Source organism: Excalfactoria chinensis, chromosome Z, assembly GCF_039878825.1.
Source record: "Excalfactoria chinensis isolate bCotChi1 chromosome Z, bCotChi1.hap2, whole genome shotgun sequence".
Classification (NCBI taxonomy): Eukaryota; Metazoa; Chordata; class Aves; order Galliformes; family Phasianidae; genus Excalfactoria; species Excalfactoria chinensis.
The window spans coordinates 52287952-52393020 of NC_092857.1; the positions used below are offsets into that span (position 1 = coordinate 52287952).

Consider the following 105069-nt stretch of genomic DNA (forward strand, 5'->3'; position numbering starts at 1 on the left):
CCGTACGACCCGGCTGGCCACGGGCCACTCAGCTCAGGACAGGGAGAAGGGCAGAGATCATTTTAACAAAGAGAAAACACAATGGCAATGATTTGAGGAGGAATGGTAATTTACCAAATGTAATGAAATCAAACAAAATGAGAGAGACGAAAGTGCCCAAAGTAGGAGTCAAACCATGACAGTGCGAGGGAATCACATGCTTTTCTCCACAAGGAGCTGAGATGGCCAGAGACAGAGAGCAGCTGGGGTCCACTCCAGAGTCCCACCCCGCTTCCTCTTGGCACCAAGTCCTCTGGGGATGACAGCCCTCTCCTCCGGGAACCCAAAATGCCCCCAAATGGTGGCAACATGGAACCAGGACATGAGCTCTAACTGCCACCATTCTGCATGATGTTCTGATCTTGCCCCCCCTGTGGCGCAAGTGGTAGAAGCGCCGCTCTGCTACACAGAGGGCTCGAATCCTGGGAGTTGGACTTGATGATCTCTAAGGTCCCTTCCAACTCGCACGATATTATGATACTATGATATGCAATACCAACAACAGAAATCACAAAAGCACAGCATGGATTTTACTGGAAAACAAAAAGTACAATCTTTTATTTGACAGTGACTGTATTTTTAGTGTCTTAATGACAAGTGAGAAACAAGCTTAGTTTTCATGCCTTATATGTTCACATTGCTCTTTTCAATATGAATATATCATAGTTTTAAGTAGGAAAAGTAACACCTTATTATTTTTTCTTGCATTACTGTTTTTTTGATTTTTTTGTTCTTTTATTGTTGTCGTTCTTAAATGTAATAACAAACTTCATCTCGGGTATAAAATTAGAGATAATATTTTGTTCAGATTTGCAGCTCTCTTACGTTTTATAATAACTTGAAGCTGAAACTATTACATAAGGATAAATTTATACACAGCTTACGAATTTCTGTACTGTTACTAAGAACAAGCTTAGTTTTCCTGCATCTCAGGTATAGCAGTTTCACACAAACAACTTAAATGCTCACCTAGTTTATTTTCTTCAATTGAGTTAATTCTGAAATACATTTTTTTTTTGCTTAAATAAAACTTTAAGAATCCAGCTTTGATGCATTAGTTTCTTCCAGTGCACACCTCGGAGTATCATGTAAAGATGGTGATTTATAATGAAGTTTACTTAGTGCGATTCATTCCTAGGAATTAACTTAAAAATTGAACAGCAGTGTAGTGACAATGACATAATATTCATCAAGTACAGAAAACTTTCATCTTTCACAAAAAAGACAGGGATCTCTTGGAAGGAGTCCAGAGGAGGGCCACAAAGATGGTGGAGGGCCTGGAGCATCTCCCCTATGAGGAGAAACTGAGAGAACTGGGTCTGCTTAGGCTTGAGAAAAGAAGTCTGCAAGGAGATTTGATCCAGGTTTATAAATACCTGAGCTGTGGGGGCCAGAGTGGCGAGGCTGGTCTCTTTTCAGTGCATGGGGACAGAACTAGGGGAAATGGGCTGAAACTTCAGCAGAGGAAGTTTCGCATGAATGTGCACAAGAACTTCTTCACGGTGAGGGTGACGGAGCACTGGAACAGGCTGCCCAGGGGGGTTGTGGAGTCTCCTTCTCTGGAGATATTCAAGACCCGCCTGGACGCCTACCTGTGCGACCTGGTGTAGGGAACCTGCTTTGGCAGGGGGGTTGGACTCGACGGCCCTTGCAAGTCCCTTCCAACCGCTGATTCTGTGATTGTGTGATACTGAAACCGATCAACCAGACTACAGCAAACGTGTCTTTCCGTGGTACAGGCTCAAAGAAAACGGACAGAACTCAAATGTAGTTTACCCGCGTTTGTACTATTTGTACTAAGCAAACCCCGTGAAAGTCCTTGGGTGGACTCTGGCAAGCAAACAGCAGAACTACGAAGGCCACACCTACCGGGAAGCAGATGTCCAGCTAGCTGCGTGCCTCGTGATGTCACCCGAGAGTCACAGTCGCCCCGTGACCTCACAATGGGGCAGGTGCCTAGAAGCGCCCCGAGCACCCAGCCCACCTTCAGTCCTGCTGGGGACCTTCGAGGCGTCAGCGTCTTCCTGCTGGAACACGAGACGTCGAGAGCTTGCCAGCCTTGCGTGAGCCGTCAGAGTCCTGCGAGCCGATTCCGAGTCACCGAGGATCCGGCTCAAGGAACGTCGGACGTCCTGCCAGAGGCACTCTGCCAGAGGTGCCCGTCACTGGTGGGACTCGCTCACGCCACACGAGAGGTGCCGAGGGCCGGACGCAGCCTCCAGCGACCCGTTCCTGCGATCACCTCCGTGCCAGGGCAGCCGCGGCCATGAGCCAGGAGGCGGATGCCAGCGGGAGCCGCGAGGCACAGGCGCGGCCGGCAGAGGCCCACGAGGAGGCGACGTGCCCCCTCTGCCTCGGCCCGCCGCAAGAGCCGCCCCGCGTCTTCCCCTGCGGGCACACCTTCTGCGGCAGCTGCGCCGAGCCCTGGCCCGACGACGGGCTCGACTGCCCGCTGTGCCGCGGGCTCGTCGTCAGGATCCCGCCCCCGCCGCCACCGCCCCCAGCGGCCGCCACCGCCCCCAACCGCCGCCGGCCGCGGAGAAGGCTCCGCAGGAGCCGACAGCAGCGGGGAAGATCCCGGCACCGCTCCCGTAGCGTCTCGCCCCGCCGCGCGCAGCGCAGCCGCTCCGGGAGCCCCCTCCGGCTCGTCCGCCGCCTCCCCTGGCAGCGGGAGCCGAACGGCCGCCGCCGGGACGCCGAGGACGCCGAGGACTGGCAGAGGGAGGCCCAAGAGCGGCAGTGGGGCTCCGGGGACCACGCCGAGGACTGGCTGAGGCTGGTCCGAGAGCGGCAGTGGGGCTCCGGGGACCACGCGCGGCGCCGCGACGGGCCCTGCTGCTGAGCGGGCGGCCCGAGCTCACCTGGGGACAGCGCGGGGACGGGGAACGCTGCCGAGGCGCCGCACGGCTCTTCTGCCTCAGCTCTGCGGACATCACTTCCAAGCACTGGTCAGGAGAAGCGTTCGAGGGAGCTCGAGCTCATCGCTCCGTTCCCTCCGCTCAGCCCCGGTGAGACCCAGCGCCCAGGTCCGGGCTCCGCGGAACAACAGAGACCTGGGCACGCTGCAAAGAGCCCAATGGACAGCAGCCACGCTCTCGAGAGGACGGGAGCATCTCTCCTACCAGGACAGAGCCGGGACTGCTCCTCACACCCACAATCACCGAATCACACCCAGAATCACACCACGGGCGCAGGATCACTTCCCTAGTCCTGCCCGCCACACCACGCCCGATAGGAGCCAGCATGCCACCTGCTGGCTCCGGTTTGGCCAGCGATCCATCAGAACACCAATCTCCCTTTCCATCGGGCAGAAATGAACAACAATAAACAACTGGCCAAATTTAACCCCATTTTGAGTGTCTGTTGGCTCGTTCTTCTCCTTTGGGATTTTGAAAGAGGGAGGCTGGCTTGCGGTCGAAATACCTTTCCCTAGCTTTTTCCGCATTGCTATGATCCTGCTTAGAATCCCACTGAAGTGAAGAACTTGCTGTTCAGCGACCAGACCGATGACTTTCCCGGGCTGATTTCTGTCAGGGTCACGGTTCTCAGCCACGGATACTCAACTCAGGCAAGCTGCAAGCAATGCCAGCGACTCCCGAGTGCGTTAGGGATAACTTCCTGGTGCAGGTATTAGGCGGAAGGACCAGAGGAGATGTGGTTCTGGACGTGGTGCTCACCAGTGCAGAGGAGCTCGTTAAAGAGGTGAAAACTGGAGCTATCCCGGGCTGCAGAGACCGCGCGCTGGGGTGCAGTTGTAGATCTTGAGGGCGACAGGCCCAGCAAAAAGCAAAGTCAGGACCCTTCCTGAACTTCGGGAGAGCAAACTGAAGGCTTTTCGAGGGATTGCTGGGTGAGATCCTCTGGGAAACCATCCTTGGAGATAAAAGGAGTGCAGCAAAGCTGGCAACTCCTTAAGGACTCCTTTGTGAGAGGGCACGAGCCCTCGGTCCTCCAATATGGGAAAACAAGGAGAGGAGGCAGGAAGCTGGCCTGGCTTGGCGAGGGCCTGCCGCTCAGACTGAGGGGCAAGAAGGACATGCACAGGCAGTGGAAACAAGGACGCGTCAGTCCAGAAGAATACAGAGATGCTGCCTGGACGTGCAGAGATGGGATCAGGAAAGCAGAGTCACAGACGGAACCGCACTCGGCGAGGGATGTGAAAAATAACAAGAAGGAATTCTAGAAATGCAGTGGTCAGAAGAGACAGGGCAAAGAGAGCTTACCAGCTCTGAAGAACGAGAAAGGAGAACTGGCCACAGCAGACGTGGGGAAGGCTGAGGTACTCAGTACGTACAGCCATAAGTGATGGGGAATCCTGAAATTGGTGGCAGAGCTGTTGTTTCTGTTTCCTCTGGAGAGCTGCGTTGCTGCCTCTGGGGAAGCTTCCTTCAGCTCCACCTGCAGAGAAGGGGCCGCTGGGGCTCGGCTCTCCTTCTCAGGCCAGCTCTGGGCTTGTGCTTTTCAAACAGGTGGGGACGATCTGTCACGAAGTAGATTTAGTAGTCTAAGAGTGGGTCTGGGGAATGGAAGACTGCTCTTTAGTCAGGGAAGAGGTGGTCCGTGAGTGCCTAGGCAACACCGATGTTTACCCGTGGCACTCCCTCTCTACTCTGCCCTGCCCTGGTAAGGCCTCATCTGAAGTGCTGTGCCCAGTTCTGGGCTCCCCGGTTCAAAAAAGACAGGGATCTCTTGGAAGGAGTCCAGAGGAGGGCCACAAAGATGGTGGAGGGCCTGGAGCATCTCCCCTATGAGGAGAGACTGAGAGAACTGGGTCTGCTTAGGCTTGAGAAAAGAAGTCTGCAAGGGGATTTGATCCAGGTTTATAAATACCTGAGCTGTGGGGGCCAGAGTGGCGAGGCTGGTCTCTTTTCAGTGCATGGGGACAGAACTAGGGGAAATGGGATGAAACTTCAGCAGAGGAAGTTTTGCATGAATGTGCACAAGAACTTCTTCACGGTGAGGGTGACGGAGCACTGGAACAGGCTGCCCAGGGGGGTTGTGGAGTCTCCTTCTCTGGAGATAGTCAAGACCCGCCTGGACGCCTACCTGTGCGACCTGGCGTAGGGAACCTGCTTTGGCAGGGGGGTTGGACTCGATGATTCTTGTAGTCCCTTCCAACGCCTACAATTCTGTGATTCCTTGATTCTGTGTTGAAGTGAGGCAGGGAAGTACTGAAATTTAATTGTGTGACAGACAGTATGTGGTTAGAAATTTTAAAGATTACAGTTAATTTGAATGTGGAAAACTGACACGTTTCTTTGCTGACTGAAGTGGGAAATCTAAGTTTGTGCTACCTTCCACTCCTTGCAGGGCCTACACATGTGGGAGGGTGGGAGTCATCTCTTTTCCCTCTCTGCCCTATTAACAGGAGGGTTTAGCAATTTCCCCTTAGGTCTATGTATGCATTGCCTCTGATAGCACTGGAGTAGCAAGACTACTACTAATGAAATAATGAAAAGACTGTGGGTCTACTTCGGTGTTATTAACAGTCCAATTTGTTTTGCAGAATAATTACTGCTTACACTGATACACTTCAGTCCTTGGGATGTGGCTCCATTAACATAGCTACCTAATTGTCCTAAATCTGGGGCTGACTTCAGAATTTATATAGACTTCTCTATGTCAAAGTTATTCAGAATTAATTTTTAACATTTTGCAGAAGTTGCAGTGTCAACAAATCTCACAGCTGGCATTTAGCACTATTCTGAAACTCCGCACTTGGAGTCAGGAAACAGTAACAGGACTGCAAATATAATGTGAAATACAAGATTCAAGTGAACTTTGAAGGCTAAAAAATAAAAGTACCTTTAATTCATTGATTCAAATCTTGTAACTTTCAGATATATATTTTTTTTTAATTAGCTTTTTTACATGTTTAATTTTAGCAACAAGAAGCTTCATTTTTTCAGCTGTTTTTTATTTAGCTTACAAACTGCCCATGTCCACACAGGCAAGTGAATGCATCTGGAATTAAATTGTACAGCCTTCTTAACACATAGGTAATTGAAATGTGATTTTAGTTTTCTTATTAAGAAAAATAATCTTAACATCTAAACAATAATCACAAAAGTTTAAGTTGTGAAAGATTATTCTGAAGAAACCAGTATGCACAATATATCAGCTGTGTTCCACAGTAGGAAGCAAAATATTTGGGTCAGAGAAAAACCAGCTCATGGCCATTTTTGTGTCAGTGTGACATGGACAAGGCCTATAGAATGAGATTTTCGTTCAGCACTTTGCCATTGCAAAGCAGCTAGAAAGCAAGGGCAGATAACAAGGTCAGCCAGCTGGGAGCATGAGCACACATCCAGCTGCATCTTACACCTGGGAGTAGGGTGTAGGGTGCAGCGTTGGTTTCTTATCTGTACTTTCTCACAGCAGTGGATTAAGTAATGAAAAGTGGCCAAGAAAAAAAGGAAAGGTGAGGACTCTGTGTGAATGATTTGGGTCTTAGGGCAGTAACGAAGAACTGTGCAGAGCTGTAGTTTTACCACAAACAATAGTGCTTCTGTGTTTCTCCCTATTGTGACTGATCCACATGTGAGATCTTGGCACAGTCAAAAGAATGACCTTTCGTCTCCGTGAACATTTATGTTCTGCTGACAGGTTCAGCATGCGTAACAGTAGAGAGGCATTGCAGTAACAGCAAAGAAGGAAAGGCGTCTAGCAGATCAGAATTTAAATAGAACAGTTTGAAAGAGGTCAGCACTGCAATATGTTAGCACAGCAGCCTGCCATTTCAAATGGCTTTTATTTAAGAAATCTCTCAATTTGTTGTCCTTGACCTTACCCTTGGAGGATTCTTGACCAGCTGAAATTCATTATGCAGAAGTACAAGAGAGCAATGTCTACTCTAGAAAGAGCTAGAAATAGAGTAAATATGAGGGGAGAAGTGAGTAGGAGAGGGCAGATGGAGCAGCCCTTGAAATGTTTGCTGGATTATATTACATCCAAACCTCTCATTCATTTTGCAATGATGAATGATACAGAGCTCCACGTCTGCATTGTCTGGTATTCATATGTTGAGATATTACCAAAGGATAACTGCAAATATAAGAAAATAATTCAAATTCTTAAGCCTATTTTCAAAGTGGGGGATAGAGATTTCAAGTTATTGACTGACATTAATGCTATAGTGAGATGTGTGGTTAAATTCTCAAGCATTACTGTGCTCTTCCTGGATTTCCTCATCATCTCTTTTATTCTTTGGATGCAGTTATCAAGTGTCCATAGATTAAAGACATGGGACTTAGAGAAGTGTTGAGATTTCTTACACATAGATTATGATACAGCTAGAGAGAAGAGGGTAGAATTTACCTTATGTTTCAAACTCTGACTGCAAGTGAATGTAGAGAACAGAAATAACTTAAATCAGTTGTAAAATACTGCTCTATGATCTTCTGAGTTCTGTATGGAGTAACAATCTTATTTAAGTTCTTGTGTAGCAAAAAGTGATTTTAGACTTTTGTTTTTGTGCTTGCTCATTTTCCAGTTATGGTTAATGTCCTGAAGGATATGGTTTAGTGGGAAATACTGATTATTGATAGGTGGATGGTTGGACTGGTTGATCTCAGAGGTCTTTTCCAACCTTGATGATTCTGTGATTGGCATTATATTGGATAACAGGAAAAGTTAAAAGTGATCTTTCACCATTTTGGTAATGTGTTCTTTTTGAACTACTGTCTTGGGATTTTAATTTGCATTTTAATAAGCTTAGTTAAACGATCACTGAATATTTATTGTAAGTAAAATGAGAATGTGTTTTTTGAGAAAATAGTTAAAATAAAATAAATTGATTCCAACCAGCAGTCCAGGTAAGAATAAATACTTCTGCTGAGCAATGAATTTTAAAAGAAGCATGCTATCTTTCTGAATAAACAGGAACACAGAGGAAGATTGAAAAACAGTCTGTAACAAGGACAATAAATCAGAGTATTACAGTGGGGATTTTAAAACTCACAAGACTCACCAAATTTAGGTGGACCAATCAAAAATATTTGATGGTAAGATGTTAACAAACCAGGTTAGCACTTTATAGTCAACAAACTTCTTCATGTAGGAGGTGAATTGACTTGAGCTGCATAACCAACATTTCTGCTTAGACAGGCAGAGCCACATGGAACAGTTTGTCTTGTAATTAATATTTTTTTCCACAAGATGGCACGAGAAATCAATCATTCTCTTCCTATGAGAGCAGTGTTGTTTTTCTGTATTTTAATTCTGATAGACAGGTACGCCCTAGTAGCCTACTAAGCAATTACAATATAATGTTCTCATCTGAGATTCTGGAATTTGTTATTGTACATTAATAACTGAGAGATAAGCATGTGCTGAGGGGGACACAGACCAGTTTCACCATCACTGATTTTTTTTTAATTAATATACATAGATACACATGGAAATACCATTAATTAAATTGCAAAAGCATCTGTTATACCATGGGGGACTTAGTGCTGCAATAGGCACTTCATGCACACTTCTAAAAAGCCCCATTCAACCCAATCCCTCTCCACATGATACTAAAATTTTAATAAATCTCTAGTGGTGTCTACTGAAATACTAAGCAGAATGAGCTTATGAAGAAAAAGAAAAGGGGGGGGGGGGGGGAAAAAAGGCAATTTCAGTCTTTTTGTTTTTGTTTTTAAATTCTGTTGAATCTGTCTTGTTGGTTAAGAGTTGTTTGAAGAAGTAACAGAAAAAAATGGTTAAAAGTGTAGAGTACAATGAAGCCTGAGGTAACAATTCTGAACAAGTAAAAATGTAGGTATGGTCTAAAGGGCATTCATAGGAAGAAACAGTGAGTTTTCACCAAGCTTTCTAGAAAGTTTCAGAATTGAAGTAGCCAGTATTCAGAGATACATTGTCTGTGGACTGCTCTTTACTATTCAGTACCTGGTATTATGGAGTCAACCCCTGCATTTTCTAGGTTGTAAATGGATTTTCTTCTGTGCCAGAAAACACCGGATGTGAATATTCCCACTGCAATTGTTCTTTCTATTTAAGATGGACACATTGACAGTGGAGGAATTTGTTCTCCCTTTTGTGCTATGCCTAAATGGGATTTTGTAACAAGTTATTTCCTTATTTTCAGTCCTGCTAGTGTTGCTGGTAAGATTGCAAAGGCTGAATCACAAGTTTGCGACTTAGAGTCCTTGTGCTTTATTGTGGTTTGTTCAGTGCCACTCCAAGGCAACTGCAGCAAGAGTGGGAAATGGCAAGACAGGTTTTTATCAGCTTCCTTCACTGAGCTGAGTGTAACACAAACACAAGAATGTAGGTGGGGTAGGGAGATAAAGTGTGCATGGTTTGGTCATTTATTTATTTACTTACTTACTTTCTTACTTACTTGAAGCCAGATATTCCTGTTTATATGCATGCTGAGCCATCTAAGTGTTATTGACATCATTCATACTGATAGGACTGGCATATATTATTAGAGAAGTAAACCAGCTCATAAAAGAAGGCATTAATTTTGTCATAGTTTATACTTGATTACTATACAGCCTTTTTCTGAGGTGGATGAATATGACACCAAGACATTTGAATTGACATAAAACATTTATTGTTCCTTCTTTGACAGGAGAAAATGTACTTACATGGAACCACTTCAGTGAGACATGTTGTCATGTGCGCTATCATAAATAGGTCTTAGTGCATTAGTTTTAGGTATGTTGCCTGTCTGGAGAGGATAAATGAGAAAGTAAATTCAGGACATGCCTGATCCTAAGGAAATGCAATGAAGTATTTCAATTTATTGGAATTTCTAGATTGTTTGCATTCCTGACTTACATCAATTAGCATTGACATGGAGTTTTTTGCTTATTACAAAACCTGTAATTCTCTAAACTCTTTAACCATATCCCTTTTGTAGTGATATGCTTAAAGTGATTCCTTCCTTCCTTCCTTCCTTCCTTCCTTCCTTCCTTCCTTCCTTCCTTCCTTCCTTCCTTCCTTCCTTCCTTCCTTCCTTCCTTCCTTCCTTCCTTCCTTCCTTCCTTCCTTCCTTCCTTCCTTCCTTCCTTCCTTCCTTCCTTCCTTCCTTCCTTCCTTCCTTCCTTCCTTCCTTCCTTCCTTCCTTCCTTCCTTCCTTCCTTCCTTCCTTCCTTCCTTCCTTCCTTCCTTCCTTCCTTCCTTCCTTCCTTCCTTCCTTCCTTCCTTCCTTCCTTCCTTCCTTCCTTCCTTCCTTCCTTCCTTCCTTCCTTCCTTCCTTCCTTCCTTCTCCCTCCCTCCCTCCCTCCTTCCCTCCCTCTCTCCCTCCCTTCCTTTTTTTTTTAACCTAAACCTTCCCCCCCCTCCCCCCCCCCCAAAATCTTTCCATCCTCACAGATTTTGATGTTTTTGACAATAATGAAATCCAAATACTGGTACTTCATTTGATTGATGAGAACTTATTTTGTCTTACTAAATAAAAATAAGTTTTAGGGAACACTGAATGCAGGGGAAATGATGTGAAAGAAGAAGCTTTTGTATAGTTAGGGTAGAAGCTATGACTCACAGGCAAGAAGCAAGAAAGGGGAATTCAGAGCAAGAATAACTCAGCTGAAGTGGTTTTATACTTTCGGAGAATAACAGCATCCTCAAATAAACTAGTTCAGTGTGTGTAAACATTCATCCATTTCTTCTCTGCGTTTGGAACATGTAATCAAATACACTTACTCAATGTATTATAGCGATAAGCAGATGTTCTGGGAGCAGATTTCAAGGGCACAATGAAGTGTGAGAATACTTTAGAAGTCTTCAAACATTTGAAGACTGTAACCAAGCTTGAACCATACTGTCTGGGTCATGACTATCACCAATTAAAGCCATAATGAAAGAGATTTTAAAAGATATGGCTGATTTCTCTGTGTTTTCAAATAAAAATACTCACTGGCTTTCCTTTGTGCAGGAGTGCTTGGCTAGAATTCTTAGGGGAAAACTGAGAAGCCGAACCACATGCCAGTTTACTGAGCTACTACTAGGTGAATGAATAAATAATGGGTAGATAAATAATTGAGTCTCAGACTTTTTTGATGTTGTAAACAAAGATTGAAAGTAGCCATTGGGGAAATTTTATTCATCTTATCTAGTACTCAGAATAAATTCCATAAAAAATATTTTCTTCTGAAGTGGCTGTATGAATAAGCACATATTAGCCATATTAATTCCACCTATATTTCACAGCCACAGATTATGCAAGCTGAGTATTGTGTTGGCCTGGTACAGTATATCCTGGGTTTAAAAAAATTCTGAATGTTCATCTGTCATCCAGTCTTTCTATCTGCCCTTATTAAGGCTGTATAAAAAGTAAATAAGTACATAACATTCCAATATGTTCCAATATGGGTTAATATAAAATCGGTCACATATACTATATTCCAAACTGTGAGCCACAGTGGCAAATAGGAAGCACCAGGTTACAGGTCTTGCTTTGATGAGACTCTTCTCATCAGGAAGGGGGAAAGCAGTTTTTTTTCACATTCCACAGGCTTTCCCGCTGCTGCATGGTGACAAAAACAGATTCTCTTATGCTCTTTCATTTTCCACTATAAGAGACCACACACTGTCCATTCTACTGGGGAATGACTTCCTTACCTGTGTGTGAGACCTAGAAACTGACTGCCATCTCCCTCAGTCCAGAGAGGAGCTCTAACTTCAAATCTTTTCTGATCTGAATTTTTCTCCATTGGCTGCAGAAAAGAAGCCAATAAATAGTTAAATATTCATGAGCTCTTTGTATCAAAACACATGTAAGATCAGTTAGGCAACACACTTAACATTTCTCTTTTAGTTTTATCAGCTGGTAAAATGAAAATTAGACCTTTGGGAACATCTCTGATTTGAGTGTTGGCCCATCCTGTAAGAGAGGATTCCTAATAGCAAGTGGTAGCAAGTTGTGAGCTGACCTAATTCCCACTCATCTGACTCTGTGACACCTACTGCTTTCAATCCCCATCACATCACAAGAGAGAGGTAAACCCATAGCCCAAGGCATTCTGTGGGAAGAAGTTTTACGGGCACATTAGCCTGTAATCTCTGGCAAATATATCACAGCATTGGCACTATTATTCTCTGCGCTATGCAGCTCCTCTGTCACTCTCCAAACCCTGTGAAGTCAGTGTCACAGTGCAGGAATGCAGTGTCAGAGCAGAGAACAAAAAGTAATGCCTCCCCCTCCAACACTCGTGTCTCAGTGGTCCTCTCTTGGTAAGGCATTACATATTTCTTTCCCCAAATCACACTTCCCCTTTGTGGGAAAAGGCCCAAGCTAAGAGCCCTTGAAGGTGGGAATTAATCCATATCAAGAACCTGTAGAGTGAGTAGATACCAGAATTCCCTAGCTACTTGATTAATGACAGGTCTTTTATTAATGAGAAAAGAAAGCAGTCTCTTGAGGATTTGAGTCTGGAACTGAAAAATATAGGAGCTTTGTAGGAAGAATACAGGGATGTATTCAGGGGGTTGGCCTCTTCTCTTGTGTAATTAGTGATAGAACTAGAGGGAATGGTTTCAAGCTGCAACAGGGGAGATTCAGGCTGGACATTAGGAAGTATTACTTCTCGGAAAGGGTAGTCAGGCATTGGAATGCACTGCCCAGGGAGGTGGTAGAGTCACCGACCATGGGGGTGTTCAAGAAATGTTTGGATGTTGCGTTAAGGAATATGATTTAGATGGGAAGTATTGGCAATGGTTGGACTAGATGATCTTCTAGGTCTTTTCCAACCTTGATAATTCTGTGATTCTGTGATGTTGTCCACATGTGTAGAGATCAGATCAGGAAAGCCAAGGCATAGATGGATCTGAACTTGGCAAGGGATGTGAAAAATAATAAAGGTCTCTATAGGTACATAGGCAGGAGGAGACATGCATCCCAGCATTCTGAGAGAGATGGCTGATGTGGTGACATCCTTGGTGACTGGAAAAAGAGGAAGGTTACTCCAGTTTTTAAGAAAGGGAGAAAGGATGACCCAGAGAACTACAGACCAATGAGCCTCACCTTTGTGCCAGAGAAGATAATGGAGCAGTAACCTCCTGGTTACTATGTTAAGGCACAGATGAGATGAAGAGGAGATCTGAGACAGCCAGAATGGCTTCACCAAGGGTGGATCTTGCCTGACCAATCTGTTGGCCTTCTATGATGAAGCGATATCATCGGTGGACAGGGGAAGGGTGATGGATGTCATCTACCTGGACTTTTGCAAAGCTTTTGACATGGTCACTCACCATATCATCCTCTCTAAGTTGGAGAAGTATGGATTTGAAAGGCGGACTGTCCAATGGATTAAGAACTGGTTGGATGGATGCAGCCAAAGGGTTGTGATCAGTGGTTCTCTGTCTGGGTGGAGGCCAATCACAAGTGGTGTGCCTCAAAGCTCAATCTTGGGACAGGTGCTCTTCATCTTTGTTAATGACATAGACAATGGAATCCAGCGCACCCTCAGCAAGTTTGCAGATGACTCCAAGCTGAGTAGTGCACTTGATACACTGGAGGGAAGGGAAGCTTTCCAAAGGGACCTTATTGGGTTGGAAAAGTGGGTCCATGAGAACCTAGTGAAGTACAACAAGGTCAAGTGCAGGGTGATGCATTTGGGTCAGGGCAATTTCAGGTATTATTATAGGAGAATTCCGTGAGAGTAGCCGTGTGGAGAAGGACTTGGGGGAACTTCCATGAGAAGCTGGACATGAGCCAACTGTGTGCGCTTGCAGCCCAAAAGGCCAACCATGTTCTGGGCTGCATTCAAAGCAGAGTGGCCAGCAAGGAGAGGGAGGTGACTGTCTCCCTCCACTCAGCTCTTGTGAGGCCTCATCTGTAATACTGCGTCCAGGCCTGGGGGCCCCAGTACAAGAAGGATGTGTCTGTTGATGAGGGAGGATAATGATAGGACAAGGGGGAATGGTTTCAAACTGAGACATGGGAGGTTTAGGTTAGATATTAGGGTGAAGTTTTTCACACAGAGGGTAGTGATGCACTGGAACATGTTGTCCAGAGAGTTTGTGGTTGCCCCATTCCTGGAGGCATTCAAGGCCAAGCTGGATGTGGCTCTGGGCAGCCTGGTCTGGTGGTTGGTGACCCTGCACGTGGCAGAGGGGTAGAAACTAGATGATCATTGTGGTCCTTTTCAACCCAGTCCATTCTATGATTATGAATAAGCTTTTCACTGCAAAGACAACTGAGACTTCTGTTTCTGAAATGATTCTGTGGGAGTAAGAGTGAAAAAAATATTTCTGGAAGCAGTGAACCCTAAACTACAATCAGTGGAAAATGGATACTTGTACTTATATACTGTATTTATATACATGTTGGTGATCTGACATGCAAGCATCTTTATGTATACATGCACTTCTACAGTGTGTATGTTTCAGGCAGAAAATCACACAGCTAGGAATATCAGCTTGTTGAAACAAGATATTTTCTCTTTCTTCATGCTCAAAAGAAATTCAACAGATTGGACTTCTTTTTTCTGTTCCCAGACACTGCAGTCTTTTCTCTGCGTTATTTGCTATTCCTAGTCTTATCAAGTGTTTCTCATCTCATCAGAAAACAATTAGAAACAACAAGGATGAAATGCATTAACTAAAAATATACTTCCAAGAAAAAAAAAAAAAAAAAAAAAAAAAAAAAAGAACATGAAGAGTGTTGTATATAATTTCATCCTCTTAGAACAGTGGGCTTGTAACAATGTGTTTGGAAAACCTGTTTACAGCATTCAGTTTCAGGAAAAAAAGATGATGTCTTTTGTGTTACTCACATTTATCTGCCAAGACTTTTATGAGAGACCAGAGAAGACCTTTCACAGATTATACAAGCATACCATTTTGTATAGTCTTAGAGGTGAACCAGATGAAAGCAAAAACTGCTGAGAGCATCTGAAAATCAGGACAAATTTGCTTAGAACATCACTCACATTTTCTCACACTGATGAAAATCTGGCTAGAATCTGAATCTGTCTCAGAATATTTTTTCCTGGAGGTTCTTCTGTTGGAAATCTCAGGATATTTAGTAACTATTTTTAGCATGGGAACTCAGGCAATAACAGTTAGTGTGGATTGTAGGACATGCTGGTCTTACATCTGTCTTCTAAGTGAGTCAGACTGTGCACACAGTGGATGTAATGAGATGAGGTGAGTTTCAGACACTGCGGAAAGCATTCCTTCCTACTTGTATTCCTCTCCTTTAGTATGCAGGTCATGTACAATACATGGTGCAGAGTCATTGATGTAATTGCCAAGTTTTCAGTGTCTTGTTATGATTCATCTAAAAAGAGTCAGTTATTGGAAAACCTGGCAAATAACAATCCTTTTTTTAGACTAGTCTAAGACAGCAGATACAACAACATTTTGTTGCATCTACAGAGCAACAAATCTACATGATCCTGGATTCTCTGAAAATTAGTATCTTCTTTTGAGGTAGAAAAGGATAATCTAACAAGATTTAACGTAGTCCAAGGAATTTTTTTTTTCAGGTCGACTGATTTACATTGACAAGCAAGCAAATTGTGTATATAAATACCTATAAAAATTTCAGTCATTTAAAGAAAGTTATATTGTCTTTGTTTCATGAGATGCAAAATATTTTAATAAGCAAACTGATTTTCATATATTATAATGTGGAGACTTTAATATACCAATATGCATATTGGTATATTGGTATAATAATATATATATAATATAATATGTAGCTTGTTGTATCAAAAGTGGGCAAGGTCACAATTCTGATTTATTTAGTGACTATTCTTTGTGGTTGATAATACATTGCTTTTGAAAAGAGCTGGAATTCAATTCAAACAAGTACCACCAGCATTTTAGTAGTATTTCTACTAAACAGAAGCATTGCTATAAATGTGCTTGACATGTAATCAGTTTTAAAATTAAAATATATTTTAGATAATACATTAATGTATCTTGTTAAGGAAGAAATTGTTCCCAAGAGAATTGGAAAGTACTGCTTCTGATCACCAAGTTTTTCTAGAGCTGATGGATCTTAGGCTTTTAAGCCCAGTTGCATTGGAACACAACAAAAGTTTCAGATTTTGGGGTTTTATAAATAATAAATAAATAAATAAAATTCAGCCTATTACTAGTTTAATACATTGGACTAATGCATGAAAGGTGAATAAACTGAAGAAGGTGTTTTCTCTTTGTTTGCACAAGAGTATCTGACCATCTCAGTGTGATTAGGAACATCTTTCTGGTTCCAGAGTTCGATCTTTAAAACTCTGTCAGCAAACAGGTTCTGTTTCTTTATTGAAACAAACAAACAGCAACAACAAAACCAAATAAGCAAACAAACAAATCATCAACACCTAAGAGCAGAGTTTAGAGGGCTTACAAATTTTGCATTTTAATTTGTATTTCTCTATATGGCCTCTTCACAATTCTAATATTCTCTTGGTACTTTTTGGACTTTATGGAGTATAAGAGCTGCCTTTGAGAATGCAGAGATGCAAGAAATTAATTGTGTTTGTTCTAGTGCACAATAGAAAGTCATTTATATTACATAAAACTGAAAATTATTTCAGATGTTCTGAGCTGTGTTTATACATGAAGCACCAAATTAGAGAATTTAGAAAATATACACATAACATTGCATATATTTTTGATCAAATATAAGTACTCCATCTAAACACATCCATTGTGATAAAACACCTAAATCAGGCATTCAGTTTGAAATTCTTGGAGTCAGTGGTATTTGTTATTCCTTAAACCCGAGATCACTTGCACACTCATCATCAATCTGAAACTATTTTTTTCATTGCTGTTCATCTGAAAAGCATTCCTCAATTCTTGCAGTGAAGTGTCTTGTACTGCCCTAATTCAAAATGTTTGAACCTTACTTTGTGCAAACAAATTACATGTATAGAATAATCTTCATGTTTACAAATGCATTCTTAATTACAATACTTCCAATCAAAGACAATGGAAGTGTTTTTCATTTGGGAAGGAGCATCATACTATATACGTGGAAAAAATGCAGGAACTTCCTTGAGTATGTTTCTCTTTTTTAACAAGAGAACTTTCTCTATTTTAACAAGAGGAGGCCTCTGTTTTAGAACAAATATAAGGCTGGCCTTTTGCACTTCCCCTTCATCAAGAAAATTTATAACCTACTTGGCATCGATTTCTGACAATTAATTTATGAAGCGCTGGTATGAAAGGGCTGTGTGAAACTACATTTAAAGAATTAAATTTGTACTGATGAAAAAGTACTTTTTATTCCTTATGACCACTGTGTTTTTGACAACTATAGAAGTGCTAGATTTTGAAAGGAAATATACATAAACAACTTCTATGAGGCAAGATTCTTGGGTAACATCAGGTATTATAAAAAACATCCAGTATGAAAATAAATAGCAAAATAAAGTGCTCTTTTTTTATACATTATCTAATTAAAAGTGATGAGAAGACATACTGCAATTCATTCTCAGCATTCCAGTTAGAAGGAAGCCACTTTTTCATATACAAAAAACTAAGTGACTAAATTCAAAAGAATGGAAGAATAGTGTTGAGCCAGCCTAGAAAGCCCTTTTCCCCTCAGTCTTCTTCTTGCTAAAATGGGATGTACAGGACAACAATGAAGGCTTGAACATTACTTGCAATCCCCAGGACCACAGAGCATAGAGGCAGAGAGTTTTTGTTATGTGTATTTGGGATGTTTGACAGATACATTGTATGATACTGCACAGATATCTGCCTTAAAAAAAATACTGCTTTCTCTGTAAAGTAGCAAATTAAATGGCAGATTAGACAAGATTCTTCAGATCTAAACAGATATTTTTCCAGAATAATCCTTTGGCTTCCAGTGATTTGTAGTTTGCAGATCACCAATTTTTCTGTCTTCCCTGGCCAGTTTGGCTGATAATTATTTTATCTGTAAAAATGTTAGCATCCTCAAACTCCTCTGGCATGAGTTCAATCACTGAACTCATATTTGTTATTATATTATTGCCACTTACTAGCTTCACGTGGTGTTGAGTGAGGCACTGGAACAGTAATGAGGCATTGGCAGAGGCTGCCCAGAGAAGCTGTGGATGTTCCATCCCTGGAGGCACTCAAGACCAGGCTGGTTGGGTCCCTGGGCAGCCTTGTCTGTTGGGTGACAGCCTTGTCCACAGCAGGGGATTGGAACTGAGTGGCCTTCAAGGTCCCTTCCAACCAAAGCCATTTTATGATCCTGTGAGTCTATGATTCTCTGTTCACCTGCTTTTGAACAAGGAGTACTTGTTGAATATGTCTCCATTGCTCATGAAAAATTATATTAAAATGACATAAAAATTATTATATGCTCTAGCTCTGATCTATATGCATCTCATCATTAGTAGGCAGTACAGTTTTTCCTATTTGCATGAATATGAGACCTTCTACTTGCAAATATGCATAGTGAGAAAGATCCATGCAGTTGTAGTACAATAGTGCCATTCAAATTTATTCATGTAAAGTAAGTATGCAATGAAGGTCACATATATGTTTAAATACTTGGATATGTGAAAAATATCATCAAACAAATTGGTTTAGCACCTCAGAATAGAAGCGTTGATAGCTTAGGCATTCAGATTTGAAATCTCTGTAAATCGCTTGTTTTAATGACTCTTAATTTCCCCATATTTAATTATTTTCTAAAATGTCTAAAAAGAGGGTATTATCCACTTTGAATTCCAAAGGTTATCTGCATTCAGTGAATGCACACCAATTACATGATCCTGAGACAATCCATGTTTCATGAAATTTGTGGCGCACATTTACAAGGGCTGCACCAGAAAAGCATGCCAGTGCACTTGCATATATGGCAGAGGGGCAAGGAGCCCGCTTGTGAATGAACTGATTTGTAGACTTCATGATCTTAAGTTATTTGTAAGCTCTACAGAAGTTAAAGTTTATATTTGTATATGAAAAAAAAATAATGTAGGAATGCAAATATGCTCCACTGCAGTTCTGGTGGAACATCTCAGAAGAAACATTTGCTCTAGGAGAATAAAGAGAACTATGAGGTTGATTTAGGTTCTACATGCTCCTATGCTTCTATATGTGTATGCTACAGGCTTTGTAATTATTTCTACAAAATCAAAGATGTGAGTTTTGTGAATATGAAACCACATCACACACATTTTGGTTGCTCAACAAAGAAAGTCCATAAGAGTAACAATATACTGAATGTGTATGAAACCTCTAACATAAATTTCACAGAATAATAGGCTTAAAATATCTTCTGGGAGTAAAAGATTGGTTTTAATGTAGACAAATCACCCAGCACATGAGTACAAGCACCACTGTGTCCTCTCCTTGGAGAGCAAATTGATACTATATGAAGGATGAGCAGCCTCTAACCCGAAGTATGTCTACTGCTCACAACAATAGCTTACTCAGTGATATTTTTAGGGATAAAGATGTCCAGGTGGTAAGTTTACAGTGTTCAGAATTTGGCATTGTTTTTCAGTATAAGAGGACCTGGGTGTACTCAGCTTTCCTTTCCTTAATAAATCAAGACAGAAAGGAGATGTGTTGAAAAGTTCACTGGCTCAACTGCTGAAAAGCATGCACATGCACAAGGGAATCTGATGAGCCACTTACACAACAGGAACCTCTTCATTCTTCTGATTGGTGGTGTCAGGTACCTCACAGGAGGCATGTTACACAGCCATACTAACAGACAAGGCTGCTTCTCATCGTATTGTGAAAGCTTTCTTCATGCAGCAGCTGAGCTCTGGGGCTTGGTGTCTTGTGTTTTTTAATGTATTCATCTGGGATGAAAGAAAGTGTATTCAACACCTCAATTCATGATGAAACTGAGCCTTAGGCACTTTATTTCTTCCTAAATTTCACTTTAGCCAGTCTGTTACTGGATACATTCTATAGCTTCAGTAACCTATTTTGATGCCTCCTTAAATACCGAGTAATAACAAAACTGGTCATATTCTTCTACCTCTGAGCTTCTCCTGCCTTTTAGACTTTCTCAAGACTCTCTTGAAAAGCTTTCCAAGGGCAAATGAAAATATACTAAAAATATACTTTGAGTAGAATAGCATGAATCATATAACTATTCAAATAAAACCTTAGTTGTATAAGCAATTTTTTCAGCCAACATAGGAGTCAAATAAGAAAGTATTTGTGCATCTCGTTTTCTTGATATTTAAGCCAAGTCATTGCTGTTGCAAAATGGGATTAAAATACAGTTTCAATGTATTTTATCTGGTCTACTTTCTTTACAACGTGTTTTACTTTCCCAGACATTACAGTGAGCATTACAGACAGTGAAGGCAAATCCTACAATACATCTCTTTACAAAAATAATCATTCTACAAAGCTTTTCCCCTTCAGAAAATGTATCAGCAATCCACACTCACTAAGTATTTCAGTAGCACAGCCATGTACAATCGATAGCAGCTGAAAAAATTTCCCCATATCCTCTTACCACTCTAACATGTCAATTATCTGTTATGGATTTAAATTTCAAGGGGCTAGTTATTTTCAAGCACTGGCAAAGGCTGCCCAGGGAAGCTATGGATGCCCCACCCCTGGAGATGGTCAAGGCCATGTTGGATGGGGCCCTGAGCAGCCTGTCTTGGTGGGTGGCAGCCCTGCCCATGGTCAGAGGTTGGTACCGAGTGGTCTTCGTGGTCCCAACCTAAACCATTCCATGATTCTTTAATTCTGTGTTTCTGTGATTCACTTCTAAGTAGTAATCAGAATCACTGGTGTTGTTTTATATCAAAATTGGTTCATACTTCCTCAATACAACTTCTTAAATAAAACTTTTGGTTATATGACATTTATAAATACCAACTGTATGTTGCATGTTTGTTTAGTCAGCGCAGAAGACGTGTGCAAATGTCACATACTGTTAGTACGGCACATTGATCACCTATAATGACTTTTTAAAACTCTCTCTCATGACATCATGTTTAAAATAACAGCTTCTCTTCTCTTCTCTTCTCTTCTCTTCTCTTCTCTTCTCTTCTCTTCTCTTCTCTTCTCTTCTCTTCTCTTCTCTTCTCTTCTCTTCTCTTCTCTTCTCTTCCCTTCCCTTCCCTTCCCTTCCCTTCCCTTCCCTTCCCTTCCCTTCCCTTCCCTTCCCTTCCCTTCCCTTCCCTTCCCTTCCCTTCCCTTCCCTTCCCTTCCCTTCCCTTCCCTTCCCTTCCCTTCCCTTCCCTTCCCTTCCCTTCCCTTCCCTTCCCTTCCCTTCCCTTCCCTTCCCTTCCCTTCCCTTCCCTTCCCTTTTCTATCCTTTTCTATCCTTTTCTATCCTTTTCTTTTCTATCCTTTTTTTATTTAGATCCCAATGTAGCAGGTAGCCACTAACCCTGCAGTGTTTCAGCACTGAAATAAAAGGAAATAACTGGGGCCAGGGTCAGGAGAAAGATGTCTATAAAAGGCGTGTCGCTTCTAAGAAACTGCATGGTGGACAAGCTCATAGAACTGTTCAGAAATTTGCTTGCTACTGGTTTAAAAGTTCCTTTCAGAATGTCACTTGCCACTCATATCTAGCACGACAGTCATACATTTTAAAATGGAGAAATAATTCTAAGGTATGTGCTTCTGTAATTGTCTGACAGTCATTCTATGTTAGAATGACAGAGAATGATCTGTATGGAGAAAACAGGTTTGGGGCGATATTTATTTTTCTCTTTTGGAGTTCAAGAGGAATAATTTCTACTGGGATTACTGTGAAATTTATGATAGAGAATGGCAGGATTATTTGTTATAGTCAGTGTCCTAGCATTCAGTAGAAGTTCTGTTAGAATTTTGTCACTTAGCAGCCTTTGTTTGAATTTAAATCCCAGTGAAATTTTTAAAGGCTATAAATTTGTTCTGGAGCTTTAATATTGACTTGTACTGAAAAGCTCTAATTAAGTATTCCCAGCAATGCACTAAAATGGCATTGTGTCTGTTATGTTCCTGGGTTTGGATGTTGTTTCCTTCTGAGAGAAAACAAACAAAGAAACAGAAAAAAAATAAAAATAAACAAACAAAAAAACCCACCCACCTGCCTGTTATTTCCCAATCACCTAAAAGCAATTATGAGATTGTAATTCATATTATTCAGGCTCATACTGACCAAACAGTAAATCATGTTCAATTGCCTGTGATTACAAAGAAGAAAAATCTCTTCTGGCAATAATGTGTTTTATTAGCAGCACTGTAAAATACAAGAAAAGTATTTGCTAATTCACTAATGCCTTAGGATCCCACAAAATCTAAGACTCTTCACCATGTTTACCAGATTGAAATACTGCAGTGTTGGACAGTGGGGAGGAGTGGCTTACTGGGAAAATATATAATTAGGACAAGAATTATCACATTTATTTTTTTCTGTAATGGAGAATAAAGAATGTGAAGCAGTCTAATATATCAATTTTTAAGGGATGAAAAATGAACAATAGCTGTCGTTTGAAATAACAAGTTGGGAGAAATGTGGAAAGCTAGAAAAAACCTTTCAAAGCTTGAAAAATGATTTTCATTGTGCCGAGATTATAATCTCTAAGTAAATTCCATGGGCTCCATGCAGATATATTTTTAAGCTATCTAGAGGAGAGTTGTCTGAACTTCTCCATGAATTTCCAAGGAAGTCTGTAGCTTTTAAACTAAAGATGTCACAGAAGACAGCTCTGAAAAAAAGACACAGCACTTCCATCAAGCACTTCAAATCTGGAGACAACCCCCTCAAAAAGCAAATACTGTCTAAGCACAATACTAGCCAGTCTGTGGATATGGAGAATATTGTTTCGTCCATTTTTCTCTCGTGCTAGGCTCATCATGATAGGGAAAGGGTGATCAGTTATTCCTTTGATGGACTGCTTGGCATGCGTAACACACAAATCTTGTGAAAAGGGAAGTATTTTTCCAGTTTCAGAGTTTTCTTACATGCACCTGCACAGTAAACTGAAGTGCCCTCAGGGAGGCTACACTGACAGGTCAGTACCCAATCCAGAGTGAAGAGCAATGCTTGCCTAGTCTATGTATTCCCAATTTCAGGCCATAAGCCTTTACAACTTAAAAAAATATATATTGTGGGTTGGAACTGATGAGTCAAAGAACAAAACTTCTTGAACTCATCCCAATACTTTAGAATATTTGCAAGTAAACGAGGAAAAATTAGTCCTTAAAAGATCCCATCAATGAATGTAGCAAACAAAAACAAATCAGTAGGGACTCATTCATGTCCCAGTTTTGATGCTGTTATCTGTTCAAACACGTGTTTCTTATTTCATCTATTTGAAAAAGAGGTCTGAAGTGCTTAATATTTTCAGCTTCCCATAAAATGAATAAATAATGGTGACAGAAGTGGCTGCACTTTCGTTGTTCCAATATGTCAGAGAAAGTTATGATTATTTACTCTAGTTGATTATTTGTGCCTTAACTCTAACAGCACTGCTTTCAGTTCAAGGTCTTGAAAGGATCGTGTACACCCAAACTGAAGTAAAGGTAATTTGAGTTACAGCTGGAAAGAGACTCATCCAGGATTCCTCTCAGGGCCAGAGATCAGATGTAAATTATGACAAGTTTCTCCTGAAAGAAGCTGCAGTCTTGATTTTCTCATCAGTAAAATGGGATGATGACAAAAGTACCATTCTCCAGTACATAAGAGGATGTTTTTAAGATTATTTGCTGTGGCTAGAAATATGAAAAACTGCATTTTTATTAAGATATAGATCACTTGACCTAACTTTGTTTTTTTCTTTTTAATGTTCTGTAAGACTGGATTTATGGGTATCTAGTGGTCTGTGGAATCAGATCTTTTGTAACAAATATTTGTATTTTCTTTTAGCTGCAGTGGTTACAATTGCTGTGTTTGTATGCATGAAAATTAAACAGATCTCATGCAGTTGTCAGAGATCTGCTTATTTTAAAACATAAAACCCCAGCATTTCATCTAGATAGCAGTAAGGTCTCCAACAGCCTGTGCAGGAAGTCATAACTCTGGGAGCAAAAAATTAAACTGCTGTCATACTTGCCTGGCCAAGTACAGACTTTCCAGAAGCAGGTTCAACATGCAGAGGCAGGGCTTCTAACTCCCATAAAGCATTTCAAACACCTGTGCCCAATGTTGAAAGCTCTGTGCTGGCACCTGTTGAACAGCAGATCGTTTGCAGGATTGTGTGTCGTAAGTTTAGCTCATGGCAGTTTTGATAATCTCTTCATTCCCTGCACGTCTGCCATAATCTGAGATTGCTGACACAGGATTTCTATGGTTCATAACTCCCATCTCTGGACAAAGAATGTGGCTTTAGTGCTTGCACAGCTTTGTACTTTCCCATTTTGAAGTTCATTCCCACTTGATGAGGTTAAAGCTTGACAGTTCTGGTATTCAGGAGCTTCTCTCTGGAAAAGGGTTTTTGTCACTGCTTACCCTGTTGTGAGTGAAAACAAGTATCTAAATCTCTTTCAGATCTTATCGGGGAACCAGGACCTTTAATCCCAGGTACCACAAATATTATCTGTGGCTTGGTCATGGCTTGGCATAGATTCCATAGCCTCACGTTCCTCCTTAGGAAAACAGACATCATGAGTCTCATGAGTATTTCAGTGAGTTCATACACCATTTTGTACATAAAAGGTTTTATTTATCAACAGTGGAATACTTTTATGTAAAAGTAGTACCAGTCTTCTGAGGAACTACCTCCAAATTCGCACACTTGTTAATTGTTTTAATCCTTGGATGGGGTGCATGGGTGTTTTTTAATAAACATCATTATCTTTACAACCCTGTTTAAAGTCTGTGTAAATTCTTATCTGGTTACATCATCTTCATTTTTAAGCAGCCCTTCTTCTAGGAGATTGGTAATCCTGAACACAGACTCTCAAATAATCAGGAATTCCTTTAATGGTCCCCTGGACCAGCTTGCAACCTTTTCATGAATAACTATGTAATTTCCACAGCCTGACCCGTTTGGAGAAGAAATTTGCTGACCTAACATATATACTCTTGTTAGTAAATGAGGGTTAAAAATATGCAATCCTGAACAACAAAAGGTATGAGTGGGAGGCTGAGTTGATCCCACATTTTCTTATACTTGGATTTATGGAGGCACGTTATAAGCTGCAGTCCCAAGGGATTTGGGAGATGATTTGGTAATTATCCAGATTTTTTGCTTTCTGCCTATAGCAATGCTTTGTTTGGTACTTCCACACTAATTTCTGTCCCCTTCAGGAAAATGTTGATGACTCTCCTCAAGAACAGGCGCAGTTATCACTTACCCAGAATAAAAAGAACTCTTGTGCTGGGCTAATTATTAACCTACTGCAAGGCAGAAAACCTTTTTCTTTGGGTGTGGCAGTGCTTAAATGCAAGAATAAATCCCTTTCTACGTCACATGAATATACCACCTCCTAAACATACTTTACACGTCTAAGAGTAATGAAAATAACATGTTGCGTGCTCGCATATAGAGGAAACCAGTGATGAGTTCAGGAATAAACTGAATATTCCCCACCTACTCCAACATTTTTTTGAAAGATACTATGACAATACTTAAGTTGGCTTAGAGTCTGTCCTTACTAGCTAGAATTAGTTTATTTTTTTCAAACTCATCATTTGTTCTATTGCCATGCTAAGAATACTGTTTCCTCTTTCTTTCATGGCAAGGCAATGTTTGGGGGAAGAAAGAGAAATACAACACAGACAAACAAGATCAACTATTGAATTTTACTAAGAAAAAGTGTGAGGGAATTTAAAAGAATTTCAAATAAAAATGGTTCCTACTGTGAAAAAAAAGCTTGAAGGGAGAGGGAGCAGAAACGCTGCAAAACATAAAGGGAACAAGAACAGATATGTTGTTTTACAAATGCTGGTTAAGAAACAGTGTGAAGACGGGATGTGAGAATGTCGAGTAAGTTTTTAGGAGAGAACAATCCTGTATGTGAAGATGAGAAGAAAAAAAAAATAGTTAGGAAAGGAAATGAGGATAAAGGTATGAAAGGAAGATGAGAAAAGCAGCAGCACTGAGTTTACTTGAATCTATTGCATTTGTTCAGTATAGTGAATGTTTTTAGATGTTCCTGGCAGTAAGGTCAGATGAAGAATTGAGAGATTTTTGTGTGAACTCATGAAAACTCACACAAGCTCTTATCAGTATTGGAATTTCTGTCTGCTGTTACATTTAGGATTCTAGGAATCTACCTTCAGAAATCAGAGGAGATCCTGAAAATAAGTACAGTAAGTCCGAAGTTGCTAACATGGGAGAGCAAATGAAGATCTTCCCATCATCATTATCATGCCATTGCATTTCTGCATTATCTGCTTGGTCTTTCAGAAGTGACATTTTTCCAGCAGGGAGAACTGAAGATGGAAGGCCAAGAGAAGAGGCAGAAAGTGGGGTATCTCTCACACCACTGTTTTTCTTCAGAGGAAACAGGGACATGTCAGCATGGGAGTGAGAGGCTTACAGTGAGAGATCAAACAACAGTGTTGTGAAGTAGGGTAAACCAGTTTCTTCTTCCAGTTTCTCTGCAGCCACTCAAGCATTCCCCAAAAGAAACTGAACTTTAATGGATTCAGTATTTCTTGCCTTTCTCGCTTCACATGACTCTTTAGATCATGGAAACCCAGTGGAGCTGCAGCTGGCCTTTTCTGCCTGACAAACATTGACTTTTTCCATGTACTGTTTCTTCCCGAGCCCTTCCAAGCCAGCAGATCCCTGCATTTTGCAAAGTCCAGAGCCTTGTTTTGTGGGAAAATAACAAGATACTGATGATTATGGTAGCAAAGTTGCAGTAACTGGGAGGCAGATTGCATGACTCAACCATGCAGTCTAGGCTGGCACAGGGACCGTGAAGCTTTAAGTGTATTCCATCTTGATTTAATGCTGCAGCTAAGCTGTTCTCTGTGCTAATTAGGCCTCTGATTCTCAGAATACAGCTGCTGATGTCTGAGACATTGAGGTGTACCTTTTCCAATGATATTCCAATGAACCTCCAAAGGGATTGTCTAGATTGGAGAAACCCCTAAATGTTGCATGCATTGTGACTCTTACGTATCACATATCACCCCATCAGAGCTAGGAGTTCTCAAGTACTTCTTGACTTCCTCCAGGAGATTTTGAGGATGTCACAGAAGTAAGCATCTTGCAGTTATAGTGACAGTGGGCAATGATGTTCTCTGCTTTGCAGATAAGGAAGTAATGAACAGGCTTGCCCAGAGCTGGGAAATATGAAAAAAACAGAGAGGAAAGAGAGAAGGGATGCCATTAAGAGGTGAATCCATGCAAACTACAGGAAGTTTAACAATGCCAAGTGCAAAATGCTGCAGCTCATTTGGGGAAAACTGAGCACAAATACAGGCTGGGCCAACAAGGCCTTGAGAGCAGCTCTGGAGAGAAGGACTTGAGGAAGAAAATATCAACCTGAGCCAGCAGTGTGTTCTTGCTGGAATGGGGACCTAGACTCAGCTGAGGTAGCTTTTCCCTCTGTTCATGGTTTGTTTTGGAACAAAGCCATTCCAATAAATAAGTGTGTGCATGTGTCTGCAGGAGTTGAAGACAAGAGGCTAAATTTGGAATCTTGAATGCCTCTCTAATAGAATTAGTTATGCTAACAATAAATCATACTCTGGATTTAAATACTCTACCAAAGTAATTCAAGTAAGCAAGAATTTTCTATAGCCAAAATTAGCTTGAATTTGCCCTGCAATTGTCTGACAGTTGAGAAGTGTTAAATCGTTCTGTCTGAGACTGAAATGTAGCAGTCAGCCTCTACTTTCACTGTTCATCCCATACCACAAACTATTCAGCAACAAAAGGTGAAAATAACATTGGAAACAGAGATTCAAATTTGGTAATTTTGTAGTTTAGGAGGAGAAACAGAAGGGGTGATTAGTGTCAGCTGACTTCCCCTCCCCAACACAGCTTCATCAAAGTGCTTTTATTATATTATCACTCACGCTTTTGTACTGTTTTCTAATATTGTACTGACTTGTCTGAATCACTTTGAAAACTAAAGCTGCCTCCTTCTGAGACAAATCTAGGCCTCATTAAAATTCATAAGCAGACAGCCAAAAGCTTTGAGCACTTTTCCAGTGGCACTGAGAAATGGAAGTGTCCTTATTTATCCTGATAGCATATTATTTCAAAGGGTATCTATATCCATAGGCAACTGGGTTTTGATTGATAACATTTAGGGCTCACTACGAAAGAAAATGATTTTCATTATGGAGTTCTGAGGTACGAGCTAGTCAATGGTATCTCAAATCAGCACCATTTCAGTGTTTAATTGCATTCTTTTGGTATGAGAAAACTTCACATTGACGGTAATTGCAAATCTGTACTGACACACAGCAGCAGTTTGATTTTCTCAGGTAGCACATGCATATCTTGGACTCTACCATATACTGTTTCTGCTGAAAATAAATTTCCATTATTTTGTGGATATAGTGTTAGAAGGAGGGTGGTGATTTCTAGTCTCTGATATTGAGTCCAGCTAATGTTACACACTTATGTTACACACTTTGTTACCAAGGCTCATGTTTCAGCTGTGAAGTGTATTTGGGCACTGAATTGTTTATGTTTTTCATCCTGCCAAATATGTACTGGGAATAATGATAATTCTCCCAAAACATGCTCAAATCCAACTAGAAGAACGAAATTCACATGCTTTAGTCAAAGATGAAAACTGAAAAAAATTTACACTGGTAGATAGGGATGGGGAACAGAATAGGTCCTGCATAATCCATGATGACATGTTTTTGGACCTGCTCTGAAATTTAGGCATTCACAAGTCCACGGTACCAGATGTGCTGACGGAGTTGATGAATGTGGTTGCCAAGACAATCTCTACCATCCTTCAACATTCCTGGCTAACCTAGCATGTCCTGGTGGACTGGAGACTGGCAAATGTGATGCCCATCTTCAAAAAGGCCAGAAAGATGATCCTGGTAGCTACAAACTTATCAATCTCTCCTTAGTGCCAGGGAAGGTCACGGCACAGACAATCTCAGGAGCCATCACTAATTAACTAACTAATCAATTAAAGATCAACCAGGGGATCAGGTGCAGTCAGTCAGTGTGGATTGATGAATAGTAGATCCTGTTTGGCAAACATGATATCGTCCTATGACAAGGTGAGCCACTTGCTGGATGAAGGTAATGCTGTTGATGTGGTATGCCTGGGCTTCATAGAATCTTAGAATCATAGAATCACAAGGTTCGAAAGGACCTACAAGATCATCTAGTCCAATCGTCCTCCCATTACCATAGCAACAGCAAACCACTAAACCTCATCTTGGAGCTACTTATCCAGATGTCTCTTGAATATTGCCAGGGATGGAGACTCCACCACCTCCCTGGGCAGCCATTCCAGTGCCTGACCACTCTCTGAGTGAAAAAATTCCTTCTTACGTCTAATCTAAACCTCTTCTGGTACAACTTGTAGCCATTTCCTCAGGTCCTGTTTGTTGCCTGAGAGATGGGGCCAATCCCCTCCTCATCACAACCTCCCTTCAAGTTGTAGAGTGCAGTGAGGTCTCCCCTGAGCCTCTTCTTCTCCAGGCTAAACAATCCCAGCTCCCTGAGCCTCTCCTCATAAGACTCATGCTCCATATCCCTCACCAGTTTTATTGCCCTCCCTTGAACACATTCCAGGGCCTCAGTGTCTTTCTTGTAGTGAGGAGCCCAAAACTGAACACAGTACTCAAGATGTGGCTTCACCAGAGATGAGTACAGGGGCATGATTACCTCTCTGTACCTGCTGGCCACACTATTTCTTATACAGGCCAGGATGCCATTGGCCTTCTTGGCCACTTGGGCACACTGTCTGCTCATGTTCAGCTGAGCATCAACCAACACCCCCAGGTCCCTTTCCTCTTCACAGTCATTCAGCCACTCTGCCCCAACCCTGTAGTGCTGCATGGGGTTATTGTGGCCAAAATGCAGGACCCAGCACTTGACCTTGTTGAACCTCAGTAAAGCCTTTGACTGTGGCCCCCACAACATCCTTGTGGAGAAACTGTCCGCCCACAGTTTGGATGGGTGTATGCTCCGCTGGGTGAAACACTGGCTGGATGGCTGGGTCCAAAGAGTAGTGGCCAATGGAGTTAAATCCAGTTAGTGGCCAGTCACAAGTGGTGTCCCCAGTACTGGGGCCACTTCTATTTAACATCTTTATTAATGATTGAGTGAACCCTCAGAAAGTTTGCAGACGACAACAAGTTGGGAGGGAGCGCTGATCTACCAGAGGATCTGGATAGACTGTATCGATGGGCCAAGTCAAACTATATGAGTTTTAATAGGGCCAAGTGTCTGGTCCCACATTTTGGTCACAACTACCCACAGCATTTTGGTCACAACTACTCACAGCAACCCTACAGTATTGGGGAGGTGTGGCAGGAAAGCTGTCTGATGGAAAGGGACTTAGGTATACTGATGGACAGTCAGCTGAATATGAGCCAGCAATGTACCCAGGTGGCCAAGAAGGACAATGGCATCTTGGCCTGTATCTGTGTTGAGCAGAACTAGGGAAGTAATCCTGCCCCTGTACTCAGCACTGGTGAGGCCTCACCTCAAGTATTGTGCTCAGTTTTGGGTACCTCAGTACAGAAAGGACATGGGGGTGCTAGATCAGGTCCAAAGAAGGGCAACAAGCTTGGTGAAGGGCTTGGAGAACATGCCCTACAAGGAGCAACTGAGGAAACTGGGGCTGTTTAGTCTGGGGAAAAGAAGGCTGAGGGAAGACCTGATTGCTCTCTTTGAATACCTAAAAGATGCTTACAGTGAGAGTGGTGTTGGTCTCTTCTCACTGATGATGGGTGACAGAAGGGGAAATGGCCAGGGAAATTCTGTCAGGAGAGGTTTAGGTTGAATATCAGGAAAGAACATCTTTACAGAAGGGTTGTTAAGCACTGGAATAGGCTCCCCAGAGAGGTGATCGAGTCACCATACCTGGATTAAAAACTGTTTGGATGTGGAGCTCAGGGACGTGATTTACTGGAGAGTGCTAGAGTTATGATTAGATTGCAGTTGGACTTTAAGGTCTTTTTCAACCTGAGCAATTCTGTGCTTCTATGACACATTGTGATGTCAGAAATATGAGAACTGAGATACATTAATCGGCAGCTATACCAATGATTAAACAGTGGGTCTCTGCAAATATTCAATGTAGAAGGTGCGTTTAACCTTGGTAAACTAGAACAAGTGAGGGTAACTTGTCTTCTTAGCAGTGTGTGTAAATCTTAAATATTTACAGGATATACTCTTCAGAAAAACACTACATAATCCATCTCACTGCAAATGCTTTGTAAATGAAACTTTAATAACTGAATAATAGGCCTTCATTTTTAGTGTATTTGTAAATATTACACAATTTTGACATAGAATGATGTTCATAGAACATCATCTAATCAAAAACTGACATTTGTCTATAGCTTAAGGTTATCCTAGAAGAAGTGTCTTAGAAAATCACTGTTGGTTGTAGGCTATTCTTCTTTAATCCTGAGAGCATGGATTTTGTGATCAACAGGAGTCTTTTTATTTTCTGCTATCCACATAAAATGGTACAGATTCAGGTGAGATAAGGCATTGGCATGAAACAATAAGACATATATACTGCATGGATATTGTATAAAATGTCTATAGCAGTGGAAAGTTTTTTTAGCCAATTCTCTTATTAAATATATATATATATACAGCAAAAATTGTACAATCAGTTGGTTTCCTCAGATTACCACAACTTAGGGTAACAAGATATACATAATGAAAATGTAATTATCTCAGAATCATCATCATTTAATGGTCTAGGTCATAAGAGACCTTAAAGATCACTGGTTCCAGCCACTCTGCTGAATAAATAATACCCTGCTTTAGACAAACCAAGTTGCTTTTTTCATGTAATACAGCCGTGTAAACATAAGTTATTTTAAGTTAATTTTGTATTATGTCTGTGAAGTCAGTGAATACTTGATGGGATGCTTTTTTCTTACTGAAATATTCATGAAGCTAATTTTCAACAATCAACAAAATCGAGTCATGTTTTTGAAAAAGAAAACAACATCTTTCCATATCTGCATGTTGAATACAAACAAAAAAAAATATATCCTAAAATAGAAGTGATCAGATTCATTCTTTGTATTTACTTCTGATTTGATGAGAATTTGGAGCCCCAGTCAGACAGCAAGTGAATAGCTCCCTTTTTATTACTCTGATTTCAGTTATCAGCCATTCTTTTCAGGGAATATACAATACTGAATGTGATACTGAATATGGAGCACTACCCTGACCATAGCAGGCACTAATATTTCTGAGGGTGATTTCATTTAATATAATTCACCAGTATCTCAAAATCTTATTCATAAGTAAGTTTTCAGTTTCCTCTAAAAATTTACTTCATTTTCTACACATTCTGGTTGAAATATTCATGTTGTACAGGTGAAAACTTCAGGATGTACCTGTATTAAATATACTGAAGCCCATCTGATCACCATAATTCGGTTTGATCACTATTTTGGGAACTATGGCTATAGTTACATTCTTCACTTGAAGGAGAAGTTTAATTCATAAGGAATTCTTCCTTGTTTTTGGCTTTGAATTTAAAGTTTTCCTATCCAAGATATTAACCCCCCCCCCCCCCCCCCCACACACACACACACAAAATACAAAACACACCTACAAATGCCTTTTGAGCACCTCATGCAACACCCACCATTTCACATGAGCAACCTACAGGCTGACATAACCTCAGTTCCAATGGAGAAGGATGCACAACTGCAATTGCATAGTGTGATTTGGAAAAATGCACAGTGACAGCCAGGTAAATGGGTGGAAAATGGATGGACACTGATCTCCTTATCCACCTGGAAACAGAGACTGGCAGTGCAAAAAACAGTCCAAGCACCCACAAAAGGCATGTAAGCTCTCTGAGAAACAGGCCATTGGAAGAGCCCCATGGCAAAAATCAGCTTTATTCATGAACATGGAGCTTCTTAGATCGATCAGGAGGGTCTGAAAAAAAAAAATAATAAAAAAATCTTTTGGAAATCCTGCCTATGCAGGGTGTGAAGGCATGCAATTTAAAGACCTACTTCTTCTTTCCCCTCAGATCTGAAATTTGAGATCATCCCTGGAGTTCAGGCACACATTTATTTAGAAAGTACTTGCTACTTTCTTAAATCAGGTCCGGAGGAGGAAGGTTTTAGCCATGCTTGCCATAAATGTAATAGCCTAATGTCTGAAGTATTTGCAGAGGAAGCAGGAGAGAGGAGTTACTTGCTCTTCTCATCAAGAGGCTGTTAAAAACCTTATCTCCTCTCTCTCTCCTAGGTAAACACTGTCAGCGTCAGACTAGCTGTGGTGCAGGCTGGAAGCAATCCCCACCCTTCCTGTGCAAGCTTTTCTCCTGCAAATCAAGAAACACAAGGAGCACTAGGAACAAAGTGATAGTGTAAGAGGCATTATCAATTACATAGCCAAGTGTTAGGTGAGCTCTAAGGGTGCCCATTGTAATGCACATCTCCCATGGGGCTCGGACAGAAATGGGGCTTACTTTTGAATCCTCGTTTTTTTGTTCAGTGGATAGGTTTGTACCAAAGGGAAGGAAGGTTCGTGTCCTGGCAGCACTGCTGCTGTGATGGACATCTGGGAATGTGGGAATCGGGGTACTGGGCAGCTGCTGGCATAGGAGCTGGCATAGGAACTGGCATTGGAGCTTGAGAGCTTCTGAGCTGGAGCTAGAAATCCAAATAGCATTATCTCAGGTGTTCTGCAAAATTGTATGTAGGAATAGCAGTTTTTCATTGGATCTAGCTTGAATTCTTCTTTGATTTAGGTAGCTATAAATTAATTCAAGTATGTGCTTTTGTTTTTGTTTTTGTTCTTTGTTTTTATTAACTAACACTTTTCACCAGTAGATGCAAACCGTTCTACATGTAGAACAGCCTGGGACAGTATACCTCAGACAAGGTTAAGACAAGACCGGTGCTGGTACGTCCTCTTCAGAGTTGCACTTCACACTTAGTAGATCATAATAGGCGTGTGGGAGGGGGATCCTTGTTAACTGCCCTGCCTGCTTAAATATCTGACCATTTTCCTCACTTGGCAGGACTTCCTGGTATCACTTTTTTAAGTAGATAAACTGTTCTTTTGGCTTAGTTCTTCTGTAACAACTGGAATATTTTGGAACAGACTGTGAACACAACATAAACCTGAGCATACTATCAGTACAAATGTAGTTTAGAAGGACCACTCCTGTCAGTCTGAGAGAGAAGCAGTTTTGATCCTTGACAGGGTTACTTCTTGTGGAAACAGATAACACTTGTGCATTACTAGAGTGCTGAGAAGAAATAATCAGGGCCTTACAGAGTTAGTAAATGCACTGTTAAACAAGAAACCTTCAACATGTTCTTGCAATGCAACCATTTCTCTTCCACTGAGAAGACTGAGGGCTCTGAAATACTCTCCGTCCACTATGAATATGAAACTGTTCTTTAATTCTTTATTTTTTATTTATTTATTTATTTATTTATTTTTTCCTGTTCAATCCAGCATTTTGTTATCAAACTTTCATGGTACTGCTATTGCAAATGTGTGTAAATATCTAATATTTTACTTATATATGTAATATATATGTATTACCGCCATTTTCTGGGAACCGTGTCTGCACGTGGAAATGGAGAAATGTATTAATGTGATCATATAGTGCTTTAATACTGCTACACTTAATCTATACAAGGATTCATTACATCTATACACACACATTCATATACATCTATAGAGGAATCATTAAACATTTTTCCTTTTAATTTTGCATCCTTTGGAAGCAGGTTAAGATAAAAAGCCAACATACACCATTTTTGTTTACACTGAAACTGAGTTAGGTTTCAGATAGCTTGCAGTCTTAAAATACAGTATGTTATATGTATTTCCACAAAACAATAATAAGAATGTCTCTTTTCAGTTTAATTTAATCTCCTTTAAAAGTAGATTCAAAAAAATATCATCTTGTTTTGGTAAGTGTTCCACATTAAGTTTTTCAGGAATAAATCCTGAGTATTTATTCTCAAGATATTTACACGACTGCATGTTTAAAGAGATTTTAGTGTATAACATTTTCTAGTTTACGTATTCTAACCTATTCTACTTCACATTTGAAAATGATACGTTGATTCAGCCCAGTCTTGCTCCATTTGCCTATAAAAATAGTCCTAGGGGCCAGACAGCTGATGTAATCCTGATAGATGGCATTAACTGTTAGTCAGCTGGCTTCTGCATAGAATGCCTAATTCTCATCATTCTCATTCTGGCAAGATCTCTTCCAATAAGCCATGGTAACTTTGCCTGTGAAGATGTCAGGATTATCTTCTGTCTGCAATTAAATGCATCTCTAAGCTGCCTGCTGGAATCTAGTTTGTATTCTGTTAATGAGTTAGTGTTAATGCTGAAGTATACAGAATGCTATAATGCAAGAGATTTCAGCCTTTTCATTGTTTTTTTCTCTGAATCTTAGTTAAAAATCAACCATTTATATCCTGATTTAGAGTCTAGTCCATATTCTACATGCCTTCTGCATAACTCATGCAGAGGATGTACTGTGGCACTACAAAGAATGACTAATTCTTTCTCTATTATGATGACTCACTGTTTGTTGTTCTAAGAAACAGGCTTCTTAAACCATTATTCTCCCTCACTTAAGGTTTTGTGGTTTTTTTTTCCCTTCTTTTCATTTTTCCCCCTTTTCATATTTACTATTTATCAGTCTAGGCAGATTAGAGACTTCTATATTTTCATGTAAATTTTCTTACAGTATTTTCCTGTAAGTATTATCTGTGCAGTTTTTATCTCCTACAGGAAGATTTAAGAAAAGATCAAGTATCTAACATGATGAATAATTTAGTTTTTGAAAGACATATTATCTCAGTGCTACAATTAAATCATAGCTGCTCCTTGCAAATTACATGTAAAGAAATTTTCTATCTAATCCTTTTGATTAATTATGTCTTCCTTTTTTTTTTTTTCCACTCTGACTAGCTGTCTACATTTACATGCCTTTTGCAATTATATGAAGCACAGACCCCCAGAATTCTGCTGTTATGGCTGTGTGTAGCTAATTAATGGTGGAAACAAATAGGTAGGTGTTGGGCCATTGGTAAAATTCAGGTGGCATATTTCCCTACCTATTTATAGCCAAGCATGCAGCTGAAATGTTTTGGTTCCAGATTATTCTTCTTTTCAAAACCTTGAAGTTTCTTCTCCATTTTATGGTACAAAGAGAAGTTTACTGAGCATTAAGACCGTGTAATAAAATGATTGTATCCTTTGACAGTGTCAGCTACTTTGAACAACTTTTGAAAACACCAGTCAGCAGCACTTCCTTGTGGCACACACTTCAGTTTTGCAAAAGGATTGTTTTTATTTGTTTTGAGTTGGCTTGGTGATTGTAAGCACATTTTGGAAATTGCCTTATCATGACTTACTTTCTTTAAATTGTTATATTTTTCAAGCATGTGTGACTTGTGATGCCTGAACTGGCTGCAATGTTAACTCCTGTTCAAAATAACTACAGATTTTAAGCCTGCTTTATATCTCTGTTAGATGGATGTTGGCATCTTTGATTTGTCTGGATACCTTTCCACCTTTACAGTGACTTTTTCTTTTTTTTTAGTTAAAAACTAAAAACAACAGTAACAACAAAAGCAACTAATGGGGACTGCAGGCTACGAGGAATTTCTCATCAATCTGGACTTGTATCTGCTCTTTACTCATCTGCCATATGAGATCAGGAACTGGGGGCTTGGGTGTGGCAGCCTTTGCCGAGTGCCTTGGCTGCCAGCATCTTTCCCATGATGGAAAGGAGAAGGAAGATGTGCTGATTTCTAGCACAAGTAAGCCGAAATCTTTCTGGCATGTACAGTTATGGAAAGAAATGGCAGCACTCAACTTGCCTGGTGGAAACCTCTGTCCGTGATTCAAATGTTTCTTAGACGTGTCTGGCATTTGGAGGGAAAAAAAAAAAAAAAGTCCTTATTGCTCACCTCTGTTATCAAGACTAATTTCAGTTGCTTGGGAGGTCGAAAACCCTAGGGAACAGGTCTGTCTGGCTTTCACATCTCTGCAGGGCAAGCTGCTCATTTTTTTCTTTCTACTTAGAGACTATGTTTGCTCTTTGAATCTGGAAAAGTAACTTACCTTTGGAGTACCAAGGGCTTCATGTGCTTCTGTTGGGAATGTTATGGTTATGGGAAGCAAAAAGGCAGTGCAAAGAAAGAAAGAAGAGGAAGGGAGAGGGGAAGAGGAAAGGGAAAAGGAAAAGAAAGAATGAAACCTGATACATTCAAACAGTTTGCTAATCTCTAGGCAGTATTTATCAGCTGAAGCAAAATAGCTTTGTGTGCCAGCTTTATTAGTAAGACCAGACTATTATCAAGTTGGCCTACTTTTATTGGAGCTTCTTAGACAAGCTAGTACAAAGCCAGAGGTAATAAAACTGATCAAATAACTTTGGCTTGTGAAGGCTGCCATAGACCAAAGGTGCCTTCTTTTACCTTGGGAATCACCTGGTAAAACAAAGCCTTAAGGCCTCAGAGCAGCTGGGGCCTAGAGCTGTGTGCATTGGCCTGGGGGGTGTGCTAAGGGAGGTGAGATGTTGCTCTGGACTGCACACAGTGTTTATGGTTACAAGATGGTCAGTGTTAGCATGGCAGAGAGAAAGTTTAAGGAGAGCACTGAATTAGAATAATGAGGTTTCTTTAAGAATAATTCCAGGGCCTTGTCTTGTGTTCCAACAGCTGCAGTGATGAAGCATTACCGTGCTTACGTTAGAATTTTCAAAATTAGCTTATGTGATTTGTTTGTGGCCTGTTAAGGATATGGCCAGTTGTATTACTTGCATACATGCAGCAAACCTGCACAGCTGTAATGCTTGCTGCTCGTATTCAGCTGTGCCCATTATGCTCTTGTCTTTCTAATCCAGCCTTCCTAATATAGCCTACAAATGAGAAAAAGCTGTAGAAAAAGTCTCGTACATCACTCTCAAGTGTGATGCTGTGCTAAAAGGGTGGCTTATGAATTTTGATTTAATCAAAAGTTAAATGCAAATCTTGATCTGTGAATCACAGGGACATTTACTCCATTTCAATGGATAACATATTAGTCTGCACAGATGACAGAATGACTTTGTCAGAAAAATTCCTTCTGATCTGTTTCTGCTTCTCTTGTTGCCTACTATCTCAGTTTTGAATATTTTTAGAACTAGAGAAGGTGAAAACATTGAATAAGACCAGGGTTGTGAGCATTTAGAAGTATTTCAATAGAGAAGGTATGAGCTCCATAGATGCCTGAAATAAGTATTATGCATGATGTATGTGCTGGAATTCTTTGACTGCACTCGAAATTGGCAGGCAGAAGTGAAACAAATACGAATAATCCTGTTTGGAGGACAAAGCAGTGTATCACAGAACAAAATCAGTTATTGTCTTAAAAGAGCAATGGATCGTTTAAATGGATTTTTTTTCTCTATCTGATCTGTTTTTCTCTTTTTTCTGCATCTTACATCTTCAAACTTTCTTTAGTAAAATCTTAACATAGAAACAAAAGAAAAAAGTATTATTGTTTGTTCCATTAAAAACTTTTTTATTATTATTATTGAATGGGCCTAGGTGACCTGCTCTAGTTGCTCCTGCTTGAGAAGTGGAGTTGGACCAGATGACCACCAGAAGTCCCTTCCAATCTCACCAGTTCTGTGATTCTGTGTATCCTAAGATTTGCTTGGCCCATTTCATTCTAGTTTAGGATATTCAGACATGGTGCCAGTTTCCTGTCTTTGCTTTCTCTTTTAGAATCAAGTCAACCTGTTTCTTAATACTAGCATAGATGTGATTGTGACCATGACATTCCATGTCTTTATAAGCACTGTTCTTTCAATGGCAGATAAATGGATTATGGGTGTACTGCAAACATTTCTTCCATAAACTAATTTCATATGCCTAAAAAGGGCATGAAATGAAACAAAAGACCACAAAAACAAAGAAGCAAACAAAAACACAGAAATAGCATATGCTGCTATCTTATAAAAATATTGGAGGAAACCTGTGTAGTTCTTCTCTTTTGTTTTTCTGTAAAAGGAAGGTTTGAATTTGTCACCTATGTACCAAGGTTTAAAACTTGCGTGTTAACTGACCAGAGTTAATAGAATTTGAATTTTTTTACTCACCTTTTTATGATATTTGCATTTCTTTTTATGGCATATTCTCACAACTTTTGTTGTAATACTAACGTGGGGAGTGGTGATTTCATCTTTTATCCAATATTACATCACTAACTTAATGTCCATACATTCCAACTGAGTCTACTATATCTGCGTGAAGTTACCTGGCAGGCCACATTGTCTCCCAGAGATAAAGACAAAATCCCAGACATTGTCTCCCATGTTGATAAAGAATCTTCAAAAAAGTAGTGGTACTGCTGATTTTCTTTCAATGATTTTCTTAGATCTCTAAGCGAATGTCTAGAAGAGAAAGCCACCTCCCTTCCACTTAGGAGACTAAAGCATAATGGGAGTTTCCTTATCAGAAGCCTTTCCCCTACTTACTCATATAATTAGCTTTTGTCTTCTCTGTCAGGCTATTAAGTTCACCTCTGTGTTTTGAAATGATGTCCTTGGAGCATCCACAGAATTCATTATCACATTCTTGCCTTTTCCTGTAGCCTGCAAATCCTACCCTTTCTCAAAGATTTGAAATACTTACTTGTTCAATTCAAATTTAAAAAAAAATGCTTACCTGTAAAAGCCATTTTTAGTATCTCAAAGTTCAGTGACTTCACCCCCTTCCTCCTAGTTTTCTTATGTACTGAAGAACTGTTTTTTCTTACTTCAAGATAAACAGGAGGATTAGTATTTTTCTGAGAGCTCAAAATTGTTGGTAAGGTTGCTGGGTCCCTTAGTCAAAGTAAAAAGGAAAAGTTATAATTACAGTCCTGTGTTTTCCTCATGTGTTTTGATCCCTCTGTCCTTGCTCCTCCCCACTTCCCCAAAAAGAGTTAAATTCAAAAACAATAACAAAAGAAAAAAAAAAACAAACAGATTTTACTTTAATTCTATTTTTATCTATCTATCTATCTATCTATCTATCTATCTATCTATCTATCTATCTATCTACCTACCTACCTACCTATCTACCTACCTACCTATTTATTTATTTATTTATTGTTAAAGATCCCAGATATCCCTACTGTATTTTCATACCGGTGCTGATAATTTCCTTGAGAAAATTTAGAGTTAATCTATGTTTATAATATAATGTTAAATATTGCTGATAAAATTATGACTGCCAAGTCCTTAAACTTTGAGGGAACTTTCAACTGCAGTATTTAAAATGCACAACAATTCTAAATGAAGCCAGGAAAACAAAGTCATTGTCATCTTTCCGATTGTACAAATTGCTGGAATTTTTAGAACATATTGGGGGTTAGGTAGAAAAGTTCAGGGCATCTGGATACTTAAACACCATTGTGTTCCTCTGAAAATATTGGTTAATACTATGTGTTATGCATAAAGTATTTTATGACTTTCTGAACCAGAGTAGCAGAGGTACGCTATCTTCATTTGGCCTGGTAAGAGCTTGGGAGAAATGATGTTGGGGTGGTCAAAAAGCAACTGGTATTTTCACAGGAGTATAGTGGTTCCTTTCACCAGTTCCACAGTTCTAAAAATTATGTTAGTTTCTTAAAAATGTTCAGAAACATGAGCAAACAAAAGACATGGTCATAAAGACAATAGTGGCTGCTTCCAGCCAAAACATGCTTGCCAAATAGCCAGTTAATCACCAGTGTGGTTTTGTATCTCAAATAACATCAGCCTAAAACAACCTGGAGCAGTGTAGCCAGGTTGAGTATTAAGGTTATGGACATGTTCATGCCCTTTACTAGAACTGTAAAAAACAGCTTGCTTATTTTTCAGTTTTAACCTTTACATCAATTACTAGCAGATACCTAGCAACAGATTTTTCAAAACTTAAGCTGAGCTCTCTTGTTATGCCTGTATTGGTGTGGTTAGTCATTCCTCTGCCTTAGCTAATGATTGTCATTTCCTTGTATATTGCTACCTCATTATACTGTAGTTGTCTTTTCCTAATAGGTCAAGAAGCAGAGGTGGAAGGGAGAGGTCAGTGTTGCTTGCATATTCCTTCCACAAGCTAGAAACTCTCTCTTCTGAAGAGTGGTTGGTCTGATCTCACATATCTGGTTGTTCAGATCTCTTCCTCCTCTATTATCTGTAATGCCTGTATTTATTATCCCCACTGACTGTAACAAAAACTTTTGTGGCATTTAATGATGTCACGTTCATTCCTTTGCTGACTGTATCTGCAGACTGCCAGATGTTATCCACCTGCCAATGCTGAAACCAACCTGATCTCTGCTATTTGAGAGCTTTAATGCAGTTTTCCTTTCTGACTGCAAAATTATTTGAAGGTATTTTTAACATTGAAATGACATGGCAAGTGGCAAGAGGCTGACTTGTTTATCTTCGTAATTCTATGAATAGTATTACTATCAGACTCAGCCTGTTTTAACTGCCCTTAAATTGAAAATGTTGAAAACATCAAGATTGTTTTTTTCTTATTTTTTTCTTATTTTTTCTTTCCTTTTTTCCCCTTTTTTTTCTTTTCTTTTTTTTTTCTTTTTTCTTTTTTCTGTTGATTAATACTTAATTATGTAGCTAATTTCCCAATGCAGAATTTCTGTCTCCTGTCGAAGTTGATGCAGCTAACTTGGGAGGGACTTTCTCCATCATGATCAATGCAAGCAAGGTACTTTTCTAGTTGGAAACACAATTTCTCTTATCTCTCTGAAGTGTAAGTTTAGTCCAGTGATTTAATATAAGCTCATTTTGTTCTTTTTTGCTCTTTCTTGTTACTGCTGTATTTCAGAACTCTTAACTGCAGTTGTTGCTGTACAAAATGTCAGGTCTGTTTTATGATGTTTCCAAAGAAAGATCTCTCTGCAAATTGGATGAGCGAATTGCTTTTTTTTTTTTTTTTTTTTTTTTAGATGTTGAGCATGTTGAGCAGTTTTGCTCTTCACTTTCTCTGAAATTCAAATTCATCAGTCACTAATCAAATAGTTTAGAACCATGTTTAATGACATCTGGGTGGTGACAGAACGTTTGAAGCTGTTGCTTAAACTGGTCATTATCTAAAAATAACCATATGAATTTTGTTCCAGCATGGGTAAATGGGTAAGCTGCAGTGCAGTCATATCTAGTTCTATAGGTCTGTAGTATGGTACATACATGCGAGTGATGATTATTAGAAATAAGTTAAAATTAACTCACAAACAAGAGAGGGTGAGCTATAGTATCCAGAGCAAATGAGTCTATTGCCATTTAAGGCAATGTTTCTTCACAGACAACATTCCACTGTCCTAAACTCCAAAATCTGGGTTCGTTACTGTAAATCATGATACTGCATCTTCTTGAGGAAAAGTATTAACAAAAAGGAAGAGTGGATTCTAGTAAGATCAGAGGAGTATTGTGAGTGTTGGTTATTCATTACTGGTTTGCAAGGCAGCTTGAAATCTTTGAGTAGAAGGGGACACTAGAATGAAAACTACTTTAGCTGAGTTTGAATTCCAGTGTTTGCACAGCCCATACGGATTGAATATCTGTATTAACTCATATTGATCCTTCTGGGGAAAAAAAAAAAAAAAAAAGAAAAGTAAAAAAAAAAGTAAAAAAAAAGAAAGCCTGAAAGAAAACCCTAGTTCGTTTTTCATTTCATGTTAGAGAAACGACGTGGGAAACAAATGGTCCAGATGTAGGATTCCAGTATTTCTGTAGATTCAACAAAACCTTTGGGGATTTTTGAAAGTTATGGTTTGGGAAAACTGGCACTATTGCTGCTACAGTCTCTACCTAGAATGTAGGGAGAGAGAAAGACATAAAGTCAAAAGGGCAGAAAGCAAGGACCTAAAATTCCTAAAATTGTGAGGAGAGGTCAGGAGATAGCCCTTGCAAACAGACAGATCTACTCCAACTGCATCTTGTGGTGCTGGGCAGAACTTAATAAGTGCTAATCAAACACTTCTTCATTTCCCCTGTATCTCAGAGCTGTTTTGTACTACAAGGATTAGATTGAAAGATGGGCGGCACTGACTCAGAGCTGACGACAGCCTGTGCACAGAGGATATGGACATTTTGTGCCCAAGAAACTGTATATGCAATTAAGTTATTAAATTCAGGGAAATTGTATACTGTAGCTGGGGAAGTTCAGTAAACACTTAAAGAATCAGCTAATCTTTATTTTATTCCTGAGTTTAATTAGCTTTTAACATGCAGGTACAGTGTGCTTTATTCTTTCAAACAGAGTTTTCCAGATTACCTTGAAGTGGCTTTAAGGAGTACTTGGCAACAAGTCTCTCATATTTTCTAGTAGTTCTGGCAGTGCTTTCTAGGCCTGTGGCTCAGCTACTGTAGAAAGGAAGGGTGGCATGGCAGAAAAGCTGCAGAAGGAGGAAGGAGGCCACTGAACAACCCTCACCCCCAGAGCATGTGCTTATGGCAGCGCTAGACACCTTTTCTTCTAACTGGATAGATCAGGATCTGCCTGCGGCTGTGGCACTGTGGTGCTGAAGTCAGAGCCACTGTAAATCAGTGTGGCAGGGGTACATATGTTCATGCAGATTACATGCAAATGATGTCTCTTCCTCATCTTCATCTTTTATTCAGGTTCCACATGAGGAGAGGCTGCCACTCTCTTTCCAGGCTGTTACAAACCAAGCAAAACCAAAGTTTGAGTGAGATCTCCTCTTTGGCTTCAGTTCAGAGTTGTCAAGTGGAAAACTCCTGTTCAGAGGTCTGTGCCTACCTCTAGCTTAGACGTTGTCTGAACATATTACTGCTGCCCCTGCCTTAAGGAAAATGCAATAAGTTGTGTAAAGAAGAGAAAGAAAGAAAGAAATTTCCCAAGAAAATATAAACATTCACAGTACTACTCAGCAGAAATATGCTATGGCCTCTTTCCACAGAGGAAATTGAGATTTCACCCCTTCGACCTCTTTTACAAAAAATAAAAATAAAAATAAATAAAAATAAAAATAAATAAAAATAAAAATAAATAAAAATAAAAATAAAAAAATGTACCCAGCCTATATAAGTACATTTTGGTGTCAGCCTTTAACAGAGTTTCAGAAAAAAAAATAGAGAGATGAAGTCACTTTTGTTCCTCCTCCTGAGGACAAGTTTTTACTCAAAACAGGAAAGAAATCTGGCATTATCATCTCATTGTACAACAGAGAACTATTTTTAACTTTTTTTTTTTTTTTTTTTTTACTTCCATCTTGTAAGCATGTAAACACAACAGCCTCTTTAAAAAGCTCTGCAGGGATTTTTCTGAATGCACACAGCTCAGAGTCTGTTAACAGTTAAAAAAAGCAAAAACGCATTTCTGCTAGTGCAGCCATAGCTGTACCTTAAAATCTAGATGCTAGGCAGACACGTGCTTTCAACCAGGCATCTTGTCCATGGTGCCTGCCCTTAAGGTGCAAACAGCACAAGCAGCAACTTAGTGAGATTCTGGTCCCAGATGAGCAACTGGATTCTGCCAAAATAGAAATATGCTGTTCATTTCCCTCTGTGCCAGTGTTGCCACACCATTGTCTTATTTAACATCTGATCATATCCTGGCGGACTTAATGCTTTAAAGTACAAGACATCAATGAAAACAAGGGGTGTCAGTGGGAGGGTGTCTGACAGCGGGATGGCACCACTCCAAGCTCTTGAGGCAAGTCCCTGGCAAATAATGAGCAACGTTGTTAAGCAGAACAGCCCTGAGGCACACATTCATCCTGAGGAGGGGCATGACAGCAAGTGGGTGTGGGGCTGTTGGGGAGGAGAAGCCACCCTGGTGAGAGAGGAGAATCCTAAAACCCATGTCCTTAAGGAGCAGGGCAGCTCAAGGGACAAGGGAAGAGGAATGGGAAGGGATGAGGGAGGTGTTCAGTGATTTGATATGGCTTTGTCTGTGACTTAGAGTTGTCCCAGAGGTGATCAGGGCAAGAGAAGACCACTTCAGGACTAGCATTTTTCTGATTTCTGAAGAGTACAGAGTGCTGGGATCCTCTCTGAGGTTTTGGGATGGGATAGGTTTAATGACATGCATCAGCTGACACACAGCGAAGTGTACACCCCTAACACTGTTCTGAAATGTGACTACAGATACCAGGTATGATTTGACAAGAAAATCCATTTAACAGTGGAGCTGCCAGCAACCTGCTTACTGGTGTAAATCATGTAATGTCTGGAAAGATCAGTGAGTCTTCTGCAGCTGATATATCCCTTCTCTATTTTAAAATATGCAGCTGCAGGTGCTTTAAAAGTACATGTAAATTACAGGTATGAGATTTGCAGTCTGCCCTCCATTAATAAAGATGTCATTCACTTCCTGACCCACCCTTATACTTCAAAATGGCCTGTAAAGGTCATACAAAGGCCACAGAACTCAGGATTTTTGCAGAAAACACAGTATTTTTCCAATACAGATGTCTTAAACAAAAGCCAGTGGCAAAGATTACAACTGAATGGCTGTGTAACAACCTTGATGGTACCACAAACCACAAGTAATAATCCTAGAGAATAAATGAAGATAATGATCCTTTCTATGCATTTCTTTATGTTTTCCCTTTGTAAACTGATGTCATCATCATGAATTGTCAGTTCCTAGAATCACAGCTAATGCCCCGGTGGTTTTGTTAGAAAAATAATTTGAGTTATGGCAAAAGCTAATTGTTCTTTGTATCTGTCCTTCAATGTAGAATTTTACTAATAAGTTTATAAGTGAATTTGAACCTTATCTGAGCTATTTGGGTTTGTCTCTTGGTGCCCCTACCTTAATTCCCAGGTTAATCCAGCCATCTAAGAAAAGTCCCCTCTTCCAGAATTAGCTAAGAGGCACTAAGCGGAGCATTTGACACTGTAAAATGTAGCAGTAAATGTACAATTCTGGCAGCCTTAGGTTTCAGAAATGCTTTCATTGTGTTATCATCAGCTTTTCCAAAAGCTGCTGTAGCCGCTGGTGACCCATCTGCAAACACTTCCATTACAAAGAATTATAGTTGAGGCCATCCTTTGTCAATTCTCGTTCAACATACGCTTGTGAAAACAGCAGAGTATCTCATAAGAGAAAAGAAAAGCAAGGAGAAGTATAAAGGAATGTTACCAATAGGCGACAGTGTGTTTTTTGTAAGGGGATGATACTGTTTATAATTCTGATATTTTTGCAGTTGTATTAAATCCCAGCAGCCTCATTTCCAGCAGGATCCAAATGTAATGCTATTCAACATTTCTCCCTTCAGTATACGGGGTAATTTACCATTTCAGTTGGCCTTGCAGTGACTGAAATATTTAGGGGATTTGTGTAGTGACAGAAATAGATAAGATGTTTGAGGCAAAGGGCTTAGCTCTGTTTAGGAAAATCTCCATGGGATTTAAGGGAATGCTCTGATGTAATACAATTGGTGGTTTTATTAAAATTCTTTCTGAATAACATCTATGATGAAAGTGTATTGTATTCCCACTGTGAAGTCCTCTCTATTCCCTCCCTGCTTTCTCTCTATAGCCTTCCTGAATGAAAAACTGAGTTAGAAACCTGTCCAGAGCTGTAAATAATAAAACAACAACAATGAATACAGGAATTGCTTGGAAATCTATTTGTTATCTTTTTGTATACTTGTCTATAGATGTGAAAACCACCAAAAGCCAGCTTCTCCAGTGTTAACTGGAGCTTCAATGATTTTCATCTAGTTGTTTAAAAAAAAAAAATAAGAAGAAAATAAGAAGAAAACAACAATTAAACAACTAAGAATGTTAGTAGCAGCTTATCTGCTTGCTTACATACCCGTTCTACATTGTGATTGCTTAATAACCACTTGCATATGAGAGTAATAATACTGATTGGCTCTGTAGCACCCTGGGTCCAAGCATATCTATGCGTATACACAAATGTATATGTAAATATGGACATGTCTGTACTCACTGCTATGGAGACTGACCGCTCACATACGGCGGGTGAAAAATGTTATTAAAGGTGCATTCTAAAGCACTCAAAAAGCTATGAAATACCAAAAAAATGCACGTTGCTGGGGCAACCCTGATTTAGTTTCCTGGGGTGACTTTGCTATAGTTGAAGCTGTTTGGGAAATTTCTGTAACTTTTAGTCAGAAAAATTCAGCTTATCAAAACCACGCCACTCATGCACACATTCCAGTTTTGACAAAACTTCTCAAGGCCGGACTAGAATCTCTGTGATGAGAGATTCATTGTAGGGCTGTGTCAGGCTAGTTTTGGGAACCTCATTTATTCGAGGAGAGAGCCCTAATGAGGTGACTTCCAGGTGACTGGGAATGGGCACTATTTTGTTTCTCCATAGTTCCTAGTTTTCTGACTTGAGCCTGGAGGACCATGTTGTAGAAACACTGAATGCTCACAGCTATGGCTGTAGCTAACAGAAGATGAGCTTTGGAAATTCAGTGCTAAATATTCACACAAAACAGGTTACAAACATTCGAAGTTGCTTACTGACTTTAATTCTCTCTTCCTCTCTTCTCAGTCTATGATTTTTTTTCATTAATATTTGTGTATCACTCCAGTGCTATTATGATAAGCACCGCAAAAAAGCCCTTGAGGTAATTTCATATTCTTTTTACAGAGAGGGCTTGAATAGTGTCCAATGAATAAGTTATTAGGCAACAGCATACTGAACAAGAGGAGAATAAAATATTAAACACCTACATGGCACTGTCCTTCTGGAGTAATTGAATGAGGCAGAAGTCCTGTGAGAAGAAACCTGTATGTAACTGTGTCGCCAAACATAATGATACATATGCATGACTGTAGTGGAATTCAGGTTGCACAGGCAGACTTACTGCTGGGATTGCCTATATCTGGAATGCTTAACTTTGTCCTCTTTCAGCAGAAGAGCATTAAGGCAGAATTTCTGTGGGTAATACATGTATAATTTGCAGAAATAATGTATGTCAACTTCTTTTTTTGACAGAAAGATTTTACTGGGATGTGTTTGGTTGACCTTGTTAATTCTAGAGAGTCAGTAACCTGAATTACCATTACGTTTATAAAAATTAAATACATTGATCTGTGCAGAAGTTGGAGAAGCATTAATTTTGTCATTGATATGTTGCCAAGTCCTCCAAGAGAAAGCTCAGATAAAACTTTTCTTGTGCGCAGACATACACTCGAGTACACCTATACGCCTCTCCACCCCTCTGGTACTTAGCTGCTAAAATCTGAATCATCTGCAGCCTCTATCATCTAAACACGTGTCTGCAGTGTGCCCAGGTAGCCAAATAGGCTGACAGCATCCTAGCTTGTATCAAAACTAGTGTAGGCCAGCAGGAGCATGGAAGTGGTTGTTCCCCTATACTTAGCCCTGGAAATGTCCAGAGAAAGGCAATGAACTTGGTGAGGATCTAGAGCACAAGTCTTATGGGAAGTGGCTGAGGGAACTGGGATTGTTTAATCTGGAGAAGAGGAGGCTCATGGGAGATCTTACAGCTCTCTTCAGCTGCCTAAAAGGAGGATGTGCAGAGGTGATGGTTGGCCTCTTCTCCCATGTAACAGCAGCAGGACAAGAGAGAATGGCCTCAAGTTGTGCCAGGGGAGGTTCAGGTTGAGTGTTAGGAAAAAAATTATACTCTGAAAGAGCGTTCAGGGAGGTAGTGGTGTCACAGTCCCTGATGGTGTTGAAGGAACATGTAGTTATTGTAGTAAGGGACATGTTTTAGTAGGGAAATATAGATAATAAGTGGATGGTTGGACTGGATGACCTTGGAGGTCTTTTCCAACCTTGGTGATTCTATGATTCTATGACTTGAAACACAATTTCTTGATGTCTTGTGGACAGTCTCTTTCTCTCACTTTTTTATTTTATTTATTTTATTTTATTTTATTTTATTTTATTTTTATTAAAAGTAATCCCTGTCTTCTTGGTTGCTAATGAGGATCAATTCTAAAGGTACCTGTTCAGTGCAACTGTGGTCCAGGGGCCAAAAGAAAATATTCTTCTGTCCTGAAGAATAAGATCCACTGTGCACTGGAACAAAAATCTTCCCTCTTTTCAGAGCATGCAGCCAGAGTTTCCTTCAAAGTGCTTGCAACAGATATCAAACCCATAGCAATTTTTCTCCAGTACATCCAGTACATCGGGGCCAGTACATCAGGGCCCTTCCATCCCAGGGATGAAAACCTAACTGAAGATTTAGGGATTTATTTTATTTATTTTTTTATTTTATTTATTTTTTTTCCTCATAGAATGCATCTTTATGCGAGACAACCTCAGAATTCTAATCCTTCTTCAATTTCTTTGCAAGACACACCTGCCAGAAGATGGGCAATCAGTGTTTAGACCTTCAGGGGGCATGAAAATAGAGAAGAGAAAAAAAACGTTGTTATGAGTAGTACTACCTACAGTACATCAAGGAAAGCTCTCCAGAGCAAATGGTTGTTTATATGAAACTGCTATTACAAGCTATGAAATACTCCTGTCACCTCAAAGTGAATATGTTTAAGAATGAATTGCTTTTATTCAATGGAACAATTGTAGGAGGTAAGCAGGTATTTCTTTGCCCTCTGTAAAGGCATAGGTTATGTATTACTTTCTCTGGAACGTCTGTGAGAATGTTACTTAATACTTGGAACAGTACTTACAAGGAAAGGGAAGGCAACTTTTATCACTTGGGCTCCCCTTGGGGGATGCTGTGATGTTAACTTTCCTGTTTAAATTTGGGAAATATGTAGTGCACAAATAAATGAGCTTCATTGTCTTTGAAGTTTCCTATGTGAGTCATGGCAAAGATTCTACATAATTACATTAAAATTACGGGTACAAGAATCAGCATGCAAACAGGCTATGCGCAAACATATAGTTACGTGATTCTATCAGCTATACAAATGAAAATTATCTCCCTTTCCAAACTACTTGCCCTGCTCTCTGTAAGTGTTACATAAGTTAGTGATTATATCTAAATACATTTTCAGAAGTTAGAAAAAATCCTGCCAGGAGAATAAATCAGTCTAAAAGCCTTACAGGAAATTTGCTGAAAGCCTGTATTAGTAATTCGTTTAACGTCAAACCTACCAAGCGTGCCTATTTTGGGGGCCCAAAAAACAAGCTTAAGCCAAGAACTTCAGCAAGAGCATTTTTCCATCACTATTCAGATGACTTCCATTGGCTCACAACATCCTTTTCACATTTCCAGTGTAGCATGGCAACATATTAAACAGTGAGAGAGATGGCAGCATGGCGAGGAGTCAAGAGGTATTTACAGAAAGTTTGCTAAAGGAGCAGAGATATAAATATTTCTAATGAGCTTCAGAAATTGTCTAGAGTGGCTCTACGAGGAAGCTGAGCAAATTCAAATAGTGCTGCATGTTTTCTTTACACACTTTCACTTCTTACTAAGCTGGTGGTTAGATAATTATTTGATGTATTAAATTTTGGATTAAATAAAGCAAACAGAAGCTTCCTTCAGTTGCTTCCTTCAGTTCAGCTGAAATTTGAGAGAAACGCAACATTTTTGTAACTGCGAGAGCATTTCTGAAGCCTGTTGCTCCTGGCACCCCAAGCATTTCTATGGAGGCCAAGGAAGGAAAGGGAAAAGGGAAGGAAGTCTTGCAGAACAACCTGAGAACAAGTTTCAACACTGACCACTGCCTGCAAGTCATTTTATTTGTTGCTCTTCTCTTTTCTTTGTTATGAAAGAAAGTCCAAGTCTTTCTTTTTGCTAAAGTACACAGTGTTTAATGGTGAGCAACAGGAACATATCCTAAATGGGCATTTTTTACAAATCAGTTTCTGGTGTTTTGTGACTTCTCTCCAAATGCAAGCTGAATGCCAAATACCAAAGGATGTGCATGTGCATTGTTGTGGTTGTTAATAAATAGTGCATATATTTCTATTTAATATCTTTTAAATGTCAGCAGACTAGGGAAACTTTAACAGTGAAGTCAGATTTCTTCTCTAAAATGACTTCTAACTCTGCTGTCCTTAATCTGAGTTTGCTCCTGCTGCAGAATCTGCATGACCAGAATGTGTGAGTTGTAGTGACTAGAGCCAGCATCTCCAAGTCCATAGTTAGGCATCCAAAGAAATGGTCTGCTTTCAAAAACTGCTGAGACGCCAGTAGCCCTAATTGGAGTCCATGGGAACTGTTGGATGCTCAGCACATTTGAAAAATCAGGTCACTTATGTAAGCAACTAATTGCTGCTGTAGGAGCCCAGCTTCAGTACCTAGTTTAACAAGAGCTCAATGTCACTTTGTCCAGAAGCCTTTCAAAGCCAGGCATCTGGCCTGTGCTCACTGCTAACCAGTGCAGAGGCCCTAACTGCTGCTTGCATCCTGGATGCCTTCTGGCAGGCTGGGATGCACCACATTCATCTATCCTTTCAAGATGCCTCAGCAAGGTGCCCAAGCTCCTGTCTGTGATTCTGAAGGCAGTGGTCTCTCTAGACTGCAGCCACCTCTCTGCAGCACTGCTGTTGTGCATGTGGGTGGCTCAGTGGATGTGTACCTGCCTCTCTTTGTTGCCTTGGGATGACCTGGAACACCAGATGCCACCCACAGAGCCTCAACTAAGTGTATGACGGGAGAGCTGTAGATGTTTTCACAAGCTCCTGGCTAAAAAAGTATAGCTGGAAACTTTAAGCCTTTATTCAGTTCCCATTTAAACCCTATGGAAAAAGACCCTATTCTTGGCTGTGGCATTGGTCACTTTATGCCAGTAGAGTTCAGCCTACAGCCAGGTGCAGCATACTGCTTTCCGAAAAGCATTAAGCAAGTACAGGACAAACAGTGCCATGAACTATTTTAGTGCTGAAATGAACTTTGTGTAGTAAACACAGAGAGGCTAAGTTCATTTAGTACCTAAGAGTGTAGGTTTGCAGAAATTCTTATAAATCCTTATTGCACAATCTGTGTGACTCTCATCCTAAAGTAACTGATAATCTTGAACATTGAGAAACATAAATAGGTGTTGTAGTCCGAATTTCCACATCAGCAAGGATCAGCACAGAGTGTTTTCTTCTTTGTTCTTATGTTTAAAATAGTACACAACATATGTAAGCAAGTTTCTTAACTCCTGGGTAGGGTCTGGTTTCATAACTGCTGGAACGGGGCCAGGTTCTAATCTCGGGCACACAGCATACATAATCATGTATCTCCGCAGACATTTCCAGGTACTCTGCACTGCTTATTATTCATCCAAGATTACAATCTGACCTCTGAAGAACATTCTGGAAGTAGAGGACACAGTACAAATGAGTTGTGTGAAGGAATAAAAGCAGCATCACTCCTGAGGCTGCTTGGAGCCTGTAACCCACAATACCCAAGAATGGCTTGCAATAACAGGCCTTGTGACAACTGGCAATTTTCAGAAATAGTTCATTTATGAAAATGTCCTGGCATTATGAAAGATTTGCATCCCTTTCATTACAACATCCCCACAACCTTTAGAAAGTAGGGCAGGCTGACGGGAAGCATTCAAAGAAAAGCCTCCCTGGGTGTAACATCAACTCCGTCACTTTTAAATTACTGAATTAGTTGCTTTTGTTTAACTTAATTTAGCAGGGACTGGAAATAGCAGCTTGAGTGTCAACACCACAGATGCAAATCGTCTCTTCTGTTCAGGTGAGGTGCAGGTGGCTACAGCTGGCCCACTGCTCCTCAGCTGATGCTGATGCTGCCCTTCAGCCTGGTCTGTCCTTCTGCACCCACTGGAGGGTATCTCTGCACCTTTTGCTATCTTCCAGAAGGTGCAGGTTGCATTTTATACTCATAACACTTAGTATTTCTGTCACATTGTGCATTTCAAAGCATTTTGCAAGGGGTAGGCTGAGGCATACATCTGTCCCAGTCTCTGACATGGAGCCAGAGCAGGCTGCAGCTCTGGCACACCAGCAAGCATAAGAAGTTCATCAGTGATCTTTCTGCCAAAGTGTGCATTGGATCAGCTCACTGAACCAAAGCAGAGACTAATCCATCATCTGTCTAAGCTGCTTGCTGGCCAGCACTGCAACTCCCGAGAGCAAAATGGGATATGAGCAGAAGCGAGAAAAAAGTCTGGGGAGGGAAGACAAGGAGCAGAAGCTTCTCTGAGTAAATCTTTTGGTTGCATTCTGTTGGCTGTGGTGTAAAACAACATGATGAGCAAAGTGTGTTTGCACATATAGCCAGTTATTTTCACTGTTTCTTCTGCACCAGTCCCTTCCCGTTGGTGGAGTGCATCCATGCTAATAGGTGGTAAGCACTGCACTTTCCTAATTCAGCCCCTGTGTCTCAATTAAAACATCACTAATAGTAATTTTTAAAATACAATTAGAATATATTTTTCTACTATTCAGCACCTAGGAAGACACTGCAGTTGCTGAACATTATTGAAAAGCAGTAGATTAATGTTAATACATTAGCATAGAGAAGAAGGGAGGCAATAAATTAAGTAGGATTCATACACTCAGTTCTACAAGCTGAATCGTATCTGTTGATGTTTTGATAGAAAATACCTTGCTGTTGACAGGCTGCAGTTAGAGTACAAATTAGTTCCTGTGGCTTATGGATACTTGTTGGTATGAAACTTTCCTCCTTAAATGTCTTAAAACATTTAGGGTGTAGGAGTTAAAATTTGTTATTTCATCACTGTTCACCTTTCTCCCATTCCTGAAAGCAGCCTCCTCCAGCTAATTTATTGACTGTTTTACAGTGTTGCAGTCTGTTCCTTTCTAAAAAAACATGGATGGATTATTTTTAAAGGAATGAAGACAGAAATGTGTTTGTGCTTTCTGCAGAGTATAGACGTAAGTCTACTTCTCTATCCTTCCCTTCCTTGTTGGATATACTGTCAATGTGAGATGACACAGAACTGCATCACCATGGAGTATCATGACTTGTCAGGACAGACACCACCTCTTGTTTTGTTTTAGTGTCTGGTCTACAGATGAAATGATACTTAAAAGCTGCCGTAGAGATGGCAGCTAGTAAATATTACTGAGGGTCAAAGTTACAGATAGAAAGCTGGGGAAAAAAAACAAAACAAAACAAAACAAAACAAAACAAAAAAATAGCCTCACCTACACAATATCAAGGAGTTGCTTCTGTGCCAACAGCAATTAGACAGTGCCAGGGAAAATGTGTTGCAGTAACATTACACATTGCCTTTCTATGCAAAAATACTGGACCAAATTCAGCCTTCAGTGTAAGCAACAGCAATTCTGTGTATAGTTCTGGTGCTGTACATACCTGTTTACACCCATTTGGTATGTGTTCATATTGTGTTATGTGATTAAGAGGATTTTGTTTAAAATAATGCAAACAATGGAAATTCAGGATTAGGAACAATGGCATAACCTTTGCTTGCATTGCTGGAATTTCGATGTAGAGAAAAAACTGCTAGTATGAACTCTGAAAGGCACATGGACACATGCTCTTTTCCAGCCAAGGACTCCCTGATTGCCAGGGTTTGGGGAAGATCATGGTTTCCTCAAGCTGTTGCTGCCATCCCCAGTAGGATGCAGAGGAGAGAGATACGCAACTTCTTTTTAAACGATCTCAAAGTACTTACCAGGCATGCATGCCCTCTAGCCTTTCCCTCTTCCCATGCAGCTGCTCTCACTCATCCTCCTCACAGCCTGATGGGCTTCAGGCTCTTCCCTTGTAGCTGCACATGACTTAATGAAGTCAAGACTAAGTGTTACCCTTGGAATTGTTTATTTCCAGCCCTGCTTCATACTACAGCTTATTTTTACTTAAAATGTGGTTTTCTTAATCCAGATAAAAAATGTTATCATAGAAAATAATATGCCAGGAGGGCTGCAAACTGGTTGAACCTGAATGTAAACTGTTCTATGAGGAATATAAAGAACTTCTAGTATGTTGCCAATAACCCTGAATAGTGTAATTAATCAGTAACATGCCAGTAACTGTTTATAAAGGGCATAATGTTTACACTGTAGACAGTTTAACATGTAATTACATGCTAAGCATCATCATGAACTGTAAATGTGCAACAAAAATGTATGTTATAAAGGCAGATGATCTAATTACATTACAACTATGACTAAATTTAGCATTAAGATATGTGAGTTTTGCTCAAGGCTGTTGGTATATCCAACACAGAAATCATTTTCCCTCATTCCCACATTATTTTGGAATAAAACCATACCACTTAGACTGCCAGAGAAAACTATAGATATTTACTGCTCATACAGAAGTTCAATAGGAGAACATATGAAAATGAAAGAATGCCTTCAAATCTGTATATAATATTTCATGCCACTTCAGCTGCTGGTTTCATGAAAGTTGCTTGTTTATTGTAGGCTGTCACTACTAGTCACAGCTGAGGTTGTTTTGGTGACCCTACTGTAGATTTCTATTAGTAGAGACTGAACTTTGAATCTTAAGTGCTTCTAATATTTATTTTGGAGATAATTGCAATATTCTTGTAATACTTACTCTGTCTACATTTTTAATCCATGCTTTCTCTGTCATAACTCCATTGTTAATATAGTATGAGCCAGGGAATAATGTACAGCAGGTATAATGAAGTAAAAGGTTGACAGCTTTGCATTAAGACTATGTATTGCAACTTGATGCACTGAGAGAGCTCTGGATCTGGAATTGCTAATACCATGTTGAGCACACCTTGGGCATGTATTTGCATGCAACTGCCAAAATGCGTTGATATTGGCCTTCAGAAAGAATGAAGAGTCTGAAGAATGAACACAGAAAAGGAAAAAGGATTAAATGGGATGACAATAAGGCTTTGAGCAATGCTTTTAGAGTGCTCCAAACGTAGAAACCAAGGTTGCAGACAGTCTCAGCAATAGCTGAAGAAAGCCTCTGCTGCAGAGAACACATCATATGACATTCAGTTTGCACAAGCTGATCATTCATACTGGGATGAGTCATGGTTTTGTAATTTTTATATTATTATTTTTAATTGTTTTTATTTATTTTTTATTTATTTAATTATTTTTTTTAATTATTCAGACTGGGATATTTTCACCCCTCAGTCATCTCCCTAAACAAGATTTTCTTCTAGGTCAGATTGTGACTCCCTTACTAACAGAGGAGTACATAAAGGCCCAGTCTCTTATCAAACATGCTAACATTTATGGGCTTTCTATGTAATTCACAACTTATTGGTGTGTCTCAGCTCTCCTGCAAGCATTAAACAGCCACTCGCTTCTTCATAGGAGAGAGGGTAGTGAGACACATGCAAATAAATGACAGTCTCTTCCAGTCTTGTGAACCTCAGGATTCCGTTAAGAAATTAATCCCACTTCAAATCAGGAAGTCAGCATCCTTTCATTTGTTTTGCAGCCAAAGGTTATGAGGGAGTTATTAAGATATTTCTCAACAGCTGTAGTATTTATTCTCTCCCACTTTGACATGCTTTCTCTTAGAATGAGAAACCTAGCTCACGACACAGGACAGGCCTTTACTCTTGCGCTGGTTAGATGATGAACTGTGGTTTATAAGTCACCATTTTACTGTAGATGACCTTTTGTTTCATGTGATAAGATTTATGGACTAAAGAACATTTTTCTAAATGTATCCCCTGCAGTCAACACAAATCCATAAGCATTTCTAAACACTAAACTTTAATCTAGGTCAAGAGCCAAGGAAAGAACCTATGAAACCTGAAATTCAACATTTGAATTTCCAAAGGATGTTTCACTTGGAGAAATATTCTCCAGTAGACAATGAAATGACTTTCTCTACCCCATTCTCTGGTGGCAGATCTGTGTGACACATTCTTTGTTGTCATAGAATCATAGAATTACTCAGGTTGGAAAAGACTGGGCCTGATCCCATGGTTGAACTTAATTGACCCATGATGGTTCCCAAGATTATCCTTTCCATAACCTTCCCAGACACCAAGGTGAGACTGATGGGCCTGTAGCTGCCAGGATCATCTTTCTGGCCCTTTTTGAAGATGGGCATCACATTCGCCAGCCTTCAATCCACCAGCACATCCCTGGTCAGCCTGGACTGCTGAAAATGATGGAGGGTGGTTTGGCAACCAAATCCGCCAACTCCCTCAGCACTCTAGGGTGCAATCCATCTGGCCCTATGAACTTGTAAGCATCTAGTTTTCAAAGCAGGTCCAAAACTATCTTATCATGGATCATGCAGGGCTTATTCTGTTTCCCTTCCCCATCTACAAGTGAAGGGGGCTGTGTTCTCAGGGAGTAACAAGTTTTACTATTAAAGACTGAGGCAAAGAAGACATTAAGTACCTCAGCCTCATCCCAGTCCTTGGTGATCAAGTTGCCATTGGCATCCAACAAGGGATGGAGATTCTCCCTAGCCTTCCTCTTGCTGTTGGTGTGTTTATAAAAACATTTATTTTTCTCCTTTACCATTGTGGACAAGCGCAGTTCTAGGTGCACTTTGGCTTTTCTAATTTTCTCCCTGCACAGCTTCACTAGATTCAGAGACATATCTCAGTCATTTTCACAGAAGAAGGAGGAAATGCATGGTCTTTCTGAATAGCTAACAGTGGAGCAAGAATGAGCAGTCCTGTCTGTGTGATAGACTTCATCCAGTAGCCAATCACCTGAGTTCCACGGCTCAATGGCAACAGAGTTGGCCCAGCTTCTTATCTGCGCCGAGTGCCAGCATCTGAGTCTGGTAAGCTGCTGTGTCTGAGGATCAGCAAGAGTTAAACCTTGCTGCAGAAGTTAGCTATCAAAGTAGCCAGGTTGAAGAAAAAAACATGTAGATGTCTATAATCCTGTATTGCAAATATTGCACTGGAGAGGTGAATCTGTGCATATATCTACTGATTTTGATATTTGGGCTGGTGAGAGATGCCTCTTTAGGAACTGCATGGGTTGAGGTGGCTGGAATAAGGTGTTTCTGCAGAGTGGTAGCCCCCAGCTCTCAGCAATCATTTCCAAAAAGGAGATGTGAAACCTCAAAATCTGTCTTAAGACATGCTGTGTTATGGGAATAAATGTATGAGAGCATTTTTAATCATAGTTTTTTGGCTTTAGGTTACCAGCATAAATCTCAACTTGTAGAGTTGAAATCTGCTCCCGTAAAACTGATGTTTTGCAACTGCTATATATCCTATACATATGTATAGGATTTGGGGGCTGAGAACAGGAAGCAGGGTGGAAGAGGCAAGATGCAATGTCAGTTGCATCCCGTAGAGAGAAATTTGTTGCCATGAAGCTCAGGTACTAGAAGATACAATATAGGTCTGCAGGTCAGAGGGATGGGACTACAGAAAAATGAGTGGCTATGAAAACCTCTACTGGTGACTGCTTAGTAGTTAAACTGAGGGGTTTTTTTCAGCAGGGCAGTAGTGCAGGCTTTCAAAAAGGAAGTTGGTTATATGCAAATCAGATGCAAATAACTAATAAGCTTGTTAAATAATTGGCATAGAACATCACACATGGTGCATCATTCAACTTGGCTGCTACAGTTGTCTCCACTGTACTGCTAGTACTTCAGTGGTGCTAAACTGGCTTATACAAGCTGAGGATCTGGCCCATGTAGCATATGGAATTTCCTGGATAAGCAACTACTCTCTCTCATACTTAATCACAGATAAATACCAGACAGATTTATATTGTATGTAAATGCTGAATTTATTGGATGATCTTTCCTATTCTGTCATCAGTTTGAGCAGACCATTAAAACAGCCATTGCAAATGTGCTGTGTGCTGGAGTCAGAGCTGATCACATGCTGGCATTTAGTTTTCTTGATAAAGAATAGAGGAAATAACATAAACAAGTATGCTTGATTACTCTCCCACCCCCGTTCATCCATTTCTGAATCATATTGGATTAGCAACACATTTGAGAGAAAGATACTGAATTTTATTAGCATTGCTTACTCCACTGGTGTCATTATTAAATGCTATATTATTGACAACTTGGGTATAGCACACATTCTTCTTGTACTATTCCTCAGAAAATAAGAAAAAGCCAAATTGTTTTGTGGCACACTGAAACCAACACTGGCTTTATGCAGCAGATGTTCATCTAGCCACGCACAGAGATGATTTCATAGATAGGGCGAGTGTGCTCACCAAAAACACGTGCTTTTTTTTCTTTTTTAATTCTCCAGCACTGAATCATCATCTCTCCTTAACTGCAATAATTTCTTTTTTTAATGGAAAAAGTGGAGCACTGTGCAAACAATTGTGACCTTTCCTGTCTTTAACCAACATTTTTTTTTTTAATGCCCTAATTCCAGGTTGACCTCCTTTCTCAAAGATATCTTTGCAACTCAAATAATACTATGAAAATGCATTTGTCAGCTTCATGCTTAGCACTTTAACGGTGGCTTTCTTTCACTGCTTGTTTTCCTCCTGCTGTTTGTATTACAGCAATTTCATTCTTATGAACAGAAAAAATGGTAAAGGAAAATCCAATTTATTTCTCTAATTCTATTTTTTGATGACATTTCTGAGGGCTGCACTTCACATGTTTCTTTGAAACTAGAGAACTTGCAAGACTACTTGAGACTTATGTTTGCTGTAAGCAGGAGGGTCAAAGCTACTTACTTTGCTGTCACTGTCTTAAACAGCGTTGACAGCTCTGCATGTACAGTCTAGCTGCAGAACATACTGCATAGCACACCATCCACAGGAAATCACAACTGGCAATATGGTTATGCTTAAGAAGCATAGGCATCTAGAAATATTAAACTGCTCACAGGGCTGTAGGCCAAAATTACTAGCACTGTACTAGTAGTGGATCTGGGAGAGTATTCTGTGTTTGATGCACTGTGCTATATAAAATAACACAGCCTATGGCCAGGTCTCACCTCTGTCAGTTCATGGTGCTTTCCCACACCACAGTTATCATTATGGTGTATAAAAATGGCAATTTAACATTGCAGGGGGCTCCTGGCATATGCATGCCATTTTATCAGTGGCCTCCCACTGAAACTTGCTACAGAACATCGCTCACTGGCTTGGCGGCTACACTGCAAAAATACATGCAACTTCAGTAAGCTACAGGTTGCATAAGTTCAGAGTGCCTCTGTATCAATATCAATTGTCCTGCAGATTTACTACAGGCCTACTCATGAAGAGAAGCAGTGCAGTTTGTATGTGATTATACATACACACCTAAAAACTACGTACATCATCTAAGCAAGGCTTGGTTTGGGAAAGTTATGTTGTCTGTGCAGGCAGATTTAGAGATCCCTTTCCATCACCTCAGCTGTTTCTTGACTTCAACTTCTTTTTTTTTTTTTCCTCTTTGTCATGTTACTGTTCTTCAGTTTTTCATCAAGTAACACCTGTATAAAAAAGTGACTATTCTTCATTGGATACTCAGCTGAGAGTCAGAAGGAAAGACAACAGGATGAATGGAATAGCCAAGCAAGGTGATGAAGTAGAGAAACTGAGACAGTGGCATGGATAAGCCTGCTAGAAGGGCCATAAGTATGCCTCAGGTTTCAGTAACTCCAGTGTAATGGTAAGGAACATGTGTTCTCTTTTCAAAGCTGAGCATCTGCTTGCAGCACTTCATACCTCCCTGACCATGCCTTATTTAGAACAAAGCTGTATTTGAGGCTGCTGTTTGGTGGCATTACATCTCACTGTGCATCCGATGCACTATATGCAAGCTGCACTATGGCACTCGGCAGGACCCCAGCAAATATATTAGTCAAGGTCTGTAAGGAGCTCAGGCTCATGAAAATAAACATTTTCTGACTAGCTCTCCTCATGCGTACCAGATAGCTTGGGCATCCTCACAAAATTATTCCTTGGACAGTGCTGGCTTATGTCTGGGAAGCAGCAGCTCTGATACCTGCTCTGTAAGAACAGCAAGCTACTCTGAAAGGGAATACCATATGATTTTGGGAAATGCATACCATTCTCTGATAAAAAGTAGATTGTTTCTTGGAGACTTTTTGCCCAGTAATGTTCAGTCACCTATAGCACAAGATACTGCAGCTTCAACAAGAATGACAAAGGCATGGTAGTGCCAAGATTTCTATCAGCATCTTACAGAAGGAAGTAGAAATGTCTGGCATCCATGCATGAGTGATGATCAGATATTTAAATAGAAAACAGAAGTGGAAATACTCACCCAAAATCACTTTAAAGAGCAAATGCAGTTTTTAAATTCTGAAGTATTACTCAGAGACCTGCGTATGTTGTACAAAGGGAAAAGATGTCGAATTACATCAGGTAAACATACTCCCAGGGAATGATTGCTGGTGGCCTCAAGTACTATGGAGGTTTTCTAGCTGTGAGTTGGAGGCTAATCTGTGGCCTCCTGGAGTCACTGAGTGACTCACAGCTTCCAGCCACTGGTAAGTTTGCTGTGAACATTCTAGGAGGCTGGATACATAATATTTACTGACCAGGTTTCTTGTCTCTGATTCTCCTTCCCAGAAAGACCTGCTGATGAGAAATGGCAACTACATATACATCACCTTCCTACAGGTCTAAGATACAAGCAGGTACTGATTTTGTGATTAAGAAAATCAGGAACATAAATAAACATGCTTCTTATGAATAAAGTACAGATGCCAAATTGGCTCATCTCCAGAGTTCAACGTACAGTAAATACGAACACTAACAACTTAACCAGCTGCAAGGTAGGAGTAATCAAGAGCTAGTTTATGCTGCCCAACCCACAGAGCATCTGCTCTAATGAGCCCATAAAAAAGCCTTGGTGCTAGGCTTCACTGTGAACTCAGCAGTTTCAATTGGTGATGCTTCGTCTTCCCTGTAGAGCACACCCATTTTGAGCAGTAACGTGGAGCGATATAGCAGCAGTGGAGTTTATACTTGTAGATACCCTAGTTTAGATGAGTAAAAGATGTGATGTGCTATGACAATGTTCACTGCATAAATCCCTGTGAACAAAGCATGAAACCTAGCAGTATGGCATAAAGGCACCCTGTTCATCCATATGGCATACAGCTAGATACATGTGATCAACCCAGTGTCATACTTCACTGGGATTATTCAGCTGTGACCCAAAGAGTCTTATGCAAATCTCACAAAGATTATTTTTGCCCTTCAGAAGTCAGGTGTCCTTGGAGTTAGACCCTGACATATGCTGTGATACAAAGGAGCCTTATGTTCCTTCTGCTGAGGAGGTATTGTCCTTGCACTGTGAAGGCTAGGTATGAGGTAAAAACTACCAGTAAGTATGAGAGCTATCCTGTTGTGCTCAGAGTCCTTGTGCACTGAAGAGTAACAGTCTGTTCTCCTGACTAAGAAGTACTGAGTCTGTCTCGGGAGTACCTGGGCATACTCTCATCAAAACATTTGTACATTCTGAAAGTTCCCTCCAGTGTGGGGTTGTTGTTGTTGTTGTTTTTCAGAATGCCTATAGATAACTCATTTTAAATCACAGGAAGTTATGGGCAAGATTTATGATTTGGGTAAAATGAGTGAGTTTTAGTTGTGAAACACAGCTATGAGAAGTGAATATGGAAAGAATATCCACTCTGAGAAAATTTAACTAAAAAATGAATAATCAAGTCACATCTCAGGGTGGGTTGTCTGTTAAACACCCCAAGTGTTTGTCTGCCTTCCAGTTTCTTTCGTATGGGTATTCTAAGTACATCTTAGATGTTTTCACTCCAGGCTTTCTGCACTCAAAAAACTGGAGTAGTTCTCATGGTTAGGCTGTTTTCTGTAACTTGCCCAAAGTAGTATCATTTGTCAGTCTCACTTAGCCCACCCCAGTTAATTTGCCTTCTGGCATCACTGCTGACCTCCATAACCTCTGTTTACTCATGCTCCTTCCATGTCTGTTTCTTTGTTTTACTGCCATGAATTTGCTACATCTCTACACCCTTTTTCTTTCTGAAGATTGCCTATTGGTCATGTCAACTGTACATTGGAGTTACTGACCTCCTTTTACCGTAAGATTCTTCTGCTGATGTGGGTCATGAACATACTGAATATAATAGTTTATACTGTCATTTTACATTGAAGAAGCAATGTTATTATTGGAGTCTCCATTTGCAGATCTCTATAGTACTTTTATTAGACTTTGGATTCTTCATAGTTCTTCATCTTACTGGTGCTAATTTTGCCAGTATGAAATAGTTGTCTCTTAATGCTAAATGAAAATTGTATCATGGTCTTTAGCCCTTTCTTAAATTAAGTTTATTTTAATTGAGTTGTTTAAAGTTCAGTGACTCTCCTGATCATAACATCCAAGTTATGTTTCAGGGCAGTTGCACACAGATCCACTTTTTCTCTTTTAAACCCCCACAGTTATCAATGCTTCAATTTTTATGTACTAAGACTAAGATTTATAGTGCCACTTATTTTTTTTTTATTTTTTTTTTATTTTTTCCCCATCAGCTTGTGAAAAAGAACATACACTTGAAGAAATTCATTACATAGTTTGAAAGAAGTATATAGTAGGTGCTTGATTTTTGAGAGAAATTATTGCAGTGAGTATTACAGAACAATATGCAAAAGAAGGAAAGAAGGAAGGAAGGAAGGAAGGAAGGAAGGAAGGAAGGAAGGAAGGAAGGAAGGAAGGAAGGAAGGAAGGAAGGAAGGAAGGAAGAAAGGAAGGAAGGAAGGAAGGAAGGAAGGAAGGAAGGAAGGAAGGAAGGAAGGAAGGAAGGAAGGAAGGAAGGAAGGAAGGAAGGAAGGGAAGGGAAGGGAAGGGAAGGGAAGGGAAGGGAAGGGAAGGGAAGGGAAGGGAAGGGAAGGGAAGGGAAGGGAAGGGAAGGGAAGGGAAGGGAAGGGAAGGGAAGGGAAGGGAAGGGAAGGGAAGGGAAGGGAAGGGAAGGGAAGGGAAGGGAAGGGAAGGGAAGGGAAGGGAAGGGAAGGGAAGGGAAGGGAAGGGAAGGGAAGGGAAGGGAAGGGAAGGGAAGGGAAGGGAAGGGAAGGGAAGGGAAGGGAAGGGAAGGGAAGGGAAGGGAAGGGAAGGGAAGGGAAGGGAAGGGAAGGGAAGGGAAGGGAAGGGAAGGGAAGGGAAGGGAAGGGAAGGGAAGGGAAGGGAAGGGAAGGGAAGGGAAGGGAAGGGAAGGGAAGGGATAGCAGCACTTGCGTGTTTCATAAGTGACTAGCCCATCTATCCCACTGAATCTGGAAGAGGCAGTTTAGGGGTCTTTGAAAGGTATGCAGAATGCATACATCTCCCAGCATTTTAGCTTGGATGGAGAGCTAGGTACCTTTCAGTTAAACTTTCTTCAGAGTAGCTCTTCTGTCTGATCTCAGCTCACACCTCCTGTTCTTTATCCAGAACCTCTTTTCTGTAAGAAGGTCACTACTTCTGACGTTTTTAGGGTCAAATTACTCAAAGATAGGTGGGCAGCAAGTCTCATACAAATATCTTGAGTTTATATCGGTCTCTATAGAACTTCAAAACAAAGAACAGCAGAAGAAGTAAATGTTACACTTGCTGTACTCCAAGTCTTGATTTTATAATTCCATAATTCTTGCTGAAGAGAAAGCACTGGGATGATTACAGTGTAAGGAGGTATGCCTCCACTGTGTGCTGAAATTGTATCAAAATCTGCTGAGGGGTGGCTATAGCTGTGTGCTTCCGGATAACATTGTTCTTGAGGCCCCTAAAAAGCACCTGAGAGCTAAAACAAATCATCCTCTGTCAAGTTACCTCAGTGGAAAAGAAGACAAAGCTTTGAGACTGATGATCTTCAGAAACCAGAACAACTCTCTAAAATGAGAGAGCATTTTTATTACACGTTTCATTTCCAACATATGTTTTAATTGCTGAACTCTAACAACTTCCTCTCTTTCCAGCGTAGGAGATATCTGAAAATCCTCCGTCCAGCAGTGAGTACACTAGGGATTTTGTTGTTGCCACTGACATTACCTGTGAGGCACTCAGATAACAGTAATAAACTGGAATATAAATAACTTGTTAGCTGCGGGTGACTGCAAGTGTGGGAAATACTGTCAAGCAGTAGAGGATTTCCATTCCTCCCCTCTTTCCTCCCAGAAGAAAGACAATGTAACAATGTAATAACAATGGCTTTTTCATTCTTTCAATCCTGTCGAACACAATCAGTGAGACAAAATCCAAAGGGGTAAGAATGGAAGGGAAGGGAGAAGTGTGTCAAGCTTCTTATCTAGGAACTGAATTCTTGCACATTACTGAAATGGTTCAAAACTGAAATGTAGAATCTGAACTTTGTCAGAGCTTGGAAAAATAAGCATCTGTACGTGAACTTTGTGGCTTGGCCTGTCTCAGATCCAGCCTGCCTCATGAGTCACAGATGCAGAAAAGTGCATGAGAGTCACTAAAGTGCATACAATATCTTAAAAGAAAATAAATGAATCAGTTAAACCAAAAGAAAAACAAGTGTGACAAGCTCGTTCTCTCCTGAGTTACCTGTGTGTCAAATCTTGCTTTGAAATATGGGGCCTGAGAATAAGTTCAGTTTGTCAGAGCAAGCAGAACTTTGTTGCTATTCTCAAAAAGACGATGATAAAAACCATTAGCAATAGCTTTTAAAATATATAGCAGACACCTTTTTAGGGGAGTTGTTTTTCAATGAGAAGAAAGAATATAGAAAGCAGAGAATGAGAGGATTTTCGTCTCTTTAGCCTGTATAATGTTTTCAGTGGCTTTGTTTTCCTAATTCTTCAGTCCTAAAGCCCACAGCTCATACTATTAAATCACAAACTGAGAGAGGGTGTGTGTGTGTGAGGAACCACGATGAGCAATGTTACTCATAATTATTAGCATTTTTGAGGTACTTCAGTACGTGGGAAGCACTTAGTCTCTATATCTGTCCACAGAGTATACCTTTAGTATCTAGTGGCCAGGGCCTGAAGTCTTTGCCTATGTTGTATACTGCCTTTGGCCATGATGAGCGCAGCAGAGCTTAGCACCTCTTCAAAGTAGCAGTCATCAGCACAAGTATTTTGAGTGCAAAGCACTAGAGGATAAATGCAGTGCGGTGTGATGTTAACCTGAAGCTTACAGCCAGAGAAGCCAGTCAGGAATTTTCCAGGGCAACATTATGCCCATCCTGAAATACTGATTGACCAGAATAGAACATTCTGTGGGAATGTGTCTGATTTAACAAATCTTCTAATAAAATACAGGCACATTTCCAAAGTTGCCTGTCAGACAGGTTTAGGTTGAATGTTCCAACTTCTTTTTCCTAAGTCACTGTATAATTTCTTCCTCCGCTGGAGAGGATAGAGCAACAGAACTCCTTTTTGTTAGTCTTATGGTCTCATACCAGGCCCAATTCACTGTTCACTGTGCGTGTACTTCAGAATGGCTTCAAGTTGTGGCTTAAAAACCACTCAGCCCTTGGATTACTTCCCCCTTCCAGTGGGATGGGGAAAGAGAATCAGAAAAAAAAAAAGAACTCATAGGCTGAGATAAAATCTATTTACTAAAGCAAAGCAAAGCAAAGAAAAACAAACAACAACAACAACAGCAAAAAGGAAGATAAATAATAGTAATGATAATAGAATCACAGAATCCTTAGAACTGGAAGGGACCTTTAAAGGTCAACTAGTCCAACTCCTCTGCAATGAACAGAGACATCCGCAGCTTGATCACTTTGCTCAGTCTAATCGAGCCTGACCTTCCTTGAATGACACCCAGGACAGGGCATCCACCACCTCTCTGGGCAACATATTCTTATGCTTAACAACCATTGTTGTAAAAAACATTTTCCTTCTATCCAATCTAAACCTCTACTCTTTTCATTTGAAACCATTTTCCCTTATCCTATCACAACAGACTCTACTAAAGAGGAAGGCCGCTTGTCGGGTCTTTATGGAGCCTTCTCCATGCTGAACAGCCCCAGCTCTCTCAGGCTGCTCTCATACAGGAAGTGTTCCATCTCTTGAATCATTCTAGGATTATTTTTGTGGCACTTCTCTGGAGGCACTCCAACAAGTCCATGTCTCTCCTGTACCGAGAATTCCACATCTGGATACAGTCCTCCAGGCAAGCTCTCAGCAGCCCAGAGCAGAGGGAGAGAATTACCTCCCTTGTCCTGCTGTCCACACTTCTTCTGTTGCAGCCCAGGATACAGTTGGCTTTCTGGGCTCCAGAGGTACATTTCTAGCTCATGTCTAGCTTGCCATCCACCATATCCCTAAGAACTTCTCAGGTAGACCATGTTCTATCCTTTAATCCCCTAGCATGTTTTGATGATGGGAGTTGCAATGGCCCAGTACAAGACTTCGACTGTCTTTGCTGAGCTCACACTCTTCTGGGCCACCTACTCAAGCATTACTAGGTCTTTATCGGTGACATCCCATCTCTCAGGCATGTTGACTGCACCATGCAGCTTTGTGTCATCTTTAAACTTGCACTTGATCCCATTGCCAGTGTCACTGATCAAGATACTGGAGAGCATCAGTGCCAGAACAGATCTGTATAATATATATATATATATTTACAAAACAAGTGATAATACAATTGCTGATCAGCTATTGACTGATTCCCAGACAGTTTCCAAGCAGCAACTAGTAGGTAGGAACACAGGCTTCTGCCAGCTTTCAAGCTACACAACTGCCCATCAACAGCTGCCTGATTAATCCCAAATTTTCCCTAGAAAACCAGAGCACAAACTGTGCTAGCAGGTCACATGATGGTTGGGATGTGAATGGCAGCTGTGAAAATGGTCTTATTAAACACCTTTTAAAACTTTCTTTTTACTGGTTCTATTGTTTTCTTTGTTCTCTAAGGGAACAGATTTTACACTAACAATAATATCTGAGGAAAAAGTAAACAAAAATTGCGCTTTAGGGATTTTGATGAGAAGTGTTATTAATCACTTCATTATATTCCTGCTACTTACCACTGGAACTAACACCACCTCCATAGGAATGATTGAGAGCAGATTTTTGTGGAGAATAATATTTAACTCTGACGGGAACTTAGTATGCTACTTCTTCTTGATGACATTCACATATAGATAAACATCCCAAGCAGTCTTTAGGTTAGGTACATTAGCAGAACTACAATTACAGAAACCACCACTTTGCTCATTTTTGAATCAAAATCGTCTTCCTAAGCTCACTTAAATAGCTCAAGATACTCTGTAATGCCTTTCATAGACACAGTCAAAAGTAAAAGGACTCATTTTTGAGAAAATAATCCATACCAAAGGAACAGCATTTGTCTTCTAACACATTTTGAACCAATCACAATAAAAGTCTAATTAAAAACATGTCCTTGTCCTTAGAACTTCCAGTGACTATGGAGAAAGACTCAAGGCTTATTTTCACCAATTATAGAATCATAGAATCACAGAATGTCAGGAACTGGAAGGGGCTTGAAAAGATTGTCTAGTCTAATCCCCCTGCTGGACCAGGAACACCTTAGATTAGATCACACAGGAAAGAATCCAGGTGGGTTTTGAATGTCTCCAGAGAAGGAGACCCCACAACCTCCCTGTGCAGCCCATTCCAGTGTTCTGTTACCCTTACCATGAAGATTCTTTTTTTTTTCTCATATTTATGTGGAACCTCCTATGTTCCATCTTGCACCCATTGCCCCTTGTCCTACCATTAGATGTCACTGAGAAGATCCATCATCCTGACACTCACCATAAACATTAATGACATCACCTCTCAGTCTCCTCCAAGCTAAAGAGATGTAGCTCCCTCAGCTGCATCTTATCTCATAAGGGATATGCTGTACTCACTTCATCATCTTCGTGGCTCTACTCTGGACTCTCTCAAGAAGTTCCTCATCCTTCTTGAACTGAGGGGCAGAGAACTGGACACAGTACTCCAGATATGGTTTCACCAGGGCAAAGTAGGGGGGAAGAAGAACCTCTCTCAACCTACTAACCACCCCCCTAATACACCCCAGGATGCATTGCCCTTCTTGGCCACAAGGGCACAGTGCTGGCTCAGGGTCTTCCTGTTGTCCACCCGGTCCACAGGTCCCTTCCCCCTATGCACCTGCAGGCAGTTCTGAGCTTATATTTGTACCTGAGGTTGTTCTTGCCTAGATGCAAGTCCCTTGTTGTATTTCATCAAATTTCTCCCCTCTCAACTCTCCATTCTATTGAGGTCTCCCTGGAAGGCAGCACAGCCTTGTGGCATGTCAGTCGTTCCTCACGGTTTTGTGTTGTCAGCATACTTGCTGACAGTGCACTCTATTCTGTCACCCAAGTCACTGATGAGCATATTCAATAGTACTGGCCCCAGTACTAACCCTTGAGGAACTTCACTAGATACAGGCCTCCAACTAGATTCTGTGCCAGTGTCCACAACTCTCTGGCTTCCTTCTTCAGCCAATTCACAATCCACCTCAGTCCCTAACCATGCAGACTACACTTTTTCAGTTTAGCTGCAAGGATGCTGTGGGAAACAGTGTCAAAAGTTTTACTAAAATCAAGATAGACCACATCCACTGCTTTACCATCACCTGTCCACTTGGTTACATCTTCATAAAAGGCTATCAAGTTGGTCAAGCATAACTTCCCCTTGGTGAAGCCATGTTGACTGCCGCTAATGACCTTCATATCCTTGGTATGCCTGAAGAAAGTGCTGAGGATAAGGTGTTCCACCACCTTTCCAGGGATGGAGGTGAAGCTGACCAGTCTATAGTTACCTGGGTCCTTCTTCTCACCCTTTTTTGAAGACTAGAGTGACATTAGCTTTCCTCCAGTCCTCAAGCACCTCTCCCATTCCCCACAGCATACTAAAGATAATGGAGAGTGGTCCATCAATTATTTCCACCAGCTCCCTCAGCACTTGCAGGTGCGTCCCATCAGGACACATCAGAATTACATGGACAGTATTTGGGATTTGGCCTAAATGAAAGGAAACAACCTCTTACCCTTTCCATGACTAGTCGCTGTTGAATATTTGCATGAAATTTACTTTACTGATCCTTATTTTCCCTCACAATTTACAAGGGATAGATTAAAGAATATTCAGTTTCTGGATCTCTTTTGTATTCTTCATCACTAGCAGTTCTCTCAATCTTCTGTCAGTTCACAGAGCTTCACACCTCAAATGCAATTCTATGTAGCCATATCAGGCACTGGGCAAACACCAGCTCTTCTCAGCTCTGTACTTCTGCCTGCCGTCTCTGTTTGAGTAAGAGGAAAGGCATCTCAGAAGATATCAGCAAAGTAAAAGAAGTTTTTCCAATAGGATGTGTCATCACTAGAAGAGATAAGGTACAGATTTCATCATGTGCAGAAAGGAGGTTGACCGGCTTGCATACATGTGTGCCATATGCAGGTAATAGTAATGTATAGTCGGGGAAAAAAGCTCTGTTCTTTCAGTCTGTTGCCCCATTCCATCTTGGCCTGCTACTGCTCAGTTAGATCATTTCCCAAGATGCTCTAACATTACAGTTTTTTACTGGTATACTGGACAATTAGCAATCCCAGGTAAAGCCAGCTTGCCACTAACAAGTACTTCGAGCTTTTTAAATAATCACTTGACTTACCACATTATTTCAAACCTTAGCCCCGTGTTTCAGACAACTCAATGTAAAAGCATAAGTCATAAACTTAATGTTTTCCCGGGTTGCTGTGACCGCGTTAGCAGCAGCTCTAAAATTGTAAATGAGTTACTTTTTTCTGCAGAAAAGGTACTTAAAGTGTGGCAATCACATGGATATATGGACTACTAAATCAGGATTTCCTTTTCCCTAGTTCCACTTTAATTTCACAACAGATTTTATTTATGCCTACCTCTTCTAACATAAGACTTGTACTGGATATTGATGAGGGACTAGTGCTTGTGAGTGAATAACAAAAGCAAGGTTGTAAAAGTAGATTAATAATAGATTAATTCTACTTCCTATGTAGAGACATTAGCAGATAAGACACCCCTGAAATAGTTTCATTTACAGACGACTGAGCCTTACTGACTTAATTGGAGTACATATTCTCCAAGATAACTTTCTTACTATATTCAGGTCTTCTTTGCATTTGCCATCTGTTTCTTGCATGAAACACAACGAAGAAAGCTCTGCGTCTATTACTGTGTAAGTCTCCACCATGCTTATTTTTAGAGAACTATCTTTGAGTTAGCTAATAAGTAGCATTTTTTCCATGTGGTACTCTATGATAGAGAATCTGTGTTGTTCAGAATAGAATGAATACAACATGTTTGCACAAATCCATGACGACTACCTATTTATCCAGGATAACATGGATTGTTCTTCAGGACTGCATCCAGTCTAATCAATGACAAACTGCCTTTAAAATAAGTAGTGAAGCACAGACATGTTGAATATCCCGATGGCTACATTATAAAAGGCAAGCCCACTTGTGATCTTTCTCCGATATGGTGATTTTACAACTTCTTCTGTGTATTAGGCCATTTTATACCCATCCTCCTGACATGCGTGTGCCAATTCTACAACAAAGTATGGCAGGATTTGGAAGTCTTGGATCCAAAAGGAGTTTATACAAGCAGCTTGTTGGCAGAAATACTTCTAAGTGTCTGACTACAGTAGCTGAGGGCCCAGTTTCCCATATTTCTTGGTCCAGTTGGGATCTGCAATAAGGACACCACCTTCCACTCACTGAATAAAATCTTTAGCCATCTGAGCATGTTAAGAATTATGAAAATATTATTTATGATCATCCAGATTTGCCAAGAAGCTGAACAGCGAATTTCAGGAGCAAAATCCTGAATTAATTCATCTGTATTGCTTTAAATGTTTAAGTCCATGCAACAGCTGCTACTTAACCAAGAGCATGTTTTTCACTATTGTCTGGTCAGGCTGTTCTCCAGGCCCTCTATTACTCTTAAGTGTGAGTGTCTGAGACTAAGAATTATGCTCAGTTCTTTCACAAGGCTATAATTAACTTGCCCAGAGCAGATAGGGCTTTAACACACAATAACCATAAAACGGTAGCACAGAGATCCCCTGTGCAGAACAAAGACTTCTTCTAGTCTTTCAGCTAATCATTGCTGTGTGACAAACTTTTTATAGCTCTTAATGTCTTTAAGTTTACTACTCAATTTTCACTTCAATCGAACACATTTACAAACTATTTTGCAAAGCACAGTGGCTTCAACAAATGACTCACTGATAATTACTGTAATAGAAAAGCCAGCTCAGTATTTTAATACGTATTTTACTGTTCTTAGTTGCTATGATGGCTGTAAAAATCCATCATGTGATGTTTGCTCTCACCATAATTCCTCAAAGCACAACATCACAGAATCATCTGTACCCTCGACTCCTGTCTTTGGTGGTCAAGCACACAAGACTTCCACACATTCTGTTGAAAATCGAGTGAGATACATTTCTTATAGATATAGTGCTGTCACTTGAGTGACTCACAAAAGTAAATCATCAAAGTCAGTAGGATGACTAATGCGAACAAAGTTTAAATGGCAAGACCAAGTCTCAGATTTATATAAGAAATGACTGCCAAAAACCATCCCACTGTTTTCTTTACATATCTCTCACCTTGGGGTATGACAAATAAAACAGAAAAGGGAGATGGCAGGAAAAGTGGTAGTGATCCGAATTAGGCCCTATCTAAAAAAACTTTGTCCAAGATTTTATATTGTTCCTGGCCTTGGCTCTGCAGAAGACCAGGCAGTGTAGTTTTTTGCTTGTATCTTCGCTTACATATAATCTCCTTTGTATGACTAATTAAACCAGTCTTGAATTAACCCTATCATTTGAGTGACTTCTATGCAAGACCATTTAATTTTGTTATGGAAATAAGATTGCTTATAACCATGTGGACATGCTTTTTGCTTTTCCACACAGACATGTTTTTGACAGAAAAAAGGGAAAGATGAAAACCTTTTTTTCCTGTTCATTTGTTTGCTTCCCTCATGACAGCTTCAGTTAATGGGGCTTTACACTAGAACATCCACCAGTCAGTGATTCTTTTGCCATAAGTAGACCAGAATAATCACTGGTCACTAGGGACTTTTCATCCCTGTTAGTTCTTCTCAAGAAACAATCACTTTGCTTCACAAATGGTGCAAATTCTTGGCCTGTCTCATTTAATTAGAGTGACTCAAATGTCAGCAATGAGGCAACTCTGAGTAACTGGGCACTTCAAATTTCCCTGGTCCTTGGCAGCCTCTTAACAAGGTACTTTGAAACTGGATCCTAGCTTGCTGCCAGGTGAGCTCCTTTTGCCAAAGGCTGGGGAAGGCTCGTCTTGGTGGCATTGTAACTTCACCTTTCTTCCTTTTGTGCTGATTGCTACCAGTATTGCTGATCTGCCTGCCAGTGTGCAACATGCCATGTCATTTCAGATGTGCAGGTGTAAGGTGTGCCTTCTCAGTCACCACAGGATGCTCACTGCTTCTTTCATGTGGTGCACCCCAGGTTTCCTACTCACCACCTCTGCTGCTCAGTTGCACAGAGGGCAGAAAGAAGTCAACATTTTTCTAGCGTAGTGATATTCGTAACGTTTTCCACTTTCTATATGTATACTGCACACTTCATAAAATTGCATTTTCACATTCTTGAGGGCTTTCCAGTGATTTTTCACTCTAATTTTGAAAATAAATAGTGAAGCATGTTTCTGCTTTCCACAGTATTGGCAGCACTACCTCAGAGTTTGAGTAACAGCAGTGTCATTTGCATTTTCAGCACACGTGCTCATTAATTAAAATACATCTTTTGAAAGTAGTTTTCCTCTTTATGCTTAAAATATTCAGGTGAAATCAGATACTTCTTTCAGTACTCCTCATCTGCTGGTAGCATCACTATTTATCTGTGTCCTAAGAAACAGGATGTTATTGCTTGCTTTTGGACTCATCTAGTAGACTTATTAGACACCTTTTTATTTACTTTTATATTTTATGTTGTAGTTATACTTGAGAATAGGAAAACCATTCACAGGCTTCACGTTTGCTTTTGCACTTCTGTGTCATGGGAAGGCTGCAAATGACCTGTCAATCTTGAATTGGCTGTTGCAGTGCAAATAGTATCACACATATTTTCTTTCCTTAGTCCATGCACTTATTGCAAAATTTTTGGAGTTTCTTCACATTTAACAGTGCCAGTAAACATTGCCTCATTTGTGTCTGCCTATGTCACAGTGTGAATATCTATTTCTCTTGAGTTTGCTTTTAGCAAGAGTACATTAGAGCACAAATATTTTTCCAGTACAGTTTCCACAAATGTTCCCAGATGCATGGAAATATTTTGATTAATATTTTGAACCTTAGTCAAATGACTTGCCTTATTCTTTATGGCACTTTATTTCTGGCTTAGATCTTTATAAAATCACAGTATCATCTATTCTATAGAACTTTCATAACTACTCATCTTGAGCATGAAGCCCTGAAGGACTTGCTTAGTATTAAACAGTTTTGAGCTACAATCACATTAAATATACGAAAAGATGGGTGAATATGATTAACTCTGATTGCACTGTTACATAGTAAACTGCCTATATCTATAAAGAATGTAATGCAAGGAAACCGAGGATTACAACACAAGTTGCTGTATTTTCAGCAATTCCAGGGTGTGGATATATACATATATATAAAACCACTGAAATATGTGTGGTATGTCATGATCCTCAAGAGCATTTTGCTTTTATTTCTCCCCAAACTATAGGTTATTTCAGTGATTATTTTGTGCTCTAAATGGGCTGCAATAAAGGCAAGGGATTATAGCTTTTTCTCTTTGAAGGCAGTGGGATTTTTCTGTGGAATTCAGCTGATCCTGAATTTCAAACAGGGTCAGACTCAAGATTTTTATTACAAGAAACTGAAGATGTGTGAACACAAACATATAGAAAGAAGTCAGATGATGTCAAAGATGGCAGACAGTAATTTCTTCTACATCTTTCTCAATTACTTCTCAGATGTCCCTTTTTTAGACCCTACAGGTAGTACTGTTATTCACTATAGGCTCATTGAATGAAAATCAGAAATAGTGTTAAAAAGGTATAAGTCACCTACTAATAAACACAGATGAATCTAAAGTAGCTGAAGGCAATATCGTGCAGTCCAAAAGCAAATATAAATCCTACCATGCTAAAGTCATCTAAGAATTTTCCTAAAGATCTGCATGACCTACTTCAGCCCTCCAGCAGGAAAATCAGCAGAGGTCAGTAATCCCAGAAATATTCTCTTTTCAGAGTTATCCTGAGGCCAGTGGACTCCCTCTGTGCACAAAGCTAGCAGTGACTCTCTACTTGCTATTCTATTCTATTTTTTCTGCATCTCAAGAGAGCGGGAGAAACGGTGTGTTCAGACCCATCAGCATTCAGCCCTCCATCCCATCTCATCCTCAGGTTTACCACGCACCCACAGGAAAGCTGAGAGAGCCCGTGCAAGATTTTGGTGTTGAAGGTTTTGACCCTTCTCAGCTCTACAGATTAGGAGTAACATGAAATGTAGAAGTTACCCTTGTTATGAATCTGGGAGAAAGATCATGTCTGTCTGTGTAGCTGATTATAATTTGTGACAAAAATGTAAGCAAATAGACGAGCAAACTCCATCTGGAATATTATTTCCAGGACTGTCCACCCACATAAGAAGGATATTATTGCCTTGGATACTTCTTTCTATATTTCAAGAATCCAAGTTATGAAGGCAGATTTGAGGCACAGCATTTATTTACTCTGAATACAAAATTTTAAGCTATCAGAAGTATGTGCATAGGGTTCACAAAAAAATACTCTGCATGGTAAAAAACGGGATGTACTTTTCAATTTTAAAACTGATCTGAAGCATCGGGGGTTACTCGTGTTGTTGACAGTCCTGCAGATTCTCACCACATTGCACAAGGGCTGCTCTGAAAGTAATGCCACCTGTTTTATGATGTTGGCCCATGACATCAGAGGCAGATGGTGGTACGGCAGGAGAGGTTGAACCTTCCCACCAATATTCCATTACATGCTGTTGCCGTGTGACAGGTGGCAGCAGAGGGTCAGTCTGACAAAACAGCAATTAACACAGAAGTGCAGATGAAGTAAAGGTATGCTACTGAATGCCTCTGTGCAGAAAAAAATGGCACCCACTGACTTTCAACGATATTTTCTGTGCATTTATAGAAACCAAACAGTGGACATGAGCACACTGAGGCAGCGGATGGTGTGTTTCAGCAGTAGTGACAGTGACAGTGGGTCATGTGCTCCGGTGCAGACTTTTACAAGCATGGCCATGCATCTCCTGTTTGCTGCTGGCAACAATGCACAGCAAATGGTGGTGACTGTGTTGAAAATTAGTGTCCAGTAGCTGAGAATTTGCTCTATCAAACAATGTTCTTGTTCTCTTTTTATCTATTGCTGTTTCCTTGGAAATAAATGAGGTATTACTTTCAGAACAACCTCATAATACCAAAGATATAGGATGAGAAATAACATAGAATCATAGAATCATGGAATGGCTTGGGCTGGAAAGACCTTAAAGACCATCCAGTTCTATCCCCATGCACGTGCTGCTCAAATTTCTTCACACAGATGGTCTGGTATGCTTAAGACCGTAAAGAGTCCGCCGACATCTATAAGAACAAAGTTCACAGCTAAAGCTCATTTCTGACCTTTTCAGTAGCATGCTGACTGTCTTTGTATGGACGTGCGTCCACCTATGAGGGGACATATGGCAAAGAAATGAAGTGCAGGTGGATGTGATTACTGGTCCTCCAGCCTGTGCTGTCTCTGCACCCCTTTTCTGCAGCAGTGGGCTCTGCAAGGCTACCACTGCCAGGGCTCTATGCTCCAGGTACCAGCAGACAATGAGGGAAGGGGAGAGAGTCAGTATGAGCAGAGGCTTTTAGACTGTCACAATAAATGTCTTGGGGAGATAAATACAGATACAGATGAATCTGAGGTACTTGGATTCACTGCAGAGGAGGATATAGGGTGAATATGATAAAAGACCAGGGGCTAAGATAAACTGAAAGGCATTCAGTGAACTCTGCTAGTTTCTGAATTTGCTTTCTGCCAGAACCGCTTTGATCCAGAGAACGATCTCCACAGACACACAAGAGTCTGCATAATGGAAGCAAAACACAACACGGCTACACGAGCACTTTGTGCGCAAGTGGTTCGCGATATGAAGTAAGGAATCCTTCCTATTTTGGAACTAGGATTTAATAAACGTTTTGTTCTGCCGTCTCCGTCGTGTCCCCATGTGAGAGAACACGGAAGGTCACCGCACCGCACCGACGCTCGGGCGAGGCCGGCCCGCGGCTCATTTCTGCTCTGCGGAAAAAACGGCCGCGTCCCGCGTGGGGCCGCACGGTGCCGCCTGCCGCTTCCCATTTTCTTGTCCCTTTCCTGAGTGGGAGAGCCGCGCCGCGCGTCTGGGCGCCGGCATTAGGCAGGGAGCGGGGCGCGCGGCTCGGGGACCGCCGCCGTTACAGCGACACGGCCGGTTTATTTTTATACAACATACCATCTCGTTACGCTACACACCGCGGAAACGCGACCTGCCGTTCCCCGCCCGGAGAGGCGGCTGCACCCCGACCTCCGCAGCAGCGGCCCGGGATGCGGCCGAGCCTCTCACGGCCGAGCGCCGATCCCTCAGGAAACCCCCCGCGCGGCCGGGCCGCCAGACCCACGGCAGGGGCGGAGCCGCGGGACTAGCGCCCCCCTGAGCGCCGCGCGCCCGGTTACGTAAGCGCCGGCACTCGCCGCACCACCCCCAACCCCGCCGGCCGTTATGCAATCGCCAGCACACAGACTTACTGTACCACGCCCCCCCCCTCGCCCCGCCTCGCCCCGCCTCCGCCCGCCTCCATTGGCCGTCCCCCGGCGGCGCCAGTCGCCGATTGGGGCGCGGCGGCCGCCAGTCACGGTGCGGCGCGGCTGGCATGCGGGCTGCGCGCCCCGTGCCGCGCAGCTCTGACCTACTAACACACATCCCTCCGCGCCGCCGCGGCCGCCGCACGCTCTCGCTCGCTTCGCGTACGGGCAAGCGGGGCGACGCCGCCCGGGGCACGGCGCGGCACGGCGCAGCGCTCCCGCCTCGCTTCACCTCGCCGGATGGTTGGCGCCCCGCCGAGCACTCAAGGTAGGAAGGCGCGGCGGGCACGGACGTGCGCGGGGCGAGGCGGTGCGGCGCGGCGCTTTGCGACTGGCGGCGCCCTCCCGCGACCGCGCGGCGCCCGGGTCCGCGGCGGCCGTTACATAACGCGCCTCGCGACAACCGCCGCCGGAGCGCTGCGCTGCGAGGTCCGGTGCTGCGCCGTCCGTATCCGCGGGGTCGGCCTTCTGTGCCGGGAGCGGGACGCGGCGCTGGGCGGGGTGCGGGCGGGGTGCCGCGGTGCGGGCGGCTCTGTCACCGCCGTCGCAGCGTTCCCGGCGGCACGGGACGGAGCGCACCGTAGTTCCTGGAAATGTGGCATTATGTAACGCGGGGCCGCTGGCTGCGGGCCGGGATCGGCGGGGGATCCGCCTCGTCGCGGAGCGGCAGGGGCTACCTCGCCGCGCTCGTCGCAGGGTCCGCCCCGTTACGTTTTAGCCTCCGCAGTCTGGCGGCGGCACTCGTTGCACTCTCGTGTCCCGGGTGCGAGCCTCGCGCCCGCGGAGCCGCTCCGGTCGAGGCGGTTAGTGGCGGTGGCGCTCCGCCGGGCGCCGCGCGGTGCCCCGGGTTCGGCTCTCGGCCACCATTCCTCGAAGAAAGGGACCGTGTCAGTGAGGAGGGCCGTGCCGCGGAGCTGTCACCGCGCCGAGCGGCAGCGGGACGGCGCCCCACGCCCGGCGGCGCGGCACGGCCCGGCCCCGCCCCGCCCCGCGGTGCACAAGTAGGTCAGTATGACAGCCTCGGCCGCGGCGGGCGGCGCGGCCGCCGGGGGCGCCGCCGCCCCGGTCCCGCTCCCCGAGCCGAGCGGTCGCCGCGTACTTTTACCCGCGAGGCCGTTGGCCGGGGCCTGGCGGAGGCCGGCAGCCCACGGCCGCGCGGGTGAGGGCTGGCGGCGCTGCCGCTTCCCCCTACCTCGCAGCCCTTTGTTCTGGGCCGAAGCAGGCGCGGGGGGGGGCGGGGGCGGCGGCGTGGGGCCGCGCGGAGGGAGAGAGCCAGACCAGGCCGCCTTTGTGGCCGCCGCGTCTCGCAGCGTGGCCCCGCAACCGCCGGGCGGCACGGCCGGAGCTCGACGTGTCCGGGTTGCAGCTGCAGACAAAGGGCCCGTGCTCGGCAAGCGCGTAGTGGCTGCGGGCGAGACGCAGCCCCACCGCCATCCCCGTGTTTTCGGCGTTCTCCTTACGTAACGAGCGAGTCAAAAATGGCTATTGCCCAATGGTGCTGTTTTGCCAAGTCACTTATGTACTCAGTGGCACAGCCCTACTCTGGGGTCAGGCCGTGCTTCGTGCTTCCTGGGAGCAACCCTCCGAGCGCTGCCTTGAGCGTTCGGCGGTTTTTGTTTGTCCATAGCGATCCTCCAACCAGGGAGAGCCAGAATCACTCTTTGTGATCAGAACCTCTAAAGGTAATGTTAGCTCCGGGAACGCTTGCCATGTGTTCCTGGGAATTGCTGTAGATAGCAACGGTGAAGTATTCAAAAGTGTTAAAAAAATGCGATAGTAATAATAATGTGCAGACTTCTTTGCTGCTGGGTTGTGGGGGTCAAGTTCAGCTCTGATGGCAAACCCTTGGGGTTCTGTTAAAAGCAGCAAGCAGCCTGATTTTTCCTTGTTCTTTTAAGTTGAATGGTTGTTCTCAGCTGCATTGTGCTCTCTCCTGTGTATGTAACCTACTTTGAGTCATCTTTGCCCTTGGTAATTAATTCAGTCCAGGGGGCAGTTTAAAACAGTGCTGTGTTCATTACTTTTACAGTCCTTGTCCGATCAAAATGTTGATTTTGATAAGAAATGTGAATGAATAAGGATTCAGGTTGTGACCTACAGACCCAGTTTTAGCAAACAAGCCTGAGGATTACTGAATAGAAAGATCCTCAGTATCGCTGGCACTAACAGATACCACTTTAAACACTCTCATAATATTGGCACATTTATGTGATCGTTGAAGTACTAACCCTTTTTACAGTGATCTACCTTTCCATTTTTATTTACTTTATATTTTCTACTATCTACTTTTCTACTTTCTATTCTACTCATTCTGTAGGGGACTCTTATTTATCCAGTTTGAGGATCTGACTTCGGAGCTTCATGTTTCTGCTGTTTTTTTTTCTTATTATTTTTTTCTTTTTTCATAAAAAGAATATGTTTGGAAGGTGTCAAAAACCTTAGAATCTTCCCGTGAGCAATATGAACTTACTTGACCTCTCCATATCTAATCCTCTCCTAAGGAGGAACAGCGTTGGTTATGCTTGGGCTGAAGTTTGTTGAATGTGCAGACATTGTCTGTTGCAATGCAAGTAGTGCATAATCCTCAAAAAATACCAGTACCGTGCTGGTTATTTTCTATCCTTTATCATGATATAAAAATCAGAAAATAAACCTTTAGCTCATTTTAAATTGACTTATTTTAGCAGATGGTTATGCAAACTATGTTTATGCAATAGGTTTTTTTTCCAGACAGTAATCTTCCTGTTATAACATCACTATGATGCAATAACGTGAACAATAAAATTCTCTGTTTGTGTCTTATTACACACTGTTAAGCAATGTATCTGACTCATCAGCTTAATTGACTCTTCTAGGTGACCTTGCCATGATCATTACAGCCAGTTATGAGATACAAATGTGCTTAGGACATGTAATAGAAAAAATATGCAAATAGATGGCCAATCGCTACAGATTGTTCTAAGACAAAATGTCAGATGATTTCTGTTACAGTATTTTACAGCATATGGAGGAAAAAAAATGGATATTTTTAAATTAGGGTGTGTAACTGTCTGATACCAATAACAAGCATGACTGTCAAAAATAGGATTGCATAACCAAGGACATACTTGGGCTTGGTTCAAAATGTGATGGAAGCAGTGTTCTTAAAAACTTGTTGTATTGAGAGGTAGATCTGAAGGGAATTACGATAACCCTCCTTAGAAATCCTGTTGTTTTCTCCTAATTCAAATATAGACTTGAATTTCATATATTGAGGCTGAATCTGCTCACAGATAACACACAAACCTGTCCTATAGAGAGGCTGTTATAAGAGCTTTTTCTGTTTTTTGAGTTGTTCCATCTTGGTGTAGTTTTCAATTTTGCCCTAATGTGTTTGAATAATTACTGGTGTTGCCAGTTTTTGCCGCAGAGATAGGATAACTTCTGTGTAGCATGTACCTGTGCAGCAAGACCTTCTTTAGGGAGTGGTGTGCAACTAAAAAGAGCTTGGTGCAGGTGCCGGTGCTCTTCAAATCTGGCCTATCTTGTGGCATTGGAGCTCTGAAATGTTGCTATTTCTCTGTTCCATTTGCAGTGAGTGGGAGAAATCAGCTTTTTACCAATTGTGTTTATTTCACGTTTGCACTCTGGTTGTATAGTGTGATACATGTTTAGAGTCCCTGCTGGGATTAATTGACATAATTCTGCTGCTTTTAAATAGCACTATATAAATTTAGGTCAGCCAAAGATCTGATACATGCTTGGCATTTTAGGAATACAGTTCAATTGAAAAGAGTCATTTATTGCCAGAATAATTAACAAGTGATTTTATATTTTTTTAATGGTCCTTAATTAGGAGAACACAGTTCTTATTCCCAGAGCACTGTTACTGTTAAGTGATTGCTTCGTGCAGTGTAGTTTTTCCTACATCAAATAGCTATTGAAATCAGGAGAAGTGTACTGTTACATTGGTTCCTGCTGTTTCCACTGGGATTTTAGTGAACTTTTGGGAAGTGATGCAATAGTTAAATAAAGTGGCATGATTTATATACACGTATACGTACTGTATAGTATGTAAGTATAATTAAATATTTACATGTGTAGTACTTACATTCTCAGTTCTAACATTTCTCCTTGCACTTTGAGTAGCATTCTTAGATGTTGTTCCCTCCACGTTACCCGTGCTTAAACCAGGGCAGATAGTTTTTGTGGAAAAAAAGTTAAGCAGATCTGGTACAACCATAACCTGTTCCGAAGAATATGTGGGTCAGATTTGCACCTATTAACCTTGGCTGACCTTTCTGACAAACTGCTACCTTTAACATATGATGAGTCCCTCCAAAATAGTCTTTTTTTTCCCACAGTTTGTGTGATTTACCTTTGTTTAGCAAGCTCTACCTGAATGAGTTTGTAGTTATTGAGATAAACAGCAACTTAAATAGTTTTTGTAAAACCAAACTTCTAAAAGGTGCATATGACAGAGACTTTGTGGGTACAAATTGGAGGTGGGCAATAAAAAAACGCAACACTGTTTTGATTATAGTGATGAGCTTAGTCATTTTTTTTTAAGATGTGATAGAAAAGTGTCATAATAAAAGAAAGATCCTTGATGTTTCCATGGAATACATTATTTAGACGTGTGCCATTACTTACTTTCAATGAGCGAATCAACGTTTTAGCAAAAATAGGTCATCCTGTACAAAGCTATCATCATCAGTGCTCCACTGACCTAATTACATGTTGATCCTGGAACCGTAAGCTCTTAAGATGCCCATGAAGTTGTAAGAAAAGGAAGCTCTGTGCAGGAGCAGTAGTCCTGTATTGCTCTTTGCTGTTGTAATGGATTCATGGTCTATATGAATATAACTATTTGATAGCAATAATTGGTGATATCGTCCATATTACTAATGCCTTTCCTTTCTGTAATGTTGGGCAACTTAATTTGTCCATTATAGCATAATTTGCATTTATCTAGGTGTGTTTTTTTGTTTTGTTTTTGGTTTTGTTTTTTTTTTTCCTTGAAGAATTGAACTTAGTTTGCTCTAAATTGCCTAGACTCTCTTGCCCAGTAACTTATCCTAGGGATAGGATCACTCACTGTTCCACTGGAGGCAGCATTAAGGCTTTTCTTAAATAGAACTTAATTTTACAGGGGAGACAAGGTGTGTTGAACAATTTCACTGGAGATTGGAATTGGATTTAGGGGTCATGTTTTCAGCTGGAGAGTATTTCAAAATTATGCTGAGCCTGACAGATGTAGAGAAATTTGTGGCTTAGTTTTTGTGGTAGAGTGGCTCACAGTAGAGGTTGAGTGGTTCCAAAGTGTTTAAGCAGTGTTTTATTACAACATGCATTCACTGCTAAAACTTACAAACACAGCTACACAGCTTTGTCTCCTGCGTGAGAATGCGGATGATTATCTTTCTGTACCATGTAGAAGTCTTTAGATAGTTAGCAAATGCTTTTAAAACATTTGGAAGATGATAGTACTGTGTTCTTCAGTTTTTCAAAGTTTAGAATACAATCTGGCATTTTGCTACTTGTGAGTGGGTTCTGCACTAGCTTTTCTGATATGTAGACATGTTTTCAAATTAAATAACCTGTGACAGAATGACAGCAGTATAGCTTATAAGACCTATGCAAAACGTGGGAAACAGCAACTAAAAGCAGGCACAGACATATTAGTGTGAGCTTTTAATGTATTTCTGCATTTTGCCATATAGTGGTTTGAATTCTTTATTTATTCTAGATGGGAATAAAGTCATGGTTCTTTTTTAAAACATGAAGCTATATTTAATCATTATTATTATTATTATTTTTTTTTTTTTTCCTGTCTTGAAGAATTGTGGAATGCATTTGGCCATATAAAAGTGAAGTTTGTTTGACAGTAACCAGTTGTTAGAAATAGTATCTAATTTTGCTTGATAAGTCTATCAGAAGAATAGAATTAGTTTAATTATTCTAGAATCTATTTTGAAATATATGCTTGGAGATAACAGGAATTATTTTTATAAAATAATAATAATTATTTTTATTATTATTTATCAAGAATAATAACAGGAATTATTTTGGTAAAATATTTATCAAATATATAAATAAATAATTTATTTAAATTATTTATCAAAATAATTCCTGTTATTATTCTTGATAAATAATAATAACATGCAGTTATTCTGTGAGGTAACTTGAATGTATGTGTGGAGACCTATGTGCATTGTCAAAAGCAGAACTGACTTGTGTAATTAGATTACATGAAACAGTGAAGCCAGATTGTGAACCTGTCCCTCAACCCTTTGAAACATTTCAGATGTTACAATGTGAATACACAAGTCCCTAGAATCAGATCCTTAAAGACTGTTTTGACACAATTAGGTAACTTAGCCGCAGATTTCAAGAAGTACTTAACTTTTCATTATTTCTGTGTACATAATTTTTTGCTTCAGTAGTATGAGTTCTATAATACAGTCTCATCAATGCTTGGATCTGGGACTGTATCCTGCTCCTATTCCAGCCAATGGCATAATCACCATAGGAGCGAGACTGGGTCTGTAGTAAAGAGGGTCAAGTATTACTGCATTGTTGCATTGGCTCTAAATGCCATTAACATCAACCAAGTTAAAAATAATAATAATTCAACAGTGACTAATGTAAGGCAGTGTTAAATGTTGGTTTTATACTGCTTTATGAGGGAGTGATAAAACAATTGAAAAATTAACCCTAGGGGAAAATATTGGAATTTCAAACATAGTCAGAGGAATAATTGCAGTTCATTGACTAATGTATAAATACTGCATTTTCTAGTGGAATTATAAAATGCAAGTGAAGTGAAATGGCAGTTGTTATTGAAGGTGTTTTGCTGTTACTGTCAGATTTAATTTACTTTGTTTACAGACTTAGTATTGGTCTGATCCACAGAGAGAGGTATTAAAAAACAGGAACTTGTACTCCTGTTTTTAAAGCAGCAAGTCTAGTTACTGTGATATAAGTGCTGAAGTAAAATGTGGAAAGCACTAAATAAAGATTTGTAGTAGTTTTGCTAGTACACAGAAGTAGTGGCCTTAGAAACAACTACGTAAATAGCAACTCAGTAGGACTGTGTCAGTGGGTTACACTTCTGTCTTTGACAGCCTTACTGATGGACTCTGGCTGGGGGAAAAAAAAAGGTTGACTAGAGTGTATAAAGTGCTGCTGTTTTGATGCATACATAGGTGTGTAAATACACACACATATGTGTAGTCTTGCATGCAACCTATGTTCTGTCAATTTGTGCCAAGAACAATATATATGGGAGGGGGACTGGCCAAAACAGGAGTTTATCAGTGCTAAAATGAGGAAATTGTATGCTAGAATGGCCCAAATCATTGCAGCCATGTGATATGAAGGATACAAACTCTGCATGTTCTTAGGTTTTAAGTGAGGCTCAGTGCCAGCATTGAGATTGTTTGGACATGCAGTTGAATTTTTACTGATACATAGACAGTATTACTGGCAAAGTATGTCATTAGTCTACATTCATTTGGAATAAAACCAAACTTTTTGCTAATTATTTTTATGCATTGCTTTCAGTTCTTGTGTTTTCCCTAGATCATAGTGTTGGATAAACACTGAAGTGGAATCACTTTGAGCTGGATACTACACATCCATGGTTCTTGCCCTAGGACAGTCATGTTTAAGACTTCTACGGGGTGGAAATGCAAGACTGGAGTATAAGAGGGCAAAAAAAAAAAAAGCCACCACATTTGTATGAAAGATGCATAGCATCATTCTTCCAGAAATAAGGATAAACCCTTTGTTTTATAAGTACTTCCTTGCCACTCTTAGTCTTTCAAGTAAGTGTAGGTGTTCCAGTGTATCTCGTATGTGCTATGTTGTGGAGCACTTTTTAAGAAAACAAAAAAAAACCTGACAGAATTTTCCTTTTGACACCAGTTAGAAGTTTGGATCAGGATCTAACTATGCAATTACTTTCTGTTTTACAAATACAGAAATTCATGTTGCTGCTCTTGCACTGAAGCATTAGACAATGTCTTTGATGTGGCTGGCTTCTAACTCTATTTTCCATTAAGACTGTATTATTGAAAACAAATACTTACATGTCAGTAATTAACTATGGATTTTAGGAAATTGTACTTAGCTGTTCTATTAAATGTGCTGATTTTTCATGACAGAAGAATTGTCATGGTTTAATGGAACAGAACCCAGCTTGAAACCTGAGTCTTTATGACCCTGCTTTATTGTTATTACATCATTCACTCCTCTTTGATTTCTGGAAAAGAGAAACTGGCAGAATAACATTCATTAGTTCTTTCGTAACTTTCCAAACTGATAATATTGAAATTAGTATTAATAGCAATTGTAAAAACATTTCCGATGAATAGTAATACTAATTTCAAGTTGCTTATCTGTTATTGTACAGGGAAGAATCATTGCTGATGCAATAGCAAGTGCTATAAAAACAATTTGTATGCTGCATTCATTTTATCAGGAACATAACTGACTGAAAAATGAGATATTGAGAAGCTTTATCTCAGGTCAAGATCTAATGATCTTGTGAGAGTGAAGCTTTTTTGTGTTTTTTTTTTTTTGTTTCTTTTCTAAGGAAATAAAAACAAACTAACAAAAAGCAATGTAAGTGCTGAGTTCAGACATTTTGATCATTAAAAATGAAGCTAAATGTTAAGCTAGTTTTCTTTGCTAGTGGCAAGACTTCTACTTCTAAACTTTCACTTCAGTGTGAACACTGTTTTTCAAGGGTGAGAACGCCTCAGTAGCATTAAACTTTAATATAACATAACTATTTTTCTAAATATGTTAATGTTTATTCTCTAATGTGTTCTTCAACACTGGCTTTAGAATTATCTTTGTAAGAGATAAGAAAAAATTTACACAACGCGTTTTCTTCATCAGATTTTTTTTAACAGGCATATGTCAGAATTTTGTCTGTGTTTACTAGTTTGAGTTGGTATGATTGATTAAAAAAAAAACATGCTAAAACCCCATGTGTCTGAACAAACATTTGTATTTAGGTATGTATATCTGTTTATATTATTTACACGGTACATCTTTAATAGCCTTCATGGCTAGCGCTGTGATTTTAAGACAACAGAAAGCTCTCCAGTATCTCTACATCAACTTATTTTTTTAATCCATGAAGAACATGCATATAGTGCATTTCTAAGACAGACACCACAGCTGTCTTCAGAAGAGATGCTTTTCTGTAGAAGGATATTTTCCCATGCTGTGTCATATCAATGTGACTTGTGTCCTGCAGGGTTAAGTAGTAGAGGTTTAAGTTGGTCAGTGACACCACAGAAAGTTCTGTCATAACATTATGGTAGCATCAAAACCCACTTTTTAAAGTTACTTTTTTTTTTTTTTCCCCCCCTCTTTGGATCACATTATGTTTGTTTTGGAAGGAAATCTGCTTGCTGGGTATCGTGAAGTGCAGAGTATTAGTTGTTTTGGCATTGATCTTCCTTAAGGCAACTGCAGGTTTAACGAACCTAGTGGTACTGTTTTTAAAGTAACTTTTGCATTCCCAAAAACAGTGGTTTCTAAATAGTAATCAACTTCTCTGCTTTTTCCAGGTATTTTCTTTCCCAGAAGATTCCTTTTGGCTCTACTAAACAGTTGGATCTAGGCACTTTTGTTTGGAACTATGAAACAAACAGAAGAATGTGTGTGGATTTAAAACTACTGTATTTATCAGGTTGTGGAGTGAGAAGTACTGGAGAAATAGCTTGCTCTATTTCTCACTGTAGATCTACTACGAATTGTTTCTGATGCAGCTGAGAAAAATGCAGACCCTTAAAAAGGAGCACGGACCTGTTGACACAAGTAGCAGTGTGGACAAAATTATGGTACTTAAATCCACTTTAGCAGAAGTGTCTGAAGAGTTGTCTACAAATGAAGATGTACTACTTACTGAAGCAAGTAGTGGAAAAAGCAAATCTTCAGCTTGCCGGAGAAAGCGAGAATTCATTCCGGATGAGAAGAAAGATGCTATGTATTGGGAGAAAAGGCGGAAAAATAATGAAGCTGCCAAAAGATCTCGTGAAAAACGACGACTGAATGACCTTGTCTTAGAGAACAAACTAATTGCACTGGGGGAGGAGAATGCCACTTTGAAGGCGGAGCTGCTTTCATTGAAGCTGAAGTTTGGTTTAATTAGTTCTGCAGCCTATGCCCAAGAGATACAGAAACTCAGCAGCTCAACAACTGTGTATTTCCAAGACTATCAAAGTTCCAAACCAAATATTAACTCATTTGTAGATGACCATGAACCATCTGTAGTGGGTAGCAGTTGTATTTCTGTCATTAAGCATTCTCCGCAAAGCTCTATGTCCGATATGTCTGAAATATCATCAGTAGAGCATACTCAAGCAAGTCGTATGCAGAGCAACTGCAGAAGTCCTGAAAATAAGTTCCAGATTATAAAACAGGAGCCCATGGAATTAGAGAGAGAGCCAAGAGATGACAGAGGTTCATACAAAGCATCCATATATCCAAACTACATGGGAACTACCTTCAACATGTATTCGCATTCTCCTCCTCTCTTGCAAGTTAATAGGTCCTCCAGTAATTCCCCTAGAACTTCAGAAACAGATGATGGGGTTGTTGGGAAGTCATCTGATGGAGAAGATGAGCAGCAGGTTCCTAAGGGTCCAATCCATTCTCCAGTTGAACATAAAAATGTCCATGCAACAGTTAAAGTTCCAGAAGTGAATTCTTCCGCTTTGCCTCACAAGCTTCGAATTAAAGCCAAAGCCATGCAAGTTAAAGTGGAAGCAATGGATAATGACTATGATGCTACACAGAAATTGTCATCACCTATTGATATGTCATCAAAAAGACATTTTGAGCTCGAGAAACACGGTGCACAGAACTTGGTGCATTCTTCTCACACTCCTTTCTCGGTTCAGGTGACAAACATCCAAGACTGGTCACTCAAACCAGAACTCTGGCATCAAAAAGAACTGAATGTAAAAATTCAGAATGCTTGCAAAACTGGAGTTGTTGAAATAAAAGACAATATCTACAATGTCTCTGAGTCTGAGAACCTGTATTTGAAGCAGGGCATAGCAAACTTATCTGCAGAGGTTGCTTCTCTTAAAAGACTTATAACTACACAACAAATTTCTGCATCAGACTCTGGTTAAGTTACTACTGAGTAAAGGCTTATTGTTTAAAAAGATGTCATTTGCAGTAGATAAATGTTTTGTATTATACTGAATTTTCACTGGACTTGTGATGTCATTTCACTGTAATGTTCACATAACATCTGATTGGTGTCTTTTTGTGCACAAATTATTATGAAGACTAGGTTGTGTTATGATCACTATGCCTTGTGTATAGTCAAGTAGCCTGTACAAAGGCTGTATATAGTGAACTTTTCTTTTTGTTGTTCTACTATAAAGCGTGTAAGTTACCAGTTACAATAAAATATTGGTGACAAACACAGGACATCTACTCTAGTTGATTTAAGAACTTGTAAATAAGTTGTTAATTGAAAAAAAAAAAAAAAAAGGCTTTTTCTTACACTGTGCTCAACTTCACTTATATTTGGTTTTTACAGCTTAACTTAACCAAATTACAGTTTACAACATACGTAAACCTTCTGGCCACTTTTTTCTGTAACAGGTTTTTTTTTGTTTGTTTTTTTTAGAGGAAAACAGAAATAAAGTGGATATTTATAAATGAAACAGTAACAGTTCATAGCCTTAGTCTTCTTTAAATTATTTGTTAGTGTAAATTAACCAAAAATCACATGAAATCTAACCCATTAATTCTAATAGCAACAACTTTTTTTCACCTCCTTTTTCAAATGAGAATATCCTGAACGGTTTATTGTGACAAACCATTTTTTTATTTTCCAATATTTTGATGTTTTAGATGATACTAGTTATATTGGATTTGTGCATTTTTTTTTTTTAAGTTCTTCAAAGCCTTGCACTGATAAAATTGGATACCACCATCTTTATCAGAAGGTTGTCTGTGTGTGCACAGAGTGCAGGCATGGAAAGAAATATGCACAGATGCTTTTACGCAGCTTTGTCCCTTCTCCATTCCGTGGTTCTTCTTACAACAGAGCATGGGCCACGTTCACGTGAAGGATAAGATTTCTGGATCTGTGGACTCTGTGCTCAGTTAGGCAACTATCTACACAAGGGGCAGGCAATAGCGGTAGCAGGATCACAGAAGATCATTTGCTATTGTAGATCCATTTTGGGATATAATGCAATTTTAAGAGTAAAGTAAAACCTGCCACCAATTTGGTTTCAGTTTCAATGTCTTAACTGAACTGGAATACCTTGGCTTAGTACAGGGCGTTTTGCAATAATTTCTTAAATGTAAAATAGTACATGGAAAACTGTACAACTCAGATACTAAAGTTTATGAAGATTGAGTTCTTCTCTTGATGACTTTAGTGTTCTTCATCTTAGAGAAGAGACGTTGAACCGTGGATACTAGAATTGCATTATACACTGTGTGTTTGGCTTTCCAAAGCCTTTACTTACAAATTGAAAGAAAGTTATAAATGCAACGCAGATTTGGCAGGGGTCCTTTTCATGCTAGTTCCACCTTCTTTTAAAGTACCAATAAATCAGACTAACAAATAAACACTTCCTGAAAAGGCTTTTTACTACTTGCCATGCTGTATAATAGACTCTTACCATAGACTTAAAATACTAAGTAATAGTTAGTGGTTTTTAATTTCATACTTGACTTGAGTGAGAGGAAGTTTGTCAATTTTTTGGGGATATGAAAAGGAGACTTGAGTTACTCCTGATAGCTCTGAAGCCTGGTCCAGCAGTCAAGGCAATGGCAAAACTCTGATGTCAGCAAGGCCAGGATTTGATGCTGTTATCTTTTCAGAAGCTGATGATTCACAGCCACGTTCTGGGTGGACCTTGTCACAGACATCACTGATACTTCTTGAGCTTTTTTGAGCCTTCTAACTGCTGTGCTGTATTTGTGGCATTCAGAGCTGATAAACTGTTATTCTTTTTTCATGCCTTAATAATACAATAGACCCTATAGTTGGGCTCTGTGTGTATTTGGTAATTAATATAGATGACATTTCAATGTTACTGAAAATAAGCTCAGGATTATTGCATGAAATGTAAAAATTTGCATTGAATGATGGGGATATGAAACATGAGGCAGTGGTTGCTACTGGCTCTTTGCTTGCTAAGTATCTTCTGTAAGCAACAACAAAATTCTTTAAGTATTTTGCATATTATTTATCACATGTAATGTGTTCAAAGAGAGGACTTAAAACTCTCAGTGTTGCCATCTGTGTAAGCCTAAATCTTGTTTTTTTGGTTTTTGTTTTTTTTTTTCCATTTCTTGTTACAGCTGTTTGTCATTATGGAAGAATGTTGTCCTCCTTCTAGCTCATTATATATTTTGTGTATCTGTTTTGTGCAATTAATACTTAACAGTAATGATGTAGTTAATTTGTTGAAGGATGTCATTGCAAGAAAGTTATAGCATGGAGCTTAGGAGCACAATCAGATGTTATTTATACACCCTTTATACCTTAGTGTTATGCTTCATTTGAAGAAACAAATAAATAATTTGTCTTTTGTTGAAAACCAGAACTAATCACAACATGATTTTTTATTACGTTCATTGCGTTAGTCCAACACGTGTTAGCAGGTGTTCTTTCTCCAGTTCTGCAGCTGATGACAGATTTTACACTGAAGTTACTACTTCTGTGCCCAGAATTCAGAGTAGCTTGCATGGACTTAAAGTAGAGCATGAGCGGTACATACAAAGCCAGACTCTTGGCTACAGATTGTCTAGGTAAAACTCAACTGAGGCAAGTGTGATGTAGCCAGCCTACTCGTGAAGGCCTTCATCTTCTGCGCCCATTGTCAGCCTGCTTTTCTTTAGCAGGTGGCATCAAGGAAGAGCTGCGCTGAGTGGGGGGAGGGAAAGAACACAGAGACCTTGCCCCCCAAATCCAGCTTTCAGTTGGCACTTAGTATTACGTATGAACAGAGGATCTGTGAGTCAGCCTCTAAGAAAAGGGTATCTTTGTCTGATCCACTAATCTCTCCATTGGAAGTTGGAAGGTTTGTTGGAGCATAAAATGGACTTTACCTAAGTTGGATATAAAGTGGTATAGCATCCTGTTTGGTTATGAAAGCTCTTTTAAGCTTAGTGATTAGCTGAGAAAACATAAAAACATGCTGAAAGTGGAATCTTTCCTATGCAAACGGAATAAATTATTAGAAAGATGAGAAATGACTGAAAAGCATGCCTTCGCTTAGGAATATTGAAGAAAATCATGCATGCAAAATGGAAACACTAGAGAATTATCAGTATGAATTACTATTTCTGATGCAAGCATAGGAATTAATCATGCTAGATAAGTCTGGCTAGTCCTGGATCTTGCTTGTGACAATATTACAAATGCCTTCATGGAAAATTTTAAAAGAAAATGGTAAATAACTGTTTATTAACAAAGTAAGTTGTTTTTTCTAGTCATATCAACCAATGGTTAATCAATACTGTGAGTTATGAGGGTCAGCTCCTCTGTTACATCCCCCTAATTTCATAAAAAAACCCACCATAATATATTCTTATGTTCCACCAACACCTGTATTTTGGTAGGTACGAAGATTGAATGTGGATGTACCCATACCTAACCTCATGCCTATACTTCATGGTTTTCTGAATCTCTTGAGCCTTCTGCCTTCATTAAAAGGCACAAGGGTTGGTGTGGGATTGGTTACTGAGGGTTTTAGGGCTTCTCCTACCTAAAAGGTGGCCCAGCGTAGAATCATCATAAAATCATCATAGAATCACAGAATCACAAGGTTGGAAAGGACCTACAAGATCATCTAGTCCAGCTTTCCAAAGGTTCATTTAGACTGATGCATGTACTGTGGGTAACAAACAGAAGGAGCTGAAGGCCATTGTGCAGATGGAAAACTATGGTATAGTTAGTTGTCGTCATGGAAGTGTGGTGGGATGCCGCGCACAGTTGGAGTGCTGTGACTACCAACTTTTCAAAAGAGATAGGAAAGAGAGTAGCATGGCCCTCTGTTAAGAAAAAATGTGGATGTCTGGAAAGTAATGATGTTGATTATAAGGTTGAGATCTTATGGGTCAGAATCAAGAGGAGGGCTGATAAGACCAACATTATTCTGGGAGTCTGCTACAGGCCACCCAATCAGAATGAAGAGGTGGGTAAAATACTTTATAGACTTTTGGATGAGGTCTCACAGTCTCTACCCTTTGTTCTGGTAGGGGACTTCAACTTCCCAGACATCTGCTGGAATTATAACACAGCAGAAAGAAGAGTCTTGAAGGTTCCTTGAGTATGTGGGAGATAACTTCCTGGCATGGATGGTGAAGGAGCCGATGAGGGGAAGCAAACTTCTGGACCTGCTGCTTGTTAACAGAGGTCTTGTTGGGGAATGTAAGTTTTGGAGGCTGTCTGGGGCAAAGTGATCGTGAAATGACAGATTTTTCAGTCCTTGTTAAAGCACGGAGAGGAGTCAAGAGAGCTGCCACCTTGGACTTCTGGAGGGCACACTTCGGTCTCTTTCAGACCATGGCTGAGAGAGTCCCTTGGGAGGTAGTTCTAGAGGGCATGGGAGCCCAAGAAGGCTGGGAATACTTCAAGGAAGTAATTTTTAAGGGTGCAAGTGCTGACGATCCCCAGGTCATGTAAGGTGTGCTGACAGGGAAGGAGACTGGTCTGGCTGAACAGAGAGCTTTGGATGGAGCTCAGGAACAAAAGGAAGGTTTATGGTCTTTTGAAGAGGGGGCAAGCAACTTATGAGGATTACAAACATGCAGTGAAGCTGTGCAGGGAGAAAATTAGATAGGCCAAAGCCCAACTGAACTTGGCTAGTAAGGTGAAAGACAACAAAAAATACTTCTATATTAAATACATTAATAGCAAGAAGAGAGCTAGCGAGTGTCTTCATTCCTTGCTGGATGCAGAGAGGAACACAATGACCAAGGATCAAGATAAGGATGAGGTACTTAACCATAGAATCATAGAATTGCTCAGGTTGGAAAAGACCTTTAAGATCATCAAGTCCAATCATAACCTAACCATACTACCTTAACTCTAACGACCAATTTTTAGACACATTCAGGGATGGTGACTCAACCACCTCCCTGGGCAGCCTATTCCAGTGCCTAAGAACTCTTTCTGTAAAGAAGTTTTTCCTTACATCCAACCTAAACTTCCCCTGGCACAACTTAAGGCCGTTTCCTCTTGTCAATGCCTCATTTTCTTCAGTATTTAATAGTACGACTAGTTGCTCCCTGGGCACACAGCACCTTGTGCTGGAAGATAGCAATGGGGAACAGGCTAGGCCCGGCATAATCCATAAGCTGGACACTACCAAGTCCATGGGCCAGATGAATTGAATACTAGAGTGCTGAGGGAGTTAATGTATATCTGGTTGCCAAGCCACTTCCTATCATCCTTCAACAGTCCTGGCTAACCAGGAATGTTCTGGTGGACCGGAGACCAGCAAATATGACACCCATCTTCAAACAAGTCTGGAATGATGATCCTGGTAGCTATGAACCTATCAGTCTCACATCAGTGCAGGGAAGGTTATGGAACAGATAATCCCAGGAGACATTACTCATCATTTAAAGGTAAACCAGGGGATCAGGCCCAGTCAGACAGCATGGGTTCATGGATGGCTGGAAGGTGAGGCTGAAAGAGTTGTGGTCATTGGTTAAATCCAGTTGGTGGCCAGTCATGGGTGGTGTCCTCCAGAGTTCAGTACTAGAGTCACTCCTATTTAACGTCAGTGATCTTGATGAGGGAATTTAATGTACTCTCAGTGAGTCTGCAGATGACAGTTGGGAGGGAGCGTTGATCTGCCTGAGGGGAGAAAGGCACTAGAGAGGGACCTGGATAGACTGGATCGATGGGCCAAGGTTAACAGCATGAGTTTCAATAGGGCCTGCTTTTGGTCACAACAACCACCAGGAACCCTACAGGCTTGGGGAGGTGTGGCTGGAAAGTTGCCTGATGGAAAGGGATCTCAGAGTACTGATGGACAGTCGGCTGAATATGAGCCAGCATTGTGTCCAGGTGGCCAAGAAGAACAATGGCATCCTGGCCTGTATCAGGAATGGTGTGGTGAGCAGGGCTATGGAAGTAATCCTGCTCCTGTACTCGGCATTGGTGAGGCCTCACCTCAAGTACTGTGTTCAGTTTTGGGCACCTCAATACAAAAAGGACATGGAGGTACTGGAGCAGGTCCAGAGAAGGACAGTGAGATTGGTGAAGGGCCTGGAAAATCAGCTTTATGAAGAGAGGCTGAGGAAGCTGGGGCTATTTAGTCTGGGGAAAAGGAAGCTGAGGGGAGACCTTATTGCTTATGGTTTGGATGTAGTGCTCAGGGACATGATTTAGTGGAGGGTTGTTAGAGTTAGGGTAGTATGGCTAGGTTGTGGTTGGACTTGATGATCTTGAAGGTCATTTCCAGCCTGAGCAATTCTATGATTTTATTCTATGACTCACTAAAACTTAAATAGGACAATGATGTAATTAAATCTTATTAATAATCTTGCACATAGCTAAATATTCCTTTTTTCATGAATAACTGGTAACTCCTGATTTATCCCCACTTGTGAATATTTTCATTATGGCCCCTATGACCAAGTGGGCAGTTTATGAGACTACGTTTATTTTCTGTAGAACTTAAATACAAAATTGCATCATAAACATATTTATGAAGTTTTATTAGAATATTAACTTCTACAAAATCTTTTCTATTAATATAGAATTAAAATAATAGAGATATTACATAGATCTGGTTTTGAAAGTAGGCTATGTACAAGAAATTCAACAGGAAATCCACAGAGAATCAAATTAATGTGGTCCTTATTAACACAATATTGTTTTCAAAATACTTCTACACTTCATTGCACAATACAAGCTCGGTAACTACAAGAATACAACAAAACAATTTTTGGTATTTATTGCATAAGAATGAGTAGCACATACTGTTCCACTGCAGTGCCAAGTTGACAGTTAAAAATACTAGGCCAAGTCCTAAGGCTTTTAGCATAGTGTCATATTCTGCTTTCCTTACTTAAGTAAATATGGGACTTGCTTGAGGTGCGTAATGTTACCAACATATAATCTTTAATCATCAGAACAGACTCACGCTGATTTGCATATCTCTAAGGCTAACTCTCTTGTGACACAATGGTGATAGATGAGTCACTTCACTCATACCATTGGAATTACAGAGGCCTTACTTATGTATGAAAGAGAATGCAGGCAGCTATTAAATGTTTATGTATTCAGTGTCAGCTCAACAGGACTCAGTGAATTATGAGCAAAATCTTAGAGCAGAGACATAGACTTTATTTGATTGAAGGAGAAAGTATTAGAAGTATTGTTCTCAGGACTCCAAGCACAGCAGGTACACATCCATTGAGATGAGAAAGGTTGTAGTGGCCTTTACAGTTCTGGGGAAGATATACGGCTGTCTACCCCTACCAGCATTTGGGTACCAAGGTCAGTATTTCCTCCTCCCACTCTTTTTCTCACATCCAAGTATACACACAGCCTAAAGTGTCAGGTAGTTCTTAATACTTCTCAATGCTACTCAGATTCCTGGATGTGCAAATGTCTGAAAGGGCATCTGTGTAAATAACTTAGGCATGTAAAAAGTTAAATCTGCCCTGCTAACTGTATGTGCCAGACTTTGCATCCAGTATATCTATATTTCTCTGCTGTGATATTCTACATGTTTCCTTCTAACAGTTTAGACCTCCAAAAATACTCCTAAGTCTTACATACAAATACAATGAGTATGTATTTCACTGATTTCTTTGCAGTTTGTGTTACCCTGAATGCTAGGATGCTAATGGTCTGTATATCAGAAAGAACCAAAGCATAATGCTGTATCCTATAAAACAGCCAGAAAATGATAAGTATTGAGAACCATTGTAGCAGAACATAGCATTCCTTTCTCTGGACCCTGTTCTATTTAAGGATTTATAAATATCAGAGGGAGTCTAGAGAAGAACAAAAGTGAAATAATGAACTGACAAGGGTTAACCCACGAAGCAGAAGCAATAGTAGAAGCAGTCAGCAATATACACATCAATAGCCCATGTACTTGCCAATTTATATGCATAAACTATTTAGTTTCCATTCTCAAAAGAGGCTTGGTGATATATATATATATATATATATATATATATATAAAGTCTCATAGTTGAAAGTGTGAACATGCAAATGTAAAAACATTTGTGTAAACTAAACTACATTGGACAAGAGGCAGTGACAGGCAACATATGGTCTATAAATACTGTAGGGAGCTGGAAGGAATTTCCTACATTTTCTCATTTTCCATAAGAATAACAAGCTTACTTTAAAGAAGCTCTTCAGTTTCTTTTAGCAAGGAATGTCTATGATAGTGAAAAATAATAGAAACATTGTAGAAAAACAAACTGCTGATTAAAAGGTATTGTCAGTCGTGATGAAGGGAGCAACAGGTTGTGCCCTAATCTACATCAATTTCTAGGACAATTACAAATTTTACTGTAAATCACAGTAAGACAGTGAGACACAACAATGAAAAATAATGGTGTGTATATTGCTGGTAGGCAGGTGTGAAGTCTTTAAAATAGTGAAGATGCAGAATCTAACAGAGAATGTCATATCAGAATCTACTACAGATACGAAATGTCTGTGGCTCATGAACAGCTTTGATGTATTAAATAATGGCATGACCGACTTTACAGAAAGTCAGCTGCCTTTTGGAGGACTTCCCTGTACATAGAAAGTGACATAATGAGTCTGAGTAATAAGAAAATCCTCAGAGCCTGCTGGAGCCATTTTATCCCTGGTCTATTACTACCTGTCTGTATGACACTTACTAATCTGACTCACTCACTAGCTTGCTTCAGCACAAGTTTGCAGAGTTTGTTAGTTTTTCTTCTGATATCCTGTTCACACAAAATTCATGAGATAATATTTCTTAAGAAAGAGACAATTTCAGCTCATGTGTGGTACAAGAGATTACAGAGAGATTCCACAGACTACATGCCATATTCTTCTCCCCATGTGTCTGGAAGTGGACTTTTGTCCTAAAAGAGCACTGGGGCGTATCATATTAACCCAAACCTAAACCTAAAATACTCTACTGCTGCACAGAGCAATTACTTGCATATTCTTCAATTGCTGACAAAGATGTTCATTTACATGAGAAGATCTCAGAAAGCTTCCTTCAGCAACAGCAGTGATTCCATCCACTGCAGTTAGACCAGATTCCAGATGCTCAAGCTTTCCATAAGCTGCTGAAGCTATCTCCTAGAATAAGGAAACTGTAGGGTCATTAGTTCAGTCCCATGAGAAACACATTACTAAAATCTCAAATTACGCCAGGACAGTTCTCTTGTCTTCAGTATCCTCGATCAATCTGAAGCATTTGTTTCTTCAGTGCTTTGCATCATTATTTTTTTGTATTTGTCTGCCCCTTCTCAAAAAGATCGTATGGGTATCTAAGGACAAAATAGTTCTAATTAAAAAATAAAAATAAAAGGGGAGGTGGGAGGGGGGAGGGAAGGAGGAAGTGAAGGAGGGAAGAAGGAATGGAAGAGGGAACTTCTGAACATTGATGACATCCCCCTGAACCTCTTCTCCATGTTGAGCAGTTCCAGCAATCTCCACCATTCGACACAGGAGATGCTCCAGTCCCCTCCTCACCTCCGTGGCCTTTTGCCGAACTCCTTCCAGTATGTGAACACCTCTCTTGTAGTGAGGAGCTTGTAGTCGGACACAGCCCTCCAAGTCTGGCCTCAGCAATGCTGAGGAAGGGGAAAGATCACTTCTCTTGACCTGCTGGCCATACTTCGCCTAATGCAGTCCAGAATACCATTGACCTTCTCAGTGACAGGAGCACGCTGCTGACTCATGTTCAGTTTGGTTCTCACCGGGACCCCCAGATTCACTTCTGCAGAGCTGCTTCCCAGTTGAGTGGCTCCCAGCATGTCTTGGTACCTGGGGCTGCTTCTGCCCAGGTGCAGGACTCTGCATATTTGAAGGATTTAAATTAGTTTGAATATTATGCCTTTTTCTTGTATAAACAAGATGCCTTCTATCTATATTTTTTTTCACAAGTCCTGTGAAATGATCTAATTTCAATTCTACTGCCTCACTGTGGCTCTTCAATTACAATTTGGCATATTATTATTATTATTATTATTATTTTTTCTGGCAGCAGTTTATTTACATCTACAACAGATGAAGGAAATGAAATCCAGTCTTCAGTAAGGACTTCATTTTGTTATGGAAGAATCTTTTTGTGCAAAGTAACAGAGACACTGGCAATGGGAAGCATATAAAAAGGCAAAGCAACAAGGGCATTTTTGGTTGTGTAACTGTAGTTTGATAGATCAGGCCATGCTTGTTATTTATTGTAGAAGTCATTCTTTTCAGTGCATGGTGTAATAAGTGGTTTTCAGTATTATTTTCCTTGACTGTCAAACTGAGCTTTGTTAAACATTTTTCCTACTGTATTTGAAAATGCTTTGTTCTGAAAACTGTAGTTAATTGTTGCAAGTACTTCATGGGAAAAATGAAGAACCACCACCTTCAAAAAACTTTGGTTGCCACTTAATGCCTTTACACAAGTAAGCAAAATATTTTCCTTAGAAAGGTAAGAAAGGATTGGGCCACAAGACAACTCAGTTAAGAAAAAAACACACACTTTCTTCCCCAAGTATCCCCACGTCAGTTGAAGCTAAAACACCCGTGTACGGCAAATGGTGATTTATCCTGAACTGCGGCAGATTTTCTCACTTCATAATCATTCAAGATCATTCATGGCTATTAAATCACCTAGATTAAGAAAAGAATAAGAAATAAAACTATAGACACCAACAACTTTTACTTAAATTCAAGGATGACTGAAAGTCCAAGGACAGCCTGCAACTCTGTAAAGAGATTACTAAATCTGAGATATGAGAAGAGAGAAAGGTTACTGGAATATGAAGTGTTTTTCTTGGAAATGATACAGCGTACATGTTTGCCTATCTATTTATAACATGAAATATGAACCAAGCATATTTTTCCTGTGCAACATGCTAAGCATTGCATGAGTTTTGAGTACACATGTGATGGTGAAATAGATTCAAAAGCTACTGTTACATACTGACAAATTTTCTTCCAAAACTTGTAAAAAAACATTCAGGACAACAATGGTAATTAATAAACAGGTTTGTATAGCAGGTTTTGAATTTGACTGAAAATATTTTGCATATGGTGCAGAGTAATTTTTGTAACACTTATATGTCAGTGGCACTGAAAGCTACTTTTTCAGTTTCATCCAGAATATGGCGTCTGTTCAAAACTTCTACTAAATTTATGCCTTAGTACATTTCTGAAGCATTCACTACAGAAATGGGAGTTCTTCTGTTCATCTGCAACCATTTTACCACTCAAAAATTATGGGAAAGAACACTAAAATGGATTAAAGAGCAACAGAACACACAATGATATTAAAAGAATTGCTCTCAGTGTAGCTGGTTAAGTACAGCATCAAGCAGAAAGTTAAGTAAACACACAGTCATAGAAAAAGAAAATCCTACATTAGAGGAAAAGACTTCTTTAGTTCTTCTTACAAGAAAAAATTGCTAGATGGCAACTCAGATTCTCACAAGAACTTACATACAAACTTTTATACTTAACATTTGGAGCTTATCCCATCAAGCAGAAAGTACAACCATATGCAGAATAAGTGAAACATTTCAGTTTGTACAACACATGCCACTTGAAAATGGGCTTCGCTTTTAATTTAGAATACTGTAAACACATCAGGAAAAACTAGTTTTGATCATTTGCCAAATATTGCACAAGTATTTAGAGTAATAAATAGCCTTCTACAGCAGGAAGTGTACTGTATATTTTATGTGTTCCCACAATTTTTAAGAGAAAGTCTAATTCCTTCTGTTTCACAGATGTTTCTAATGAAGGAAAACTAGATAAAGTAGCATGTATTGTTATCAAAAACATTTCAATCATCAGCAAAAGATTTATGGAATATTGAGAGTACATTATAAACAAGAGTACATTTTAATTAGAGGTTTGCTCACAGATAAGTCTTTCAGATCCCAGGTTAAAATCATGCCTTACTGAAACTAGGATATACAGTTAAGAAAATAATCATAGGTTTTATCATCTTATTATTTTCATTGTGCAAATTACTAAGTAAGGCATAAGCTGCTAGCAAAACTGACTAGTCTAGCTTCCTGAGACATTATTAAAGCATGCGGATCCAAACTAAGAATGCAGAATGTACCACATGCTCTGTCTCATGCTGTGGTGATTACCGCTGTGATATGCACAGCTCTCAGGATTTTGTTTGGTAAACTTTGCCCTGGACTCTCTCTTTCATATACAAAGTGTCTCAAGAAGGATATACCCTTAACGCCTTTAATGCATGGCAAAAGCCTTCTTACTAGAGTTCCCTTACTATATGACTTGAAGGGCTGGGAGAAGTATGGCACAAGCAGTAGTAGTTCCAAGGACTTCTTACAAAGAACTGGTAATAATTTTTTTGGAGAGCGACGTATGTAAATATTTCAAGTTTTTAAAAATTTGATTCTAATCCACGAGTTTGGGAAATTTCAGAGTGCTGAGCCTGTGAATCACAGTGAACTGACAGGGATGACTACTTTCATAAAAAGATGACATGAAAACAGCTGTTTTTTGTTTTTTTTCTTCAGAGATAAGGACAAGTCAGAGGAGTAAAATATTAAGAACTGGCAAAGCAATGATACTAAGGACAGAAAGTAGAAGATGGGGAATGTAGGAAGTGAGCAATTTGCTTAATGATGGAATTTGCTTAGTGGAAAATAAGTACAGTTATGGAAGTTATGTAAGCATGTATCCGTGGTAGAAAATGAGTTATACATCAAGGAACAAGAAGGGCATATGCACAGCAGCAGTATATGACTGAGGAGGAAATTGCTGCTCTGCTGTAGGATAGAAAGAATGAGTTAATGATAGATAACAGAGAAAGTTTAAGAGTTTAATGTTTTGGGATTATCGTTCTCTAACAGTGTTAAAATAAGCATATGGCCAGAACAATGCTAAAACAGAACAGAAAAATTTCTGTGAGATGGATTTCTTTTTGTGCAGTTCTTACTATCATCCAAAGCTATTGTTGATATAGCGTCAGGATTTCTTGAGAACTGGGGCAATGATATGAAGAAAATAAATAAACAAATAAATAAACAAACAAATAAATAGATATGTACACATATATATATAATTTCTCCTTAATAAACTGTGGGGGGGGAGGGGGGGGGGAAGGGGAAGTGGAAGGGGAGGGGAACAGAAATTTTGTGTTAATCTGCTTTCCTGTAAAATTCTGGAATAAATGAATGCACTTTTTGTAAATGTTTGAAAATCAGTGAACAAGCAAGTAATAAAACACAGGAATTCACCATTCAACAAAGAATCCAACAAGCTATCTTACTCTGTAAAAGGGGGTGGTCAAGGAAGAAGAAATTGGCACAACACATCCTGTAAGGGTTTTTTCTCTGACACCAGAGATGCACAGTGGCTAGGAAACTGTGATCAACATGAAATGAGGATGCAAAAGTGATGATATTTTGTGGTGAGCTGGATGTTTTTCATTGTTAAACAAAAATTAGATCAAATGGGATTTTGCAGGTGTCTCAGCCTAGTTTCACCTATCAGACATTTCCAGTAAAGCTAAAAAAAACGTTACATTTGTGTGGCCATCAAATTGAGGGCAGTGATCCCACCCATCTTATCTGGGCTGGTAAGGCCTCAAATGGAGTACTGTGTTTAAATGCGGAGTCCTCAGTATAGGAGAGGCATAGACCTGTTGGAGCATTCCCAGAGGAAGGGCACAGCAATGATCCATGGAATGGAACACCTCTCCAAGGAGGACAGGCTGAGAGACTTGAGGCCGTTCAGCCTGGAGAAGAGAAGGCTCTAGGGAGATCTGACAGTGGCATTTTGGTATCTAAATGGGAGCTACAAGAAAGAAGGCGACAGACTCTTCAGCAGGTTCTGTGGTGATAGAACAAGGGGAAATGACTGCAAGCTTAGAGAGGGTAGATTTAGGTTAGATATAAGGAAAAATGTTTTGTTTTTTTTCTGTGAGGGTGGTGAGGCAATGGATCAGTTTTCCCAGAGAGGTGGTGGAAGTCCTGTCCCTAGAGACATCCAAGACCAGGCTTGACTGGGCTCTGAGCAGTCTGAAATAGCTGTGCATGCCCTTGTTCATTGCAGGGGACTTGGTCTAGATGACTTTTGAAGGTCCCTTCCAACTCTAAGGATTCTATGATTCTATATTCTTTTTATGCCACCTTCAAGAACAGTATTAAGCAAAACTGAAAGAATGGCAGAGAATTCGCTATATGGACATGAAAAGATGGTTATCAATTTGAGGATCATAAGACTGGAAAGAAGGAGGTTGATTAAATGAAAATAAGACACTTGAAGAAGAGTCTTCAAGTACATAAAACGTAGTTACTGAGAATAAGATATTTATTTACTGTCTTTTCTGGAGGGATAAGATGAGAATTAAGCAGCTTAAACAACAACAATAAAAATTAGTACTGAACGTTCAGAAAAACACACAGGAAAGGTTAAGAAGCACTTGACCAGACCATTTTCAAAGTGTACAAAGTCTCCACTGTTGGAAATTTAAGAGAAGCTTAGACAATGATCTGCTAGGTTGTTATTTTCCTGTGAAGCTCTGGTAGCTCTTTGTGCACTTCTGTAATCTGTCTCAGTCCCAGTTACTCATCTCCTTAACAAACATCCTCTTCTTTAACAGTCATTGTATATAAAAACCAACAAGTATTAGCAATATATTTGGGAATAATGCCGATAAGACTAATGTCCTAAGAGTACTCTCAAAGAATCAATGTTTAGATAAACATCAAGGAACTCATGTACTTGTAGCTATGCATAACCATGAGTTCTTTCTTTCCCCACTACCAGAAATCTGAAACAGTACAGGCTTAGCTATATATAGATTGGCCATTGACAATACTACAGCAAAGAAGATATGCTGCAGATGTCGTGGGTTCATAGATGAGGGAGCCATTTTCATACTCCTTATTAAGAAGGAGTAAGAGAGTTGTGTTGTGATTTCCAGTCTGGCTTTCACTGTAGATGTTAATGCTTCAGATATTTTTATTCCCCTCTCCCTTCCATTTAATCAAATCTTTTATTTACTGCAGCTTATCACCACATTTACAAATAAAAGCTTGCAGAATGAAGTTTTATACAACTGGATGACATTTTCTTGTCTAACACATAAAGTTCACTCTGTGTCTGTCTCCAGCCACTAGCAAAAACTCAGGCAGTGGTTTAGCTACTTCTGTTCCATGAGTGAGTTCTGAAATACTGCTCTATTTAAAAACTACGTCTATAATTATTACACTTTTTGAAGGGGTTATTTCACTTATAAATTATTTTCATTATCTTTTAAAGTTACTGTCTTGACCTATATCAGATTCCTACCTAATTAATGACTTTATCACCTCATCAATTCCTTCTTGAAATGTCAAGTTATTACTACTATTATTTTATTGCATAACACTGAGCATAATATTACTAAGGAGACACAATTTTCTTATGAAAGAACTTTATCTCACTGGACCAAAATTTGCATTCATTTCTAACTAGGAACTCGATTTAGCTCAAAAATGCAGAGAAACAGAAAAAAAAATGGTCACACATTTGAGAGCTGTAAGAGGTGTTACTTCACATTTATAATGTGAAAAGTCACACAACAAAGAGGCTTTTGAAACTTGTTAGCTAGACTACTAGTAAAAGAAAATTACTTTTGGAAAAAGCAATTCTTAAGAAAATTAGTTTGACTACTCTTTTTTTTTTTTTCTCAGAGACTTTTTTACTACTTGGTTTCAGACAGTGAATCACAAACACTACAGCTGAGAAGATCCACTTGCTTAAACTGCATGTATTACACCAATGAATGATAATGTACCTTTCAATATTTTCCAGCACAATCTACAAATTCTCTAATAGATTTCTAGTTCATATTGTAGCATATAACTTGCTTGTTTTCATTCATTCTTTTTCACGATGCAATTTAAATACAACTTTTCTCTTTCTCATGGTACCATGTACCACTATAAAATAGATCTGACTTGACTTAATATCTTTGTTTTCCTTGCACTTATTATATCTGTCACTCACTTTCTGTTACCTGATCCACAAGGAGCATGGCTTTCTCAGGGTGAGGAACTGGAACTTTCTAAAAAGAAGACCCTTTTGGGCACTCAGATTAAAGCAGTTAAAATACTTGGTTAGTTTCAAATGCAGGGGAATGGAGCTGCACTGTCTCTTCCTATTGACAAAAGCTTTTGAAAAAATACATTCAATGTAGTATGAAGATAGAGGCAGCATAACATATTGTCAGAATTCTCATTAAAATGAGAAGAAATAAAAAACCAAGGTAAGATTTTTCAGGA

General features: G+C 40.2%; 1 protein-coding gene across 5 annotated transcripts; it reads left to right on the forward strand.

The window, feature by feature from the left end:
- Positions 1-2882: 2882 nt before the first annotated feature.
- Positions 2883-89040, forward strand: NFIL3 (nuclear factor, interleukin 3 regulated). 5 transcript variants are annotated; one of them, XM_072359781.1, is made up of 2 exons: positions 2883-4318; positions 87165-89040. In XM_072359781.1, exon 2 carries the CDS (start codon positions 87360-87362, stop codon positions 88734-88736), a length of 1377 nt encoding a protein of 458 aa, XP_072215882.1. In that variant the 5' UTR covers positions 2883-4318; positions 87165-87359; the 3' UTR covers positions 88737-89040. The 5 variants fall into 5 exon arrangements, with proteins under 5 accessions (XP_072215882.1, XP_072215883.1, XP_072215880.1 ...); XM_072359782.1 differs by lacking the exon at positions 2883-4318 and adding an exon at positions 4356-4508; XM_072359779.1 differs by lacking the exon at positions 2883-4318 and adding an exon at positions 77643-77866.
- Positions 89041-105069: the final 16029 nt, after the last annotated feature.

Bases quoted from the DNA above. Each gene is read 5' to 3' on its own strand.
- NFIL3 (XM_072359781.1), top strand. From the start codon at position 87,360: ATGCAGCTGAGAAAAATGCAGACCCTTAAAAAGGAGCACGGACCTGTT.